Source organism: Strongylocentrotus purpuratus, unplaced genomic scaffold (genome assembly GCF_000002235.5).
Source record: "Strongylocentrotus purpuratus isolate Spur 01 unplaced genomic scaffold, Spur_5.0 spur5_scaffold_1, whole genome shotgun sequence".
Classification (NCBI taxonomy): domain Eukaryota; kingdom Metazoa; phylum Echinodermata; class Echinoidea; order Camarodonta; family Strongylocentrotidae; genus Strongylocentrotus; species Strongylocentrotus purpuratus.
In genome coordinates, this window is record NW_022145594.1 from 24,288,671 (window position 1) to 24,432,849 (window position 144,179).

General features: G+C 36.3%; 11 protein-coding genes and 2 long non-coding RNA genes across 13 annotated transcripts; 6 read left to right on the forward strand and 7 right to left on the reverse strand.

Annotated features, from left to right (window-relative positions):
* Positions 1-1,404: 1,404 nt before the first annotated feature.
* On the forward strand, positions 1,405-7,254 carry LOC115918211. The gene is made up of 4 exons (XM_030977871.1): positions 1,405-1,463; positions 2,801-2,857; positions 4,497-4,631; positions 5,725-7,254. The coding sequence occupies exons 2-4, from the start codon at positions 2,803-2,805 to the stop codon at positions 6,045-6,047; spliced, it is 513 nt and encodes a 170-aa protein (XP_030833731.1). The 5' UTR covers positions 1,405-1,463; positions 2,801-2,802; the 3' UTR covers positions 6,048-7,254.
* A 4,866-nt stretch (positions 7,255-12,120) lies between these two features.
* LOC105444763 lies at positions 12,121-15,981 on the reverse strand. Its single transcript, XM_030978631.1, has 5 exons — positions 15,807-15,981; positions 15,255-15,350; positions 14,727-14,780; positions 13,845-13,923; positions 12,121-13,036 (listed from the first exon to the last, which is right to left on the reverse strand). Exons 1-5 carry the CDS (start codon positions 15,979-15,981, stop codon positions 12,226-12,228), a joined length of 1,215 nt encoding a protein of 404 aa, XP_030834491.1. The 3' UTR covers positions 12,121-12,225.
* Positions 15,982-20,354: 4,373 nt separating this feature from the next.
* Positions 20,355-23,247, reverse strand: LOC105436687 (C-type lectin lectoxin-Phi1-like). The gene is made up of 4 exons (XM_011662508.1): positions 23,094-23,247; positions 22,323-22,469; positions 20,871-21,056; positions 20,355-20,398 (listed from the first exon to the last, which is right to left on the reverse strand). Exons 1-4 carry the CDS (start codon positions 23,245-23,247, stop codon positions 20,355-20,357), a joined length of 531 nt encoding a protein of 176 aa, XP_011660810.1.
* An 11,620-nt stretch (positions 23,248-34,867) lies between these two features.
* Positions 34,868-37,559, reverse strand: LOC105436684. Its single transcript, XR_970324.2, has 3 exons — positions 36,641-37,559; positions 35,913-35,969; positions 34,868-34,940 (listed from the first exon to the last, which is right to left on the reverse strand). It is a non-coding gene; the product is annotated as an uncharacterized LOC105436684 (long non-coding RNA).
* A 100-nt stretch (positions 37,560-37,659) lies between these two features.
* On the reverse strand, positions 37,660-44,234 carry LOC105436683 (P-selectin-like). The gene is made up of 9 exons (XM_030978632.1): positions 44,156-44,234; positions 43,668-43,850; positions 42,817-42,984; positions 41,908-42,024; positions 39,984-40,265; positions 39,218-39,358; positions 38,324-38,590; positions 37,774-37,950; positions 37,660-37,706 (listed from the first exon to the last, which is right to left on the reverse strand). The coding sequence occupies exons 1-9, from the start codon at positions 44,232-44,234 to the stop codon at positions 37,660-37,662; spliced, it is 1,461 nt and encodes a 486-aa protein (XP_030834492.1).
* A 7,081-nt stretch (positions 44,235-51,315) lies between these two features.
* On the reverse strand, positions 51,316-56,938 carry LOC115918449. The gene is made up of 7 exons (XM_030978981.1): positions 56,832-56,938; positions 56,119-56,271; positions 54,961-55,110; positions 54,480-54,746; positions 53,496-53,709; positions 52,765-52,938; positions 51,316-51,810 (listed from the first exon to the last, which is right to left on the reverse strand). Exons 1-7 carry the CDS (start codon positions 56,845-56,847, stop codon positions 51,663-51,665), a joined length of 1,122 nt encoding a protein of 373 aa, XP_030834841.1. The 5' UTR covers positions 56,848-56,938; the 3' UTR covers positions 51,316-51,662.
* Positions 56,939-58,057: 1,119 nt separating this feature from the next.
* LOC115921293 lies at positions 58,058-68,066 on the reverse strand. The gene is made up of 4 exons (XM_030978633.1): positions 67,616-68,066; positions 62,252-62,668; positions 61,622-62,044; positions 58,058-58,308 (listed from the first exon to the last, which is right to left on the reverse strand). The coding sequence occupies exons 1-4, from the start codon at positions 67,671-67,673 to the stop codon at positions 58,058-58,060; spliced, it is 1,149 nt and encodes a 382-aa protein (XP_030834493.1). The 5' UTR covers positions 67,674-68,066.
* A 6,801-nt stretch (positions 68,067-74,867) lies between these two features.
* On the reverse strand, positions 74,868-76,337 carry LOC105437455 (ileal sodium/bile acid cotransporter-like). The gene has a single exon (XM_011664054.1). The coding sequence runs from the start codon at positions 76,335-76,337 to the stop codon at positions 74,868-74,870; it is 1,470 nt and encodes a 489-aa protein (XP_011662356.1).
* Positions 76,338-81,930: 5,593 nt separating this feature from the next.
* LOC115921295 (T-lymphocyte activation antigen CD86-like) lies at positions 81,931-83,946 on the forward strand. Its single transcript, XM_030978634.1, has 3 exons — positions 81,931-82,066; positions 82,657-83,025; positions 83,543-83,946. Exons 1-3 carry the CDS (start codon positions 82,039-82,041, stop codon positions 83,944-83,946), a joined length of 801 nt encoding a protein of 266 aa, XP_030834494.1. The 5' UTR covers positions 81,931-82,038.
* Positions 83,947-85,153: 1,207 nt separating this feature from the next.
* On the forward strand, positions 85,154-91,270 carry LOC100887981. Its single transcript, XM_030977872.1, has 5 exons — positions 85,154-85,266; positions 87,664-87,717; positions 88,588-88,860; positions 90,120-90,383; positions 90,952-91,270. Exons 1-4 carry the CDS (start codon positions 85,224-85,226, stop codon positions 90,380-90,382), a joined length of 633 nt encoding a protein of 210 aa, XP_030833732.1. The 5' UTR covers positions 85,154-85,223; the 3' UTR covers position 90,383; positions 90,952-91,270.
* Positions 91,271-94,022: 2,752 nt separating this feature from the next.
* On the forward strand, positions 94,023-98,164 carry LOC115921296 (hemicentin-2-like). Its single transcript, XM_030978635.1, has 3 exons — positions 94,023-94,038; positions 96,852-97,208; positions 97,884-98,164. Exons 1-3 carry the CDS (start codon positions 94,023-94,025, stop codon positions 98,162-98,164), a joined length of 654 nt encoding a protein of 217 aa, XP_030834495.1.
* Positions 98,165-103,272: 5,108 nt separating this feature from the next.
* On the forward strand, positions 103,273-117,494 carry LOC105438486. The gene is made up of 5 exons (XM_030978636.1): positions 103,273-103,829; positions 107,641-107,997; positions 114,479-114,829; positions 116,730-116,849; positions 117,415-117,494. The coding sequence occupies exons 1-5, from the start codon at positions 103,814-103,816 to the stop codon at positions 117,492-117,494; spliced, it is 924 nt and encodes a 307-aa protein (XP_030834496.1). The 5' UTR covers positions 103,273-103,813.
* Positions 117,495-118,120: 626 nt separating this feature from the next.
* LOC115920995 lies at positions 118,121-121,194 on the forward strand. The gene is made up of 3 exons (XR_004062658.1): positions 118,121-118,185; positions 118,842-118,899; positions 120,490-121,194. It is a non-coding gene; the product is annotated as an uncharacterized LOC115920995 (long non-coding RNA).
* Positions 121,195-144,179: the final 22,985 nt, after the last annotated feature.

Here is a 144,179-nt window from a genome sequence, read left to right on the forward strand (position 1 = left end):
ATGTAATACATTACTTTGCACCATACGTCTGACTATACTCCGAATCTTAAAGATTTCTTCTGTTTGATAGGTTAAGATTTGCATAAGAATGATAATTATTCTGTTGATAAACATGAAGCAAAGGCGAGCATCAGATTGAAATATCTTGCAAAGCATACCTTTTCCATATGCACAATGTAAAATTAACTTAAGCATAGCACTCGTCAGGCTGATGAATATGATACAGATAGCGTAAAGTTCGAAGGCCTCAACTGCATACTGATGTGATATTTGCATTAAAGACAATGATGGCCAATACAAAGAAACTAGGGCGCCTTTCAAGAAATTTATGGGCGGACAAAGAAGTGAACTCCCAATCAGTGACTTCTATCGTTTGAGAATGTTTACAGCTCATACAGCCCATGGGATGCACGCAACCAAATTGGAAAAGGACGCGAAGGAGCATCATTGAAAATATGTGTAACATGTTTTTGTCAAATATCATTAGCAATTGAAGCACAACAAACATGTTATGACCCAAACTGACATTTAGGCCCGACAAAAATGGCGCTAGATCGAAAATACACTTGATATAAACCTCCGATGAGAACAAACATGTATTTGTACAATCCCCTACCATATGTAACAATGATTTCAACATTTCATTGAGTATACAGTAAATGATTCAGATAACAGAAGGAGGCGAAAACCCGAAATGCATAGCTTGAGTTGGGAACGCCCAAAATAAGTTTATACAGTTACTGAGAGAAAATGTTAGGTATTATTATGAAAATTAGATATTGTTTAACAGAAAGTTGATAGGAAACAAAAAATGGTAAATGGAAGAAAAAGTAGGAAGAGAATTAGGTATAGGAACGCATGTTCACTTATAAAGACAACGTTAACTCAATTTCACATTCCCAGCCCTCCTGGGCTGTCTTGGGCTGTGCATGTGTCTACGATTACATCATTAAAATGACAAAGTACTATACAGTCTCAAAATATACAGCACGTACATAATATTTTAATTATCATGAACAAAAGGCAAAATAAACAAACAAACAGCAGCTTCATCCGACAACTTTGTCCTGGGGAATATATACCTAGCAACAGCAGAGGCGTGTACGTAAGTCTGGTAACAAGCCCTTTTTTGAATAGATATTTCTTCAAACATTAAGGAGGTCTGATGGAAATCAATTTCTGTCAGAAATATTATTAGCACAGATAAATTACATACATTCTAAAAATAGCGATGACAACTGTCAGCATTCCCGAGGTACGTGATTTACGTAACGTGCAAGACCATTGGTTGAAATTTCATGCTTTCGTTAAGGGCGTTTTCATCGCGCAGCGTTAAGTATTTAAATCGGTAGTATACTGATCACCGCGTCACTTGTGTCAGCAGCATCGTATTAAAACAACTTCATCTGTTCCCGCACTTCTTCTCTTTCTTACAACTGTCATTTGATATCAACAATTTGTCGGTAAGAAATGTACTTTCTTAGTATTACAATAGCCGGGATGAGAGTAAACGCCTGAATAACTACGTGAAATTTGAGAAATGATGTATTTCAAAAAGTCTTTGTCCTCAATCCAAAAAAAAGGCAATGACTTTGTTTTCGAAAAAAGAAACAGAGATATAAAATGTAGAAATAAAGTCGGAGGAAGAGGGAAATAGATAATAGATTAAATGCCATGATAGTTGAATATATATATATGTATATTATTATATGTATATACATATATACATGTTTATATAAATATATAATTATATTATATATACATAATATACATGTATGCGAGCAAAAGATGACGCAGGGTATTTATGTTAAAGCTTTCGTCACTCATCGGACTTCTTTAGAAATTATTTTAATACTTGGCACTTTTATTTTATGATTAGGCCTTATCACTTTTTGTTAAAGATACTATGTCCCTTTTGCACCCAACATCAGATTCTGTAGAACTTTGCATGAAATATGAATATGTCATGTATGTCCTATCTGTGAAATTTAAACGTTAGCAGTGTCCTAATATTCAAATTATGCAAGGAAATCTGTTTACTTGCTAAATTTCACTGTCAGACACTATTGAGTGAGTGACTGGCTTTTTTTCTTCTTTGGTAATAACATACATAAAATGAGCTGTAAATGAATCTTTGCGCTGCATAAAACGTACGACCATTCGGTACAAGGGTCTGAAAATCAGACTATTACTTACAGGCTCTATAGCTCTTAAGTCTATTCGACAACTAATAGTCGTTATTTTTCCACTTAAAGACATTTTCAAGCCCCCCTTTTTTATAGGAAAGTTCTAAATTAGTATTTACTTTCAAATGCTGATGGAATTTAACCTTTTCATTTTTTGGCCTGCAAACGGGACATAGTACTCTTAACACTACATAAACAAAGAAGAAGGGTACAAGTTATTTATAACTATGTATATATTACTATATAAGGTTTTTCTCACGCAGTTTCATTTGTTATAATGTCGTAGTACAACATTTGTTGTGGCTAACAATTACCTTGTAGTTTCAAAAATCGTAATTTCAAAGTTGTAATAAATAACAATAACAAATGCTCGATCTACACTCTCCAAGTTTGATAATCGACATCTCCGTTATTAAACAATATGAAAAGCTGACTTTGCTTTTGTTAAAAACCCTACTGTAACCTTAATAATAGTAATTTGTTACCTTTTAGCGAGAAACCTATTGCTTAAGTGGAATGTGAAAAGCTTCTCTTCATTGCAAATTTGCAATATCATACATATATTAAAAATACGTGATATTTATGATCTAAATCCTATCCTTTTTGTCTTTCAGCTATGAAGTCCTTCATCATCGGAGTATGTCTTCTCGCCTGCCTTTCTTTTGAAATTGGTAAGTTATCGTAAATATGATATATAATATATATGATATATATATATATAGGCCTAGGCCTACTGTGGTTTTAATGAATGTATGATATATATATATAATAATTGTTGTGGTTATTTTTCTCTTTATCTCTTCCTTTCTCTCTACCCCTTTCTATTACCCTCATCCGCCCTCTTGTTACCATTTCCCTATAGCTTCTTTGGTTATATTAAGTTTCTCTTTCTTTCTCTTTTTCCCCTTCCATTGGTCTCCATTTCCCCTCTCCCTTCTCTTGTTTTCGATATCCTTTCAATTTTCCCTTTTCCACTCGATATTTGTCTCCCCTCTTCGTATTCTCTCTTTCTTTAATCTTTACTAAACACTATTGGGTATCTAATGCGTTGTTGCGTTAGTATCGCTTTTGCGCTAAGTGCACTGCATTGAGTTACTATGTTGGATGATTATCATTACAACAAGAGAAAGGAAATCGTGATGAAGCCGTGCGGGTGAAAATTCGAAGTTTTAGACGTTTCACGGAATCATTTATTTATATCCAGCTTATAAAAACATTTTTCAATCAGTGATAAAGATCACTTTTCATCCTTTTAACAATGGTAGTAGAAAAAAGAAAAAGGATATCCTTCACATCAAATAATAAAATTGATCGATAAATTCGACATATTCCTTTGTACTCAATGTACATCAGAAAAGTAATTTAAAAAGTACCATCCACTTAACATAATTGTGTGCAGCTCGAATGAATTACATCGACCTTCACTTGCTGTAAAAAAGTTATTACTTAGCACTAAGTTAAAACTATTCTGGCAATCAATGATATAGGCCTTATCGTCATCAAGGCCGCTATATATAGGGACTCATTTCTAAAGATTTTACGATTGAGAAATTAATTATAGATCTACACCTCTAAAACGCTTTAATAATATCAGCTTAAGAATTGCTGTGATGTTCATACATGTAGTTCTCAGGTAAGAATTACTGCAATAAAAGAAGTAACATAATAAAGCTGATATTATAAGATGGTGTATAAGATGGTGTATTATAAGAGATGTAGGCCTATATAGTCTAGATGTATAATAAATTCCCAGCCGTAAAATATTAAGAAATGAGTCCCTATATAGTCCCTTATGTGTGGAGGGGGGAGTGTGTGTGCGTGCGTAATGATGTATTCTCTTTTGTGATTCTACTGACAGGATGTTTATTAGATTTATTAAAAGGAAATATATAGATCAATAATTTGATTCCAATTTTCTTTTCTTTTTTATTGTTTGTGCATAACCAACATTGTAATATTCAATTTAAGAATTAAGGATTGCTTAGACATGCACGGTAAACAGGGAAAGAAAACCACCGCGTTAAAAAAATGTAAATAAATAATAATAATAATAATAATGGCACCTGCGCGCAAACAAAAACCCTATTTAGTGAGCTCTGTGTCATGAGATACATAAATGTGAAGCGCATGACACTTATGTCATTATTTGAAGGAGAAAAAAAAAAAGATTATTAAAAAAAAAAAATCCGCCGCGGTTTACCCCTTCATATAATCTGAAGACAAATTATGCATCTATACAAAATGTATACCGAATACTTGTTGCTTAATTATTCACTGTTTATTCCTGTAATATCTTTTTCTTCCAATTAGGCCAGGCCCTCGAGTGCTACTCTTGTGGCTCTTTTGAATACCAAAGTGTCGACCTTGGTACTTGTGGAGCCGATACTCTTGCAAAAACAACTTGTGAAACCAATACAACCAAATGTGCAAAGGTAGAGCTTGCAGGTAAATCGACGTAAAAGAATTTTCAAAGAAAAACACTGGGGGTGTTCCTCAAAGATTCTAAGTCAAACTTAACTCTAAGTTGGACTTAAATATTATGGTGAGCCATTTGTAGCATTATAATGAAATATGTTCAAAAGCAAAATTCAAATATTTTAGGCTTTTCATAAATTCCACATCAAGAAAATGAAATCTCCTCGATAATAGAAATTATGAATGATTTGAATCAACATTTTACTCCTTTTAAAATAACTTTCACAAAATATTTTCAAGGATGCTAACGGCTTTCCATATTTGTTAAGTCCAACTAAGAGATAAGTTCAACTAGGATCTTTGTGAAACACCCCCTGGTCTCCTAACTCTTTCTCACCTCCCACTATAAATCGTGAAAATATGATTTATTCTTAAAAGAAAAAGTGTTTATCTTCTCAGAACTTTGTTGATCAATGTAAAGAGTCATCGAGGGATCTGATGATGTGGATACTGTACTTTGCCCCTTAGGGCAGGCGCGTACACAGGGGGGGGGGGGGGGGGGGGGGTTAAACCCCCCCTTTGGTAATTTTTTGTGTGTAAACCCCCCTAAATTTCCCTAAACCCCCCCCCCCCTTTTGGATTTTTTTATTTTTTTTTTAATTAAAGATAATAATAATAATAATAATACACAAAAAAAAAAAAGTGTCCTCTTACCCCCCCCCAATTTTAATGTTATTATTATAATCATTATTAGTAGTATTATTATTATTACTTTTACTACTAATATCATTACTATTTTTTAGTATTTTTAGTAGTAGTATCATCAACGTTGCTGCGAAATATAATTGTCATAGTTTTTATATTTTTGTTATTATTATCGTTTAAGGTATTATCATCAAAGATATTGATATTAATGCTATTACTACTACTACTACTACTACTACTACTATACTATACTATTTATACTACTCCTACGACTACTAAAAATACTGCTATTACTCTTTTTATTGTTACTATAAATATTTTTTATTGATATCATTATCATTATCATTATTGTTATTAATACCGATATCATGATCATCAACATTATATTACAATCTTCTTCCTAATCCCCTAAATTTAGGCAATTTGGATGGGGCCCTGAGTTCTGAGACCTTTACGTTCACCCTTCGAGGTTGTACGGACGTTGCGGCCACTACCAGCATGGATGGATGTTCCAAAGAGTCCGCCAAAGCCGATGAAATCTTGGAGGATGTTGGTGTGGTAGGTTTCTCCCAAGCTCAGTACGATCTCTTCAAGTTGGCCACTGGAACCAACCCCACGTATTCCAGCGTGGCTGCCTGCACCTGTACCGATGAACTCTGTAACAGTGCAGGAGGCCTTCAGGCGAGCTTTGTGGTTATATCTGTGTCTCTTGTAATGGCGGTCTTCGCTAAAGTCATGTAAACTCCCACCCAATCATCAGATTTCTGGCTGAATGAGCTTAAATAAAGTACGATCACCGCTGTATTCATGCAGACGAGTGGACATCCACCCTTTGGTCCCTAATATCTCTCCCAAGTCTGTAATTTAATGATTTTTTTTCCCCTTTCCAAAGCTAGCATGGTCCTCAAACTATCTTGCTTTAATCAATTAAGCAAACAAAACTTTGGTTTGACTTATTCCTGTCAAACCCAATTTATTCAAAAGCACTAAAGCGCTTTCTGATATGATTTTTGCAAAGTTTCCCCATTTAATCACCAAACACTCCAATTTTATACCAATTTTATTGTTATATGCTTTTTTGGGGCCTGTTTTTATGCTTGCTTTGCCCAATTTGTTTTGTTATTCTTCTCATTATTCTCTACAGTCAACAAAATATTAAATGTTAAAGTTTATTTCTTTATCTAATCCATTATTTTAAACATGATATATCAGGTTTTGGACAACATTAATGTATTATCTTTTATATCTATATGGTTTATATCAATAAAACTCGAAATCTTGCCGTAATGCTCCCCAGAACCAAGGAGGATATTCGCCAGAACAGTGTAGAACGCGCACTATATATAGTGTAGGAAATAGAAATTGTATCCAATCATATGGGTAACAATGATTACATGTAAAGAGGTGAGAAAATGTAGTAATAAGCGTTATAGAAATGCGATTATCATTATTATTTTCATTATCTGATTTTGTACTGTTTCGATATGTTCTTAATGTGTTAAAGTGTTAAATAATTTGTAAGTGTTAAATCAGTACGATTGTTCTCCATGAAAAATTCAAGTTTTCAATGGCATGCACGGACTTAATTCCATAGAGTGACCTTTACACAAAGCAGAAATATTTAAATTTATATGTGCGGCTATATGAAGGACAGAATCTTATGTGGACTTAAGATATATGTTTGGACGTCGCGCAATAAATTGCTTAAATGAGTAAATTGTGAATTGCAGTGACAGTAAACAAATGTTCAAGTCATGTAAAGTAGAAATTCCAGTAAGCTTGTTGCTAAGTGGTAGTGTACTATGTCTTACTTATATGTTCTTTTGTATTTTCTGACTATCAACTTTTGACTGGCTGAATCGTATAATAATTAATTTTGTATGAATTTTTTCCCGAATTTTATTGAATAAAAAGGAAAACCCTACACATTAAAGTGATAATAGTCAAATCTGTTGTTATTCCTTCTCCAAATCCACCTCGGGCAAATAGTGAATTTCAAAATGAAAACATAACTGTTTTTACTGTACCAATACAAAAATCCACCTCAGGCAAATCCTTCACCTTTTGAAATGTGCGAAAATTTACCAAGACGTATTAGGTAATCCGAACATGATATCAATGTGATATACACTGTCGCTCATATAGTTGGAATATTTTTTTACCCCAATTTATGGAATTATTTTGACAATGATTTATTACTAATAGATCTAGATAATAGTATACATTCTCAGATTTTATTGAATAATAATTTGCCAGTGTTTAAGAAGACGGTTCCATGTAACTTAGCATTTGCTATTTCTCTTGTGCATACACAAAATGCTATCGAGTTTATATTAGCTAAAATTAATGTGTGTTTAAAACGGGCAGGGCATGGCAAAAAAATTGTCACGACGACCGGGTAAACATTATTTAATTGATCAGTCCATGTCACTAAGGTTACAGCAAACTTACATTGGTAGGGCATACAAAAACGTGAATCACCTTCACATTATATGCATACAAATTACAAGAACAGACTCGTGCATGTTTCATTGCAAACCCAATCACATACACACACAAAATAACATTGAAATATCCAGCACTTGCATGAGCAGGCCTAAAATATGAGGAGTTTCAGATGAGACACGCGAAGAGTATAATGAGAATTATGAAATAGTAATAGTGAATATATAATAATAATAATAAAGAGCATTATAATAATTATGATAATAATAGGAACAGTCCCTTCTGATTAATTTGGATTAACCCTGAAGTTCAGGCATTATGAAGAGTTAATCAAGAGGAGACAAAGAAGACGAAAGATTCGATTGCGTCAACTCTGTTTGTTTCTACGGCAGGCAGCCAGTGCAAACATTACTTTAAACAAAGCAAATTTTGTTATTCCTGGCTCATTTTTCCTGATTGAGGTGTCATATGAAAGGGCAGAAAATGAACTGTCTCGAAATGTGTTTTTTCTGTTCTGAAATTCAGATACCATCCGCCAAATTTGTTTTGGTTTCCTCTCTTTAAATTGTTTTTCATCACTCATACGTAATATGAAAATGCATCATATGAGTTGCATCAAACGAAAGAGGAGGATCTAAGCTTTACAAATATGTGTCATTTATCAATTTTGATTATGATTAAGTTATGATAAAACATCGTTCTCGGTTTCGTTTTTCATGGGACGCACTGTATATATATTTGGTCAGGTGGTGCCAGGGCTGTAAAGTAAATTCATTTAAGAAAACTAAACAAAATGTTTCAGAATTCCTAAATTAAAAGGCTTTTTTTTTAGTCTTCTTTTTTTTTTTAGCTCTGTACTCTTCAATTGCATTACTTTTTTCTCATGTATTAATCATAAATAATGATAATCATCAGATGATTATCACACCTTATGGAAAATAGATTTGGTCCGTTTCTTAGTCTATTGCAACAGCGTTGGGAACGTCGATACCTGTTGGTATGGATTAAGGGTGGAAAATAAAATTGTTACTGAACAAAATGAATAAATGGAATGGTAATATACGAATTATGGCTAACAGGAACGAGTAATAATAGTGAGATGGACCTACTATTCCTATTTTTAATATATCCTATGTTTCCTCATTATACAATATCTAAGAAGACTAGACTAATTTCAAACAATATCTCCCCAAAAGAAATTCCATTCATTCCTGGATGAGCACTTCAAATTGGCAACTAGGCCTGGTTGCTGCAGAAAAAGTTATGTAATTAGATATACGTCATCATTAAGGTATACCACTTTTAATACAAAATTTGGCTAATTCTAGAAACATTAAAAAGTGTACATTGATGGTTGTAAAAGAGCAAAATATCTATACAATTCTAATAAAATATTCTGAAACTAATAATACATGCTTTTAAGGAGTATTTATTTTTAAAGGGGTCCGACATTCAAAATATGTATCGATATTAGAAAACATAAATACGACATTCACATCGAATTGGCAATATTTATAAAATACGTCTCAATGGTATTGAGAAACTTCATAACACACTTTAGGTAAGATTTAGATACGGATTAGGTAAAAGCGGAAACATGCACATTGCACATTAGGAACGCGGATTGAATCGCCTGCCTCAGGTATCCCTCTGTTTACGATTATCTCTCCTTCATTAAGGACTTTTAGATTTGCGTGGACTGATACGTGTGACGTACATTCAAGGCAGTGCATTAAAAGGACGTCGATCATAGCAATCCCCATTGTCTTCGTGCGAATCTAAATGTCCCTATTATCACTTAGATATCACGTAAGTATGTTCACTTATGCATTGTGACATTTTAGATTTTAATTTCTTCATTTTGTTCATACTTTATGTTTTTTTTTTACATTCTATATTTATAATACCAATGTTAAACATTCCTTTGGATCCGTGGTAATTTTCTTGTTGTAAACAGATTTGAAAATGCTGCCGGTTTTTGACCAATCAGATGGCTAGATTTCTAAATAATACATTTATATAACACTATTTACCTTTGGGTTGAATAAAATAGTTGAATAATCTAGACAAAATGTCGATAAGTGTTTGCAAATAGATGCAAATTTACACAGAGCTGTAGGGGTTGGGGCAACAAAGGAATACAAAAGCAGGAGTTCATTAAAAAAAAAACGTCTGTTTATTCCCAAGTCAGTAATACAATACAGTGGCTCACCCACACTTGAACTTCAAGCAAACATTTTTTCACGATCAAAATCCTTAAAATACGAAATTTAGGGGGAAACTGACCATGATCATCTTCTTTTTTGGGGGGAGTATGAATCAATTTGCTTTGGGCCATCTATGTGGGAATGATGCACAAATATTTGACACACATAACCGTCTACGACTTTAATGGATAAATTGAATAAGAATATAGGTCCAACTTATTTTTTTTTAAAAGTTACTGGGCTATAATCTGAGGGCCTCATTTTAGCTCTTTTAGTCTTATTTCAGGGTAATTCAATGGAGTTTTCCTAAATAATATTATTACATTAAAGATATTCTTATGTTGGGGGAAGGCGTTTATCCCCCGTCATTATGAAAGAAACGATAACATATGACGCGGTCGTACTTCTTGGTTTCTTCCTTTATTTGGGACGCTTTCGTGATCCTTGTCAGGACTCCGAGACTACGAAACACACTTAATTAGTTAGATGAAAAAATAGTTGAACTCATTAAAAAAGTGGACACTCTTAATTGCATAAAGTTTTTCATAATGAACGTAAATTTGAACAAATTATTGAAAATTTATTGCATTTTCTTATTTAAAAAAAAATATTTGTGGGAACTGCCCCCTATTCTAGCCCCCGCTGCGTACAGTCATGGTTCAGTGACAAAGCAATGACCTCGTAACTGTGAGGCCCCAGGATCAAAACCGTGTCGATGTGCTACATTAGTGCCCTTTTGTGAGGCGTACTGTCCTCATTACTGTCATTTATGATTTAAGGGCGTAGGTCCCCTAGTTGATAAGCTAAGTAGCAAACACATGCTTTAGCCAGCACGCACAACACACATTGGCAAATCATTATTCAATACAATCTGAGAATGTATACTATTATCTAGATCTAACAGGTATAAATTATTTTAAAAATAATTCCATAAATTGGGGTAAAACAAAAATATTCCAACTATATGAGCGACAGTGTATGATCAAGTTTAGAACTTTCATGCTTATATGGGCACATTCATTTAAACAGTTAGAATGTCTGATTAAGAAAATTGCAAAAATAGACCAAGTAACAATTCAAATTTAAATGAACGTGTGCATGTGTAAAACAAATTGCTTAACGATAAAAACAAAGAGACAATGAAGGATTTAGTTCTGGATGTCAACTATATTCTCGGGACAATTTAGTTTTGACAAGCACAGTCGAGATGCCTGTCCTTTCCACCCAGGGTCGTGGACGAGCCATAGGATACTTGCAATGCTCATCATATATTTGAATGGCCAGATGCCTCATTTTGTGTAACTATGCAGAGACTCGCTTATTGTTAACTGGGTATCCTCAATTGTGCATAAATGGTATGATTATAAATGCGTATCATCCTAAAATGATTAATTTATGTTTATTTTGATGTATGCAAGATAATTTTATATTAAAAATTTATTTGAAAATCCCCTTTTTCAATGATGAGTGTATAAATCTATACATGTATCAATGTATTGACAATAACAGTAGACAAACGTATTTACACTTTATTTACACTGAATTCTTTATTCCAAAATCAAAGGGAAAGTGGTACAAATACATCATAACCATACAGACATATATCACAATATAGCATACATGACCAATAACAATGCAATGGATTGACCAAAGCAGGGCATAACATTTAAACATTGAAAATACAGATTGTAAAGATTATATATTTCTGTGTTATCTGTATATGTTGATCTATACCGGTCGTACTCAATGGAAGAGCAATACTCGTTATTGAAAGGGCCACCCTGTATAAAGAAGACTTGAATAAATAGGTATAGTATTTTTTTCAGGCGCACTGTACTTATGTTTAAGCCTGATGCATGCAAAGAATATATTCCAATATCCCGTATATATCGTTTAATGAATGTATTGGAAATGTTGGTGACGAATATAAATGATATAGTATTTTTTTTCAGGCACACTGTACTTATGTTTAAGCCTGATGCATGCAAAGAATATATTCCAATATCCCGCATATATCGTTTAATGAATGTATTGGAAATGTTGGTGACGAATATAAATGATAATGTGTGTAATCGTCACGTTTACTGACTAGGTTTAATGACAATATCATGGTATTATATATATATATATATATATATATATATATATATATATTTGTGTACTTAACAAAATTCTCAGTTAATTTCATTGAACTAAAAGCTTTTTATTAGTATCTGTAAAATAACTTATATACATGTATATTGTCATGGCAATCGAGGGTTGCGAAGTTACTTCATGTTATATAACTCATTATCAGCCAGATAATCTGGAACGTCATGATATTCGGCGTTCTGGTAGACCGTTCCGCCTTCACGGCCCACGTGACCTGTGACGTCAGAGGCGGAGTACAAAGCATTGTCGATCATGCTGTCATTGTCCTCCTCAAATATCACCTCCTGGCCATTTTCCTCGACCTCTTGGTACGTTGCATCATCAGGAGAAAGGGCATACAACTCGTTATCAACCATACCATCGTTAGGGGCGCTGTTCATTTCAGTCTGCAAATTAGGGGAGTCTTTGAGGTCAATGCCAGTTTTTTCATACATTTGGTGTCTATCACTTCCGTCGGTTTCTCCGTACAGTTCATTCTCCACCATTTGGCTTTGAGATTTATCGACCCGCCCATATGTCGGAATGGACTTGGATAAAGCCCCTTCAAGTTGTACATTCGGGATCGGCAAATCATCAGTGACGACATACCTCGCAGCAACCCCAAGCAACTGCACGTTCGGCGTGCCATCTCGAGACCCTTGTCCTGACGCCGACTCATTTGCTCCATAGAGAGCGTTTTCCACTATATCTGCGCCAACAAATTGAGTCTCATCTTCAGATGGCGCGTTTCTTGTTTCTGGTTCTGATTGGACAATCACATTCACGTGACCATTCCCCGTGGTGTCTCCTGCAAAGGCCCTATTGTCTGTTCCTGCTGTTGTCACAGGCTTTCTATTGTCGACTATGGAATAATTGTTTGCCTCTGGCTTTAAATCCTGTTCATTTCCTAAGATCATCTCTTGGCCATTTTTCGAACTAGGTCTTTTTCTAACGAAGGGATAAAAGAGAAACATAGACATCTATTGTTCAGCAATGAGAAAGCCATCATTGTTCCTCTCATTACAATGGCTATCGAGATAAAAGGTTAGTGCATATTTGGCAATTATTTATTAAACTTTATCCAGATTAACGAAACAAAGATTAAATCATGAGTAAAAGTGATAGAATAAGACTGGAAATATTGCTATATCGAATGAGATTAACGTGAAAGTAAATCTATAAACAAAATTGAAATTAGTGGATAAAAATGACATGAAGTATATTTTTCGTCGAAGGTGAATCAAGGGGCTTCGCGCCATCTACGAGAGAAATATGCTCAGGGGTTTGACAAATAAGCTAGGCCTAATTTCTCATATGAAATAATGCTACATCGAATCAGAATAAAGAACATAAGTCCTTTACGACCTGTCAATTTTTTTTATAGCTTTCTTCAACTAATTATCGGAATTTTGATTTTGATCCACGAAAGGTATTATCTTTCATTATGCTTGTCTCAGATGAAGACATGTCGAAAGATATTTTGATATTGGTATTTGAATAAGACGAGTTTTCTCCGTGGCTAAGATAATAAGTTCTTTAGTGTAAACGGAATGAACCCACCCCCCCCCAAAAAAAAGGTAATACCTGGTTACCATATTGCAATTCAACTAATCCAACAAAAAAGGGTAATTTTCTCAATGTCATGTATTAGTGTACATTAAAAAAGTGTGACGCGATTCAGAATAAGAAGAAAAGTGGCAAATCATTAGAAATAGAACAGATATTACGGTGTTTCGAGTTTTGGCTTTTTACCTACCTTTTTCTGGCAAGAGCAACAGCTAAGATGAGCAATATAATGACAATCAGAGTCGCTGAAATACCTCCAGCAATGGCAGCTTGATAATAGGAGAAAGTGAGAGAAATGGATACAAAAGAAATAAAATCACTATTCATACGTGGCCTAATATTTAGCTTCTGAAGACCAACTATACACAATGAATACGTCATTTTTACCCTAATATAGTAAAGAATATAACATCAAGCTTATATTTATACATAAAAAACGGGCGAAGCAAAATAACAAATGACCCATTAAACTTTCAAATTAAATATTCCTTATATTATTATTTGATTTTAAAACTTACTACGATAATGGTGTAAAAAGATCGAAAATTGGGTTCTTGTAAGTGCTCGTACCCATTACGAATACACTGCTTATGGTGCAGAAGTACAGCTATTCGGTATGTCAAAGTAGGCTACAAACAGACGAAAATAGCAATGTTATTTGCAACAACAAAAACAACAATATGACTAATACCACTTCTACTACTAAAGTTATGGTTTTAAATAGCGCTTTGTTCATCTTAATATCTCTAAGTCCTTTAAATAAATATGATTTCTTCCTACCAGTTCCCAGCTGCTACTCTTTTTTAAATTTCGAAATGTGGCAATTTTGGTTTAATTTGTGCTAGATTTTCACACAGAAATTCCGGAAATACTTGAGAAAAAAAAATGGAGAAAATGTTATGTGAATATTTAATATAATAAACTAATGGTGTGGAGTAGACCATGCATTCTGTGTAGTCTCAGAGCTTAGACACTCTGTTACACACACCGACTGACAATGGTTTGTACAAACTGTGCTGATGTAATTAACCAACTCTGACCACATTCTTGATAATGTTTTAATCACACTTACCAACATTTGGCTTGGGCTGCGGCTCACCTTCAGAAGGCTGTGTAGATATTTCACCTATCCGACGATATTAAGTAAACAGAATTTGAATATGTTAATATATTAAGTGCTTTGGGGGGATTGTACAACAAATGTATGAGCCCTTACACTTCCCCAGGACCGCCAGGACCTGTACTTGCGACATGATTGCAAAGGCTGGAGTGAAATTAGTTCAAAACCCTTCTGTATATACAAAAGATATCATGTTCGGATATTGTCATACATCATGTAAATTGTCAAATGAAATGTTCACTCATTTAAAATAGGTGATGGATAATGCTAGTGAAATCGACCTAGGTTGGCTTTACGAAAGTCTTTTCGATCGTGTTTTTTTAAATTTCTTTTTATCAGTCCTTATCTGTCATCCCTAGTTGAGACCTCATTTCTCCTATACACATCTTCTTCTTTTTTTTTAGATATAAATGACTTTTCTCAATGTTCATAGTGGAACAAAATTCATACTCAGGGACACAATCCCGATTTCATATTTACCTGCCGAAGGAGAAGGAGAAGTAGACGACAAAGCATCAGGTTTAGAAGACGTACTCAAGGGGCCAGTTTGGGGCTCTGTAGGTGGTGTTGTCATAGCTGCAATAAGTTAAAGGTGACGCACATACCTAAGTTCAGAAGCACCATTTTGTTATAAGATTTTTAAAAGACTCGGGGATACTTAAACAGGGTAAAAAGGACATTTATGTAATGTAACCGGCTTTGTGGAATGCCTCGATACGAATTATTTAATTAGGCTTGTATTCTTGTATCTCAATAGTCAGAATGCAAAGTGCATATATGAGTTTATGACGTATGTCTAGGCCAGTCTTTAAGTGTTAAGTGTCTAACCAATCTAGCAACAATCTAGCAGCAACAACAATTTCTGAAAGAGCCTTAGGTGACTTATTCTGAGTTAAGAAACCTATTATCAATAAACAGATGCTAATTTTCTACCACAAATGTTCTCTCAGCCAATCAAATGCCATGATTTCAATAGCTTATCAAAGTTATTGTAACTTGTTTTGGGCACTTAAAGGATAAGATTATACGTACCAAAACAGGTAAAATTCGGATTGCTCCACGTCCCATCGGCCTGGCAGTTACTAACAGGGGAAGCATCGGGAAGGTATGCCGGTGAGCAGGTATAGACAGCTACTCCTCGATACTCCTGTGATGTAACGGTCACGTCGGTAGCATTGTCCACTTCAAAAGTGTTATTTGGACACATGACGGCTTAAGATGAAAGGGATGAAAAAGGTTTTTAAAAAATACACATAGTTGGTAACATTGTCCACTTCAAAGGTTCTTTGGACATGTGGCGGCTTAAAGTAAAAGGAATGAACAAAGGATTAAAACATACAAATATATTGCGCGATTGTAAATAAAAGCCATTTCAGGCATCAACAAATAAATGTTGACAGCAAGTCACAACATCAGTCCCTACTAGCAGAGAGTCTCAAATAGTGCAATCACCTTGATTCGCTTCAGCTTTGTTAAAGGTGATCACTAATCAGTAGTTATAGCAGTGAGTACCGGGACGGCCATAGGTTTTGTACACAAATTTTTTCGTACTTATACTATTTCTAATTGACTCGTGTACATTAACTTTTCCTTGTTTCCTCTTTGCAAAATATAGGATGATTGGACTGTGAATTCGGTGAAATCTAGTGTGAATAGCACGTGATCAGTTATAAAAGTATAGGATGATTATTTATGTCACTTCAACTAAAAAATGGCAGGATCAAGATTTCTACCATGCTTTTACATTAATTTTGTTGACGAAACCAAAGGCGCTTCAAAGACGAATTCATAGTTCAATCATCCTATATTTTGCAAAGAGGAAACAAGGAAAAGCAGAGAAAAACTACTAGATAGATATTCAACGATAGAACAAGGTTTCAATCAAGTCTCTGGATTTTGCCTTCGTCATATACCATTGGTTGATTTTTCGCACATGACCAATTTTCATCATCTCCAAGTGAGAGCGATCTTTACAACATCGTTATTTGAGATTTAAATTCGACATCCGTGGACGAACAACTTACACGGTTTATACAGGAAAGCAATTAAATGCAAGAAGAATACGATCTAGTTAGTGAACTTTTTCATCTTCAAAATGATGACTTTATGGTGATAACACAAACTATGGACAATGAACTTGTGGTTCAAATAAGGACGTATGACAATATTTGGGAATCTCAAAGGTACAAATTAATTTGTACCATTTAACAAAGTCAACTCGATAGGTTAAATGCACGGTTAAACTAACTGATCAGGCTGAAGGAAAGAATGGAAAAGAAGAAGAAGTAAGTCACATTTGCTTTATAGCAACAGGAATAAAGACATAATTATCTACTCACATGTAATACCGTAAAATCTCTGTTACATAATTATTCTCGAAGTTTTCTTTTTTCTTCTCGGAGGAGGAGGAAGGTGTATACAGGGGAGATGCAATAGACTGGATGTTCTAAAAAAAATAATGATTGATCATGAAGCTGAGATGAATAATAGTTAATAATAGAATGTTAGACCATAAATAGAGAGTGGGTGCTCTAGAAAAGTTGGTGATGAAGCATAAAGCTGAATGATCCGTCAAATGCGTTGTGTATAATACGATACGGCGTTGTGGCGTTACATTGCGGTGTTACGGAATGTTACGGCGCTAAACTGCGGATTTACGGCGTTACATTACGGATTTACGACGTTATCTACGGCGTTACGTATCAAATAACAAAATATATCAAATGAAAAACTATAATTATACAGATTCAATTTCCTTTGAATCAAATCCGAGTTAAACATCAACGAGTCAACACGAACACTTTCGATATGTCCAAGCGTTACGCTTGTTCACTATGCGATAAGACCTATAGTCGCAAGTTCGACATGAAGAGGCACGCACAGAATGTACATCCTGATATGAAAGACCATGGGTACGAGACTGAAAATTCCAACGCTGGTGAAGAAACTAGTGAAGATGATTACTCCGAACCACCCTCTAAAAAGCAAAGAGTTGTAGAATCTAGCGATGAATCTGAAACAAGTGATTCAGAAAGTGAAGGAGAGGATGAATCGTCAAAGTCAGAGACACCTGACATGAAAGAACCTGAGGACAACCCTGCTTATCAAGAATGGTTAGAACAGGTCATGGCAAACACCGAGGACCTCAGGGACGAAAAATATCAAAAATATATCTCCGATGGTATGGATGAAGAAGAAGCTAAAGAAAAGGCTCACGTGAAAGTTCTATGGGCTGTCAAACGCAGCTTTTTCGATCTTTACTCCAACTTCTTGCAGCAGAATGTGTACCTTGGAAGCGCTGACATCAATGATGAAATTATGTCTGATCTCACGGAAAAAGTAGAAAATGGCATGAATCTTTGGAAAGCCGTGAAAAGAGTCTTAGCAAGACACGGTGCACAATTCGAGGGGTTATTCCAGTATCAGGATGAGAATGACGATGATAGTGAAGAAGAGACGGAGACGGAGGGTGCAGATGGAAGCGACAACTAAGGCTTGACATCACCCTGAAAAAGAACACTTCGTAGACAACCCTAATAATAGATGACAAATTTACTCTATTTCAACATGTTGTACATCAATCAACCTTTCTGAGAAAAAAAAACACTTTCTGTTGTGTTTTATGTTTTAAAGATATTTATTTATAAACACTAATTGTTTGTTGTACAATTGTGTTAACAGTTTTTACATATTCACGATAAAGTAATACAATAATCTGACTTGGGTTCTATTTCTCTAGTTAAAAATGTTTTGTATATTTTATCTCTGTTCCCTAGTAACATGACTAAATAGCAATTCTTATCTTTGTATTCAAATCTGGTTTTGCATAAAGTTGTCCACATTGAAACGGAAAAAAATATAGTAAAATAAAGTAAAATATAATTATGTACTACATAGTGTTTTATTTCATGGATGTGTGTATTCTACGTCACAATAGTCGTACAACATACAAAGTATGTCCAGAATGAATAGAGTCGAGATGTTGAAAGTATGAAATAGAGTCGAGATGGTGAAAGTATGAAATAGAGTCGAGATGTTGAAAGTATGGAAATAGAGTCGAGATGGTGAAAGTATGGAAATAGAGTCGAGATTAATGAAAGTATGGAATAAAGTCGAGATCGGAACGTGTGAAATAGAGTCGAAATGGTGAAAGTGTGAAATAGAGTCGAGATGTTGAAAGTATGGAAATAGAGTCGAGATTGAAATAGAGTCGAGATGGTGAAAGTATGAAATAGAGTTACGGAGTTAATAATAGAGTGTTAAACCTCAACAAGAGAGTGGGTGCTCTAGAAAACTTGGTGATTTAGCATAGAGATGAATGATCCGTCAAATGCGTTGTGGATATAACGATACGGCGTTACGGCGTTATATACGGCGTTACGGCATGTTACGACGCTAAACTACGGATTTACGGCGTGTATGTTTGCTGTACAATTGTGTTAACTTTTTGTTTACCGATGAAAAAATACAATAATGTGACTTGGGTTCTATTTCTCTAGTTAAAAATGTTTGGTATATTTTATCTCTGTTCTCTGGTAACATGACTAAATTGCAATTGTTATCTGTGTATTCAAATCTGTTTTGATGATGTTTTGAGAGAGTCCAAACATAGCCCTGAACTATAAGTATCAAAGTGTTGTGTGAAAGTCCAAAGAACTCGACGGAACGAACAGGGCGGAATAAAACGAGCTTCATTTGTCGAAAGGCTGTTGAGAGGTTCATAAACTCAATACACGATCAATAAGAAACGACGGTTCTATTGTTGAAAAGAGGTAATTCAAATACAAAAGAAACTAGACCTATACAAAGTCAATACCTTTTATACACATAGACTGCAATACACTTCCCCGTGTTGCCGAATACACGTTCCTTTATTTAGTTGATCGAACAATAGATATTGATCCAACCTACAACGGCGTTGTAAACGTTCCTTAGAAAGTAAAACACAAATTATCCCGGTAGAAAGAAAGTAAAAAAGTCAAAATTACACAGACACTCGTGTTAAAAGTCAGTTCCACAAATAAAATACCTATCCACTATTCAAAAAGTCAATAATTCCTAAAGATCTTTAAGTAAAATTCAAAATGTCAAAATTCACGTAGAAACACGTGTTGTAATTCACTTTTTGCTTGAAAAAAAACTAAGTCCAACAGAGAAAGTCACTAAGTAAAATTCATAAAGTCACAATCCCATTGACACGGGTGTTATAAGTCAGTTTTTATCGAAAAAATTTACAAGTCCAAAATGACAAATCCCTAATTAAATTCAAAAAGTCAGGACCTCGTCAAAACCCCATAGACACGCGTGTTATAAGTCCGTTTTTTCTCGAAAATAGACCATGTCAAAGTTAATGTACACGAGTCAATTAGAAATAGTATAAGTACGAAAAAATTCGTGTACAAAACCTATGGCCGTCCCGGTACTCACTGCTATAACTACTCTAATCTATTCAAATAACTTAGCGCAACTGTTTTTCTAACACACATATAACATAAGAAATATGTGCAGCAACCATATCATTGTGTTGTGATATACATATATCTGCGAAAGGCGAAAGTTGTTACGTTTTTGAGCTAGTTATCACAGATACATATAAAATTTAATTGACCAGAACTGATTCTCACCTGTCATAATAAAAAAAAAAACAGAATCTTAAGAAGCATGTATCGCCCGGTAAATAAAGTTTCAGTCATAGCTTTAGGTATATATATATATATTTTGACAACACGCCTACTCATTTTACATCTATCACAAATATATGAAGATTTTTAGAAATTAATCACAAAGACTTTCAAGAAATAAGGGCACTTGTTTTAGGTTGTATATACATCTACTATGGAAATCATGGTCGAATTACGTAATAATGTAACTGTTATGTTTGCACATTTTAATCATAGGTCCTACAGTAGGGTAGGCCTAAAGATAGAGTTTTTTTTATTTTTTTTATCTAACCTGCTGAATAAAATTTGTTTAGAACCATATGCAATTTCGATTCTATTCTGAACTTGTGTTTACAAGTGTTATCCTTGGAACGGGTTTTCACCCGTCCTTCCTTCATTTTTGTCGATAATAAGAACGACTCGTCACAAAGCCTACCTTCACATACGGGTCTTTCTGTATCCCATCTGCCGTTCAGCATGCACGTAGCGGATGTACTACCTTTGACCTCGTATCCCAGGTCACACTGGTACTCTATGGTCGCTCCATCTAGAAAGGTGGAGGTGTCAGAAGGAGTCCTGGATCCGTGAAGAGGCTCCCCAGGATCCCCACAAGACGGCAATCCTATAGGAGAGTAAGTGGATACCGTAACGTAAATGTGGGTCCCTATTAAAGCTTTTTTTTTGGATTTGATGTGGTAGACTAAATCAAACACAAACATAAACAAACATGAAAGACTGCTGCGTCTTTAATACAAACTTTATAATAAATCTCAACTGTTTGCCCCCCAAAAAACGCGAAGCGTATTACTCTTACGTCATCATAAATAAACACCACTTGATATATTTTCTGATTTACCTCAGTAAATTGAAATCCACTTTTAACCCAACCACTATCTCTCTTTCTGATCATTTAAAGTTGTATAATTCCATTCTCATGTTTCTGAAGGCCGTGCTTGTATTCATTATTCATATATTATTCAATTTATAATAATAGTAATAATGACGTGGAGGTGCACTTTGAACCACAAGGTATGGGGTTCGAATACCTGCCATAGCACAAAATTCTTTTGCGAAGACATTAACATACATTTGCTACACTCGACCAAGGAGTGGTGAGTTAGTACCTCTTTGGATTTATGATCGCTATTGTTGCCTGAGCTAAGCAAAGGTGATAATATCGAAAGTCCTTTGGATGGCATGATGTCAATGACTTTGTAATTATTTTGTTATTACTTTTTAAAGAAACCCATTAAACCCGTGTAGCTTGTCAACTTAAATATGACAGAGATAGATAGATAAATATAAAAAAACATAAATGAATGTGTAAGTGAACAGATTTATAAAGGAATAATAACTTTAAAGGTTTGAAATTCTTATCACAAAAATTATATATGCTAAGGATTTATAATCGCCAAACAAAATTATCGAAGTTGCGTTTACTAACTATTCCAAAGGTTACCCTATCGTAATAGGTCATGACATTCAAATAAATCAAATTAATCCGAGATCGTTTTTCAAAGAACTCATAATTCTTTATGGGAATTTGGTGTACAATTCTGATGATATGAAATGGTTTATTATCACTAAAACTGAGGGGGATTGAAAGCATTAAGTTGCGGTTTATATCGGAATAGAAAAAAATCCGATTTCATCTTCGAAATTATGATCTACATTTAATTTCTGACTCAATAATGCTTCGAGAATTTAATTGGAGGAAGGAAAAGAACATGAAATCTTTACTGTTGTAAATGACACGGGCCATTTTGGTAAAGCAAATGCTCTTATCTTCATTGTCGTGATTGTACCGCCACTAAACAGTCCAAATTGTTAATATTTAGACACAGTTTCGTATGGTTTCTGTATTAAATAATACAAGTAATTTTGTTACCAAACTGGCAGACATAGCGCCTAGCACTGCCACAGTTCTCGTCATTCCATTTTAAATCGGTAGAGTTGGAAAGTTCAACGCAATCTTCTTTTTGCTCGAAGTCGTTCGGTTCATCAATTGCCCACTGGGTAGTTGAAATTCTTGTGTCTGTAGAAAAATATAAAATACCATAGTAAAACCCAAGGTTGATGACATGCTCACTGAAATGATCTGCAATTCATTCCCTATGTACTTTTTACCTGCCCCCTCCCTCTCTCAATCATAACACTGAAACAAAAATATTTTGTCATTGTTTTGGAAGAAGTTGGATGACATTTTTTTAAAGAATTTAATCGAACGATTACTTATTTATTAGACACAGTTATGGGCAAATTATCCCGATTTGCTATGGTTCAGGTGATCACAAAAAAGAGGGGCTTCCCAGATGGTTTGCTAGTAACTTATTTACTACTTTCCATCCCACAAGTCTAGTGAATTCAACATCCTATTTTTACAGATGGTTAGGTAGCAGTAAAGTCTTTTTTTTCACTCGGTTGGTCCAAAATAACCTACGGTGGTATGTCCGAAACTATTTCTACATCTACAAAATTCTATTTATCAGAAAATTTTGTGTGAGAACTTAAAATGAGCACTCACACACAGACATAAGACACACACACAAACACAAACGCAAAGTTTCGTACAGAGTTTTTCAATCAGAGCAATTAAATGCAATATTTTTTTTGTGTGTGTATGATATGGTGCTTGATTCAATTCAGAACTTCTACTCACTGTCTATCCAGAACCATGATCGTGGCTCTTCCGGACCATTCACATGTCCGCCTATCCACCACTGCTTGTTGGTATCTCCGTAAACTGTCTTCACCTCGTCGGATATAAAATCTTGGGCGCTCCTATCAAGGATTTCAGCCAGGTGTCCACCCATTTCTGCACAATAAGTCCTCCCATCACCCCATGAAAAGCTGTCATCAAAGAATTGGTAACAGTCTCCACGGTACAGCACCCGGTGGATGTGTGTATCCAAATACTTCCCGGAGCATGCTGAACTATCTATGTATAGAAACGATGAGTGAACACAAATTTTATAGGGTTATTGGGAAGACAGAAAGATAATATATATATATATATATATCCTGATGCTTTTTTCATCTGAACATGTGTGACAAAGTTTTCGAAAAGTCATCTCAGGGTAATTGAAATACCATTTTGTAAAAGCTATACAATGCACGTTCAGATTATGTGATACGTCATCGAAATGTTCGCACATATCTCAAAAGTGATACTCGGGGTTATATTAATGGCCTTCTATCTCATTCACATGCATATAAATAGGAAAGTGACGAATGAGATGAAACTCTTCTTATCAGAATAATTGACAATATTCTCGGTAGGCCATTTTAGAATATAGTAAAAAAAAAAAAAGAGTTATTAAAGGTAAAGACCAGTATTGGAAACGCCCCAATTTCAAAAAATGAAATGGAAGCTCTCATTACCAATCATGTGAAAGAATGTTTTGACTAATAGATGACGATAAAAAATTTGCCGGAAAACCGCCTACTAATTCATATATTTGGTAAATTTGTTTCTCTCATGGTCTGTGAGAGATATAGGGTAGTCCCATATACATCTTTCTGTGTATAGTGCTGGTAACTTTACAAAGAATGGGCCAAATTTCTTATCATTTTGATGATTCCAGAACCTTGCAGATGCTAGATGCTAGATGATCAACCTTTTCTGATCGATTCCACAACGTTTCTTTCCCAATGCAATCGCATGACCATAACTGGTCTTTACCTTTAACATATATTATATTTTAGTATCGTATTAAGAACTCAAAAAGTCAATGCAAAATGAATTCTCAACAAGTCAGATACGAATAGTTAGGACTTTACTTCTTTCTATTTGAGTGCCTGGCGAAAGAGGCCCATGTGTCTTGTGTCGGTACTGCCCGAATCAACGACATCATTTATAAGGAATACGAAATTAAAACATTTCTTTCTATGTTGGGTATGACTCACTAAATTGACATATGAATCCGTTAAAGCTTTCACAGTCTTTATCATTCCAATCATTCTGTTGTATTTTTTGTCTGATTTCTATACAGCCCTCATCGCTATTGGTATTGCTTGGCTCACCCTCGTTCCAAAACAGTCGAGTTATGTTTCTCCCGTCTGTACAATAAAAAAAAATCAAAAAAATCTGAAACAACAAATTGATAAAACAAACAAACACAAAAATATCAGACAAAAGCCGCACTGCAATCGAAAATTAACGATTTTTTTCTTCTTCTAGTTTTAAATCATCATGTGTGTTAAACCAATGAAAAAAAGTAAATGATATAAAATCTCTTGATATCTGTATTGAGTAGGTCCGACACCTGAATAAGGGTTTGAGAGATTAGTTCAACATTCTCCCCCTCATAATGCCAATACAGATTGTCTAAACCAAAAAAGTATATATTATGTAAATGCAATTTGTTCCCAAATTCCTTAATATAGAACCGTGTGTGAATCATCTTTCGGTTGATGAACATAAGATTTGGACTAATATCATCATCTTTAACACTTTTGAAAAATCAACATACAGCATTTATTTAATAGCCCTCTGGAATTAATTTTGGAATGGGCGAACATTACAATAAAATGATAAAATGATATGGATATGGTTTCTATGGGGTATTTAGAATAATAGCAATAAAGTTGGACTTTTAAAGCGCAATATTGACTTGGAAGTTTCTTTATGCCTTTAAAATCTACACGTAAAACAAAATGCATTTTGGGGGGCTTTCATTGTCTACATGCAATACGCGTTTGAGATTTCCCTTGAATTGATCTCTCGAAATTTCTTTTACAATTAAGCTTTTAAGGGTCCATGACATCGAAATACAAGTGTATTCGTGTTGATGTGCAGTTCTGCATACACCTCATATTTTGATATGTAAATTTCTGAATTTGTTTCATAGATTTTTAAATATTTTTTGAAATATTTGTTTTTCAAACTTGCTAAGCTCCACCCCAAAAATCTCCAGATCTCATTCCCCTTGTCACAGTGACATCATCTGTCAGTCATTGAGAAAGTGGCATGTAACTTTGCCAAAGTTGACCACCTGTTACAATACCACAAACAATAGCAACGTATAAGTTGCTATGTTATAAATGTCAGACTAAACTAATATTCTAGAATAGACAATGGTATGTAATTTCCCCCAGCTTAGCACACGTTCATAATAGAATTGCATGCTTCCACACATATGTACAATACGTCATCATTGCCTTTGTCTTCCTGGTGATGCTACAGCATGTCTGACATAGCAACCTGTATGCTTCTATTGTATTACGGGGAATATTAAGGGGAATGAGATCTGGAGGTTTTTGGGGTGGAGCTTAGCAAGTTTGAAAAACAAATATTTCAAAAAATATTAAAAAATCTATGAAACAAATTCAGAAGTTTACATATCAAAATATGAAATATATGCAGGACTGCACACCAACAGGAATACACTTGTATTTCGATGTCATGGGCCCTTAAATGATTATTCGAATTACCAAAATATTCTTGTGATAAAAGGTAAGGAATATATAATTACCACTACTCCACTTCCAATGTCGGCCTGCCTTTCCACCGACCCAGAGTCCTTCATTGATCACTAAATTGTCTCTGAGAAAATATTGGGTTTTATCATCTTTTACAAGAGCTAGAAAGCCTCCCTTTCCCTTGCAGTTCTTCCTGGCCTCGTCCCTCATCATTTCCTCGGCAGATACATTAAAGCATGACTTTCGTTCCGGAAAAGATATTTGACCATCCAGGCACTGGACTTTAAAAGTAAAATCGGATACCAAACTAACAAACAAACAAACAAAGCAGAAAATAAAAATATCATATTTCTGTTCCACCATCGTACAGTACATGAAAATTGCGCCTGATCTTTAACTCATGCCATAGGACCATTTAAAATCATCTTTCAAAGTACGGGTCAGTTGATATTTCGTCCCATATCTGGGAAAGCGAAAGAAGAGAAAAGCGGTGAAATGTTTTTTTTCTTCTCCATTCTATAAACCAAGAGATTCCGAAAGTATAGATATGTTACTCTGGTTAAAAGTATCGATATATTTTATAAGGCTTACTCCCATGAAAAAGAATTGCCAATGACACATTTCCTTGATCAGAGCAGGATACATTGACATTGACATTCCCTCTTAAATGTTGAATACTTTGCAAGTAGGGCGATGGCAAAGAAAATTACAATATTCTATTTCCAATCCTAACAGTGCCCCATTTTTTGTGTTATATCCTACATTAAAATTGGCAATATGCTTTGCCAGAGGACTGTATTGCCTATGCTGGACTCAAACAGTGGGTCATACGATACTACCCGATGACTTTTCCAATATCATGACTATACCACTACAAACAGTTTGTTCTATTCAAAGTAATTTGTAGTAAAATTTTCTTCAATTTTTTATTAATTTGTTATATCACAAAAATAGTTTATACTGTCTAGTAAAACTTTTAAGAAAAGGAAGAAAGCGCAAATCCTAAAAAAGCATACGCTTGTTTTTGATAGACCTGATAAGATAATACACTATAAATATATTGTATTACAACGAGAGTGAATGAAATACGAAGAAAGGCGAAGGAAAGGAAAGAAATGGAAAAGGGTTGAAGAGTAAAGAGGCTAGACAATTACTGCCACAAATGATTAAACTACTAGGGTATAACTGAGCTGTTATGTATATCGAAATGTGAGATATTGTAGTAAATATAAACGCTTACTTTTACAAAACGGTTCCATATAGGTCCATGTTCCATTTGACAGACAAGTGCTGGTTGTCTCTGTGTTGTTTAAGTTATAGCCCGTATCGCAGGTATATTGGATCGCATCACCAGGTGTGTAGTAGTTCCCCAGAGTCCTATTCACTACCAGACCATTCGCTGGGATAGGAGGACTGGAACACGTCATTACTGCATTTCGAAGATAAAATTACGGTTTATATTTTTCATACAAAGTACTTGAAACAGGGGGAACATAGTCAATTTTCACTTTAGAGGGGTTGAACGATTTAGAACTTTTTTAAGATGAATGTTAAAATGATTAGCACTGGCGTATTTCTAGGAAGATGGACAAGTTTAGGCTACAGTTTATTTAGTCCATTTTCTTGTTGGTCACAAATTATAGAGCTCTTTATTCATAACAAATCTGCCATTACGTAACAAATTTATATGAATCAAAATATCAAATGTACCCTGTCATAAAATGACATAAACAAATTTCATATAGGCGGAAATAATTTTGTTTTTCATTCAGTCATAACAATCATAGAAAAATGTTTATATATGTTTGGATAGTTTTCAGGACAGAACTGTGAGGTCGACATTTGGCGCTTTATACTAGACGAAATTCTAAGCCCGGACTGAAAATAGTGCGGAAGGGCGGATCAAGCATTTAGAAAAATATGGAGGACAAATTTGATAAAATTTGTGACAAGCAAAACAAAATGATCATATTTCTTGTTTTTTTCCTCCAAAATTCACTGATAGCAAGAACAAGAGAGAAAGAAAGCAAAGGCATCACTTCGAAGAGGGGAGGGCGGCAGAGTTTTGGAGTTGTGCTCTTTATGCATGTCGAATGGTTAACGCAATGAAGGGGGAGGCAGGCTGCAGGTCTAATGTGTCTCTTTGAATTCTCCACGGGTTTTACGAATACCAGTTATTGTTACGAAACTTTACCTGAGCAATTAGGCTTGTCACCCAGCCACTCTCCATTTATTCCGCAAACCCAAACGACGGCGTCAGCATCACCTTCCATAGTGAATCCGTCACTGCATGTCCATGTTAGGTACGTATTGGCAGGAAAAGAGTCTTCGGTTTCCAGTTGTTGGTCTTGGGTACAGTTGGAACAGGGAGGGTCCGGGGAAACGCAGGCCGCTTTTGCATCATCTATTTGAAAAGTACAACAATGAGTGACTACAAAAACGATCTTTGTGATTTTTAGAGGAAGGCGAACATCATGACGACCAAAGTAGCATGCATATACAATTTTTTTTTTGTCTTTCTCCGCTCCATAAGTAATTGTATGTTTGTCACAAGTAGTTATTAAAAAAATTGTTTAAGGGTTGTACTAAAGGAATTTAATACAAAAATTATGTATGATCTATTTCTTAAGACATAACAGGTACTGCAAATGGTGTGATGGATTCCACAGTTTATCACTATTTTGTTTCATTCATTCTTATTAGAGGGGAAAGTACCCTCCTATTTAGTTAAGTGTGTGATAATTGCAACGTAGATGAATGATAATAACTTAAACATACATTGGAAATATACATATTAAAACAAATGTTTAAGATAAGACATGCAACAAATTAATCTGCACGTGGTTCGTCTTTAATAGTTACTCTGGCCATTTTTCTACTTTTTACATCTATTCAGTTACTCTAACATTTAGAATGAGTTCAGAAAATAAATAAATAGTTTAGATCTATCTTACAAAATGAAAGCCGTATATAATTTCTTAACGAATCTAAAATTATTATTATTAGTAGTAGTATTACTACGGCACCGATTACTTTTATTATTAGTAGTAGTAGCAAAAGTAGTATGTAATAGTATTAATAGTAATGTATACCTACCAAAACTCCGTCCGATGGTTATGAGCACAACGATAAGCCACTTGTAATTGTCCATATTGTTATCATCCGGAACAATTCGTGAAAAAGCAACTAGCATAAGCCTACACAAAAGTTGCCAGGCAAATCAGATCTCTTCAAAGTAGCACACAATCGTTTTATAGCGGAATAAAACTGACAAATGATGATACGGCATAATCCGTTTATGCCTTAACAAATGAGGACATTGCTCATTGCGATCTTTCAAACCTAGTCCTTCTGAAAGCTTCACATCGATTCAAACATCATCTATTTCAAGAGCATCGTAATATCATACAGGGCAGACCTGTTAGCAACCAAAACCTAAATCCATTTCTTTCGGAAAAATGTGTCCAAATTTTTACTAATGGGCAAGACGGAACCGAGAGGATTTATTCAAGAGTCCAATGTTTAATCGCCCTGTTCTTGTTTTACATATTGACTTTACACGCAAGATTATGATATTGTTTACAAGGGACTGTATTGATTAAGGTCAGTCTGAGTATGTTTACTTAGTCATTAGAGCGTCTTTGAGTGTTCAAGTATTTCAAAGATGCGGTAACTTAATATCATATGAGCTGCCGAAATTGTCTGTTTCAAGCTCCACCACACCTTACCTACAAATTAAGCCCATGTCATAATTACCTAACTACCGTAAAAGTACACTACCAGTACAACCATCACCACCAATTCCACCACTACCACAAAACCACCACAGTCACATCCATCATCACCTGAATCAACATGTTTATATAATTTTGAAGACTTGATGAACAATAAATTATTCATTTAAATTACATGAAGCCATTTTCTGTTTAAAATCATTTAAAATGCACATGCTCCTCCATTGCAGTTAGTCACATCACCACAACCACCAACACTACCAGTACCACCACAACTGCCACGATCATGGTTATGTAAGACTTGATCTCTGACAGATTTGTCCAGTCAGAACCTTTGGACTGTCCAGGTTAATAAGCATTACGAAAAGGGGATTTCCAAAGCCTGTCCAAGCTTTTTCTTCTTCAAATATCCCTTTCTGAAAATCACATGCAACAAAATGCAACTTTGCCGTTGGATAGTTGAAGAGTGACGGTTAAATTGCATTTAAAAAGAATTCATGTTTTTAGTTATATTTTTATCCTTTTGTCTGTTACGTTTCTCAATCAATTGAATTATTTTTATCAAGTTTTTTCCTCACACTTCTGTTTTTATGTTCAAACCTTTCTTAACCAGCAAGATCGCAAAGTCTATCGAAAAATGAACCTGAGACAATTTAATATCACTCTACATTCCTATTGAAATGTGCGGACATTGAAATTATGCATCTCGTAATCCGAAAATGAATTCTCTAGGATTTCCATCTACAATTAAAGGTGTTGAAATTGCCCTCAAGTTGGATTATTCTAGATTCCCTGTGTTCATGTTATGCATACCCACTTGAATACAAACATTCCCACAGCTAATAAGCGTCCATATCCTAAATATATGGGAGCGCTGTGGAATATTGACGGAGGCTCTTGGTCCTGATTATCGTAAAATAGGTCGTAGGTTGACTGATTGTTTGATTGATTTTTATTCGCCAAGCTTACAACTTACAACAAATATACAAGAATAAAAGATCAAAATTAAGTCAGGGTAAACAGGATAACCCACGAAAGTTCGAGTGCATATATCCAGTTCATTATTGTAGGTGGCTTAATTCGCCATAATTGCAAAAAGAGGTTATTTGTTTTTGTCCTCAGAGCTTTGAATATGGGACAAGTGGGTTTAGAGCCATCAAACTGATTAAGTATTGCTATAATCATCTTAATTTATATCATCGCATGTATCTTTAGACATTTTCTCCCAATTCGAAAGAGGAAGAACGGGACACGCAGTTAATGAGGCAACAAGTTGTAGGGATGTGAGTAATTTATTCTTCTCCGTCTTTTCGTGTATCTTGGACTAAACACCACTTCTTTATCGGTGTAGGTAAACACGAGTTCTTTTCTGGTTCAACTTTTTATGATAATCGTACAGAAAGTTGATATTTGTATACATATAGGTCATAAACACAAACGATATATAAATATAATTACATCTCATAAGATCTCTTCCTTCTTCACTTGAGGAAGACGACTTCCAAAAATTCGTGTACTTGATAAATAAAAAGTGGGGAATTGAAACCAAGACACTTGAAATAGTTTTTTGTTTCTTTAGACACACAACCATACCCACGGTCCTACATGTACACACATAGGCACGCACATTCACACATAAAAACACACACACACGCACACACGGACATACACCCCATACATACTAGGCTATATATATATATATATATATATGAATATTCAAACTTAGTTTGCAGATTTCTTGTTATTTGAAATCAACTAGGGTATCATGTGGAATAGATATTTGAAGACAAACAGAAAAGGCTCTTCGATTGTTTACCAAACGGTGTTTTGGTCACTAGTAGATTTAATCAGTAAACACATTAATCACCAACATCTGAAACCTCGTGTCACTTAAGCAAACACAACCTTTGACCACTAACAGTAGTTGAAAATGAGCTGATTGTTGTTCTCACAGAGAGAAACGCTCGAATATTTTAAAATTGGTTCCAGGAAATGTATTGCAGCTTTGCAAAAATATGGCACACGTCAATATACAATTTATGATTCACATGATTTATAATCTTTCGCGGTACAAAATAAAAGAGAAAACAAGCATGACACTTTATTCTCCAATAAAACTTTACCGTATAGAAAATTTAAAACCGAGGTTGAGTTCTAGTTGACAAAATATGAATCGTATACTTTCTCATTTTCATTCCTTTGTGAAATGGAATTACAGAAGTAATGACCAATAGTCGAATGGGTCTTGAAATGGTTCTGTATTTCAAATATGACTAAAATTAGTCAATAACTTACAGCGAGGTTTTAGTCAGTAGTTGAATACTTTAGATACTTCAAAAACCTTCCTATTCCTTACACAAAGAAACATTCAGAACAAATTCTAGACAGTGTCTTTCACAATGAAATTGCATGACCATTACTTAATATTATGAACAGTTGTGAAAACGCAGTCATCTTATGAAATTTCATTTGTGATACACATTTGTTAAAGTGATCTTGGCGCATGAATTGTAAATTGTTAACATATTCATTCTTTCGTTTATATCATAATATTATAGAGTGTATTTCCCTGTCACTATGTATAATTTATAAAGTCAGAGGAAGTGATATCGTGGTTCAGGGGATACGTCAACGGACAGTAGGTAACATGGCTCGCAGTCCGATTCGCACCGGGCAATAATGTCGTTTGGAAAAGACATTATTCTACGTTTGTCACTCTCCACCCAAGTAAAGTAATTGGGTGCGCGGTAGGTGGAAATTCCTTTAAGGCCCGCCTGTACTAGTTTGGCCAGGGGACGTTAGATCTCCTTGCAAGGTGACTGACAGGCGGTTATTCCATTAAATCAGCTCTCAATTAACATAAGAAAAAGGAGATAATGAGGGACCAACAGGCACCGATTAGGCATTGTTTGCTATATAGAGGGCGCAAGTAGCTATACGTAGTGAAGTGGGGCTTTAATACTTTAGGGCCTCATCACGGCGGCTCAGCTATAGCCTGGGTAATAACATGCTACTTAGTATCAAACGCAGTAGAGTACATCTTTATACTAGCTGCGCCAGATATATACTAGAAATATAAATATTGCTTTTTATTGTTATTTTATCATGAACTTATAATAATGTGTCTTGATTATCTGAAATGCAAATGAACTAATAAATGTCAATTAGCGAGTATGATTCTGTTTGATGAACCTAATGCGAAACTACCCTTCAGTATCAGCAATTTAAAAAATGTCTAACTGGAGGGTTCCAGGGTAAAGTATTGTCGTCCTTCAACATCCTCAACATTTCTATCGACTTGTTCTTTATCGTTTTCTTCTTTTATCTTGGCACACGGTTCCACACAAGTAGTTTGTAGATATGTTCCTGCAGGAGTGACACCGTTTGTCATATTTGAAATGTCTAGGTCTGTTGCATCTTTGTCTTCGGAAGTGTTGAGGCTAAAATAATACGGATTAGGAGACATTGGACAGTCTGCTGTTGGTTCAGATGAGGCTTCCTCTTGTGTGCCGTCATTCCGTAGGTTCGCCATTGGCATACCTGACTGTCCAATACTATTACAACTGACTTGACCTTTAGCGTCTCCTCTGACATGGGCTTGCAGATCGCGAACGTCGTTGTCGTCGACGTGTCTCGTTCTGTTGTCTCTGTAATGCTTCATAGCCATCTCTCTCGCCTGGAGATTTCCATTGGCTTGATGCAAATGCATCTGTTCTTCTGTCATAGTTGAAGGTTCGTAAAGGTTGTTAAACATCAAGGTGGTATCATCTACCTTATCGTATGTCGATGTTCGTCGTTCGTCACTTTGATCAAGCGAATGCGACTTTGAAGCGGTCTTATGAACAACGTCACTTCCGGAGGGCTGATAGAGGTCATTGAATATCATGTTAGGGTCATCAACTTTACTGTATGATGAGTCACCTTTGTTATTGTCCCTTAGAGCTGTGTTAGTGGAAGGTGTGGCGCCCTGGCTTGTCAATGGGTCAACAGCATTATTAGGGTTGATGTTCATGTTTTCAAGTTCTTCATAATCGTTCTCACCAAGACTACCCTGCTTGCGAAGGACTCCCATGTCTATGGATGGCCGCGGGGTATCCAAGGATTCATACAGATTGCTGTTCGTGTCTATTGAAGTCCGATGGTGAGCTTCAAAAGCAGATCGAAACTGATCAAAATCCGCACCCTCCCTACCACCCACGTCTCCTTCTGAAACATTCTGCCCTCTCCTCTGGTCAGAATTCCCCCAGCGTGAAAGAGGCGTGTAAGGTAACTGTTGAGTACTCCGAACTTCCCCAGTCCTTAGCGAAGCATAACCTTCGTCGTCGACAGCTACAAGTGCTGTGGTACTGCTGCCTGTATTTGAGCGCCCTCTAGGGCTACTTGATCCTGTAGCTGCTCTTGGACGTCCTGTTATGCCTTCGCCCAGAGCCATATAACGTGATTCGTCCGTTTCAACGGATTGCATGCTACCTAGGTCGAGTCCGATGTAGGAATCGTTGTTGTTCCCGACTGTGCCCCTGGTGTTCTTTGTAAAGCATATCCTATAATCGTTGCCAATGCAGTCGTAGGTTGGTGTGTCAATCGTCGATGTATCACGGGACTTCCTCAATTGTCTTCTTCTGTTGACAGAATGAACAATGCAAATATATAATAACATATGGATGATTCCGTATCTCTCTATCGACGACGAAGAACTAATACAAAATTAACATAACAAATGCCTTAACTACCTTAAACATAGCATAAAAAGGGCAAACTCTTCGATATCGTATGAAAAGAGCAAAATGAATATCCGTCCTTTTGAGAAATAGTAGCCAATATACAATTGCTTTCCCTTTTGCACTCATGAGCAAGAATGAACTAAAAGCCGATATCAGAGAATGCAAGCCTAAGTGACAATGCTATCGTTCAAGCCACTTACACCTATCCACAATTATTAGAGCACTAATACAAATGGAAATTAATGAATTTAGTCTCAAATGCGCAATGCTTGGACCTGGGATATTATATTATGTGAGATGATGTGGTGATGTAATATAATGTGATGGTTTGTGGTAATATAATGTGGTGTTACTGGTCTTAGCTGCTGCGTGTATACCCCATCTAAGATTAGGAACGTACACAGTTTCCAACTGTGTCATATCCATAAGCTGGCTCAGGGTTTATAATCTATGTACAGCTAAAACTGTGACTATTTTATAATACGGAACAGTATATTACTGTGTGGTAGATGATTCTGGTTATGAAATTATATAAAGGCATATTTCCTTACCTCCACACTATTATACAGATGGTAACTACAATGGCAATAATGACGATTGCAAAAATAGATCCAGTTGGTATCATGAAATCTGTAAATTGCAAAAGAAGAAAATGTCAATTTCATTAAATTAGTCCTTGCTTAGGCCGATCGATTATAATACCAGACAGTTTAAAAAGAAGCAAACACGTGTTTCTAAGTTTGCAATCAGCAATCCAATTGCTTAAGGTAAATATTATGTTAACGATTCAGCATAGGGCGCTAGCTCATCAAATGAGTTTCGACCCCGGAGCCTCTTGTCTACGAGACCACTGCCCAACCACGTAACTGATCTGAGCGTGTTTTGGGGGATTAATTAGTTTCTTTGACCATTTAATGAAATCCAACCAGTGACATCAAACCTATTAAAACAAAAACCGAAATAGCCTAGACATGGTTGTAGTACCTGAACTATCTACTTTGTGAAAGTTTGGTCCTTTTCATATTTTAGGATACCAATCCCTTCAGGTATTGAAAGTGGATATGATATTGAGAGTCGATATATATTTAAATACACCATTCAACACCTCCTTGCGTCGTTAGGTTTTCACTCATAATATATTCAATCAATAGTGCTCTGTCAGTTTATGACAGGTACAGTGGCCCAACAAAATTTTATATCAAGTGTCTCTCCAAGTTCCTCGGTCTTGAGCCATATATTAGAGTTTTTTAATGGAAATAGTAATACGACGTTTAGGTTTAGATTTGTTAACGAAAATAGAACCATCCCTGCACATGTATTTATATTTCTTTGAGCAGGAGAGCATCTAATAGAACAATACTGTACTTTTATTTTAGTCGACAAGCAAATCTGTTACTATAAGGTATATCAATGTTTCTCTTTTGCTTTCTGACAATCTGTAGCTCTTCCGTAATTATATCTAAATGATTTTTTTTTTAAACCAAATATCAGATGTACTTGTATTTGTACAAAATAAGGACTATGTTTTTATACATGTAGTTGGCCTCCAAAATTACTGAATTTAAATGCTTGGTGGAAGGTTTATGAAAACCTGTAGCTTACCCATCGTGTTAAGTCGTAAAGGAAGTTGTTCTGTAGTATTCGGCCAATTAATGTTTCCTGTTAATGAAATTGAAATGAAAAATGCAACCATTAAATTTCGAACATTTCATAACATTTCCAAATCTGTTTTGTCTCCACGACATAAAATTATTGAAGATAACTGAGCCTTCGTTAAGTCACAGAAATAGATTTAACGATTTAAGTAGGCCTATGCAAATATAAGCAATTCTTTCTCCAGCTTTTTCAAGAAAATTCTTTCTTCCTCACAGCAAACTGGCATATGCAAAATCGAATCATGACTATTATCACAATAGGTTACCCTTTTTTTTTGGGGGGGGGGGGAGAAATTTCACAAATTCGTACATATTATTAGATTTTATAAAATTTCAAATAAGAGGCCCACTTTGCTGTTCTCGGATGAAATGAATTGGTATTAGCTGTTCTCATGCTATACCTAATTCTTAAGACGTACTAATTCTCAACTGACAATTGTCCAATTTTAGGAGATTAGGCGAGTGGGAGAGTGTGAGAGATTCAGAGAGGGGGAGAGGGGGGGGGGGGGGGAGGGGGGGGGGGGGGGGGGGAGGAGATTGGCGGAAACTTGGTCGGGTAGGAGTGAGGGGGGATTGGATAATCATTAACATAAGCATTAAAAGAACAACTTAAAAAAGACATATTATTGGTCATTATCTTCTATGCTCCTGTGAAATTCTGCAGTTCTGAATTACCTTCAATAAAGCCAATCGTTGTGTTCGTTGGAGAGGGCGCTGTGGTTGACGGAATGTAAGGCTCCACTGGTCTCACCGCAGAAGTAGTTGAAGAAGAAGAAGATGATGATGGTGAAGGAGAGTAAGACGTGGATGAGGAGGAGGAGGAGGAGGAGAAGGAGGAGGAGGAAGAGAAGGAGGAAGAGAATGAGGAGGCGGATGAGGAGACGGAAGAAGACATTGATGTTTGTAGAGTTGTTGTGAGAGAAGCTGAAGTAATGTTGGTCTGGTGAGCCATCGACGTCTCAGGCGTAGGTGTAGTCGTAGTAGTAGTAGGAGTATGAGTAGTAGTAGTAGTGGTGAGGATTGTGGTAGGTCTTGTAGTAGTCGGAGCCGATATGACTTCTGGAGGAAAAATATAAATTAAATAATCTTAATTACCGACATATTCCAGAAAAGCCCAACGCAACCGTTAATATATTTACAAAAGTAGTTTTCACAAAACTGCCACTTTCATTGACAAATAAAGTACTGTGTCTCGTTTGACATCTCACTGTGTAATGTGTCCTTTTTTCTTGCCTTTTTTCTTATTTTGTCACTTTTCCACCCCCTATAACCTTGGGCACTTGTCCTCCAATAAACTAAAGAAAAATTAGAGAACATAAAAAACACTCCCAAAACATGAACAGGTTTAATAGAGAAAAGGGAAGGAAGCGTCAAAAGCTGTCGGAACCCTCCCGCATCCTCTTCCGATTTGGTGTTCTTTGTTGCATTAAACAGACACCATCAAACAGATACCCCCTCTCACGATGCCCCTGCCCCTCATTATTAGGACCCATTGCACCCTACTGCCCGTTCCAACCCATCCACCCTCTCTCTGCTAATTTAAATCACCATGTCACATTGTAAATTGTTTATGAATGGAAGCTTGTCGTCTCAAAAACAATTCAGAATTGAATTTTTGACTCGATATGTTTGTTGTATTAATTTCCCCCTGTTGCATGTATTGTAAGTATTTTTCATATCTGGGAAACAAATTTCTAAGGATATTTATAGAAAATTATGTATTCGCATGACATGGTGGATTCTGTCTTGATAAATTCAATAAAAAAGAAAAGAAATGAATGAAGTGATTAGCTGTTCGGGTAACCTACCGGTGCACTGAAAATCTGGTTGACTCCAAGTTGCGTCTGCTTGGCAGTGTGAGAGTGTGTTACCAGAAGACAATGACCCTTCGTTACAGGTATAGACTGCAGTCCCTCGGAAGGTATGTGAAATCACCATGATCACCGCGTTGTGGACCTCAGGGGGTTCATCTCCACAAGATATCACTACAGCGAGAGAGAAAATAACATCGGTAACAATTTATCTGAAATTAAAATGGCGTATTCGGAAGTCAAATGTGCATATTGCATAAAAGACAAGTCTAATTGCTAGCTCTTTTTGTAAATAAACAGCTATATGTGCCAGAAATTATTGGAAGAAAAAAAAAGCCAGTAAGCATTTTATTTGAAATTGATGTTTTATCATGCAACAAAATGATGATATAGAGAATATCTATGTAATAGAAATGCGGCCTGTCTGGCCCTCGGCAATTGACTTTGTCGTCTCTAAATGATTCATCAAGAAGTTTATAATGTAAAGTCGTAAAGACATCGACGATGTCTTTCCAGGGTCCATCGTACACTCAGTAACTGCCCTTACCTGTACATAAGGGTTTGCCACCATCCCAGCTCCCATTGGGTTGGCAAGTGATCTCTGTGGCTCCATCTAGTTCGTAGCCAGGATCGCAGGAGAACTGAATGGCAGCGCCATCTAGGAAGGTGGATCTGTCTCCTGGACTCCTGGTTCCGTGTGTTGGAGCTCCAGGGTCCCCACATGCTGCGATTCCTGTAAGGTAGAAAGATTGCAGTAGGTAATAAATGAACGAAATATCAAAATGAATATTATGAACAGGGTTTTTTACAACGGCTTTTGGTGTTCATTGTACTTTATGGAGTACGTTTTTTTCTTTTGATTTACAATCCCTTTAAAGCCCCACTGCAGTACATATAGCTACTTGCGCCCTCTGTATAGCAAACAATGCCTAATTGGTGCATGTTGGTCCCCCGTGATCCCCTTTTTCTTATGCTAATTGAGAGCTGATTTGATGAGATAACCACCTGTCAGTGACCTTGCAGGGAGGTCTAACCCCCTGGCCTAACTAGTACAGACGGGCTTTTCGTCCAACTATAAAAGAGACTAGAACTGGAAGGCACCATGGATCCGTGGTAGATCCCCATCACCAAGTCCATCGGAGAGGACTTAAATCCGCTGGTTCACTGCTTACTTACTTATAAGCATATACACGCTCTCTGAGCAGTAAGATAGTTGGACCTTTAAATCACCCAGATTTTCATTAACCCACTAAAGCCTGAAATGAACTCAAACTTTGCGGGGACACATACGATTCTGTCTACTTAGTCGGGGTATTATACAACCGTGATCATTGAGAAAGATTGTAGAACCACATCACTGGCCTAGAACCGCGTTTATAAGACTAAGAACACTTACAAATTCATCTGTATCATGTATTTCAAATTACAAGCAATTACTCACCGATTTGGCACATGGCTTGTCGTCTGGAATTACAACCTTTGTCATTCCAGTTATGGTTCATATCGCTGTTAACCTCCACGCATCTCTTTGTAGTTTTGCTTGGCTGGCCACTGTTCCATGACATGTAAGTAGCCCTTGTATCTGAACAAAGAAGAAGAAGAAAGCAATAGTAAACGTTTGGAGAAAATAAAATCGAAACATCAATCTAAGGTGATTTCGATAGCCTTTTCCATCACTTTAAAAAAATTTAAACATTAAACTGACATAAAACGTTTTCTTTTTTTGGAAAAAGGCTTTCTAAATTACCCTTGACCTTTAATTTTTCCGAAACCTTGTGATTGTGTCAATGGATACTTAGTAAAGCCAATCGATATTCACTATCAAAATGATCAGCAAGACCTAAAAACTAAATATCAAACTCTGTATGAAATAAAGAAGGCAGGGGGGGGGGGGCTATATGGTTGCTAAGGTTGACTTGGAACCACCGACACCAACATTACCAAGGCAACAGCGGGAGCGCTTGCAGAAATGCTTCCATTGGTAAGTAGGAACTAGGTGGAAAAAAACTTCATAGCTTTTTATGTTGCACTCATGAGGTCGGCCTGTCCACCATTCTACATACATTCCCGTTTATCTTGCGTGATTTCAGTTCCCAGTCCATTCTTACATTTCACTCTGATAGTGGAAAGACGAAACAGCTTCAGTTTGTTTGCATTTTAAGCTACTTTTAGATTTCGTTGTACTTAATATCTTTCTAATGACTTACTATCCATCCAAAACCAAGCTCTGTCTGTTGCAGAGCCATCATCGTAACCTCCAATCGACCAGTTAGCTTCGATTTCGAAGGTTTTCTCAATGTTTATCGCTTGCTGGGTCAAAAACTTTTGCAGGCTTCCATCAATGACTTCCACTAAAGAGCCACCTTCTGTCGTACAGGTATCTCTGGCAGTGGACCATGTCACTTTGGTGGGGCTGAACCGGTAGCACTTGTGGCGGTGATCTAGCAAAACTAATGCATCATTCGAAGTCCTTCCGCTGCAACTTCCATCTGAAAATAAAACCGAATAGGATTTGAGTGATAAATTCCCCCATGTATTGAAATCGGTAGTACAGTAATAATACTACTGTAATTTCCAAATTCGAATCAGTTTTACTTGAGGTCCGTGTATCAGTGGTAACAATAACTTATAGTTTGAGAAGTTCTGTCAAGAGAAAGCTAAGAGCATTCAATAATAATTTCTTATCGAATGTGTAGAATTAATGGATGATATCAGCAGTTGTTGCGCGCGCCTACAACTCTGGACATTATTGGATAGGGTGATCCTCAAATCATCTTTGCGGTTGATTTATTGCTAGATCAAGTTGGAACAATTCATTTGAACTAAAGAAATCAATCATGAACAATGGCGATTCTGGATACCAAATGCCAAATATCTTTACCCAGCTTTACCCATTTTTCGGAGACACTATTAGTCTCAAACGTCTGTCGCTGAATGATTGAGGAAAGATATTTTTTTTGTACAGGTAATATATTTTTTCCTAAATTTAGACGAAAGAAAATTGTACCGTATTGACAGATGAAACGACGAGCTCTGCTACACAGGCCCTTCATCCAGAGATAGTTTGCAGACGAACTTAAGTAAATGCAAGTGGATCCGGAGCCAGGACTAGGTTGGTCCCCGGCCCAGAACAAGCGCTGTATGTTCGAGTCATCTATGAATCAATTCAAAATATGCCTCTCAGTTAAAGTGTCATATAAGAAAGATAACAATCGGGAAAGATCTTCAATGGCATCGTTTATTTTTTCAGGATTTCCTTCAGACCGCGTTATTGAATTCAAATTGGAACGAAATTATTACACAAATTGCACCCTGTTAAGGTTATGTATCTGCAAGAAGGGTCGTTGATATCCCTGCATATATGGAAAACAACGCGTGGAAAGAGGACGAAAAGCTAATAAAGGAAGAAAATATAAATGATAAGATCTTATGAACATCAGAGTTTCAGCCACCATTGTTTTTAGCGGTATGGTCGGGAAAATACTTTCCAGCAGTATCCCAAATGACAGAAAAAACAAGAATAATAACATAAATAACCGAACGACTCTAATCGATATTATTTTGCTATGATAAGTTAATACAGATTTTCCCTGTTTTGTGAGACGAAATTAATGCAAGTCATGTTATCTTCATATTCTCTTTAGAACACCTAGATATGACAATGATCTGAAGTTACGATTATATCGCTTTATACTTATGTTTTCATTCATGTAACATAGAAGTTAGATTCTATATCATAAAACATAGTATTTAACATAATGTATTTGCAATGGTTTATTCAGGCATAACTTCTAGTTATCTTTAAATCCTCATAACGGTTAATACTCAACAAATACCCTTCTGCCATTTCTTATGTTTCCTTTTAAACAGTCGTGAAGATTTCAAAAAAAGTTAACAGTTTTGAAATCTAATATCTGACATTATTTCTTCAATATGTATTCACTACACTATTTCATTTACTTTTATTGTAGTTTGAGTTGTAATAGCTTTTCCTCGCCCTACAGTTTTACTTCAGTTAGTTGTCCTTTTCTGCATTTGTTGTGGAATAATAAACTTATGAACTTATTTATGACCACTTTCAAGAAAGGGCAATCAGAAAATACGCACCGCTAGACCACTTCCAATTCCGACCTTCCTTGACCCCTATCCAGAAATAGGAATCAAAAGAGTAACCCAGTGTCTTTGGTAGATTGATGAGATCCCGTACATCTTCTTGCATGGTCTCTGTCTTGATCATCGCCAGTTCACCTAAATTTGTTTTGGGATTGAATTGAAAATGGTATTTATACAAAAAAACATGATCGCCTGAACGGTGAATTACGTGGAATGTACATCGTGCAAAGAAGTTAAGTGTTTAATACAAAACAATTTGATAATTATTCATGTCAAAGCCTTAGCGTAGCAGGTATAAAAGGAGAGAAACAGAGAGGGAGAGAGAATGTACAAAGACAAATACAGGGGGGGGGGGGGGGGTAAAAAGCGCAAAAGAAAGAGAAAGAAAGAGGGAAAGAGATATAATGAGATATGGAAAATACTAAGGATTAGAAAGTCAGAGAGTAATAGAGGGATGGATTGAGGGAAAGCGAGAGAAGGAACAATTGTACATAAATGAAGCTCCTAAACATGTTAGTTTAAAAAAAAAATAAGTTCAACAGAGAGCATTCAAATGCACATATTATTATCATTAATTTCGATATATTAAAGAACTAGAGAAAGAGAGAGAGAGAGAGAGGGAGAGGGGGGAGAGAGGGGGTAGAGAGATATAGATAGGTGGGGAAGAGGGAGAGGAGAGAGGGGCACAGAGAAGGGCGGGGCAGAGAGAGAGAGAGAGAGAGAGATAGAGATAGATAGAGAGAGAGAGAGAGAGAGAGAGAGAGAATAGGGGATTGCGAGAAAGTTAAAAATATATAACTAAAGAGGAAAATGCCGGGGAAAAAACGATAGATGAGGATCGAGAAAAATCGTGAATGAGAGTGATGATAAAGGGTGAATGAGAAAGGGGAGGATAAACCGTATGACCTAAAATAGAGATGGTTTTACCTGGGACAGTGCTACCTAGATCCCGACAAGTGGCCTTAGCCCCATCCCATGTCATGGTATCTTGGACGAGCAACTGACTCGTCTTGATGCAACTGTGCTGCGATGTCATGACGTCATACAGCCTGACGCCATAGACATAGAGTTCAGGATAACACAATGTCTCGGAAACTATCAAAATAAAGTACATACAAAAAAGCGGTCATTGGAAATGTTATAGGCAAAGTGTCATGAATTTAAATGCATTGTTGGATTTAGAAATGTTATCGAATGACTAGAATTGATATAAATGACATCTATTTAAAATATGAAGAGATCCTTATAAAAAAAATGTTTTTCAAAGGGGAAATTCACTCTGATAGTGTTTTAGAAGAAGCAAAAACTGAGGAAAAATAATCAAAAAATAGGTCAGTGAATGTTTGAGCAAAACCTATGAAAACTTAGAAAGTTATGAATTTATGAAGGTGCGATCAATCACAGACAAATTGGCAACCCTGTGACGTACCTTCAATTTATTTGAACTACTTATATTCAATTAATATCAATTTAGAGTGCACACTCTCCACCCCACTGGGAAATATTCGAGCCAATGATTTCAGCCAATCACCTTTTTTACGCGCGGGCATGCTATTATAATCCCAATACCGGGTACTCATTTAAAACATGGGTGGAGAGGAGCGATGTAGACAAAATGCCTTGCTCATGGACACAATACTCTCCTTCAAGGACGTAATACTTTGGTCCAGGTGCCGCGCCTGGGTTCGCCCCTACGACCCACGCTTTTGCAGTCAAGTGATTAAACCATCGACTACGACAACAGAACAATAATAAAACATCTAAGATAGTATTCATACTTCTACACGTTGGGGCTTCATTCACCCAAGACCCGTCAAGCCCACATGTGTTTTCATCACTCCCAATAAGCTGGTACCCGTCCAGGCAACTATAATCTATGGTGTCACCGTAGCTGTACTGGTCTGCCTCCACCGGGTTCACTCCCCCATACGCAGGTATGGGAGGGGACGGACATGTTAAAGCTGTAAAGAATAGATGATGAACAGAAATATTGTAATGTAATTTTTAGACAAATCCAGACTTCGCCTTTTTATGCTTATGTTTATTGTTATCTCTTTTCTCGCTGTCTCCTTCTCTCTCCCTTTTTCTATCGACATTGCCCCTCATTTTTGTTTTCTCTTTTTCTGTACATGCTGTATCAGGCTCCAATTTTCTCTCTTTCTCTCTCTCTCTCTCTCTCCGTCTCTCTCTCTATCTCTCCCTCTCTTTCTTCCTCTCTTTCTCTCTCTTCCGCTCTCCTTCTCTATCGCTCTCTCTCTCTTCTTACCTTCGCAATTCGGTTGCTCTCCGATCCACTGGCCATCCCCACCACAGACCCAGATTGTGACGTCAGAGGGTCCTTCCATGACGTAGTTTTCTTCACACCTCCACTGCAGGTACGTTCCAACCGGGTAGGTATGTGTAGACACAAGTACAATTGTGCAGTGTGAACATGTCTCTTCGGGAATGCTACAGTCTGCCTGTACAAAACCTGTGGAAGAATATGTTCATTATTTCGTTTGGAAATTTGTCTTATCATTTTTTCTTATGTTGATGTTTAATTGTACACACTACAAATGGCCCCACCAGTTGTAATACCAAATGTGCTGCTAACGTCATATTCATTCGTACTCCAAGTTACTGGTCCTAAACAACACAGCCTGCGCATGAGGTCCGCCGCAAAGAGCTGGAGCAGAGTAAATTCAGTGTTGGGGCTCATGTGATCACCACACCCTTTGTTAGCACAAAATAGTTTGGAACCAGTAACCTTGACAACTTGATAACTCGGTCCTCTAAAGGTATAAAGTCTGGTTGGTTCATACTACGAGGGAGGGGGGGGGGGGGGGGGTAAGGGGTGGGGGCTGTTCTATAAGCTACTTGTCCGGAGAGGTGGTGAGAAGTTGTTTCCCGGGTAATTGTTCAATGTTGTGTAAATCAAAATATATAATACAAACATACAATTATAATAATAATAACATAATAAAGACGGTGCTTATAAAGCGCTTACCACCGAAGTCTCTAAGCGCTATAACAAACAAAATACAATGATAAACAATAATTGCGAAAACCTATGAAACCTATTATGAAGCATGATCCTCGAAAAAAGGCAATAGACTAAATAAATCATTGAAAGAATGAACGAATGTATATATAAATTTTGATAAATAAATAATAAACTTTTTTTTTTATTTGTGATACTTCACAAATGATTTTAGAAATGATTATTCAGTAGAGGAATGCTAAATTTGACCTATTGCCAAAGTCAACAACATTTCATTGTTTCAGTATGATTCCGATTGATAACTTGTGTTATTAATCAGTGATTGATAATATTCACCCAAACCCCTCAAAAAAGGGAAAAAAAGAAAAGAAAAAAAGGTGTGCGTGTTTGCTTATGACTCATATTTTGAACGGGATCTCTATTTCAATGAAAGTTCACCAAAAACAGAAGGTGGTTATGATAAACGACATCCTGATACACTCTTTATCCTTCTCTCTCGTTAAAAATGTTTCAATATATCCTTCTACATTAAACAAATCTATCTTTCCATCTCGATATTTTACTCTCTCTGTATAGGTCTATTCACATTACCTCTATATTTTTGACTGTTTGATTGTCCAATAGTGCATGATTTTCTGTAACTCGATCTCAATCTTGCGATTAATTCACCCCTCTCACTTTCTCTTTCTCTTTCTCGTAATTATATATGCTTGCTAGAAGCTAGTAGCTAGAAGGATAAATAGGAAGATATTTATATATTATTTCCTGCAGTTTATTTGAACTAGTAGAAATTTGTATTACCAATTTGAGTTTGAAGTATATATTTACAGTACTCTTGTTTGGCCACTCATAATCATTGTTATTCATATAAATTACTTTTCCGCCAGTACTATTTAATTGTGATTTTTTGCATTTTTTTCTTCTTGATCCTGTTATTTCTTGTTTGTCTTGAATATTTCATTTCATGTACCATTGTCATTTTTATGTTTATTTCATGTATTTACATTGCTTCACACGGCCCCAATGGAAATCATTTATTTTGCCCAATTGATCGTGAGCCCGGCAGCCACTGAGCAGCGTCAGATCGACGTTGCTCTATCCCTTATTGTTGAACGCCAAACAAGGTAGCAACAACTCCCATCTTTTAACGTCTTTTGGTACGACGCGGCCGGGGTTCGAACCCACGACCTCCTTCATTATTTTGGTGTATAGGTTTAAAGCAAGGTATTTGGTATGATTCTTTTATAATTCCGTGCTATCATATATAGCTAATGCTATTGCACATTGCGTGTTTTAGCATGCCCTTGAATGATATGAGTCATATCAATGGATTGATATTACAACATAAAACAATCAATATTGATTTCCTTAATATTTACTAAACGTCAGCACATCCGTACTATTTACCAGACCTTGACATTATTTGTATTGTTTAATTGTTATAACCTTGTTTGCTCTCTCTGTCTCTGTCTCTCACTCTTTCTTTCTCTCCTCCTCCCCTCTATTTGCCACTCTCTCTCCATTTCAGATATATAGAAGGATTGTATTCGCATTTAATGGTATAAGTGATTGTTGTATGCAAAAAGGCATTAATGATAACCTGTAAAAGAAATGTATGGTATCATTCGAATGAGATATGATCCTCCACTCTTCCAGACATATATGCACGATCTGTTTAATATATCACTTTTCTGTCTGTACCCCTATCCGGCCATCCAGAAAGTCTTCAATTCCCTCTCTCTGACCATTATCTCTGTTCATTTCTCCCATCTCCTATCTAAATATATGAACCCCTATTCTTCCCTCCCATATCTCTCTCTCTCTCTCTCTCTTTCACATTTTCGTATATCCCCGTCCCTCCCTGTTTCTCTTTCTCTGTCTGTCTCTTTGTCTCTCCCTGGGTATCTGTCTGTCTCTGGTTTGGTCTCTGTCTCTCCCTCTGTAATATTTTTTTTTCATATCCCCTACCTTTGTCTGTTTCTCTTTCTCTGCCTGTAAATGTGTCTCTCTGTGGGTGTCTGACTGTCTTTTGCTCTCTCTCTCTCTCTCTCTCTCTCTCTCTGGCTCTGCCTCTCTTTCTCTCTCTCTCTCTGTATCACACACATGTACATACACGCTCACCCGCACCCACACACAGACTCACAATTTTTCCTTTCACACTCCGGATCCCTCCCACTTTGGCTTGCCTGTTTCTGTGTCTCTCTGGCTCTGTCTCTCTCTCTCTCTGCATCTGTCTGTCCGTCTCTCTCTCTCTCTCTCTCTATCACACATATGTACCAACACACTCACCCGCACCCACACACATACTCACAATGTCTCCCTCATCCTCCAGAGCCCATTCTCACCCTATATCTCTATACACGCTTAGCCACTATCAAACACTTAAAATCAACCTCTTCTCTACCCCAATGTCCTTGTCTCCATCTTTCCATTGATCATTGCAATTTTTTCGGGTATTTCTTTACCCAACAATGGGAAAAGGAAATACTGTTTTCTACATTCCATCTAGAGATCTGCGTTATGCGCTAATCCTTTTTATTCTAGTCGGGTAGAAAAAACAGAACCGGCATTAAACGCTATTATACATGTCGGCAATGTTAGAGTTAGAGATGAATTCATCATTACTTTTATTTACCTTCAAGACGTATACATTGAAAAGCTAAAGCAATAATTTTCTCCACAACAAAAAATATCGCCCGTAATGTCACTTCCAAAAACCTTGGCAATTGAATCAGGGGAGATAATTTATTGGTGATGTTTCTGACAACAGGGAGAACAAAAATAAATACGCATATAACAAATGCAGTGTGTGGAAAACAACAAATCTCCAAAAATTACATAGAATACATTTACATCCTTTTTTATTCTTACATCGTAGAAACTTTGAACAGATATACTTCGGCATTTTAATTCAAACAGTTGAGAAATGTAACACCCCCCCCCTTCAAAGGGTTTTTTGCCCTTCTGTAGGGAAATCAGCGAATCGACTTTTATGAAAAATGTTAAAGAAATTGAAAGTATGACGTTATCTCACCTGCCATACCCAGAACAACTAAATGAAATGCCAGTAGTATATCCATCGGAAACTTCATGGTGATGGTGTTAATCTGACACTTATAGATCACACAAAAAACTCGAGCCTCCAAGCATCGATGCTTCTAGGCCTATACCAGTGCCTGGTCGAATGGGTTATCGATGACACGGCCGAAGCTGTGGAATTCCGTTGAAGATGAGGTATTCTTTTCGAAGTCAACAACTTGAAATAGTTAAGTTCCTCAAATCAAATGATCGTGAAGTTTTTAAAATATCGACTCTCAGTGCAATGCTAAGAGTACTGATTCATTCTAAATATAGATATGACAATAAAGTCAAGTTGTCCGACATATCAGCGATGATGTCCTTTCCTTAATAATGTGTAATGTTTCGAAATATGTTTGCAGCCTCTTCCAGTTGTTGTCTGTATTGGTCCAACGGCATGTATCTACTGTTGTGATGAAATATTTTGCAGCATTGCTGAGCTCCTGAGCATGTCGAATTATCTGAAATATAAATATGTTTACTGATGTGGTCAAGAGAGTATATATAAACAAGAGGGCGGAAATTAGTGAAAGATGGCGTCAGGCCTACCAAAAACCATGGTAACCGACAAATATAAAAGGAAAGACATGTTAATAATTTTTGAATCACGCACGCGATGGTGGTGAAATGAAGGTTTTGCGAAGGTCGATTTTATTGTAAAAAGTCCGTTTTCGATACAACGCCGCCATGCATCATTGACTATGCATGAAAATGGTTATCATGATTATCAAATACGTATTTGTTCTGTTCCGGTTCCGTGGACCTTGCGCTTGTAAAAAATGATAGCATTTGTCCAAAAATCTCCAAATCAATTAATAATATTTACATATTGTTGGAATTATCCTCAGCAATGTAATGAAACAGGAAACAAATAGAAAGGCAAACACATGTTTGTTTTGATTCATTTATTATTTCACCCATTGACCGCAGATCCCCAAATTAATAATGCTTTCCTGATATTTATTGTACTTGTTTTATCTACTAATCAACATACAAATTAAGGGTATGATCCCAATAAGTTGTATTGCGTCCAGCCTACATCTAGTTATATACATCATATTTCAAAATCCAAAAGAGGGGGGGGGGGGGGTATGAGAATACGAATAGAAAACCTTGAAACCGATTTAACACCGAGATTCCAGAGTTTAACTTTCCCTTCTTTCCCTTTCTCTCTCTCTCTCTCTCTTCTCTCATTGTCTCTCTCTATCTGTCTCTCCTTCTGTTCGTGCGTGCGCGCGCGCGTGTGTGTCTCTCTCTCTTTCTCCGATGGTTTTTTACTGTCACCCTCTCTTTCTACTTAAATCAGACAAACACACACGCGCGCTTAAACCCACACACATACGCACACACATATACTTATGCTTCCTCATTGCTTCCCTCTCTGCTCGTCAATTACACGTCTATTAAAAATACACACGTGATTTCACATGCTAAGTCATAGGAATTCATAATGAAGGCCATGACTTCGAAAAGTTACAAATCGATTTATTTGATTATCACGTATTGGTAAAATATATTGAATGAGTTATCAAATTTATTAAAACCGTGTTCCGTTCCCAACATTTAAAAAGTGATACATCGATTTAATGCTCACAAAAATATTTCACAATCATATAATACTTTACAAGTGCTCATAAAAGAAAATAGTATTGTTTGAAACTGCCCCCCAATAACAAATAGTAAATCAATTGAACAACAATAATAATGAAAATAATACGTTGAAATTCGACAATATAGTCGATATCAACTCCAATTTGTACAATAAAATGGTATTTTCATTACTTTATAATCATGATATTAGAGTATTGTTTCTTCTATCGAAATTTCATTGTAAACATCAGAGTAAAATATATATTTACACTTGCTATAGCGTATGCATGAGGTAATAGGTATTCTTAAATAACAATACTGTAGAAATAGTTTTCATGCACACACCCTTCCCAGTCGTTGTGTGTCTGTACTGTAACTGTATGTTAGACTACATATTCTACTGTGTAATATACATTGTATATAAATATATATATATATATATATATATATATATATATATATATATATATATATATAGTTCCTTTTTTGAAACAGCCAAAGAATGACAGAGGTAGGCTACTCTCAAGGCTTAATGGCATTATTTTTAGAGTGAAAATAGAGACTGTGCCTGCAGACAAGCCTAATTCTGTCACCCATCAGTCCAAAATATACATGGTACATGTATAAATAAACGATTTAAATGCAATGAACAATCACAACTGACCCCGGTTAGATATAAAGTATTCTGTAAAGATCATATCAACGCTCTTATGAAGAGGAAAATAACATCATTACATATGTTCATGCTAGTAAATAATTTATCATTGATTGAAGGCAAACCCTGCATTAACTCCCGAGGTATGAGCAAACTCTTATAGCACCATTTCGTTAAAATATCAAACACTTTCAGTCAAAAGTGCACTCTATATAAATAGCTAGGGTGTCGGTACTTTTTCTCTACAACTAATTATATATCAATAATACATCATCATATTTATCAATTCATTCTCTCACTTTAATACTGTTGCGCAGGTCGATGTTTGCACTCTCGCAAACAATGCCTCCTGTTCATCCAAACGTGAAAACATGCCACAAAAAAAAAAATACCAAACGATTCGGGATTGTATGATAACCTTTCGTTTCCTTTACAGCATGACAAAAATACGAAATGTAGTTTTAAAAAACCACGGCATTTTTTTCTGTTCCGTTCTCTGGAAACCCCCCACCTGAATATGAAGACACCTGTCCCTATCCGCATTCTCTGCTTTGCAGCCAAGGGCGAAATGGAACTGTAATTTCCCTTTGAAGTTGGAATGATTTCTTTAAAACCTCTTTTCATGTAATGGTTGTGACAACAAAGTTAATTATTGTCTGAACTTTAGTGATCAATCTTTATGACCTTTTAAATTGACCAGTACAGTTTTGAGGACATATGAAAAATAATACCCATCCAGAGAATGGTCAGAGATGACTCACGTGATGTAACATATTTCCAACATGAAAAAAAATATGGATGTATATGACGTCGAACGAGTCATAGGCCTATACAGGGGGGTATTTCACAAAGATCCAAAGTTGAACTTTTCTCTAAGTTGAACTTAACAATTATGGAACGCCGTTGGCATCTATAAAAATATTCTGTTAAACTATTTTTAAGAGGCATAACATGTTGATTCAAATCATAATTGTTTTCTATTATCAAGGAGATGTTATGTTCTTGATGTGGAATGTATAAAAAGTCTAAAATAATTGAATTAACACTTTTGAGTATATTCTATTTTAAGCCTACAAATGGCTCTCCATGATTTTAACGTCCAACTTAGAGTTCATTTCGCCTTAGGGTCTTGATGAAACACCTCCTGGATATACCCCGTTTGACGTCACGCTCCCCGCCCAAACATACGTGTGTTTTATTTATCACAGCGATCAGGAATAAAATATTATCACAATCACTACATGAAAAGAGGTAGGCTTCTATAAACTTAAATGTATTCCAACTTTTTGGGCAAAGTGTATTTTCCGATCAACCGGCCTTCAGACCACAAACGGATCGGCCTGCAAGCCAATGTAATGAGCGGCTCATGAGGTAATACTTCCTTCAGACTCCCCGTGCCTATTTGATGTTTGCTGCTAATAATATTTGATTTAAAAAGTATGTCAAAGTTATTGGAATTTACTCCACAGGTTACGGAAATCCAAAGAAAGGGTCAGCGGTGAGGTGAAAGCAATCCATCGGTGAACCTTCCGGTGTAAAATCACTCTCCTGACCCTCGAATCCGGCTGGTCCAGCCTTCATACACACAACCGATGTATCCGGTACGCTTCCGACGCATCTGTTTAGTTTTATTTTCAAAAGGAAGCATCGAAAAGTTTTGTATTGATAAAACAAGTATCGATTGGTAATTTGATAACCTATTACCAACCAGCATAGAGCCACTACAATATGGCCCACGGGATAGATTGTATGAAAGTGAACACATTTTGGAAACAAAAAAACCCATTTGTGTTTTGGTTCATCAAGTTTTTCAGATTTCTTGAATGGATTCCCTACTAAAAGCAACGAAGTCGGAAAGGCCAAGGGATCTTGTCAATTTATTCTTTACTTGTTATTTTAAATGTCGCTTGAAGCTTTGACTAATAAACAGGAAAATAAACATCAACATCTTTTAAAAGAAAACAAACACAAACATCCGAAATATCTGATTTATGATGTTCCAAGCTAGTAACTTTAAAACTTTAAAACCATATTTTCTGTCTTTGTATTTTTATTTTTTAAAAACATGATTTCTTTGTATTAGGAAATTGTGGCGAGGAAATAACAATTCAAGTGTTGCAAATTTTAAGCACAAGGGAGTAGCAGTGGTCGAATGAGAGAAAGGCTGAATGAAAAATGCCGGTATCATGGAGGAGCTCTCATACTTTTATGTATTATTTATGATAAGAATAAAAATAATTATAGAAATAATAATAATAGTAATAATAATAATATTTTGACAATAATGATAATAATTATAATAATAATGACATACAATACATTTATAAACGCTGTACTGATATTATTCCGGAAGTAGCCAAGCGGAGTCATCGATGAATCACCATAATAATTCCTGTTTTAATGTCGCTGCTTCTATATTCATTACCTGAGATAAAATTATGCAAATAAAAATCACCTGTTTTATGAACATAAAAATATCAGCTTATATCGTGATTGATTGAAGAACGTTTGTATAAAGAACAACCCCTCAAAAAAAAAAAAATAAAGAAAAAGAAGAATAACTTGAAATCACCTGCAATAGTCGTCTCGTCCATCTCCGTCCTCGTCCTTCATGTACCAAGTATTGGAATAGCCCGGGTCAAACCATTCCTCAGAGGCGTTGGGTGAGGTATACGCTAGTAAGTCATCTTCCATCGAACCAGCGAGAAGACAAGACATGAACGGCTTGCCATCAGCCCTTACTATCCTGATTGATAGAAAATGCAAATCAATATTTATAAATGATGCTGATGATGACGACGACGATGACGATGGTTCAAATACTACTTATTATCCTCCTCCTACTCATTTTACTCCTCTTCTACCTTCTCCTCCCCATCCTACTAATCATACTACTACTACTACTACTTCTTCTTCTTCTTCTTCTTTTTCTTCCTCCTCTTCTTCTTTTCTTCTTCTTCTTCTTCTTCTTCTTCTTCTTCTTGTACTTATTACGTTGATAATAGAATAATTATAATAGTAATAATTTGAATAGAATAATGATATGCCAATACCGACACTGATTCAATGAGAAAAATCAAGATGATAATGATGTTGATGTTCATCGTGATGAAAAAACAACAACATCAACTATGACAATGTTTATAGTAGTTAGATTTAGTTCCTGAATATAAAGATGGCAGATTATATTTCTATCCAGATATATAAGTGCAAAAATATTGTTGCATTCAAGTACTATTAGGTCATAAACAAACACAAACAAAACGCTATTTCTATGTTTGGTAAAATTCTATCGTTGCCTACCTGCAAAAGTCATTTGGCGCCCCCTGTCCCTGAACGTCGGCCCAACCCCTGAAGAATGACGTCATACCCCGATCATTGATGACGTAGGAGCGCGCCAAAACGGTTCCGTTTGCGGGGCAAATAGTAGAGGGCGCGGTCCCATTCCCTGATAGTGTGGTTACGTTGGACCTGGTGGTGTTGTGGTCCAGGTTCGCGGATGTGGTAACGTTCGAATCTGTCAGGGGAAGATGGAAAAGAAAGAGAGAGAGAGAGAGAGATGGAAAGAGGGATCGGCAGAGAGAAAGAGAGAGAGAGAGAGAGAGGGGAGAAAGAAAGAGTGAGCGGGAGAGATAGAGAAATGAAAGAAAACAGAGTGAACTAATATAATACCACATCCGACTTATAAGGGTGATATTCAAAATGTGAAATCCCAAATTTGCCACAGTTCTTTTTTAGTAAGTTTAAGATGAAAGTTAATGGAACCAATTCATTAACGTTTCCTGTAGGACGACACAAGCTGGTGGAAAAAATAAAACGTTCCTTTCAGCCGTTTATCCAACAAAATACAAAATAAACATAATCAGCCAATATGAATTCATCCACATCAAGAGTAATAATGCAGTGTCTAGGGGTATGGGATTGGATCCTTGCCTCACGCTGGCGGTAGGGCAGAATATACCTTCGAATCCTAATGTGTCTTATTATGAATATTTTACATGAGTCGTTAAATGACGGGCATATAATGGTTCCACCCTATGCTTGGTACGCTACTAGGGATATTGGATTATGAGGCATTTTCTTCTGTGACGTAGTACTGCGTCAGCTACTGACACACATGTAAGTAAGTGTAAGTGAACAATGCGAGCATTGCGTTTGCGTTAAATTACTAAATTCCTGTTCAGCTCAATAAGCGTAGGTAATGACGCAATAGAAAACATACCCTGTGTCCAACATGGTTTTATTAACAATCTGACCATTGGAAAATTCGACGAAAATAAATCCTACCTGTCGCTCCTGATTCCATGGTGTAATTCATCATCATTGTGACGTTACGTGACGTATCATTTATGGAGCTTGGTGTAGGCTGCACCGTGTCATTGTAAATCTTTGTGACGTTTTGTGTTGGAGGCAGCGTGACGTTGTACGTCATTGTGGAGTTGTACGTCATTGTGACGTTGGGAGTCATCGTTACGTTTGCAGTCGTTGACTGATTCGACGTCGAATTTCCTTCAGACGGCGTTGACGGTGTCGTTTGAGAAACGTTTTGTGTTCCTGATCAACAAAAAAGAGAAACTTTGAATTTGTGGATAGTTATCAGCTAGTATTTTCCTCTCATACTATGTATTGCAACTAAAAAGGTCAGCTAAACATTTGTAAATATCAACTTATTATTGATTTTAAAGATTTTCCTTTGTTTAACATGTTCTTAGAGCGGTTGGGTTTATTAATATAATACGGAACATAATCTGTTAAGCTTTCCACATACCATTTAACTTGATGAACATTGTTTTCTCCATATTCTTAAACAAGCAGATGTATTCGCCAACCCATGATGAATTCAATGACGTAATAGTCAGCATGGAGGTGAATGTACCGACATCGGTGCTGTATACCTCTCCGATGCTGTTCTCCTTCCCTGCGTTGAGAGAGAGGAAGAGAAAGGGGGAGGGGGATATGATAAAGTAGGTAGTAGAGAGAGAGAGAGAGATGGGAGAGAGAGAGAGAGATGGGAGTGTGAGAGAGAGAGAGAGAGAGAGAAAGGGGGAGGGGGATATGATAAAGTAGGTAGTAGAGAGAGAGAGAGAGAGATGGGAGAGAGAGAGAGAGAGAGAAAGGGGGAGGGGGATATGATAAAGTAGGTAGTAGAGAGAGAGATTGGAGAGAGAGAGATGGGAGTGTGAAAGAGAGAGATAGAGAGAGAGGAAGGGAGAGAGAGAGAGAGAGAGATAGAAAGAGAGAGGAGAGAGAGAGAGAGAGAGGGGGGGGGGGTGGCATGAGAAAGGTAAGAAGAAGCAAAATTAAGAAAAGAAGAACAACAACTATAGACATAATGGGAAAAAGGGGCATTTTGAAACTATCATAGCCATTTATATACAAAGTTAAGCCAACTCAGTTTATGGTGGGGAAAATTTGCCGAATATTGCTTTGGTGGACAATCACAAAACAAGAGAATAAACGCCATGCTGTGACCAACACAAAAATGTGGGCCAAACTCTTTGTCTAGACAGATAGATTGCTCATAGGCAGATCCACATCAACCACATACATTTTAAGACCAAAATTACATAGTCCCTATCTTTCGGCTAAAAACTAATTGTAATTTTGCCCCATCGCTACGTCTGTAGTTGAAAAAAAAAAAAATCCTTTCATTAAAAAAGAAGGCTTTCACGTCGTACGTGTCTCATATAATTCATGAATATTCTTCGGAATGTATGATAGAATTGTATAATCCTGAATTAGTGATCATTGTTTATATTTATTTGAAGCAATATATTTCATGTTTTACTTTGTGCCATTTGCCTTGTAAAGGGACAATATGCAGCAAAGTAACTGAATTCCCATAGCCATAAAATTCCATTTTATCTTCCTAACAAGGTTCAATTAATTAAGCATTAAGTCGAAATTTGAACATAACATAGCCTACCCTCAGTTGCGATTTCTATTCCGTTGGGGTCGAACCACTGCGGCCGACTGCAGTTCGTACAGCTGGCCGAGCAGAACGCGTTGACCTTGGACCCTTCATCTTCGATCACCTGACCCCGTCCGCCAATGAGAGGCCAAAGCGAGATCTGCCCTTCTATAATCACGTGACAAACAAACGAGTGAAACAAGTCAATGCATGGACGATTTTTTTTTCTGGAAGGAAATTTTCATGGACCTCACATCAAACTTATTGACATTAGTAAAATTCAAGCATTTGATTCTCCCTCTATTTTATATCAATAGTACTTTTCTTTTCTTCATTGTGATCGACTTAAAATCAAAACGTGATAATAAATTGTGTTGCTCTTAAAATGCATGATGCCAGGCTTTTGCATCTTTTTATGCAAATGGTAATGACCAGGCACGTAGCCAGAGTTTGATGTTTTTTTTTTTTTGGGGGGGGGGGGAACATACATGTAATCGATCGGGGTAAAAAAAAAAAGGGGTCTAAAAAATTCCACCGATCTTGGAAATTTTGGGGGGCACGGGGCATTGTGTATACATTATCTTCGGGTGAGCCTGAATCCCATGACCGGGGTGACACTATATCTCTAATGCGCTTAGAGACATCGTCGATGTATTTAGCGCTATTTTATGCTATTAATTAGCTTATTATTAATGTTATATCATTTGGTATAAAGTTGAATAACCTACCGTTACTGTAACACATCGCACTCTCGTCGTAAATGGACGGGTAGTCATTGCAACTCAACAGACGAATCTCACTGTAAAACCCCGCAATTGGGTCGGCGTTACATGAATCCACGACCCGCTGGCATAGCTCACGACAAGGCAGCAATGGTTCTGATAATAAAGAAATGGCAGCAAAGAAATTAAATAATTTGATAAATGTGAAATGATCTCAGTGTTGAATATAAGGGTTTCCGAAGTATCCTATCATGGATGAAAAAATTAACTTGGAATAGATTTATTTGAGTTATAGAATGGAGAGAGTCCGACGAAAAGGCAAGAGGTAGAATAGAGAGAGAGAGAGAGGGGTGGCAAATGGAAACGTTGTATCATCCGCTCAATCTTCCTTGTGTGCATGGAACAAATAAGCATCTTTGCATGAAAAATTGCAGTTTTCAAAAAAGTGCGTTTTTCCCCAGCATTGGGGTGCCCGGGAGTCACTTGGGTAACGTTTCAAAAAATATAATTTAACAAAATAATATGCACTTTCTCTGTACTTTTTTCGGATATTAATTGCACTTTCGCCGCCTCCGCGAGTCCTCACTCGTTCTATTGTGGCCAGGCGGCATTGGGGCGAGTGGCTAATGAATATGATAATCATTAGCTTTCTTCTGGTATATAAACTTATTTTAATTAGTTGGAAATTGTTGTCGGAAATCACCGCTTCACATAATGAAACTAACTGCCCGATGAAACCAATGGCCCCTGACCCCTGCACTCAACACTGTGAGGGAGTTAGTGTGTGGTCAACTTCTTTCAAGAGACAAACCAAAGCGAACGTTTCCATAAATGGAGAAGGGGTGTGGGAGACGGACACGGAGAATGGTGAAAAAGAACCCCTCTTTAAAGGATCGATCTTCATTTTCCATTCGCAGTTGGTCATAATTCGCTGACACCAGACTCTGTGGAAAAAAACATTATGTGTTTACATGTCTCGCACACACTACATCCGTGGTCCCACCAAGAAATACCACCTGAGCCTCTCCGAGAATCTTCGGGTAAGGGAATCGTAAGATAACGGCTTTTCTATATGTTTATTGAGGCGATTGGTAGAATATGCAGATCATTACATGCGGTCTGTCTGTCATAAAATTGAAGTCCAACCCAGGTGCATGACAGCACCTGTTATCGGGTAAACATCCGTATGATGTCAAATTTCCAATAAAAGTCCACTGTTATGCGTCTTTAATTTACATCTGATTCTTACCTACTTCAGGCCCCAGTCTGGTACAAGGCGGTGCGTACACCGTGCATAAGAATTGCTTCATATATCCAGCGCACTCTGTATCCCGGTTCCTCAGTATCTTCTCCACTGGTGCGATGATGCTGGCCGCAGCCGCCTGAGATGCGAAACCTGACCCGCTGGAATACTGCACGTGGCGGTAATTCACATTGCTGCACAGACTGCGAAGTGTAGAGTACGTAATCTCTTCACAATGGGCTGTAAGAAAAAGAAGGAGAAAGAAAATGGCATATGAAAAAATTATATAAGCAGAGAGTAATAATGGGAAAGTTGGAAAAGATAAAAGGGAAGAAGAAATATATACGAATACGTGTTGCAGTACATCCATGTAATCTTATACTTTGTTATGATTTATTTTTTTGTTGTGCCTTTCATAATAATGATAATGATATTGGGGGACTTTCACGGGGGGACTTTCACGGTTTCGGTGATTTAGTTTGCCCGGCCCATTTCTGGCAACTTGTAAATGTTAATGGAATGAATCACAACAATGATTTTTGTTTGTTTTGTATGATTTTTTCTTCTATGTAATTCTTTTGTATACACTTTGTTTGCCGGATAATAATAATAATAACATGATAATAATTAATAATACTAATAACAATGATAACAATACAAACAATGATAAGGATGATATAAAATAACAACAATGAAAATACTAGTGACATTAAGTATACTGCTACTAATACTAATGATTAAAGTCACATATTTTAAGCGCTTAATTCTACCACTCCGGAATTAGCCAAGCTACTCTGATAAAGCACTCCGGCATTCAGGGAATTTCTTCCTACCAGGTACCCATTTACATCACCTGGGTAGAAAGTGGCAAATGTAGATTATACTGTGTTTTCAACTGAAAAAAATTGTGCCGCGGTGGGACTTGAACCACGAATCATATAATCCAGAGTCAGGGGACATATCCACTAGACCACACAAGCTCTACATTATTCAAGAAAAGCTTCAAAGGAATTTAATTTCAAAACGCCATTTCTATACAATCAACGCATAATCTACGTAAGCATGAAATACCTTTAATCTAATTTAATTCTTAGTGAAAATACGCAGATTATTTAACATTTATGCAAGCAGAAAATCGCAAACTCATGATTCATGAAGTCTCTATTCTTTGTATTTTTAAAAGACTAATTCACAACCGATTAAAGATCGAAAGGAACTGTAAAACAAAAAAGCTATGCATTTTTGTTAAAACAGCTGTTATTCAAGAAAACGAAACATGTTTTATTTGAACTATGTTAAGATGCTACGATGTTATTTCAATTGATTGTGTATGATTGTTTGAATTGTTCAAAAGCATATATTTATCAATAAATTCATTGTACAAAAAAAAAAAAAATCATTCTTAGTCAGTAGATTGACATGGGGCCGTTAGAAAGACTTCAAACTATGAGAAAAAGTCAAGGTGAAAAATGTTGTTCTAGTTTTCGGAATTCCGCTATTACAGACAAGTCACCTCAAGTGATTTCCGCATCTTCCTCCTTAGCCTCGTCTTCAGGCTCAATAAACATGTAATATTAAAAATTGAGACTGGTCCTATTTGTTTGGATATTATAATCAATACAATTTGAATCGAATTGAATTATTAAACGAGGTGGGGGGAGGGTAGACTACAGAGAGAGAGAGAGAGAGAGCGTGGGTGAGGGTACGGGGTAACAAATTATACTATATATATATATATATATATATATATACATGTATTTACATTTTTTTGTGGGGGGGGGGGGCATATTATAAAAAGGGGCATATGTTAGTTGACGAAGCGCCCTTACTCTCACATAAAAGGGGTATTTGTCTTCTTATTCTTGTTATTAGATAGCTCTTAAAATGATAATTTGACCCCCCAAGAAAAACTACATTTGTATTAATTCTTCAAAAGAGAACCGGTTTAAACTTGTTTAGGCACAATCTGATGGTTCGATTTTAAAATAAATAAGGCACCATTTCAGTTCTTATAGATGATCGATAACTTGCATGAATCAAACAGAAAAATCGCAAAGAAGTGGGTCGCTTGAATTTGCTTTTAAATTGAATGGTTGTTACTAGGAATCTGAAAAAGGGAGAGCAGAGAAGAGTTTTGAAAATATAGATACACCGTCTAAAGCAGCATATGGCTGACCTCAGGTCCCTGCCCGATAACCAATGGAATTGACGGGTCAATCACGTATCAATTAAATGGACTGAACTATTCGTAGATAACCACCATGATCATGACCTTGACTACCTGTTAGCCCTGACATGTTTAATTAAGGGGTGAGTTCACTTTTCAGAATAGTAATTATTACAATGTCTGGGAACCTCGCGGCACAATGACTATTATGTCAAGGCAGCAAAAATAAATATAGTTAACAACTACAATATTTATACCCTTATCGATTTTTGTAATTTCTGAGGTATGTGAAAGTTGATTTGTTTCAATTAATGTTGTTGGAGAATGTGACTCATTGAAGCATACATCTAAATGTATTCAACAAAGACCCTAATTCGACCAGTTCAGCTTTCATTCCTGAGTTACGAAAAACACAAAAATCTAATTTAGAAGGGTTATGAATGATTGTTAACCGTAGTAGTTAATTCAAATCAATCAAACAAGCTCCTCCTCAATGGCATAGTGTGAGTCCATCCATTAAGGGGGATGAAGGGGGGGGGGCAAAGGAACGACTGCGGGGCACCTGTTTTATTCTAAACGTGAGGGGCGAGTTTACAAGACTGATTAAAGGAAAGGGTTCGGGATGTGGTCCATACGTCTTATTTTCTCCTCATTAACCCCTTCTCCCTTTCCCGTTCTCTCTTTTCATTTTTGGTTATATTTGATTTCATCGTTTAAATGGGGGAGGGGCGTGCCCCTGTGCCCCTTTTTTGTAAAATCTACGCCACTGTATCTCCGTAGCTGTACAATATCCTCTATTTCCCATGTAGTCCATAAAATAATGTTTGATCGTTCTCCATAAAGACCCTCTATGATTGACTTTATATCCAGGTTCCATACGTGCTACGATCATGCGTGGGTTGATCGCACTTTGATTAAATGTCAGTGACCGGCTTATTCGTTTTCAAGGTCGTATCATTACCTTGAACTTTAAACGGCTCCACAGTACTGCGATAAGATGTCATAAATCAGAGAAAAGTCGAATAAAAACTAATCGCATAGCTCCCGGTTGTGGTATCGATGCAGCTACCCTAGTATTTAAATAGGACCCAGTTATTTATTACATCATAAAACGAATGGAAATAATAATTTGTATTTCCTTTCTTATGATATGAATCGGCCAAAGTCAAGGATGAATTATATCCATAGGCGTATCGTTAAAACAAACAACTTGTCATATCACATTTTCTTCACGCAAGTGATAAACAACTAAAGCTCTTACGTTGAATGTAGGATTCAGTTTCGAGCCCGATTTGAAATTACAGTTTGTCTCTGTTTGTCTTTAGATTTTACAGCAGAAATAAAACAGGGAGATGAAATATGTTTAAAAAAAAGACATGTTCTTACGGTGAATATAAGGTTCCATGCGGGCATCTTCAAAAGCACCAACATCCGTCTGGTTGAAGGCTCGGGTCAGAACCGTGTAAGCCGCATCTGAGGTCAAATCAAGATGGAGCTGATCCTCACCAGCAATCACGCCCTCACCGCCGTCATCTCCCCGGTCGTTATAGTAGATGACGTCAAAGCCTGTGACCTCCGGACTGAGGTTGGGTTTCGGGTCCTTGACCAGCACCCAGCCATCGTTCGACGCGGATCGCTCCACGGTGAAGATGACGGAAGGGACGTATGGTTCCTCCGGCCTGGGTGTGGATTCGGTGCTGGTTGTGTTCATGACGGGTGTGGTGGTATTGGTGGTGGTGTTGGTGGTGGTGTTGGTGGTGGTGAAGGTAGTTGAAGTGGTGGTCTCTTGTTCTCTGTAGGTGCTGAGATCTGCATAAGAACAAGCATAAAAACAATCTAAACAACTGGTATTCATGGGGCATTGGCAAAATTGAGGCGGTGGTGGTTGTACTTTTTTTTAAGAGGGGAAGTTTAAAATTCTTTAGAAATGCACCAATAGAAAATATAAACATCAATTTGACAAGAAAGCCAGAGCACAATAAGGGTTTTAAGAGGTGAAATACTCAATAAACTCACCAGTCAGGCATTTCTTTTCCTCTCTCCTGGAAGGGTAGTTTCTGCATCCGAAGACTTCCTCTGACTTGAAGCCCATGCGCTTCATCTGACCCTTGCACTTCTGGTTGATGATCTTCCTGCATGTGTCTTTGCAGGGGGGCATTCTCTCCCCTGTTTGATAGTCGCATGCTGGTAGGTAGGCCCCACAGATGAGGGCAAGGAGGTCCCGGGAACACCCTGTTTCCACCAGAGGCATCAGGCGTTCAACCTCCTCTACGATCTCGACCTGAGCTGCCGTCCAGCCGAATATGTTGCTCATAGAGATGTTGCGGAAGCCTAGTCTTCTGCAGGCATCCACCTCGTTCTGCTGGCAGAGCTCCCGGTCCTCCGGCGGATAGGGTCCCCCTCCAAGGGTTCCTATGAACATTTGAAGTAACACTGGGAACGAAAAGAACAGGGTTTTGGTTAAATCAACCATACCTCCATTTGGGAAGAACGCTTCGTCAGTTAACCAGTCCAAGAAACTTATGAAGTCCCATTTATTTTGCTAGAAAACAATGGATTGTATTGGCCTTAGTATTTAATCATGTTATTTTGAAGTGTTTGTTTACATGAAGAACAATGTGTTCACCATTTAGTAACTAGAAGGAGAGGGCGTCATATTAAACGTTGGACTGGCTCGGGTTGAGAAATAGAGGCAGGAGAAAACCAACATTTGGTAACAGAGAGGCAAAAGCTTCACATTGGGCGACATCATAATGGTTCTACGAAACCCAGTAAGAGTATAGTGTCAGGCATAGTGTTAGGACTAATTCTTGGTGAACAGCTAGGTAAAGGCTTATTAGGATAAGTGTCACGTTTAGTGTTACCTACAATCAGTTTTAGTGCTAGGTTTCGGATGTGGGTTACCTTTAGCTTTCAGTGTTATTGGTGAATAAAAAAGAAGCTGATCTGTGAAATACAATCAACTTCGGTGTTTAAGACGTAACAGCCTATCTCCTGAGCGTGGTCAAAAGAGCCTATTATGAGCTCATGTAATGAAACGCACATATTCTGCTTTCACATAGGCTTCCCCCCCCCAAAAAAAAAAAGAAAAAGAAAAAAGAATCGAACAAAACTATTTATTCAAGCTTCAACTATTCCCTTAAAATCTTTTTGAGCACTGATGTATCCATGTGGAAAGAAATCACTCAAAGCACCAATTCAAAAGTCGATATCATATCCCTTTAAGAGTATTCAGTTGAATGGAGATGAACAACCCCCCCCCCCAAAAAAAAAGAGTAAAACAAAATAAAACAAAATAAAACAAAATAAAACCAATACTACAAGTGGAAGAAGAGGAAACCATGTGACCGTTGAAAAAATAAGTCGAAAAATATAAATCGTTTATAAATCCGCTAAAAGGACATGAAAGAAGAAGCCCCTTTGTGAGTTTTCAACAAAATAGATTGACCTAGCCGATAAAAAAACAGGACACTGAATGGGACTACGGATTAACCTGCACCGAGCTTAGCGAATCTTATACAAACAGAGGCAATGGTCTTTAGGAAAAGGGTAATATCACAATGTATTTTTATAAACAGTACATTTCGTTATTTTAAAGATAAAGGCGAGTTCTAGTAATACGATTGCATTGTGAAAGAAAAGGTGTGGAATGGATCAGAAAAAGTTGATCATATAGCATGTAAGTATTGGTGTGTACTGCAAGATTCTGGAGTCATCAAAATCACCATAAATTTGACCCAGTCTTGGTAAAGTAACAATCACTGTACACAGAAAGATGTATATGGGACAACACAAATGGTGTCGGGGCTAGTACCACCTTGATTTCCTTATCTTTCTATGCTCATTACTCAGCCATTATACATTTTCTTCCAAATTTTTTTGGCACATGACATTTAATTGTAATCTTGAACATTCAGTATAAGTTTCGTAAGATTCTGTGAGAATTCATTTTTTAATTTTTTACCAGAACTCAAGTTTATCTTTAAAATAACTTGCATATGTAGTAAGTTGTTTTTGCGCACAATTATTCCTCCCCAAAACAACATCAACAGTAATATAATGATCTGCGCACAAAATGATTCTAACAACTTTTCGATTTGTTTTAAAAGAAAAGGAGATAAATTAAGCTATCATGAACTACCGACAAGGTAATTTAAATTATTGCCAGACAAAGTCGACAACGTAATAAAACTTTCCGTGTTCAATTCTTATGATGTTAAATATGCAAAAATTATCTTGGCTAATGTCCCAAAGTTGTGTATTTACATTTATTTGCTCATGTAAGTCACGTATATCATGCCTAAATGTTTTTAAAACGTTATTATTATCTAGTTTTATGATTTTTTTATACGCTTGATATTGACTAGTCCGATCAAGCTGTCCATGTTAGATTTTTATGATATGAAATCCGTGTCAATTATCTCGCCTCCTGATCTAAAGCTGTTTACCCTATCATTTGCTCATTATACATATAGCATGCCAGATTAATTTCCTTTAATCGTATATTTGTTATGATTGTATTACATTATATCGTTTAAAATTCTTCATTAGTATCAATTATATAGCATATACAAATACCTCTGTGTTGCGCCCCGTAAAGTCATAATGTATTTCACCTATTGTTCATATAACTGATATCCTTTTTGTTCTTGGTCCCCTTCTTCCTCTTATTATCCTCCTTTTTCTTCTTTTTCCTCCTTCTTCTTCTTTTTTTTTCATGTTCATTATAATTATTATTGCTATTATTATCATTATTATTGTTCAACATTCATTTCCGGAGACCCTGAATTACATAATAAAATGAAGTGAAAGGGAAAAATGAAAAAAGTTCGATAAAAAATGTGATTGGATCAAATTTCAAGAAGTTAAAGGTGATAAACAGTTTTGGAAAATTTTGAAAAATGGATGGATAGTAATTCTTTAAAATGTTGATATATTTGGATGCCTCTGTGGATATTATAATCACTAGAAAATTGAGCCCCGAAAACAATTCTGCTTTCGAGAAAATGTTTATAGACCGAACGTAATATTTCAATCATGCAAATGCTTAGCTTGTAACGGCATTCAGACTTTGCATTTTATATGTCTGGTTTAGTAATTTGTACAAGTGCGTGTCAAATCTTAGTTATTGCATGGTACTAATCAGGAAATGATTGTTGTTTCATAATAACAACCTACTACAACTAGTTCATACAGGAGAGGTGACCTGATATTTTGCTCCAGCCTTTATTTTGTCAAAGATATAGGGTCGAGTTCTGGGTTAGAATTTGTTTTTATGTCAGGTTTTGGGGATATGGATCTGAATTGGAAAGATATTACAAGAAATAAAATGCAGAATCAAACATTAATGCGGCCTGTATTCATGTATTACGTCTCTTCAAACAGATGAAGATTTATTATTTATTCAAGTTTTTTTCAAAATAGATGGTACGCACATTCAAAAAAAAAAAAAAAAAATAAACAAAAAAAATCTGCTTTCCAAGTACGCCCCCTATGAGAGCGCCAATGGCTGTATTATATTATATTAATTGGTTACTGAAAATTTCATATGCTATATATATATATATATATATTATAATACAAAAATATTCATAGTTTGTGAAGTGTTTTGGCTACCTTTAATAAAATAGTACACTATTCAAAATTCTTTCATAAAGAAAATGATCATTGGACACTAAATTGCACCTTTAAAGAATTATGAAACCCAATGTTTCATTATATACATTCAAACTACATTGAATGTATCACTGTTGAGTTGGACAGTGACAAATTATATTTCTTTCCTTCAATACCATGTTTGAGGGGTAATGTTTGGTTTTAATGTGTCTGTAAACCCACTCCTGACGGTAAATGTTGTCACCTGTAAATATTATGTAATGTCCAGCCAGATTAATTTGACTTTGAATTTGAATTTGAATTTATTAACAACAACACATCATAACAATGACAGTACATATTAACAATCATACAATACAAAGAATAATACTGATACCTGTATACATACCATAAGAGTAATGTTGATTGAACAGTAATGTTTTTTAAACGATATTTAGACATACCTCTGCATACTATTTAATGTACATTAATATATACGTAAATATGTGTATTACTATATTTAGGTGAAGTTGTTATTGGGAACTAGTTAGCACAAGTGCTAGCCGAACCTAGGATGTAGTAATACAAATAATATCATACAGATGTGCATGACAGAATTTAGTCCACGGATGATAAGGGAAAGTTTAACACAATTCTTAGGAGCGTTTGTCGACCCCATCCCACAGGTTATTTGTCTAATAGTGTTGGGATTATTCTTATTATTATCCATAATCTTCTTCGCACTGAGAAAGGCGCTTGGGTTTAATCAGTGGGATGAAATCGATCTATTTTAAAGGGGAAGTCCACCATGATAAGGGATAGAGCAACGTCGATCTGGCGCTGCTCAGTGGCTGCCGGGCTCACGATCAATTGGGCAAAAAGAATTTCCGTTTCGGTTTAATAAAATTTGGAGTGGACTATTAGGCTATTATTATTATTATCATTATTATTATTATTATTATTATTATTATTATTATTATTATGATAGCGAGCTTGTATTAATAAAAGCAGAGAAACAAGAATACAAAAAGTGAAATTTTGAGCAATATCCAATTAAAAATAGGAAAGTAATGTTTTCTTTAATGTTTTCATCAGTGGAACAAAAGTGCCTACATTGCGACATATCTCCTCTCCAAATTCTGCATTTTTTTGTTTTAATAACTTTCATTTTTTTAGTTATTTTTGGCGGAATAAATTTGTTTCATATAGGGGTTGTATAAAATCATATTTGAAATAAACATATTTAGTGTGCACGTATTTTTATAGGAAAAATATAATATATATCGAATGAATTTCTTACATATTTTTTAGTACAAATTAAATGGCAGGGGAGCTCGCAAGATACGTCACATGATTGCAACTTTAACAAAATCATAACTTTCTTATTTTTAATCAGATTTTGCTTAATGTTTTACTGAACGATTTCTCTTATTTTCTGATTTCGCTAAAACCATGTTGATTAATATCACGGCGCATTCCCGTTGGAAAGGTAGAAAATTGTAAATGAAACTGGGGGACTATTTCGGGACAGAATTCTGGCGTAAAAAAGTCATTACCGGTATTCAAAGTTAAATTCAACATCCTTTTGTATTATCATGATGCAAAGGCGACAGTTTCAAACCCATCTTGTTGATAGCTAGCTAAATGTATTTTAATTATTATCAATTATTATTCATTTACAGAATCATCTTCAAGCAACAAGGCTTACCGAAATTACAGAAATAATCGGATTTTGAAATTGGAAATCAGAAAAATACGAACCATCTAGAACATGCTTACACTCACCAAATGTCCAGACGAATATCGAAAGAAGTCGACCACTTTCCTGGTTATGCTTTGCCATCCTGACACCGCCTTATGTCTCGTAGAACTTCAATATTCAAAATATCTTCAATTTGACGTCAACACCTACCAGAAGTCAACGACATGGCTCTTACTTTTGATAAATATTGGTGAAAATAGTTGTGTGATTATTCGGAATGATGAACCAATTAAGGCTTGTAGGGCTATTCAATATATATCAGAATATAGTGAATATGAGGCGGCTTTAAATTACAACTTCCTCCTCCGCAAGTTGTTCCTGACTCTCGACCTCTCTAAATCCTTCACTGTCAGTCTGGTGAAGTATAGTAACCTTGTCGAGGCGTCAACGTAAAACTACTATGGGTCAATCGACCCCACTGATTTGGCTAAATCTGCTCTCGATTATCACTATGCTTCGGAAAACTTAGGATCGGAAGAGAGCTCAATTTCAGAGTCGGGGTATTACTAGAGCCGTGATAGAAAAACAAAGATGAGTTCCGAGGTCAGGTACGATGGGGACAAGGACCTAAAACCGGTTTAAATCCTCGAATTCCGGACGGAAGGTTGTAGGCTCATCGTATCATCGACTTTAAGCATTTCAGTGGCTTCTTTCTATTGGCACTATACTAGTATTTTGCAGTATTGCATATATGGTATGTATACTATTCAATATGTGATTGTATACAAATGATGCATGCGAGGTTCTTTTTTAAAACTATGCGCAAGAGGTGACCTCCAATAGTACTATTTGCTGAGGGGCGCAGCCCAGAAGCAAATGGTACTATTAGAGTTACCGAGGCCCATAGTTTTAACCAGTACTTCGAAAAGAAGGCATGGTATATTTGTTTGATGTCCTGCATAAAAAAAAGTATTTAAAAAACCGAAAACAAAACAAAAATGACATTTTGTATTGAAATATTTAGGAAATTTCAATTTGTATAAAAAAAAAGAATTAACAAAAAAAAAAAAAAATTATTCAATTGAGATATGTAGAAGAAAAAAAAATCAACTCCCAAACAATACTCCCAAACAATACTTTTTCAAAGCAACTATAGAATAGTTCACGTGACGAGCTTTCAACCAATCAAAAACCAATAAATTGTTGATGCAGGATACTATACTTCATAGTTTTGGGTAACACGTTTACTGTTGCAACTAATGAAAGGTATGTCTTTGTACAAATGATAAGTAAAAAATAGTTCAAGTTTAGTTCTGTACTTAAGCTTATTTTTATTTGACACAGCCAGAGTCTGATAGAGGCCTACCTCAAAAATACATGAAATGTCGAATTAAAGCCTATCTGCACTAGTTTGGCCAGGGGGATTAGACCCCCCCCCCCGGATGGTCACTGGCAGCTGGTTATCTCATCAAATCGGCTCTCAATTAACATAAGAAAAGGGGAACCACGGGGGATCAACGGGTACCGCTTAGATATTGTTTGCTTTATAGAGGGCGCAAGTAGCTACACGTAGTGTCGTTCCGCTTTAAAGTCTGCGCATGCAGACTAGCCTGTATAGGAATTCGATTTCTCACCACCACATTGAAATTATTTGGCAATGATAAAAGAATAACAACAAACCGTTCAAATACATTGTTCAATTCAGATGGAAGAATCATGAGACAAAAGTGAGAAAACAAAATCAATCCAATATCCATTTTCTACTATATAAATGAATTTTAATATGTAACGTAATTTATATAACTTTTCATAATACAAACAAATGAGTGAGGTCCCGTGAATGTACTGTTGTTTTCTACAGAAATCAAACGGCAAATATATATTTGAGGTTAATAGGCCGCAGATAACAAGTAATATAACCTGTTTAATACATTGAAACTATAAACAGAGATTTGTATGTGTTGACACGCATTAAAAGCCCTAAGCTTTGACTACATGTACTTTTTACGACTCAGTTTGTAGGTTATGTTTTGATTCTAAATACGCCATTCTTCATCTTCCCAGTTGATCAATGTCAACTACCTTTCCGTTCACAAGATTATTAGTACGAGGTTATGCAAGGTCATGCACTTTTTTCCGAAATGTTAATTCAATGGTGTCATCCTGGTTCATTCCTAGATGCATTCACCGTAGGCCATGCATGGACGTGAATATTAGGGGTTGGGGTGGATACCCCCACATACTTTACACTCTAAGAAAAAAGGGTGCAAAAAAGGATGCAAAATAAGAGTTTGCACCCTTTACATAAAAATGAACCCTATTGAAGGAAAAGGGGTTCAAAAATGGGCGCAATATAAGATTTTGCACCCTTCCCACAAAAATGAACCCTATCGACCAAAAAAGGGTGCAAAATAAAAGTTTGCATATTGCATGCATATTCATGATTACTTTCCACGTGTTCACATAAAAATACATTTATCATGATTTGTTAAGCAAATTATGACAATGCACATTAATAATATTTTGTGATTTGTATTTACCTTTGGCAATCATTAACCAATAGATTATTTTGTCTGATCATGTTACAATTACATTCACGTTTTAGCTATAGATAAATTGATTATATGATTACTAACCAAGAAACATCATGCATGTTTAATATGTATTTGTGTACGAGCAAATTTTACCAGTATTCCTCGACGATGGGTGCAAGATTTCACCTTTTAAAGGGTGCAGGATTGAACCCCTAAAGGTGCTGTTATTGCATCGGTTTGCACCCTTAATGGAGCCGGATTGAACCATTAAGGGTATTAACATGTCTCCTAAAAGATGCAATCTGGCACCCTTTTAAAGATAATATGTCCCTTTTGCAGCCAACCTCAAATTCTGTAGAACTTTGCAGGAATTATGAATATGTCATATATGTCATATATGTCCTATCTGTGAAATTTAAACGTTAGCAGTGTCCTCATATTCAAATTATGCAAGGAAACCCGTTTACTTACTAGACTTCACTGTCAGACACTATTGAGTGACTGACTGGCCTTTTTCTTCTTTGGTAATAACATACATAAAATGAGCTGTAAAGGGTACACATTTGTCTACATCAATAACCCACTTCTTGTGATGGCCAAGAATTAAACTGATTGAATCTTTGCGCAGCATAAAACGTATAACTATTCGGTACAATATTGTCTGACAATCAAGACTATTACTTTTGGGCTCTATAGCCCTACTTTTTTTAGGGAAGTTCTAAATTAGTACTATCTTTCAAATGCAATTGGAATTTAACTTTTTCATTTTTTTGGCCTGCAATCGGGACATAGTACCATTAAAGGGTGCAGGATTGAACCCATAAAGGTGCTGCTAGTGTTGCATCGGTTTGCACCCCTGAAGGTGCAGGAATGAACCATAAAGGGTACTATTTCCCCTAAAAGGTTCAATCTGGCACCCTTTTAAAGGGTGCAGGATTGCACCTTTAAAAAGGGTGCATGATTTAACCCCTAAAGGTGCTGCTATTGTTTCATTGGTTTGCACCCCTAAAGGTGCATACTTGCACCATTTTTTCTTAGTGTGTAGAGGGAAGGGTGGCCTGTACAAATGTACTTCTCATTCTTCAAGGGAACAATTATTTTACAAATCAATCAGTTTCTGACAATTTGGACAAAATCAATTTAGGGATTCTTATAGTAATACAAATTTGTCTTTAATGTACTATTACATTGCAAAAAGAGAAACAAGTTTTATAGCGTCTTACAATGAGTCCTATTTTATTTAGTTTCTTCAAATCTCACACCAATTTACGTTAGCGGAGTGTTTTATAGTCTCACCCTGGTTTGTGCAATAAATCTCAGCGTCTGATTGCGATACCACCCCCCCCCTTATTCCTCGGCACGGGTACACCCCTACGGATCCTGCCATTCAATAGGTTCTATTGTATATGGTGTATAGCATGTGTAGGAGAGTGAAATACAAGGAATAAGCAAGGCCGGTGGGGTTATGGAGGGTAGGAGGGGAGGATTTTGCAAAACAAAATGAACAGGCACATGAATATCATAATTTGATGAGCATTTACATTATGCAATGCAAACAATTACAATATAATACAATATTGGTGTTTGTATATCGCAACTACAGTAATGTATCACAGCACTTTACAAACATTTTATCGAAATTTACACTGGTGATTATTACAAGTTTAGGCACTTTAATATACTCTCGTTGTCAAATGTTATCCTTATGTACTATCAATAAACATGTATATCTTTGTGACTGCCTTTCAAGAAGAAAAAGTGTTGCTTAACAGCCCCTTCCCTTTTGTGGCCCTTTCCCCTCCTCAAATTCACTCATATTTTCCCTCTCCTCTAGACATTTTCTTGTGAGTTCCTAGCTCGGGCAAAAATCCAGAAAAACTATTTGGGCTAGTGTTCTTAACAGCGGATTAATTTTAAGTCAGGTTTAATCCCTGACTGAGTCGTCGAGTAGTACCAAGTCAAAGGTCAAGCTCCTTATTGATATTGTATACATTGCGATGATTAGGCCTTTCACCAAATGAACTCCATATTCATTTATCATTTCAATAATTGCTAGAATAACTGCATTTACACTACACTTTTTATCACATGACGAATTATCAAAAGCTAAAAGTGCAACTTTGGAGTGTTTTCTATATAATTAAACGCCTGCCGAAATTTCACCCATTTTTGCAATGTCAATGCAAACTTCGCAAAAAAATACAGTGCCTAAGTTCCCGAAAATAAGTCGCTGCATGTGGACGCACAGTGAGTTGCCATTGCAAATAGCTAGCGGTATATGCTGTTAGCTCGAGGTAGCTAGCTGCTATGTTTCGCGGAATTCACACGAAAGTAAAGTTGTAAAATTCAACATTTAAAGTTTAATAGAAATAAAAGCATACCTTATATGAATGAGTAGTTACATGAACCATCTTTTATCCCAAACACAAAAACATTGCCAATTCAGGGCAATATTTTTGTAAAGAGAGAAAGAGAGATTTGAATGGAAAAGGCGGAATATTATAGCACGAAGCATTACTCTGTCGTGCACACTAGCAGGCTGTGTTAATCGCCGTTCGTTTAGGGGCCGACACATATCCTAAACGGAGCGTGCCCGACTTCTGTGCGAGCTCAAAAGGGCACTTTCGCCAGGAATAGGGCCGGTGTCTGCTCGATGACTGTGACTCTGCCGCGTTTTTAAGGGGTCGGCCGACGTTCGCAGGGCACTGAAACCTGCTTCCAATTCAGCGATTTTCCAATGCCGAATTTTGAGGTCGCAGAACCCGTACACAGATCACCTCTAGATCGCTCGGGCATCGGCAAACATTCGATCGACATTCGGGCTGCAATCCGACGATTTTATACCATTTTTTGCTTTACAAATTCGGACGGAAGTCGGCAGAGCTGCGCGGCCGTGGCATGCAGGGCACTTATATGTCGCTAATGTGTACTACTCATTAAAAAATAAAAAAATAAAAAAATCGGTACGAGCTAATTTTTTAATGGGTTTTTCAAGTAATGTACATGGTAGTCCCGAACACAATTTTTCCGAAATTTATTCTTGTTTTTAGAAGAGATTTTCTCCCCTTTTGGACAATTTATTTAGTTCCTAAATAACAAAAAATCACAGGATTTGCGTTGACACTTAGCCTTCCATTAAATAAGTGGAGTTGTTGTTATTATTATTTGTATATGTTTATTAGTAGGTATAGCACACCAAAAATAAGTACAACAAACACATGTTATTTGATGATTGCAAATGATCAAGCTTTATGAAAGCTTCAAAAAACGAAAAAACAGAATTGAAATCGGTCAATGCGTTGTAATTTTATACCATTTTTTTGATATCGCAAAATTACCGAAAAACCTGCCAGAAATGGTAAAATTGGCAAAAATGGCAAAATTCGACAAAGTTGTCAACTTAATTCATCACTTTGTTGGACACAAAAAATAAATTAAATTATCAGACACTAAATATCATCATTGTAGTAAAGAATACAAAAAAGAAAATTCATATATCTATTACCGTTTTGAAAACAGAAGCAAACAAAATAAGTCATTTTTGCCATTTTTGCGAATCTGCAGATATGAAAAAGTTGTGAAAATAACTAAGTCCGTCTAATTAATATGCGCATATGTAATCAAATCAAAACCGAACATGATGCATCAATGAAACCTATGTATATCAGACAGGTATGGAAATATATTTTTTTTGAAAAAAAAAAAAAAAGAATATTCATCAAATATGCAAATTAGGTCATTTCATCTAATTATATATATAGGAAAGTCAAACTGTTCATTTTGTTGGCATTTTTTAAAATATATTTATAGATCATATTTACAACTAGGCGTTGTGGCGTGCGCCTGTAATCCAGCTAAAAAGTGGAAGTTACAAACTGATTCAGCCGAGGACGCAGGTTCGAAACTGAGTCACGTCTTTCGGATGGTGACGTTTAAAGGTCGGTCCCAGACGTAAATAATCATATCTGATTGATACACGTCTGTAAAAACCCAATACACACACACACACACACACACACACACACCAAATATTAACATTAAATTCCCAATATTTTTGCAATGCCAATAAAATATGGCGATGGAAATTACTTGGATCACCGTCACAGCTATTTTCTCATATGTTTCACAAATTATTCAGAAAAACCGAACAAATGATAAGAATTTGCTGACTTTCAGCTACATTACAGTATAGTTTTGAGGATTTGAGGATTTATGACGATTTTTCGAGAAACCATTCAATTCAACAGGCCATAACATTTTACAAGGACTGAATTTCAAAAAAAAAACACAATTTATTTACCTTAGTACAGTTGTGGCTACCTTGAGTGTAAATAACAAATTGATTTAATGAGTGGAACATATGAGGATATTGCATTTTTGTAGAAAAGTTTTATACAATGAGATGCATTTTCACCACGCAGAATAACAGTCAATGGGCGATCAGATGGCCATGCCACACATGGCTGAAAAGACAATATTCTAATAATTCTGTAGTTAAAGGTATGCTTGAAAGATATGTGAAATAAAAATTAAAAAATATTGTTCAGTTTTTTTGTTAATAAATTTACGAAAATTGCTATTTCTACCAACTGACTGCTTTTGTGTATGTGTATGTGCACAGTGTGATCACCCTATTGTTGGTTGCGAACATTTTGAAAGGCAGTCGGCACCAATCGTTTGCTGTTGTTTTTCTTATACTGGTTCGGTACATCAATTCACAGTAAGCTTGGTTTAATTTAACCTGCTTTCTTCAAGAATAAGGACCAGAAAGCCCACAATGCGGTGCCGCATTAGTGTAACTTCAGATTCTACCATTGATATCACCGACATCGTGAGGAAAAGTTTTATTTCCTGCAGAGTCATTGTTGTTGTCTTCGGTCATGACTTCTTCTTGATCCAGCATGTTGATACTTGTGAGCTCAATTCCTTTTCCATTATGATCTTCAACCGAATCATCTTCAGCCTCGTGACGTTGGATGATATCTTGAGTGTCTTCGGCATCTTTCCGGCTAAAGAATCGATTGAAGACCATCCTGCTGATGATTATCAAGATGCCAATGAAAAGCATTGAAAAAAAGGCCAGACTTGGAACGGCTGTAGCGAGGTCTGCTTCAGGGGAGGGGTACACCACCCTCAAGACGAGTGAAGTGAACAACCCATTCTGGACGCCTGTCTCCATAGATACAGCAATCACCTTCGCGTTGGGAAGTTGCGAAAGTTTTGCAATGAGTCCACCAAGGATCCCTCCACAAAAAGGCAGCAGGAAAGCAGCAAGGTAGACGGTTGGGGGAGACAAAAAGATATACCATGAATAATACATCGTCATAGCAGCAGAAGCTAGCATTATGATTACCAGGACGGGCTTTAGGATCTTCAGTACCTTCTCTTTGACCTGTGGAAACTTGTACTTCAGGAGGATCCCAAGCAGGACAGGGGTCATAAGGATCGCTATCTGCATCGCGATTTGAGCATACGGCGTTTCGATGTTTGCTTCTGTCAGGAACCGTGTGTAGATGAATATGTTCAGAGGCATCATAGCTAGGGCCAGGGTTGTTGAACACGCTGTCATTGTAATGCTTAGGACGTAATCTGCATCGAGGAGAACAGTCAGATCATTGCTTGTCTTCCCACTTGGGCTACACCCTAATAGAAGCAACCCCAGCGCGTAACTGCCATCAAGTCCAACCAACTTAACGATACCAAGGGAAAGAGCGGGCATTACGACGAATTGACAGAAGAATCCGATAAAGATGGGTAGTGGATGCTTGAAGCAACCCGCTATGGCTTCAACGTCCATAGTTGCTCCCATCATGAACAACGCACTGATAATAGGGGCATAGAAAACATACTGAAGAATCACCTGGGAAATGGCATTACCGACCTTGATCTTCACCACAAGTGATGCTACCTGTTCACTGCTATCCGATCCCAACGCTGCCACCAGAACTCGAAGTTCCGAAATACCGATGTGTCTTCCCTTCACGGTCACTGCGAAGGTCATGGGAAAGATTGTTTCGGGGTTTATTTCAAATCGCGCGAATGTCTTGTTCACGACCTCAAACGTATATAAGTTTTCACTTTCAAAGTAGACCGAGATTACATCGTTTCCATCATACGAAACAACGGACACATTGACGGTCTCCTCCTGGCGTTCAAACATAATCACTTGAGTGACATCTCCAAATGTGATATTGATTGGCTGCTCACAAGACCCTTCGTGAAGCATGCACAAGAGCACTAAACTGATCATCCAGATGTATGTCGTACCCATATTGATGTTTGATGCAGATTTCTTTGCAGGGAAACTGTAGGAAAAAGTTAAACAATTGCCTGTTGCTTGAAAACAAATTAAATCAAATTTCTAAAGGAATTAATTTCTATATCGTGACATTGGTGATTCTACGATGCTTCATGCACAGGTCTCACATTAATATTATTATCATTAGTGTATCTATTATTCATTATCATTATTTAGTATTTGGTGTCGTCTGTATCTGGGAGGGGAAAAGCATTTATTTATTCACTTATCTTATACGAATAAGTGCAAAGGCAGTCTCCTCTACACGTGGCCTTCTCACCCTATCCGAGGGACGGAGTGCTTTCCACTTTTACCCAGCATGCGTCTACAAATCAAACGAGAGCACGCTAACACACAATGCAGGCTTTAATCATTCGCCTGGGCTGGATTCAAACCCACGACAGGCATATATATCTGTTGACCTCGGGTGTTAATCTGTTATGCTAATGCAACGACACCACAAATAAAAACAGTAGCAATAATAATAATAACACTTGTAATTGCAATAATAACAACAAACATGCAATATGATGTCTTGGTAACTTTACCTTCGTAGGTTCTACCGGTAAAGATCGCAAGCATGCAAACGCAGGAAACTGTAACGGCAGCTCTAACACAATATCACAATACCAATCGTCTAATATTTTTGAACTGTTTCGTGACGATATAGTATCTTCATCAGTATCAATACTCATCGAACTTAGGGCCCTGCAACCGTGCTATTACCCCGGTTTTAACATTGGATATACACTTCACCCCTATAGGCCCAAATGTGCTTATGCGCAAATATTGACTAGCAACAACCTGTAAAATAATGTACCCAATAATATTATAAAGTAAATACTTATACGGAATGTATTATTATCAGGTGTGAGTGCACGACAATAAAAAATAAAAAAAACGCTTGCTAGAAAATAAGAGGCTTCAGAGACCTGGTTCTTGAGAAAGATTATCAATACATCATGGACAGAAAAAATAACAAACGAAGAAGTGTTAAAGGGGGTGTAGCATCTTTTGGACAACTGCACATAAACGAATGGACTCGATTAACGGTCAGCGAGCGCTAGCGTTCGAGAAGCAGATCGAAGTTCTCCTCACGCTTCGGTTTCGCGTATGTTACACGCATGTGCGTATATAGGCCTAGAGCGGCCGCGTCGTCCGTTTGGCCCCGAGTCAGGCTACGGGAAAGACACGTAGTCTCGTCATGCTATAGCCCCTTTAAGAAAAGCATGAGTAAAACCATCACTCATCAGCACAATAAGAAAGAGGCAAACAAATATGTTGCCCACATATTCAGAAAAGATGATGTAGAAGAAGAAACAAATATATTAACATAGAATATTGAGCAATGGAGCAGGGGAAGGCAACACCTTATTTGCAAAGCGTGAACAAAATTAATGGGCACCAACAATTAGATGAGCAGTACTAGCTATTTAGGACAGCGGACAGTACACAGAAACGTTTTGCCTTGACCGCCGTTGTCCGTTATAGGCCTAGCACTTGATGATGAGGATGATCATTTATTACCCCATTACTCTACTTGAAAGTGTTTTAATAATCTTCACGGTCTTCTATTTGCGTATTTGTGAATTGTACTCACACATTCCCACTTATTATTGTACCACTTAGTGCTTCAGCAGTTGATGTCTCTTGATAATTGTTTCAACTCTTTAATGTTTCAGATTGAATTTCGGATAAGGGTTAGCATGCGCCATCTTGTGCTTGAAACCATGAATAGATATACCATTGAATTGCATACAAATATTGAAAATAACAAGCCATATACTTCTTATTATGAATATTAAAGCAAACTTTCATCATGAAAATTTGTTATAATCATGTTATGACTTTTCTTATCTTGGTAAGAAAGTATAGAGGAAACAGGAATGCATGAAATCATTGGAAAAGACAAAATGAAATGTTCAAGAGAAGTAAAACTGCTATTAAAGAGAAATAGAGAGAGAGAGAGAGAGAGAGAGCGGGCGTGAGAGAGGGGAGGAGAAGTACGAGAGAAAGAGAGAGAGAAAGAGAGAGGAAACGAGAGAAAATGAGAGAAAAACTTAAGTGAAGGTAAACGGACGTGATTTAGATACCGATAGATAGAACATGAACATATTAAGATTGATAAATGCAGTTTGATATAAATAATATCAGGAGTTAATACACATCATCAAAGGGATGTTATGTATTCACTCAGTTACGGTAACGCCTAGTCTAAGCATGTATGTAATCATTGGAAAAGACAAAATGAAATGTTCAGGAGAAGTAAAACTGCTATTAAAGAGAAATAGAGAGAGAGAAAGAGAGAGAGAGAGAGAGGGTGTGAGAGAGAGGGGAGGAGAAGTACGAGAGAAAGAGAGAGACAGAGAGAGGAAACGAGAGAAAATGAGAGGAAACTTAAGTGAAGGTAAATGGACGTGATTTAGATACCAATAGATAGAACACGAACATATTAAGATTGATAAATGCAGTTGGATACAAATAATATCAGAAGTTAATACACATCATCAAAGGGATGTTATGTATTCACTCAGTTGCGGTAACGCCTAGAAAAGAATGTCATAAAATCATAATTTCTAGTAAAATTGATATAAATTAAAAAAGAATCGAATACAGATGATGTTTTCAGTAGGGGGAGTTGGATATACCGTTATATTATTGTACATTTATTTTAATCAAACCTCCCCCGTCTCCTAGCGAAAGTAAATAAAAGTATTAAACGTTATTATGAGTATCTGGGTAAACGTAAATGTACTTAATTCATGACATTTTACGATACGCTGTAAAGGTTGATAATGACGTAGTATAGTTATTACGACCTGGGACAGTGGAATTGAACTTTATTCCCGACTCTTGATTATCGAGGATAATGACCCTATTGAAAAGCAATCAAAGGCATTTGTTTGCAGATTGCGAGGTCAGAAGTTGAACCGTCTCGGTTCGTGAATTCACAGCAAAAGCCTGCCACGAAACTCAGTCCCAGCCTCCGTTTCCCCCGCAATTTCCAGATTTGGGACTCTTGAAGCTAGTCAGCACACTGTAATGGTTATAATGATAATTACAATAACGATAGTAATAATGATGATGACGATTATAACAATAATAATAACAATTATAATGATTGTAATATACATTAATAATAATGATAATAATAATAAAATATCCTAATAAAGATGAAAATGATACTAGTGATGATAATAATGATAATAAAAATAATGACATTTACAATAATAATCATCATAATAACAACAACAGCAACAATATAAAGTGTACTTACATACTACCAAAACTACTATTACTAATAAAAGTTTTGGCTAAAAAAGCTCAATTTGATGATTCTATGTCTGAACTATTTTTGGGCAGTTATCTGCTGAAATTGAGCTTATTTTGTTTGAATTTAAACATTGTAACATCGCTGTGATTTGGCAGCATCTTCAAAAATAGGCATGAAATTATGTGACAATCAACAATCCGCAATCCTTATTCTAGGTCTCGTTTCACAAAGCCTTTTTGTAATTACAAATGACAAAAATCAGTGACAAATCTGCTGCTAACCAATCAGAAGCAAGGATTTAACTAGCTCATAACAAAAACTATCATTTATCATCATGACAAGTTTTGTGAAACGCCCCCTGAATTCTCCTTTCTCATTGCCAACTTTTAGAATATCTATCTAGTTCACGAAATTCAAAATAATAAACATGATATCTGAGTGATCTTCCCGTAAACGAAAGCAACCTTTCTCACGAGCAATAATGGCCCAAACTTTCTCAAGTTTTCTGCAAAATTAAGGGAGACAAGAGAGAAAGAGAAGTCGGACAGACAAGAAGAGGAGGTCACGAGAGAGAGAGAGAGATAAATTTAGAAGCAATTTTGTTCTCAACAACTTTTAAAATGATTCTTAATGATGGCGCTCTTCAATTTGAGCTAACGTGAAATTATGAGTCAGAAATGAATTGATAGTCGAAGTGATATGCAAATATTGACTTTGAAACTTCGAGATTATTAACTTGTAGTTAATAAAATCATACAAAATCTAAACAGGTGCTGTGTTCTTGTAATTTTCTTGTCGGACTGTGAAATGCAAGGTACGGGGTTCTAACTTCTGCCGTAGCACATTACATCTGTAATTTGTAATTACACAACAAATGTAATTTTCTTTATCATACTGTGCCCTCTCCTGCATTTCTCTTTCCTCATCTTCTTCTCAACCTCACATGAAGCTCTTCGTTTTGTATTATTTTCTATATCCCCGATCTCTCACTAGTCATGTATGGTACTCTCTCGTTCCGTTCTCGTCTCGGTTGGCATCCCTCTTTTTGGATATATTTGTAGTTCCTTTATGTAGTTACGAATGTGTTAATTTAATTACTCATTATTCCTAACGATCATTTGAGGGGTCCGCACTTGTACAAGCATTGCTTTTTAGTGGACCACTCTGTTTCCAATATGTTTTCTTTAATTGTTGTAAATGATTATAATTGATTTGTAACGTTTTGTTGGAAGCAGAAACAAATTGTTTTGAATTAATTTGAATCTACGTTTGCCGCACTCACAGTCAGTGCACTTAATGGTTAGTTGACAGGATGTGCTTCGTTTAATGCACTGAGCGCCACGGTTGCCGGATTAATGATATCAAAAATCCTTTGGAAGTGCTCGTATTATAATGGGATATATGTGCTGTACAAGTCCTGTATGTTATCTCCCCCTCCCCCCCCCCCCAAAAAAAAAAAAAAACGGTCAAGAAGTATATTCATATAATTATTCCAAGAGTACAGACACACACATTTGTTAAAGGCACGTAACAATGCACTGAATGAAATAATGACCCAGCTTGAAAAAAGTCCACACTAGTGGATACAGATTGATTACTAATTCTCCATGGCTAGTAAAAGCTTTAAGATAAAGTAGAGTAGTAGTTATGCGATGATAATTTCAAAGGGATTGTCTGGAAGCAACTGGGAAAGGTTGATTTTGTATGAGGTACATAAGTATCAAATACTGCAATTTTGTTGATAGATCATATGAAGAAAAATCGACTCAATCTTGCTGAAGATAACATGCACTGCACCCCGAAAAACGCATATGGGACTACATACAAATGTTTTGTCCAACCAATCCGATATTCCTCTTCATGATTGAAATAATTATGATGGGATATCAGTCGCCATCTTTTCTAGGACACTTTTCTATTATGAATTGCTTCAAAACTGACATCCACAAATTGAGAGCCCTCACGTCACATTTTGTCATATTCATCAAATATCAACCTTTTCTAGACATGCGGGCCATAAACGATACACTTGTACATGTTTTGGTTGATTACCTTTAGAATACACATGTATATGAAGTCTTACTGTTATCATGATCGTGGGTTATTTGTACATGTTAAGCCGTTGCGGCAGATGTTTATTTGCGATGAAAGTCCATATTGAACAATGATTTGAATGCGGCGTATTTTTTTGTATGAATTGTTGTTTCGTTTTGAACATTTTAGGGGGAAAAAACCTTTGCAGGTTAAGCAGTGCCATTTGTTTGATGGTCATGGGTCATGAGTTGTGGAGGGTGAGGTCGAACCGGGAAGTATCGTCACCGATTGATCCTGCACTATCTTAAGGATTAAAAACAACTTCAGCTTGGGAATATTGAACTGTGGCAAGGCAAAGAAGCAACTATGATTTTTGATATGACGTTTTCTAGAGGTAAGTTATGAATTCTGAAGCAATCAAAAGGCCCTGTGGGTGTTATTTGCGTGTAATGCTTGTACGGGGGTGAAGTGCACGCGGAAGGCTCAATATAATAAAGTAGTAGGACTATACTCTGCGTTACAAAGACGACACAGGTTGACTAATTTCCAATCGTCTTTTGAGAAAAGACTATCAGTTTATCACGTGCACGTATATTCAGCTGGATATCCTTGCTATGACATTGAAGCTGATTTGAAAATCCTCAACCCCCCCCCCCCGTTCCTTCACTCCAGCCCCCAAACGCCACCCCATTTGGACTTTACCCTATCAAATATAGTAATAAAAGGGAACATGAATATGACGCATGCTTGCTTTGCAAAACCTTACACAAATATTAGGTAAAAGAAAACCACATATGATACACAATTTACATAATATTCTGTAAAACCTGACTCAACAAACCTGCATGATATATGTTCCTTTTTACCCGGTATCGGGTAAAACCTTATCCGACTTTTCTTGCACATAAGTTCGTCGCTGGAAATGTCCTTTTCTTTTGTGGAATGTAACTTGGCAACTGCATGGGCATTTCTTTTTGCATGCAGCTTTTCCAGCCATCGTGCTGGTCACTCTTCTGTCCTTGACCATCTCTGGAACAAGCCTAGAGGTGTCCATTACCAGAGGGGGGACAGCTAGAATACCATGTCCATTTGGGGAGGGCACACCGGAAGCCACGCCACAAAACATCTTCTGGTACTACAGCGCTGAATCTGGTTCCCAAGAGATCTTGACTCTATTCGAGGGTAACGTAACAATAGACGTTGCCTACGCCGACAGTGCTGCGTTAGAAGAAGACAATTCCACCTTGAGCTTGAAAAAACTGACGGTCAAGGATGAAGGAACTTATCGTTGTGACGTGGGCACAGAAAGACAAACGCCAGTGTACCAAACCAATAACACACTGAAAGTATACGGTAAGTTAAAGTTTCACTTTCCGAAAGAATGCAGACGGAGATACTTCCAATATTTGGATCAGTTTTAACAACGAAGGAACATGGCAAAAATAAATAACATCGAATCGTAAGCTGCAGCATGCATTATACATGTAATACATTACCTGTTTGTCAAAGGTGTAATTTTAAAGTGCCCCAGAATAGGTTATCCGTTCAAACGCAAAAGATAAATAACAAGCCTAATTTCGTGATTACATCAGAAAAACACGTCTCCAGAAATGCTAAACAAAGCACTTATAATTGGCAACGGTTTGTATTGTGCTCTCCAGCAAATTGTAAGGACTAGTATCAATTTTCATAGAAGAGCATGATGTAATGAGAGCCAAAGTAACAGGCAATGAGACTAACATTAAAGTGTTCTTAATTCTCGTTTAAATTATCATAGACAACACTTAACTGGTAATTGGAACATTTCTTAAACCATTCTCTTCTCACCTTTCCTTTTTTCTCAATCAATCCCTTTTCATGTTTGAATCAGGCTTAGCCCCGAATACTTCTCCAGCAATACTACAGTGTTCTCAAAGACCACTGAACAGTTCAACCTGTATGCTCACTGGACATGGACCAACCAACCTCACCTGTGAATTACCCAACGTCTACCCGAAAACCAATTTCTCCTTGGGGTGGTATCACGAAGGGCGTGGTCCACTTGGAAGCCCCCTTTCGATTACGGAGGCCAGGGAAGACGGAACCTTTGACCTGAGAACCAACATTGAAGTGTCTGAGACTGGGACCTGGACATGCAAGGCATCGTATCTTTCTGTCGAGGGCAAGGAAGAGACCACGTCTTCCATATCGTTTTCCCTACAAGACAAACTAGGTAATAATTCCCACTTTGTTAGAAATTCTCAAGGATTCGCGTCTGGCACTCACCGGATTTAGAATCAGCACCCTAGTATTGACAAGAACCCATCAAAAACACCGTATGTCTAAAAAACAAGGTTCCTTGCTCTCTAGCCTGGACTATATAATACGGGTTCATATTAATATTATTCTCTTTGTGCAATTACTAGGTCATCTACTGTCTTCTGAAAATAAAATGTAGTGCAATGTTGCTGTTGTTGGAGGCGAAGCAGGATTTTGATGCAGCGATGTAAACGAGCATGATCAATCGAACATAACTATACATTTGGCCATACACTTAAAAAATTGGTAAAACTAAACCTGGTAAATATTGGTCGAATATTTGTTTAAAGGGATCGTTTAACAATGCTAAATCTGAGTTACACGGCTCTACGTGTTATCAGTGTCTATGGTATGGCGTAATATTGAAGCCCTATGAAAATTGCGCTTCAAAATGATCAAGAAGTGCCTCAAAAAAGTAAAAATCGTTGAGTGACCGGTTTTACCACACTCATTTTCCCCAGTAGACTGTAGTGTTTGAAAACCGTTTGGCAAACGGTTTTCAAAATTTGTAATTCCAATCATAAATATCTTGATAATCAGACAAACGATCGGCTTGTAAAAGTCACGGGGTTCCTGACTGACCAATTATCATTGCAGCATGAGCTTAATCCAGAATTGTGTTTCAGAATCTGAGACAAAGTTACCGGATCCCTTTAAAAAATGAAACATGCATATATTTTTGGGTAGAGTTTTTTTCAAATTTTACCAGAAAAACGGGTAGGATTCTACCTAACAAACGTGTTCTATGTTTACCTGAGCGAGGCAACGAGCCCTTTCATTTGACCATGTTTACCCAACTGTTTTGCGTACATTAAATCCTCTCGACCCAGCAGTAAATGGGTACCTGGAAATGATAGGGTACTCAAAATTGCACGACCCATTTTAAGAGCAGTATATTGTGGCTACTCCGAGATTTGTTATCGGAAAACTATATTATAATTTATGTAAGGAAAACGATGTGAATTTGTCATGACAAACTCAAATTGCGCGGAACAAATACTTGACATTGCAGATTCTCTATAACTTTACGCAAAAGCAGCTTGCTTTGCGCAAACATTAACCAATGACCTGTCCTACTTTTCATTTGCTATGGCATTTAACATCGTTTTTACAAAATAAAACCTAGATATTTTATTTAATTGTACTCATCCAATTTGCTTTGTTTTGCTATTACTCTAACAGATTTCTTGACTAACCTGGCGCTGATTATCGTCCCGATTGTCGTGGTGATAGCAGTAGTAGTTGGGGTTGTCATGTTTCTACTACTGCGGAGAAGACGGAATCACAGCGCTCAAGGTACGTCAACATTACGGATACCATATATGTGATGAATCTGTGCTGGTTCCAACATTGCATACAATCAAATGAAGTTTTCTAGCATCTAATGTAGTCATCACAATGTTATATTTTTCTAAACCCTAAGAAACAGCTCGTAATATGCAGTGGCAGAATACTTGTATGGTCATTTTGCTCTGATTTTATGCAAATGTATGAAAAATAGCAGTGATGTCCTATGTTAATGTCCAAAATAATGCTTTAGCTGTATTCCCTGTGCCTGAAAACCTGGGTATAGACACCATAATGAACTTTCAACACCTCTCCAATCCCAAGATATAGCCAAAATATGGCATATAGTACCTTACAGGGCATCTTGTAAACTCTAACTCATGTTGCCATGGTAATAATGGGAATGCACTATATAACATATTCTTGGCTGATATGATGTATTAGTCATATAGTTTTTCAATAATTTGGAAAGGGGACTTTAACTTGTCTTGAATGAGAATATTGTCTAATATGTTAATGAAATTACTCCAAAATCCTTCATTTTAGGCTATTCTGGGGTCGTTACTATGGCAACCGTTATAAATGGTATTATAATTTGCATTTCATTACTTTTCTTCATGGTGAGGTATTCTAAACTTTTATTCTGTGGGCCTTAAAACCTGGGTATAGACACCAAAATGAACTTTCAACAGCTCTCCAATGCCAAAATATAGCCAAAATATGGCATATAGTACCATACAGGGCAACTTGTTAACTCTAATTCATGTTGCCATGGTAACAATGGGAAGGTACTAAATAGCATATTCTTGGCTTATATGATGTATTAGTCATAAAGTTGTTTCATTAAATTAGAAAGGGTACTTTAACTTGTCTTGAAAGGGCATATTGTCTAATATGCTACTGAAAATATGCCAAAATCCTTGATTTTAGGCCATTCTGGGGTCGTTATTATAGCAACCGTTATAAATGGTAATGTAATTTGCATTTCATTACTTTTCTTTATGGTGAGGTATTCTAAACTTTTATTCTGTGGGCCTGAAAACCTGGGTATAGACACCAAAATGAACTTTCAACAGCTCCCCAATGCCAAAATATAGCCAAAATATGGCATATAGTACCATACAGGGCATCTTGTTAACTCTAATTCATGTTGCCATGGTAACAAGGGAAGGTACTAAATAGCATATTCTTGGCTAATATGATGTATTAGTCATATAGTTGTTTCATTAAATTGGATGGGGGACTTTAACTTGTCTTGAAAGGGCATATTGTCTAATATGTTACTGAAAATACGCCAAAATCCTTGATTTTAGGCCATTATGGGGTCGTTACTATGGCAACCGTTATAAATGGTAATGTAATTTGCATTTCATTACTTTCCTTTATGGTGAGGTATTCTAAAATGTACATTTTTACGCATTCAAAAGTGTTTTTATAATTTTTAAATGACTTTAACTGTTTCTTTGAATAATACCGGTTTTAGTCTAGTGTTGCCATGGAAACCGCTGATTATATGACTAAGCTGTACATTCGGAAATGCTATCATAACTTTTTACACGTATATATGCCCACCAAACAAAAAAAAAGTACAAAGGTTTTGCCACCTCTGGTGGTACCAATATCTGGTCTGGCCCATGGACTAATACAAGTAAAAGCGTATTTATCACTATGAATATAACGGACAAAGAAAGAGGACAAAATATACAGTTCCTCAGGTACATAAAGGAACATCCCTTTACTGCTCTTATGTAAAAATGAGTAAAACAGGTGAATATGCATGTGACACCTGTTCTACACATTTTTACATAATAGCAGTGAAGGGATGTTCCTTTGTCTACCTGATGAACTGTATATTTTGTCATCTTTCTTTGTCCGTCATATTCATAGTGTATGTTTTAATAGCTACTGTCTGAGAGAATCAGGCAGATTTATGAAGAAAGAAAAAAAGTCGAGAGATAAGGGTCGGTGGGTTTAATTTAGATTTTGGAGTTTTAGTATAGACATCATGCTCTCGAGAATATCTTCCATTATTTATCTCTTGTACATTATCGTAAGGAATATTGTACATCAAAGGGCAAGAATTCATCTCATTTGTGAGATTACCTACACCTATTCTTTCGGGTGAATTTCTTATACCTTCTCTACACAATGTCGTGTATTGCATTGGAAAAGAATGTATCAAATGTAAATTTAACCTGAATGAACATGAATATGTAACCTTGGAAAGATAATATAGAAATCCATAGATTCATAAATCAATCATCAATTATTCATAATTCAATCATCAATTACCACTTATCAATACGGTTTACAGTTAGTTACCTGCCGGAAATATTAACAGACTGATCTCCGTTTGTTGTATTTTGTCTAATTTTGTGATTTGATTTTTCTGATTCGTTAACACAGCAAATAAACAATACGGCCAACTGGGTAACGTAGAATCAGGAGACAAAAATCAAGGTAAAAATAAATTGTAGTTGTATGTTATCTATCATCTTGCAAATTGATTGGTTGATTTAGTTCAGTCATTAATTTGATACAATGCATAAATCAAATTCACATTGAATTCGTCTTTGTTTATGGAGGAAAAGTTGATTCTTTCGGACTAAATAATTTAAAATAATGTGTAATATAATAATGAAGAACTGAAGGAGATGGAATTATTAGTAACGGAGATGAATTGGATTGAATTGAAATTGTATTTATGGCAAACAATCCATATGGCAGCCCATGGACTATATTACATGGCTTTTCTTTAATTAACAGTTTCTTTTACTTAGTAACATCACAAACAACTTAATAGTCATACAATAATAGATGAGCAAAGAGTGAGTGAGAGAGAGAGAGAGATGGAGAAATAGAGAGAGAGTTTGCATAGATATGAGTTATCCCCGTAGACCGGCAGCCTACAAGATATTATAAAACAGAAAAGTTTATGAAAGGTCCGATATGCTGACAAAACTAATAAATACATATGAGAAGATAAAAGAAAATGTGGGGCGTCGGACTAGTGAAGTATTAAAGTGAACTATCTAAACGAAATTGGAAGGACCACAAAAATGGCAGTGTTGGTCTCAAAGGCTGTAGCAATACGCGTTGCTATTTATTGTCAGCCTACAAGACATTGTACAAAATAAAAAGGGTTATGAAAGGTCCGATATACTGACAAAACGAAAAAAAAATACATATGAGAAGATAAAAGAAAACGTGGGATGTCAGACTAGTGAACCATGTTCAGAGTGTTTGGAAGGACCACAAAACTAGTAGTGTCGATATTGTAGGCTGTAGCCATACGAGTTGCTATTCCTTGTTTGTTAACCTACTCACCAGGTGGCATCGAGGATGAAACATTGGCCAACCTTGCAGGGGCTCTGGTCGACGAAAGCGACCTTTCCACGCTTGGTCGAAATCTTGGCATCCGGCAGTTCAAGCTGAATCAGGTCTCCAAGGAAAACGAGCGGGCCACCAATATCTTTGGTACCAACTCCATCCTGTTCGTGTGGAAGGAGAAGACTCCTGCAGCGAAACAGATCCCCATGATGGTGAAGGCTTTGGAGGAGTCCGGTTTCGAGAACTTGATCACTGAACACTTCCCTAATGAAGGTACATAAAATCATGAGCGAATTTAGTACATATTGGAAAGCTGCTGTTAATTATTGCCTAGTTTGTTAATAATAATATTCATAGTATTCTGCTTTTGCTTCATACAAATGTCTCCAGGCGCTTTTAATACAAATTCATTATTTACCCCGGTCATTCGATTAAATACTAAATCTCCACTCCCTCTCCACTGCAATCTCCACTCCCAGAACCTCAATTTTTGTAAAGCCTTTATTTATTAATATTTCATACTTAGATTGACCAATGTAAGCATGACATGTATTATGGTTGAACACAGCTCCCACATGTTTAGGTTTTTGTAGTAAGGAGGAACAAGATTAATCCAAGTAATCATTATTAAGAGACCTGATTTCACCATTTACTGGCATCGGTCTCTCAAGAGACGTACAAATCATGGTCACAAATCTACAAAATTTACATTTTTTCGATAGTTCATTATTGAAGGAAAAAATATTATCTAAAGATCATATTGGTGAGAGCAACTAGAGGCATGAATGACCTGCCATAGTTAAGTCCAACTTAAAGTCGATCTTAGTCTTTGTAAAACATCCCCAATAAATCAATGAATGTTTTGATTCAAATAATAGGCATTCCAAGAATCCAACTATACTACTACAGTGACTCCAAGCCGTCCATTCCTTACCCATTCGATGTAAAGCAATGTTTCGTTTGGTCTGTTGTTGGTCTGGGTCCCGTTTCATTAAACTTGTTATCAATAACAATTTATAATCTACTGAAAAAAGCTGTTGTTATAAGATACTGCAAATTGTTCCAGGTGACTAGCTAAGAGCAAATTCGCCATAGAAATGTATCATTTGTTCTTGATAACAAGTTTTATTAAATGGACTTCTGTTTAGGGTCTTGAGGACGTGACCTTACATACTTGTATACATTATACAGGTATGTTTCATATTACTGGGAAGAGACCTGGTCCATGGACCATGAGAGTGTTTCACAAAGACTAAGATCGACTTTAAGTTGGACTTAACTATGGCAGGCTGTCCATGCCACTGGTTGATCTCACTTTTGGTCTCTCACTTATAATCTCTAGCTAATATTTTCCCCTGAAAAAATGAACTATCAAGAAATGTAAATTATGCAGATTTGTGACCACGATTTAAACGTCCCCTGAAAAAACGATGCCAGGAATGGTTAGAGGAACTAGTGGCATGAACGGCGTGCCATAGCTAAGTCCAACTTAAAGTCAATCGTCATCAACTATTCTTCCCTTCATCTTTCAGCTGGAGTCCCGGATGAGAAGATCGCAGCGCTTGCTGAGAATCTGAAGGATGAAGATGCCATCGAGCAGCTTGGCATCAACTTCGGCTTCAGGCAGTTCAAGGTCAATCAATACCTCAAGAGCAACAGAGACCATGGCGATCATTCAGGAACCCTGGCCATGCTCCAGGCTTGGAGGAAGAAGACCCCTCGGACGAGGCAGACACCGAACCTGGTGGAAGCCCTCAAGAATGCCGGCATTGATGGGTCGTTCAACAACAATTAAGGTAGTACCTGAACCCTGTTTCAGAAACGTCATACAATTTGTTATCAATAACAAGAACAAGATGTGATTATTGTTATCAGCTACCAACATTTTCTTTCTCGATGTAATGGCTATGAGTAGATTTGTCATAAATCTGTCATAACACGTTTAATGAAACCGGGCCCAAGGGCGGATTCAGAATGTTGAAGAAAAGGGGACACACAATATGCATGTTTAATGAAAGCCCCCTCCAAACAAAAATATATAGAAGATGAAGAAGAAAAGGAGGCGATGAAGAAGATGAAGAAAATGAGGCCATTCCTACAGAAAGAGGCACACCCTTGATATTGTGTTACATAAACTGTGTCATTTCATATTTACATGTGTACATATCATAGTCAGTTTCATTCTGGGGGAAACCACTATGGAATACCAAAGTCAAGGTCCATTAAGGATGCTCAATCAAAGTAAATCTTTTCCAACAAAACTTAAAGATATTTAAATGATCAGATGCATTATGATTAGATTTAAATACCTAGGCTCATTTATAGGAAAAATGCTGCAATTGCATATAATCTTATTCTTTCCAGATAACTGAAGTTCTGAACTCAAGGTGACATCACCTGTTGGAACCCTGATATCTCTGCCTCAACATGAAGAAAAGTACATTTTGAGGCTTATGGACATTATTTAGGTGAAATACTGCCATCATCGTCATATCCCGAACTTTTACTCCACATTCATGTTATGTCTAGGAAAGGAAGTCGATTCTTGTGGAGACGATGCAGACTGTGAATTTACAACACGACGGCGATTAAGAGCGAATAATGATGAATGAAGGCAGATAAACGTTTATTTTTATTCAGTTATTATTTTTAGAAAGCCCCTTGTTACTGTTTCTGCTTTTCGAAGCTGTAGGACAAATGAGCATTGAGACATTGAACAAGACTAAAACATTGGAGAGTGCAAAATGCGGAATGAGAATGCATTCTCCTATAGAGTTTTATTTTTGAAAACCAAGGACAATAATCTTCGCAGTCTATGCACTGCTTTTACATCACCTAGATATTTTTTTTGGCAATGATGGCCTGTACTTGGTATAACATGAAAAGGCATTATTCAGTGTGCTAGATATGATAATAACACATTAACATTACAATTTCATTTGATCCTCAAACCTGTAGATGTGAGAAGGCCTGATTAAATAGGATTTTTGATAACATTATCTAACCAAATCTGTGTAAATCTGAAAGTACAACAGATTATTCATGCTGCACGTTTATATTCGAAAATCGAAATCCCATAGAGTCGAATTCCCCTACAATCATAATTGCAAAAAAGTGTACATTTATATATTCGCGCTGTATGTTCTGTTACCCAGCCATCAAGGAATTTTGCAATTTATGACACAAATTTGCGTTTTTATACTGTTTCCAAATAGGCCTATATCTTTGCAGTAAAGTTAGTTAGACACTAACATGAATTTCGTTCCTTAGTTGAAGGTAGATTTGATGCATCAACCATGGTATATTTTGTGTTGCTTCCGGGAAAACGTAGACGTCAGATATAGCCAACTTTGTTATATTACTCGGAAACATTTCGCAATTGCGAGTTCTAACCACCGTGTGACAATTTCGTAATGAATTGATGTAAATATTATTTACGCATACATGTATTCAGTTGGGCAGTAAATTCTTTTCTCATAAAAATAAATTTTTGTCATTGAACTACATTATATTACAGGATGGAAGTGAGAGATATGTTGTAGTAAAATTAATTAGACACTTAAACTGAATTTTGTTCCTTAGTTGTAGTTAGATTTGATTGCATCAACCATGTTTTGCTTCCGGAAAACCTAGACTTCAGATTTAGCCAAGCATTGTAATATTGCTCGAGAATATTTCGTAAATACGAGTTCTAACCAACGTGTGACAATTTCGTAATGAATTAATGTAAATATAATTTACGCATACATGTATTCAGTTGGGCAGTAAATTCTTTTCTCATAAAAATATATTTTTGTCATTGGACTACATTATATTACAGGATGGAAGTGAGAGAAGGTGAAGGGTGAACAGAACATATAGAGAGTACTGAAGAGAATTAAGAAAGAGATAGAGAGAGAGAGACAGAGAGACAGAAATAAGGAAAAGGGGAGGGAGAGACAAAAGAGAGACACGAAGAGAGAGTGAAGGAGAGGGGGAGAGACAGAGAAAGAGAGAAATTGAAAGAAGTTGAAAGAGACAGAGAGAGAGGGGGAAGATATAGAGGGAGAGGCAAGAGATAGAGGGAGAGAGAGAGAGAGAACGGGAGAGGGGGATTGAGAGAGAGAGAGAGAGAGAGAACGGGGGGGGGGGTGGGAAGGGGAGAGATAGAAATCCGAGACACATGTTCATAATAAAGCATTATAATAGATATACAGTTAAGAACTATATTATTAAAGATAAACTTTAGTACTGGTAATGCGATTGCATTGTGAAAGAAAAGGTGTGGGAAGGATCAGAAACAGTTGATCATGTAGCATGTAAGTATTGGTGTGCACTGCAAGGTTCTGGATTCATCAAAATCATAATAAATTTGACCGAGTCTTGGTAAAGTAACAAGCACTCACATAGAAAGCTATATGTGGGACAACACACATGGTGTCGGGGCTAGTACTACCTTGATTTCCTTGTCTTCCTATGCTCATTACTCAGCCAGTATACATTTTCTTCCAAAATTGTTTGGCACGTGTCATTTATTTGTAATCTTGAACATTCAGTGTAAGTTTCGTTTGATTCTGTGAGAATTTTTTTTTTTTTTTTTTTAACCAGTACTGGAGTTTATCTTTAATACCCTTGTAATTAATTTTTTTTTTTTTTTTTTTTTTTTTTTTTTTTTTTTTTTTTAGCTGAAGAATGAAAGGTGGACTGCTTGAATACTAAAATATGTCACGTCATAAATAAAATAAAAATCAGGGGCAAATCAATTTTTCAAATTACAAAACTTGGTTAGGGTATGAATAGTTCAGCTTTCAACTGTATATTTTATGTTATTGTACAATTAGTCAATGAAGAGTTTGTTACATTTACGAACAGTGTTAGGGGACTCAATTCTTGTTGGATATTCTTTTCTCAATAAGGGCATTGTGAATACAAAGGGGTCTCGATTTGTGATCCCATACAAATATGATCGATGGAAATCTATTCTTCTTCTTCTTCAATGCACCATCTCCGTCATGTCTGTGGTATGTTGTGACAATGGACTCGGGAGTCTATACAGGTGGGTTTTCCCAAGGGGGTGCCATACGTCACATTGCCTGGTTACTTTTTAAAGCATACGTACAAATTCCCTTTTTTAATACATGTTTATACGAACAGAAATAATTGCTGATCAATATTAACCAACGACAATTATTGAATTGTACACCAATTGCATTTGAATATAGAAATCCGTTAAAGGGGAAATCAACTCTGATATTAACTTTGATTTAATGGAAGCATTTGAGGCATAGATTTGAGGAAGCAGACATAACATGAATATGAATCATGCCTTGTAAAGGGTGTATTGTTCATGTTCATGCTGCGTACCTGCTTTGATAATAACTTGAGATTTGTATTTGCACACACCACTCTGAGGGTCCATGATTTATTGTCACCACCGAAGAAAGAACAAAAAGGCCATGTCAGATTTACAAGGTAAGCAGAATGAATCGCTCGGATAGGGGCCCATAATAACACGTATTGTTCAGTAAATTATGTTGGCGCCTAACATCGGGTTAAAAGCCTCTCCCTGTTGTTATTAAAAGTTCATGTACAGGTTGTTTAAATGTATTTCTGGTACTTCATGTAATGCATAGTTGTTTTGTTCCCTCAAACTCTTGCACATTGAGCTTGCGTGATACTGTACACAAAAAATGTCAAAGTCTAACAAAATAATCACCATAGCAGAATAATTATTGTGAATGAGGGTAGACAGCAGGGATTAGCATAGTGAACATGACATCATAAAATAAGTATTGTGTACAGAGGTCATGTGAATTCCCGTGTAAGCAGTGTAAAACTAGGTCACGATCGTTATGTCTGTATCTGCATGAACCTGAACACCACAAGGACAAAAGTGGAAACACATTCGTGTCTCTACCTGTTAAATCCACTCGGGGTTTCCCTGTGGTCTTGAAAGAGACTGTTTTGCAATAGGCTATCGACTCTTTATTTCCCGCAAAATGATAACCTAGGGCATCGTTTTGCCAAACCATCATATGAACAAATTGGCCAACAATCCGCTGAAACGCGCGTTTATAAAGTTGACACGCTATTCAATAAAGGAAAGGTGGCAAACTTGTACTTAAGACGGTTTGTGAAAAGATACCTTGGAGTTTAAAGGTAATATGTCCCATTTGTAGACAATATCAAATTCTGTGGAACTTTGCTTGAATAATGAATATATCACGCACGTCCTATCTGTCAAATGTAAACGTTGGCAGTGTCCTAGTATTCACTATTGAGTAAATGTTTGACTTTTTTTTCTTTGGTAATAACGTACATAACATGAGATGTAAAGGGTACATAAGCAATTGTCTACATCAATAACCCACTTCTTGTAATGGCCAAAATTAAACTGATTGAATCTTTGCACAGCACAAAACGTATGACCATTCGGTACAAGGGTCTTGAAATCAGACTATTTACTAAAATGGTTGCATTCCCTTAAGTGAATTCGACAATGGTTGTATTTTCCAACTAAAAGACATTTTCAAGCCCTTTCGTTTTGAGGTAAGTTCTAAATTAATCTTTAAGAGAGTAATAAGGGAATAATCTATTGAGCTTTTCTTTGCCACGCACATATCTCTCAGGTGTTGTTCACATATGGCGCATGGCCGATTTTCAAGGTAAGAAAAATAAAACACTAAGAAAGGTTGCTAGTTTAATCATGTAGCATATACGTGTGCACTGCATGCAAGGTTCTTGCGTCGTCAAACTGATAAGAAATTTGGACCTGTCCTAGTAAATCAACAGACACTGTACACTGAAAATGGATATGGGACTACACAAAGATGTGGCATAAAATCGGGCCACATTTTTAAGCTGTTACTTGTCATATTTAGAAAATAAAGGCATTTAAAGAGCCATGCTTTTCAGGGAACAGTTGTCCAGGGGGAGGGTAGTTCTCCCGGGAGTAGTCGTCCTAGAGGGTGGTTGCCCTAGGGGGTAGTTATCCTAGGGGTAGTTGACTAGGGGTGGTTATCCGTAGGGTGGATGTCCAGTGGGTAGGTGTCCTAGAACCATACTTTATATTCCAGGATGAAATTCCCATCGTCAGGAATCGACGGGGAAAGGCGCTCAATCATATGGCGTAAAACCGTTTTGTTATCACCTTTGTGAATGATGCATACATTTGTGTGGAGGTGTTGTGGTACGGTGGTTCAGTCAATTGACCCTCAATCTAAGGAATGACGGTTTGAAACACAGCCTGGCAGTAATGTTCTTTGGCAGGACATTAAATCCAGATTTGCCTCTTTTTACCAAATGGATACCTGGTAGGATGCGAAAGTAATTTTAGTTTGCTTAGCATTGTGGGCGTCTAAAAAATGGTGACTGGCTGGAGGGCTCCCTAGGGAGTGCAGAATGCTATTTTGTTGGTAAGTCAGAAACCGATGACAGGGAAATAAAATATATGTAAAATGCTAAGAGGCACCGTCGGCATATATGAAGCGTTATAAAAAACCTATAATATTATTACTATTATCATTATTAATATTATTATCATTATGCATATGTAGTAGGTGTGAAATAGGCGCAAATATGTGAGGGGGGGGGGGGGAGTGAGAGCAAAAAAAAGAAAAAGATAGAGGACAACAACAAAATAAACGCTCTCACGAATCTTTTCACTGACCGACAGCCGCACCCTCACATTCCACTTATCGCACGCTTTGTCCCAGCAGGGTAATCGTGTCTGTACAGTTATATCGATCTTAAAATTAATGCTTAGTTCGGTTCTAGGACACCTACTCCCTCAACATCTACCCCCGGATAACCATCCCAGTCAACTACCCCGTAGGACAACTACCCCCAGACAGCTACCCCCGGACAACTATCCCCTAGGACAACCACCCCCTGATAGCCACACCCCGGATAACTGCCCCCAGACAACTACCCCTGACAGCTACCCCCTACGACAACCATCCTATAGGACAAATACCCCCTGAAAACTATCCTAGGGGGTAGTTGTCTGGGGGTAGTTGTCCTAGGGGTAGTTGTGCCAGGGGTAGTTGTCTGGGATAGTTGTCCGGGGTATTTTTCCTATGGGGAAGTTGTCGTAGGAGGTTATTGTCCGAGGGTAGTTGTTCAGGGGTAGTTGTCCTGCTGGGTAGTCGTCCTAGAGGGTGGTTGCCCTAGGGGGTAGTTGTCCTAGGGGGAAGTTGACTGGGGGTGGTTATCCGGGGGTCGGATGTACAGGGGGTAGGTGTCCGGATACGGCTTAGTTCATTCTTTCTGTCTTATCAACTCAGCTATCGTCGTTATAACCTTACTGACATGGGCCGCAGTCAGAGTCTCCGGAACAACTCCAGAACTTTCCGAGACAACCGGTGACACTATCAACATACCATGTCTCTTCGGAGAAGGGACGTTACGTAACATCTTCTGGTACTACATCGATGGCACTGGGCCTCAGAAGATTTTGTTTCTTGCCAAAGGGGACTTAACTAGAGAATCGGAATATGCAAATCGAGCACGCTTGCAAAACGACAATTCGACTCTCATCCTGAAAGACATATCCGTGGCTGATGAGGGGACCTATCGCTGTGACGTGAACCGGCAAGGGCAGACGCCAGTGCCCAATATCAACACCAAGCTCAATGTCTTCAGTAAGTTTCTTTTCTGATCCCCATGACGGCCCTGTAAAAGTATTGATTATTCATTTGTTTAAAGAACAGTCAAACTTTAACGTAAAACCTAGACGTTAAGGTAACAGTACAGTTTTGTTTAATAACAATAATATCAATAATTTTGTTTACCCATGGAGCCTCATTAGCACAATAGCTGTTCTTGCCAAAGGCCCTACAATGATCATATCCCAATTAATTACCAGATTTCCGTGACATCTGTGCTGAGAGTGGTAGATCTTGATTAATGAGTCACCCACATACAGGCCTTAGTGTCGGCTTGGGATTCGAACCGGCAAGCTTTGGATTGAGAGTCATTCAAGTGAATGAACAACGTTACCACGACACCTCCAACTCGTTTACCTAATGTTTATTTTCTGTTGTGGTTGATGATTTCTTTTTGTTCATTTGATGTTATAATAATTATTACTAATGATATCTGATAACGGGTATTATTATCATTATTACTATGGTTCTATAATTATTAGTGGTATTATCATGATCATGGGTTCTGTTGTTGTTATTGTTATTTTTAGCATTATTGTTATAATATTTTTTATCATCATTATTTATTATTGATACTACTTGTATCACTGATAATTCTGTTACTATCATTATCATATTTTAATTAAGGTCTTCGCCCTCATACGCTTCCAGTAATCAAACCTTGCACCGGGGTTGACGAGTCTTCATCCTGCAGCATTCATGCCAACCAATCCTTCACCCTTACCTGCACACTCCCCAACGTTTATCCTGTTAAAGATATCAAACTCATTTGGTATCAGGATGGAAAACGTGTCTCTACTACTCATGATGTTATGCGGAACGATGACGGGACCACTGATATCAGTCGACGGATTCAAGTGCATGAAGCAGGAAACTTTACCTGTAACGCCACATATCTTACGGCTAATGGAAGAGAAAACACAGTCGTATAAGTTGAAGCATGAATCATACCACCTGCATGTATGTATTTATACAATTTTGAGAATTGATAACCAACACTTTGGTAGCTTACACCCCTCTATTAATATTATCAGTATTATTATTATTATTATTACCATTGTTATAATTATTGTTATTATTAGATATATTATTAATATCGCTATAATTATCATTATTATTACCACATGCAGATGTTGAACAGACTCCTACGAAGATAACACGACCTAAGATTATTCTAATTAATAAAGTCCTCCTTATATAATTAGATATTAGTTTTAATTTAATTTGTCCTTTCTTAGATGAACCAAACATACCGGTAAAGAATTTGACAAGTTCTCAAATCACCTGGTTAACAATGAGCATTGTGCTCTTTGTAGGCATCTCTCTGGTGATTATCTGGTACATCTATCGTTCGAAAACAAGAGGTAACTTTTTATTCAAAATACGACGAACATAATTTTCTACTCTAAAACATAATCATAAATTTAGAAAATATATAAGAAGGCCGAAGTATTGAAATTTGAAATTAATGTAGTTGAGTCAAATGGTAACATGCTTTTCGTCGATAAATTCTAACCCGATATCGGGTAAATTTTACACTTAATTATGATGAATTTAACCAAAAAGATATACGTGTCCAAGTTTCTTACACGTTGGCCTCGTTCAGACATATGTTATGCGCAGTTGCCATTTATTTACATTAAAAAAGAAGACACAGAGGTTTTCCCCATTTCCTGCGGCGGTTTACCCCTTTATATCTGAACGAATGTTCATTGGGTAAATGTTTACATTACTTAAACAAAATATTCTATGATATTTTCCGTCTGCTATTTTGGAAAATAGAGACGGCAAAAAACTATTTGTGGAATTAGACAAAAGGTGTGCCTACATGTGTAATTCTTTACGTTTTTAATCAAAAAAACTAACCTGATTTTGTAGATGAAATACCCAAATGAACATTATTGCTAAGGTTTACATTTGTGTTCAAGGTCAACGCTCCTCTAGAAAAGATAACAAGAAAAGGACCCAACTCAAGTCAGGTATGTGTAATATATTACTCTACATAGAGTTTTTTTCCCGGAATTTATTTCTTCAGAAAGGGAGTTTGGACTTGGCTGTCAATGGTTTTTCAGACGGATGGTGTTCTGATGTTTAGGGTTATGGTTAGGTCAAAGGTTATGGTTAGGTCAAGGATATTGTTTGAAATTGAACTCACATAAATTGCCTATGCATCGTACATGAATGGCGTATAATTTTGTTTATAATATCCACCGTTATGACATTATGGTAAAATCAGATCGTCGTCTAGGGTGTTATATATGTATATATATATATATATATATATATAGTTATATTTACATTCGGTAGTTATAAGTACAGTCTTAGCAACAACATCTTATTTAATTGCTTTTTCGGTAAAACAAAAGACTAAAACCCATTAGATCATGTTCGGTCCTCAGTCATATGACCTGATCGCTCTTGTTGCATTACCCATAAGCATCATAAAATTATAAATTGTCATCTTTTTCTTGTATTTGCAGTATACACTACTAATGAGAGAAAGCATCAAATGAAGGTTTTAAATCAAAGGAACTAGATGATTATTCTGTCATACATATAATAAGATAAGATATTCTAATTATCTAATATGCTCAGAATTGCTCTTGTTTTCATCCAATATATTTTAAGTAACATCAACAGGAGATTCAGAACTACTTAGGACATCAGCAGAAAACGGCTCCAAAGATGGAAATGGTGAGACAATTTAAGGGCTTAAGAAAAATAATAGCCCCAAAAGTTGAAAAAACGTTCTTGGTACCTATTTTTTTGTCTATACCTCAAACTGTTCCTACGAACTTCCAAAGACGAGCAAGACATTTATGGCACATACGTTTATTCAAAACACTGCAGAGAAAAAAGACATTTCTGGCTTAAGAAAATCGAACTGCCTAACAACTAGAAAATGCAAATCATGACATTAGGACAAATTCAATTAAACGATTATTTTTGTTACTCAAAATAATAATTTTCGTACTTAACGAAAATGTATTGAATAAAGTGTTGATATTGAAAAACCAATAATAGCAAGAAGTCATGTTTCATATCAGAGAACTATAAGTTATATACCGATAATTTATTGATTTTCATAAAGTGGAAATTACTTTTTCAAATGCATTAGTCCATATATGTGCCACTGAGCAACATTGCTTCAATCATATTTATACATCTCATTGTTCGTAATATTCATTAGTTTTCTGGTTGACTTCTTCTGGAGACGCACTGTTGAATATTAAACTCAAGGTAAATTTAAGGTAGTCGATCAAGACAAATTCTAGGATTTCGACAATTTTATGCCCACCAAAGTAACGTTTTTTCAACAGTCTTCTTTTATAATTTCTTTTTACGTTTTCATTTTGAGTAAATTTGAATACCCAGACTCATTAATTGGGAAAAATGCTGCAGTTGCACATTATCGGTGACGGTTTCATCTGAGATTTTTTTCTCTTTTCCTATCTTGGAATCCTTACATATCTGCCTAGGCATGAGGAAAAGCATATGTGATACAGCCGGAAGCTTATGAAGTTCATTTAGGTGAATTCTACCATTATCGTCATAACTCGAACTTTTACTCCGAAAGCACTTGACGTTTAGAGGAGAAGAATGATCCGATTCTTGTGGAGACGATGCAGACTTTGAATCCCCAGACAACGGCGATTAAGAATTAAATAAAATGCAGATAAACGTTTAGCTTCAATTCAGCTACATGTATTATGTTAAAAAAAAACCTTGTACTATTTCTGTTTTTGGAAGCTTAAGGACGAATGAGCATTGAGACATTGAAATAGACTAAAAGATTGCAGAATTGGAATGCTTTCTTGGAGAATGTCTTTAAAACAAATCTAAGACAACCACCTTTGCAGTCGATGCACTGCTTTAACATCACTTAGATACAAAAATTGTGAAAATGAAGGCCTGTACTTGATATAAATAATAATAATCTGGATTTATATAGCGCTTCATACGGAATACCGTCTCTAAGCCCTTTACAGATATTATTATCCCCGTCATCGGATTTATTAACACACAAAGTGCATCATCTCCACTCACTGGAGTGTATACTTACCATATGGTCCCCTTGAGGGCATAGGTAATTACTAATACAAATGCTTTTGTCATCCTACTTGGTCCCCATTTCTCTCTTGGCTGGTAAATGTAGATTAATGGCTTACCATTAGTGCCGTGTCGGGGATCAAACCACGACCCTTGAATTTAATTTAAAGTGCTTAAACCACTCGACTACGACAGTTCGAATTCTCCTGCAATTGTGATTATGGGGGATTTCGATTTGGGAGAATAAACGTTTAGCATGACTAATCTGTTGTCATATTATATCTACATGTAACATGGAATGCGTTTCAATTTGGTTACACACAGTGTGCCATATTTGATGATGACGTGGATCCTAATCAAATGATTGGTTGAAAGCGTACACGTGACCAGGTATTATTTGCCTAACGCGTAATTCGGATAATGACCGTTCATTATTAAAATCATGTAATAAAAATCATTTTATTAAACGAATAAAACATAATATTATAAAACAAACAATACACATCATTTTGTCCGGGCATTAGTAAAATTACCCACACGAGGTACATCTGGAACAGTCTAACACGCCCAAGGCGATAGACTGTTTCAAAGGTACCACGTGTGTAATTCTTACTAATGCCCTCACTGATGTGTATTTATGTATACTAATTCATGAACTGTTAATGTGAGAAGGCCTGACCAAATATGAGTTAGAATAAACCTATCGTGACAAAATGTGTGTACATTGCAAAGTACAACAGATTATTCCTGCTGAACTGTTTACATTCCCAAGTCGAAGGGTCGAAATCCCCCACAATCACAATTGAAACAAATGTTTCGCTACCCAGCCATAGATCTGGATCTTTGCGATTTCGGACCCCATTTCATACCTAGATTTGATTGCATCAACTAGTATGATTTTTTTTACTCCGGGAATACCTAGACTTCAGATTTAGCATAGTTCTTAATATCGATCGGGAACGTTTCGTAAATATGAGTTCAAACCAAGTTGTGATAAATCCATAATAGGGACTTTTAGATTCTGCACGACGAGAACGTGGCCTGCCCTTTTGAGGCAATGTGACGTCCTTTTAAGGGCACTGGCAGTGACGTCACATCTCGTCGTGCATAATCTAAAAGTCCCTAATGTATTGTAAATATTGCGTAAGTAATACATGTATTCAGTTTGGAAGTAAATTCCTATAAAAAATACGCTTTTGTCACCGAACCACATTCCATAACAGGATGGAAGTGAGAGCATGTACAGAGAGAAAAGAGAAGATATAGGGGACTAAAGAACGAGAGAGAGAGAGAGCGAGAGAGAATGACAAAGAAAGAGAGAGAAAGAGAGAGAAAGAGAAAGGAAGAGAGAGAGAGAGAGAGACGGAGAGAAAGATAGAGAGAGAGAGAGAGAGAGAGAGAGAGAGAATGAGAGACAGGGAGATAGAAAGAAAACATATTCATCCGAGAGATATTCTCATGATAAAGCATGATCACAGTTGTACATGTAAATCTTTTGTTATTGTACAATAAGTAGATAAACAGTTCGTTCCGCTTATGAACAGAGTGAGGTGACTAATTTCGTGTTATATTGTGTCCATAAGTATTAAATACAAGTTTGTCATGATTTACGATCCCATTAGAATGTAATGAATGAAAATATATTTCTCTTACCTGTGTCATATGTTTGTGTTATGTTGTAACCATGGACACAGGAGTCTATGCTGTTGGGTTTTCCCCGAGGTGCAGAAAATTGAAGTTGCGCCATTATGTTGTAATACAACCACTGGGAGAAGCGTTCCCGAGTTTTTTCATTGTGTTGTTCTTGATGATTAAGAATGCATACTGGGTCAGATCCCTCAACATCTTACTCATTATGTCACTGTTTGCGTAACGGTGTCAAAGTCTAGATTACCATATAAAACAAACTAAATATGAAGATGGTGGTAGTACTATGAATTGGCATAGGGAAATAACATCATGATTCATTTCTATATATAGGCCTATGTGTTGTGAAGCGAGCTATTATGTGAATGTTCCGTATAAGGAGACCAACTGACAGCTAAAATTAATGAAAGGAAACTGCTATAATCGCGTGTACCTGATCGTCCACAGTGACAATAGCGGGATCACCTTCATGTCTCTACATGTTAGATCCATTCGGCTTTGCCAGTGCAATGATAGGCTCTTTCGCAAGAGTACATTGGCTATTAATCTCTCAAAAATAACAACACTGGCATTGTTTAGTGAAACCGTCAAAGGTACAAGTTCTCCAACAACTCGTTGAATCGCTTGTACATATAAAAGTTAACACGATTCTTAATTGAAGTTTTGCGATGCCCTGGACTTTAAATAGAGTAATACAGGGAATTATTATTTGCCCTGCAAATATCTAAAGGGTATTGTATACATAACTCACGCGATCAACTGTGTCTATTGAACAATCGACAAACTAATAGAACGGTACATATTCACGTGAAATTGATCTTTGAATCAACTACTGTGCTAGCGTCCATGATTTATTGAGACTGCAGAAGAAGGAACAAAAGGCCATGGCACATATTCAAGGTAAGAAGAAAGCACTCGGAAAGGGGGCTGTTGTTCAGTAACTTTACGTAGGCCTACGGGCCAACCATCGGGTTGATTTATACAATCCAGGGCCCCGTCTTACAAAGAGTTGATATCAATCGTAGCTTATTTGCGATTGATATCAATCGTAACTATGTACATAAGAGATAGGAGACTGTAAACTTGCGATTGATTGGAGGACTTACGATTAATTTGGATCGATCGTAACTCTTTGTAAGACGGGGCCCAGGACTTTGAAACAGGCTAAGTACTGAATTAGTTTACATGCACAAACTCTTGTGACTCGAAGTGCGTAATAGAATACATGCACTGTTAGACGATAGTTCACACCGACATAAAAAAGTGAGATTTAAAATCGATTTCTCCATCACGATCCAAAATTAGGGTTTTTTGCGTGTGTGAACATAATCATTTCACTAACCTTTGCGATTCGCATCGCGATCCTATTCGCAGTATGTCTTGCGTCGGGATTCTCTCGCCGAGCGAGAATTCTCCCTTTGTGTGAATGGACGCCCCCTAAAAAGAAACAATTTTTGCATCGCGATCAAATTCGCACTAATTGTTATGTGTGAACGGGCCTCATGTCTTACTCGATCCAGGAATCTCCAAAATAGTAGAAGGATTTACCAAGAAGAGGAAAAAGAGGCACATATTTTTTTTTGGTCCCGGAAATTGGCAAATTTTGCCGACCGATATTTTGTTCAGTGGGCGTACGCGCCTGGCCCACAGACCCGGGTAAAATTAGGGTTAGGTATAGTGCATGGAAATTATTTGTTTAGATTATGGAATTTGTATTGCTTTTTAAGAAAATGTAACTTGTGATGGTATGAGATAAAAAGAAAGAGGACTAACAGAGAACTATCAATGATTTGTTTGTATATCAATAGGTTTCATTATTATTTGTATATTGCTGTTAAGGAGGATTATCAAAATTAAATTATTTGTTCTATATATATATATATATATATATATATACATACATTTATAAAGAGTGGAAAATTAATTGAATAATTCTGTGAAACGTCTGAAGCTGCGACTTTTCACCCAAAGGGCTTCATTCGGTCATCAGTAATTCCCAGGTTTGGACGAAAATTCGAGGTCTCAGACGTTATATATTTATTTTCAACTCCGTTGATTTTCGAAGTATTGAGACGCAATATGTACACATACATAAATGTATGTACATAATGATGAATGGACCTAATGTTAAAAATCAAGTGGGTTTGGGATATAATTTTGAGTAGCTATTAAATTAATTGTTCTTCCTAACTAATTTTCTTGTTGAGGGTTTGGAGAGGCTGTCTTTTACTATTTCTGGTTTAGCCGAATATCTATTAAACCGTCTTTGTGGTCTAGTGGCTGATGACGTAATACCTACAAAAAAATCGGGTTCAGTTCCTGGTGGAAACATTAACCTATGCAGCTATTTCCACAAAGAAAATAGCATTTCCCTTTCGGAGGTTTCTCAGTGGCCTTGTAATCGTTTTTTTTTCGGAAGAGAATATTGACAAAACTTTTCTTGCACAATATGAATAAGTTGGCTATTAATATACCTGCATAAATATGTTGTTTGTTGAGAACGTGAGACCTATCGCTAAAGGTTAGTATAAAGCCATGCCCTCAAACAATGACTCATTCGAAGTAGGTCCAATGTTCACATAACGTACATCGTTATGCATATATACCCTACCAATTAAATGATAACTTTGTTTACTTGTATTTCATCAAAAATATTATGGGTAGTTAAACCGCTCATGTGGAAGAAATAGAATTATGAATAGTTTATATTCCGGGGTGAATTTTCGATCATTAGGAATTGACATTGAAGAGGCGTTCAATCATGTGATGCTAACTGTTTTGTTATCACCTTTGTTGATGATGATGCATACATTTATGTGGAGGTGTTGTGGTACAGTACGTGGTCCTCAAAGGTAGTACAACGTTTTGCTATGGGGTCATGAATTTGGTTCAAATGAACAAAACTTATGCGATCCTGCAACATTCAATGACCGTTGTCACGGCTAAAATCGAGTCTTAAGTGATTAAGTTATGAATATTAAACTGTTTATGTTGTATAGCTCCCTCTCAAAATTGATATTACTTTAGCTTCAAAACTATATGTTTCTTGATTAAAATCGACCGATTTTTTATTCCCGTTTGGAAATTATATAACAGCACTGCATATTCCTAGATTTGTCATGGTCGCATTTACCGTTGTATGGCCGTGGGCACTATTTGAAATTTAAATTTCTCAAAATCATTAGCATTTTAGTGAAAGTTGTTTATTCCAACACTAGATTTCACAATGGTTCTGCAAATTTAAAATTTCATAATCCAATCCTGTTGAAATATTACCAAAACTTTGTATTAGCTTTAATCTAAGGATCGAGGGTTTGAATCCCATCCCGGTACTAACATCCTTTGGCAGGACATTAACTCCAGGTGTTAATTAGTACAAGGTATAGGATGCCAAGGGTATTACACTTTGCTTAGCATTGCGGGCGTCTATGAAATAGCGACTGGCTTGAGTGCTCCATACAACGTTATTAGGGACTTTTAGATTGAGTGGACGAGAATGGCGTGAACGTCCACTGATCATGCGTGTCCATGGCAAGCCGTTTTAACATTCATTCCTATTTTTTTATATCAAGAAATTATTTTCCGTTGTAAAGCAGTGGTAATTCTTGAAATCAAGAAATGATTTTCTGTTGTAAAGTAATGGTAATTCTTGAAATCAAGAAATGATTTTCTGTTGTAAAGCAATGGTAATTCTAGATATCAAGAATCGGGAATAAATGTTAAAACGGCTTGTCATGGACACGCATGTTCTCGTCCACTCAATCTAAAAGTCCTTAATATGGACTTTTAGATTTGCGTGGACGTGTGACGCCCTTTTAAGGCACCGGCAGTCACGTGTGACGTTCTTTTAAGGCACTTGTAGTGCCTAAGGATGTCACATGTTGCAGTCCACGTTCTCGTCTTGCAAACCTAAACGTCCCTATTAACGCTGTGTGGAGCACCAAGGAGTTACTAAACTCCTTGGGAGCACCGAAGCCTGAAACCGCCTACAGGGAAATAATACATTTGTAAAACCCTTAGAGACACCGTCGATATATGAAGCGCTATAAAAACCTAGACTGATATTTTAGTTACTGTTATACATTTGTGGTGGATGTGAAGTATGCAGAAAGAAGAGAGAGTTAGACAAATTGGGGGAGAATAAAAGTGAGAGCAAAAGAAAGAAAGAGAGAGGACAATAATATAATAATCGCTCTCGCGAACCATTTCACCGACCGACATCTTCACCCTTACATTTTACTCATCGCACGCTGTGTCCCAGCAGGGTATAGCAATTGCAGACGCGTACGCAAGGGGGGGGGGGGGGGGGGGGGGCTGGGGGTTGAAACCCCCCTTTGGTATTTTGTATGTGTGTATTTTGGAGAACCCCCCTCTTTGGTTTTGTTTGTTTGTTTGTTTTTAAATAAAAAAATATGCCAATGGCTGACCTAAAAAAGTTGACCTTACCACCCCCAACAGAGCAAAATGTCAATTTTTGAAATTTCGAGACAAAAACAAAAGTGTCCTCTTTCCCCCCTCCCCCCGCTTATTCAACGGCTGGCTGAGTCGTTGCGATTTTGGGGGGATCAAAAAAAAAGTGTCCGCTTACCCCCCCCCCCCCCCCCACCCCCCCTTGAAAAAACCTGCGTACGCTACTGAACAATTGTATTCATTTAGCTATTTCGATATAAAATTACATGTTGAGTTCATTATTTTTGTCTTATCAACCCAGCCTCTGTCGTAATAACCTTACTGATCTGGGCCGCAGTCAGCGTCTCTGGAACTACTACAGAACTTTCCACGACGGCCGGTGACACTGTCAACATAGCATGTCTCTTCGGAGAAGGCACGGTAATTAATATCTACTGGTACTACAACAACGGTACTGGGCGTCAGAAGCTTTTGTTCCTTGCCAAGGGGAACATAACATTAGGAGCAGAATATGCAAATCGAGCAAGTTTGCAAGACGACAATTCGACGCTCATCTTGGAAAATATAACCGTCGTCGATGTGGGAACCTATTGCTGTGTCGTGGACCGGAAAGGACAAATTCCAGTGCAAAACATCAACACCAAGCTCAATGTGTTCAGTAAGTTTCAATTCTGATCTCCTTGACGACCATATGCAATGATTGATTATGTCATTGTTTAAAGAATAGTCACATTTTCACGTAAAAGCTAGACGTTAAGGCCACACAAGAACAGTTTTGTTTAATAATAATAACATAAATTGTTCTGTTTACCCACGAAGCCTAACTAGCACCAATAATGTTCTTACTGTAGATCCTACAACTAGTGTATCCAAAGCAACTGTCAGGTTCACATAGACTTCAGGGCTAAGATAATTAAATGTTTATTAATACAGATACCTTAGTGTCGACCTGGGATTCTAACCAGCAAGTTTAGGATTGAGAGTCATTCAAGTGAATCAACCACTTTACCATGACACCTTCAACTTGTTTGCTTAATATTTATTTGCTGTTTTTGATGTTTTCGGTTTGTTCGTTTGTTTTAATAATGCTCCGTTAACACCCCACAAAAGAAAAAGGTTCAGGTAGAGCCTCGAGATCCTCAATCATTTGCCCCATTGTACTCGGCTTCGAAATTGCCATGTATTGAGTTTCTTTGGCGGGGTTCCAAAATAGATCCTTGCTTAATACATGCCTAGAAGGGGTTTTGCCCTCATCTGTTCATCTTGACTAAGCTGTATTCATATGGTACTTGGCAATTATCTTGTAATTAATGCAAGACCTGCATGAAAAGCAGTAGTAACACTGGTGTGGCTACCCTGGGTAAATAATCTAAAATTATGATAAAAACAAATTTAATATAAAAAATAATAATAACAATAATATTAATAATAATAACAACAATAATGATTATAGTGATAATACGAGTAATAATATCAAAGACTATTTTAATTATTATTACTATCATTATCATTGTTATCATTTTATTATCATTATTATTATTTGATGATACTGGTATTCAAGTTTCAAGTTTATTTGTTTCACATTTCACAAAACAGAATTCACATAAATGACCAAATTGTAAAATAACTATGACCGTATTATATAATCGAGTCTTTGTAAAGACGTCGAAATTGATTGTTTCAAATGTTAGGTTATACAGGATAAAATGTTAGGTTATACAGGGTAAAATGTTAGGTTATATAGGGTAAAATTTGAGGAACCTTTGAAACAGCTTAGCTTGTAGATTAAAGGTTCCCCTAAATAACAAATAACATTTGATTGGAGTAGTTGCAATGGTGAAGGATGTTCCAATGATAATAGGTGTGCAAGAAAGCCTTAAAGGATAGTTAAGTTCTTCTTTCAGACCGCAAATGCCTTCAGAGTGCATGGTTATTGCTCTTTTTCTTATTTATGACATTACTAGTGCTCTTTTAGGACCAAAAATTGCTATGAAAAAGTTTTGCCCTCCAAATTTGCAAAATATTTAGCCAATACGCTCATATTAATTCAGCTCCACTTTTATGAAATCACGGTGACCTTTAATTAATTAATTAATTAATTAATAATAACAATACACTGGCCGGCTGGATGTGCCAATTATAACCAACACGAAATATCCATCAAAAGCCAACATCGGCATTGGCTAGAATAAACGTATAAGGCCCTTTTTTGTTTTTCAAGAGCTGGTCCAAATTACCTTAAATTTGTGGTGGTACACAAATATTAGAAATCGTTATATTTATGGATATTTCAGCCGTCTCCGAACCGATTTTGTCATTCAAAGTGTATGTTCTTTCAAATTAGACACTCAGTTTTCCATTATCTCACAACAAAAACAAATTGTGTAGCGCCCTCTGCAACAAAACCCAACTAGTAGACATGAACAATCATGTAATATACAATAATAAGAAGGCCGTAACCTAGACACAATAGGGACTTTTAGATTCGCACGAAGACAATGGGGATTGCTACGATCGACGTCCTTTTAATGCACTGCCTTGAATGGACGTCACACGTATCAGTCCACGGAAATCTAAAAGTCCCTAATATAATACAACATGCATTCAAACCCATGCACGCCTGCTACCAGAGATCCCCAAGGCACGCAAACACACTCTCCTGATCCATGCCCGACGCACAGTGGGCCAGAATCGCCTCAAAGTGTGCCAAAATTCAAAATTGGCGAATGTGTATTTTTATATTTTTTTCATTCGCTTGGGGAAGAAAACATTCTAAAGAATATTTTTCCACCCATATTTTAATATTTAGCGAGTTTTAAAAGTGTCATATACCCCTGCGAACATGGGAAAATCTATATGTTGCTCCAAAAATGATAAAAGTGGCAACTTTACAATAGGTGTTGAGAATTTATGAAGGGAAAAGCAATCAACTTGATACTGCGTGCACTTCTTGCCTATTGGTAACCCAATTAGAAAATACAATGACCAAATTTATGGAAGCTTCATTTTGGGAAAAATGAGCATTAAATTTCACCAAAAAAAAAAAAAAAAATTGCAATTTTTTATAAAAGTAGCATGTTTATTAGGATTCCGGCCGATTCCCGCAGTGATGTTAATCTCAAAATGTCCGCCCAAACCTAAGCTTTCCATGTATGGTATTTCTTTTTGCTAGAATTTGCTACACTGCATGTGCAGGCGCTTTTCCTCCCCACGTCCATCGATTATTATTAGGCATAATCTGTACACATTTGTACTGTTTCGTTTACGCACAGCCGATTCAACGCTCGTCCGCGTAACCGTGGCAACGCACAGTGGGCCAGGGAGGAACCAAAGTGCGCCAAAACTCATTTTTGGTGATTTATTTTTCTTCAATTCTCTTCTTGACCAGTTGAACTGTAATACATTGAGGAATACCTCAGTAAAATATTTAATTCGGGTAAGCACAACTAGGGAATAAATTTACTCCTTCAAACAGCAAAATCCTACATATTCACAGTTTTAGTTCCAAAGTGACTTATTAGGTGGGCTGTATCTAATACAGACCACCTTATAATTTTGTTAAAATTGCCTTTATTATTATTATTTATTATTTATTATCAGGTGGGCTGTATATCGTACAGACCACCTTATAATTTCGTAAGAATTGCCTTTATTTATTTATTTATTTATTATTCTTTATTTTTCTTATTTCGAACCACTTTTTTGTAAGCACGATTACTTGAAAATGGCTCAATCAAATGCCTTCAAATTTGGCACACATATGTATAGGCATATGTACAAAGCACAATAACGTTTTTAACATTGACCTTTACTGATGACGTCATCTAGGCGCCATTTTGTAAAATTTTACGAAAATCAACACATGATCATATCTTCATAACCAAAAGGTATTTCTCATTCATATTTATCACGATTAAGGTCAATATCCGTCCGGTCAATTGCAGGTCAAATTACGCGCGCGTGCGCGTACGTCCGCGCGTCAATACGCGCGCAAAATTTAAAAATGCTCAAAATCGTCTCAAAATCATTTTGCATACGTTTTAGGCCATTCTAAGCATTTTATAAAAAATCGCGCACACGCGCATGCGCGTGCGTTTTTTGCGCGTAAAACTATTACACAACATAGAATTGCCATTTTTTTTCTTTCATAATATTCCACATATTTTTACAAACAAATTGATACCATGTTTGTCTCTTTATGACTATTAATAACGGAATGATCGACCGTTTAACAAAAATTTCCGTGCGCGCGAGCTCTTGTAATACATAGCATATATGGGCAAAAACATGCCTATACAAAATCCATTGTAGCTCTTTAGGCTGCAAGGTGACCTCAATTTTTTTCATATTTTGATAGAGTATGATTCGGAGATATTGTGTCATGTCACATTTGACCTTCAATTAACTCATGACGTCATCATAATGGCCTCCGAACTCAAAATTCCAATTTGCATGTTATGACGTCAGCATATTTATGGAAAATTGATTGTATCTCTGTAAATAGTGATTGATTTTCTTCCAAATTTTGAAATGTTCTAGCTGAGACAATTCCTTACAAATGTAATTACTATTATTCTTCATTTTGACAAAGGCATCATGGCGTATTTTTGCGATTAAAGGAGGCATGTAAATTTTTCACATTTTGCGTGTATTCTGTATGGGACATGATTTTTTCTCAAAACTCGATTCTACATTCCCGTCTTTTGCGAGCAATATCTACGTCGTTTTAGCTTTATTTACGCTGAACTTCGAGTATGTTGTAGCTGAGACAAAAAGCTATCTCAAATGTACCCTTTATTTTGTCTCAATTTTTTGTTGGATCAGCCCACCTATACTTGTTCCAAACAAGTATTACAAATCTAGTTTATTTTTCTTATTTCGACCCACTTTTTTGTGTGCAAGATAATTTGAAAATGGCTTAATCAAATACCTTGAAATTTGGCACTTATATGTATAGGCATTAGAACAAAACACAGACATTTTTTCAACCATGACCTTGACTGATGACTTCATCTAGGCGCCATTTTGTGAAATTTTCTGAAAATAAACTCTTGATCATATCTTTATAACCAAAAACCATTTCTCATTCATATTTATCATGATCAAGGTCAATATCTGTCCGGTCAATTTCGGGTAAAAAAACGCGCGCATTCGCGTACGTCCGCGCGTCAGTGCGCGCGCAAAATTTTAAAATGCTCAAAATCATCTCAAATTTTTTTCCATAAGTTTTAGGTCATTTTAAGCATTTTATAAAAAATCGCGCACACGCGCATGCGCGCGCGTTTTCACGCGTAACACCATTAAAAAACATAGAATCGCCATTTTTTTTCTTTCATGATATTTTTCATATTTTTTCAAGGAATTTGATACCATGTTTATCTCTTTATGACCACTAATAACAAGATGAGCGTCAATTCAAGAAAAATGTCCGTGCGCGCGAGCTCTTTTAATACATAGCATATATGGGCAAAAACATGCCTATACAAAATCCATTATAGCTCTTTGGAATGAACTGTGACCATCATTTTTTTCTTCATATTTAGATAGAGTATGAGTCGAAGATATGATTCCATGTCTCATTTGGCCATTAAGTGTATCGTGACATCATCATAATGGCCTTGGAACTCAAAATACGAATTTGCATATTATGAAGTCAGCATATTTATGGGAAATTGATTGTATCTCTGTAAATATTGATCGATTTTCTTCCAAATTTTGATATGATGTAGCTAAGACAATTTTCTTCAAGCTAAGTTTCCACTATTTTTCCATTTGATTACGTCATCATAGTGAAAATTACGATTAAAGGGCACATATCAGAAATTTCTTAAGTTGCGTGTTATGCCTAAGGAAGGTGAATTTCTTTCACATCATTAATCTATATGACATTGTTTTTTAGCAGTATCTCGCTTATTTTTGCTCTATTTCGTGTCAAATTTTTGTTGACCAGCCCACCTATACTTGTTCTAAACAAGTATTATATGTCTAGTTTTATAAATCTTTCAATTTAACATGAAGTTCTTAAGTTATTGATATAAAATTGCTCTCACATATTCCTGATAGTTTATTTCGTTGCATGAATTGGTTAAAATGTAAAGAAACACAATCTTCATGATATATTAAAGGTTAATTCACTGAAAACTGGACTAATTATCCTTGTTTTTTATAAATCCAGAGGAAACGTTTAGATTTCCGCAGAGTTCCGCTTATATTTTGATACTACCATTTTATCTGATGTCTAAGCTTTAAGTTGATACCAAATTTGGCTGCCCGATCTTGCCCGTTGTCATGTTAGAGCCGATTCCCCTTGCCACATTGTCCCGAAAAATATTTTTGTTTTTAGTCCGCGGTTGAATCATGAAGGATTCGCGGTCATAAATCACGGCGCTTGGGGGCGCGTGACACTTGTTCTGACACCGCGGACCAAAATAAACACATTTTTCGGGGCAATGTTGCAAAGAAAACGGCTCTAACATAATAACGGGCACAATCGGGCAGCCAAATCTGGTATCAACTTAAAGCTTAGATATCAGAGAAAATGTTGGTAATACCATTTAAGCGGAAATCCCTGGACATCCAAACATTTCCTATGGATTTATAGAAAATAAATCCCGATAAATTAGTTTTGGCACACTTTGGTTCCTCCCTGGCCCACTGTGCGATGCCTCCCCTGCAGTGTCTTTTCGCGTAAATTAGTTAACAGTGGCCGTCGCCAGGCCGGACAATCTACACTGCTTGTCTGACCTAGCAACAACAATTTACACAGGTTTATCTGTTTATTTTAATATGAAAAACTCATTATATTGGATATTTATGTATACTTTCTATTTAACAACTTTAAACCATGTAAAACGTATTATATTATTGAATGTTGAGTTGTATATCTGATTTCTTATCAAGATTACTATTCTGTTGAAAATGAAAAATAAAAACTGAACTGCACTGAACTATGCAAATGACCTCGACAAGAAAAACAAGGCCCTTGCACATGTAGGCGACCACGTTCGCATGCCTGAAGGTCCTCCGGCCCTGTCCACCGGTTACATGCGCGCATACATCAGAACATGTTTATCGGGGAAGGCCCACTGTATCTGTATCACTAATAATACTATCATTATCATTATCATTTTTAAATTAAGGTCTTCGCCCTGATACGCTCCCGGTGATCCCTTCTTGCACCGGAGCTGACGAGTCTTCATCCTGCAGCATTCATGCCAACCAATCCTTCACCCTTAACTGCACACTCCCAAACGTTTATCCTGTTGAAGATACCGAACTCATTTGGTATCATGATAGAAAACATTTCCCATCTATTCCTGAAGTAACGCAGAATGATGACGGGACCACTGATATCATTCGACATATTAAGATATATGAAACAGGAAACTTTACCTGTAACGCCACATATCTTTCGGCTAATGGAAGAGAGAACACAGCCGTATCAGTTGAAGCACGGATCATCATCATACCGGCCATCATACCACCCACGGGTATGTATTTATAAAATCTTGACAATTTGTACTAAAACTTTGTTTTGCTTTCTGCGTCCTTCTGCACTGTTGCTCGTTTGCCGCGCATTGAATTTGGCAATACTCCAAAACAACAGCTCCCAACTGATGTCAGGACTATTTTTTACAACACAAATGGCTTTGCAAAATTACTCATTTCCCGCCCGGATTAGCCCCATGGCAACAACCTCAGACTGGTTAAGATTCATGTAGCACTGAAAACAACCATTACGCCTTCGGTACATCTATCTCACGATAAATACTATGTGGCACAGGGAGATTATTTGTGTGCCTATTCACCATTTTCACTGATAGGAAAATTCAATAAGAGTTGTATTGTATCTGCACATTAGAAGGATTCATTTTTTAATGATATATATTTCAAGTGGATGTGAATGTTTACTTACTTACTTACTGCCAATTATGCCTCCTGGCACGTAGGGCAGCAACAAAAGTCTTCCACTCCTCCCGATCCTGGGCCAGTCTTTAGATGGTATTCCATGTGTGGTTCAGGTATTTAATCTCCCCTTCCACAGTTCTTCGCCAAGTGTTTTTAGGACGTCCCCTCTTTCTTTTGCCTTCTGGTGTCCAATGGAGGGCTGTTCGTGTGATGTCATCTATGTTCTTTCCCATTACATGTCCGATACATCTCCACATTCTTCTCGTGATGATGTTCTCCATGCTGTCTTGATGGCATTGGGCATACAGTCCTTCATTTGAAATGGTATTTGGCCAGAAAATGAGGCATATTCTACTCAGACTCTTTGTGTGGAAGACCGATAGCTTATTGAGGTCGTTTTTCGTCATTCTCCAACATTCAGAGCCGTACAGGAGAGTGGAAAGGACACAGCTCTGGTACAATTTTGGCTTGGTCTTGTGCTATACTGCTGTGATCTTTTTATATTATTGAACATTCTGAGTGCATTTCTGGTTTTATTAAGACGGTTCTTAAAGTCTTTGCCTGCGCCTCCATCGTGCCTGCCAGTGCTGCCCAGGTAAGTAACCTCCTCAGTTATAGGTAGGTCTTTCCCGTTTGCTTGAATTGGTAAAGGGTCCGAGATGTTCAGGGTCATCACCTCTGTTTCAAGCCAATTTGCTGCGCAAAATCACTGAGTCTGGATGTTTTTCTTGCATATGCTGGTGGGTGTGTGAAAGTAGAGCGAGATCATCTGCAAAGTCGAGGTCCTCAAGTGTAGAAAAGAGGGTCCATCTTTAACTCTTTTTGGTCTTCAGTTGCCTGTCTCATCACCAAGCTTATCACCCAGTGCTGACATGACACATCCTTGCTTAACTCCAGTTTTCACTTGGAACTTATGGATACTGTTTCCAACTCTGCATGTGAAATTGTTGTAAAAGCTCTTAATTACAAGAACGAGCTGCTCTAGTATCCCATATTTGCGTAGTATTTTCCAAAGGCTGTCTCGATGGATGCTATTGAATGCTTTTTCAAGGTCAACATAATTAATATAACGTTTCCTCTGCCATTCTGTGCATTGCTTTATGATACTAATGTTTGACTTCATGTTATTAATATTATATTTTAGGACATTCTCTTTTATATAGCAATTTATGTGTAGATATCTGTGAGCATGAAGTTGCAATTAATTTTTAATAGCTGTATTGCTGAGCATCAAGAGAGATTTACCGATCTATTTTGCACTTCAACTTTGTCATTATCATTATTATTATTACTATTATGGTTATGACAATTGTTATTAACATCATTATTATTATTATTTATTATAACTATCATTATTAATAACACAGGAAGATGTTTGACAGACTCCTCGGAAGATGACGCTCCCTAAGGTTATCCTAATAAATGAAGTCCTCCTTAAATAACCATATATTAATTTTCTTTCAACTTGTCGTCTTTTCTTAGATGAACCAAACACACCGGATAAGAATTTGACGGATGGTCCAATCGTCGGAATAGCATTAAGCGTTGCCACAGTGCTGATTGTAGGCATTCTCCTGTGCATCTATTGTTTGAAAACACGAAGTAAGCTTGTATTAGAAATATGACGAACTTATTTTCCTAGTTTAAAACATAATCATAATTTTATACAATATTTTAAAAGGACTAGGTTTTTTTTATTCAAAATAAATGTAGTTGGGTTGAAAGTGAAGTTGCTTTTCGTCGGTGAAATCCAACCCGATATTGGGTTAATTGTTAACCCTAATTGTGTTTGATTTTACACAAAAAAAATACAAGTGTTACAATTTTTACCCATTAGGCCTCTTTCAGACCTATGTCGCACGCAGTTGCCATTCATTTAAATAAAATAAAAACACGCAGCTATTGTGTCCACCTTTTCTGTGCAGTTTACCCATTTATATCTCAACGATCCTTTTAATGGGTAAATTTGTATATCGTGATAGGTGTATATTTTATTAACATAAATATTTTAGGATATTTTCCGTCTGCTTTTTTTTATATTTAGGGACGGGAAATAGTTATTTGTGGAATTATAAAAAAAGGTTTGTCTTTATGTGTTTTTCTTTACATTTACGTAGATGCAATACAAATATGAACAATAATGCTAAGATTTACATTTGTTTTCAAGGTCACTGCTGCTCCAAAAGAGATGGACAAAACAGCAAGGTGGTCCAAGCCGATCCAGGTATGTATACTACGTTACTTTAAATATGGCCCGAAGTCTGCTCGGTAATTCATTTCGTCAGAATAGGGATTTTGGACTTGGCTATATTTGTTTTTAGGTGGATTGGCTTTATGATATTAAGGGTTAGGGTTTGGTCAAAGATACGGTTTGAAATTGATGTCGCATGAGCTGCTACTGGATCTTAAATGTTTGTCGAAAAATCGGCATGATGGAATAGTTTAGACCTAAGTTCATAATTATGGAATCATGGTGAAATCAGATCGTCGTTTGGAATGTTATCTATTTCATATATATACCTATATGTATATATAAAAGTGTGAGAATTCTCAACTCTGACATATATATATATATATATATAGTTATTTAGTTTTTAATGCTATTTTGGTGCATAAATAGGCTAAAACGCAACAGATCATGCCACCTTTTGAAATTATATTACCTGATCGCTCTTCTTGATTTTACATAATCATCATACAATTGTGAAATGTCATCTTTTCATTGTATTTTCAGTACTCACTTTTAGAACAGGGCATCAGTTTAGGGTTTTGATTAAAAGGAACTAGATGATTATTCTGTCATGCATATACTAAGATAAGATATTCTATTATGGTCAAAAATGCTTTTGTATTCATCCAATGATTCTTTAAGTAACGTCAACAGAAGGATTTAAACTACTTGAAACACCAGCAAAGAATGGTTCCGAAGATGAAAATGGTAAGACCATTTAAAGTTTTCTAAAGTAATGATTAAGAAAGGAAAAAAAAAAATACTTTGTTTGTATGTTTCCCCTTTTCATTGTACTGTTCTTACGGATGTCCAACGACGAGCAACACTTTGTTAGCACATATGTTTATTCAAACCACAACAAAGAAGAGCGCCATTCCTTGCTTAAGAAAATCAAGCCGCCTATCAACTAGAAAATGCACATCACGATAATTCGACAAATGGAATTATATGAAAGTTATTTTTTTACTCAGAAAGTTTATTTTCCAGAGTCCACTCCAAAAATAATTGGCTTTTTATTATTAAAAGATACATATGAAAGGGCAGAAAATGAACTTTCTGAAATTTGTTTTCGCTATGAAATTCAGTTACCGCCCGCCAAATGACTCTTTGGTTTCCTCTCTTCAAATTATTTTTAATTAGTCATGCGTGAAATATGTATTACATGGGTGGCTTCGAATGAAAGAGGAGGCTCTAAGCTTTACAAATATGTGTCATTTATTAATAATAATTGTGATAAAGGTATGATAAAACATCGATAATTCATGGTTTCGTTTTTTTTCTGGGACGCACTGTATATTCTAGCTTTTATGAAACAGGGCCCGGATTTCTGTCAATATAACACTATAACGTTTGGCTTTCCACAGTTGATAACTCAAATCTGCCACAACCGCCTACCGAAGCACAGGAAGGAATCGTGAACAGGTACAGTATGTTCATATACTGCAAAATATCTTAGGTCTTCTTCAATTCAAAGAATTTTTACTGATAAATTCCAAGATAATATTTATTGCCCAAAATGTTATCACATGATAACTCTATGCATTTCAAATGAATAATCTGCTTTGTCTTTGCTTTGTGTATCATAAGCATTGCTAAGTAATAAAACGTTATTTGTAAAATAACCATTGACTGATATGTTCAACTTAGCCTGAAATTAAGAAAAAGGATATTTCTGTTGACTGGTTTGCTAAACATATGATGATGATGATGGTGATGATGACGATACTAATACTACAACTACTACTGTTACTTCTTCTTCTACTACTACTGATACTACTACTGGTACTTATAAAAATAATGATATTAATATTAATGTAAGCTTGTAAGGAGCCACATCAAATTGAAATAAAATCTTAATGGCGAACTATGTACTCAATGATATAATGCTATGAAATCACTATAGACGGAACTACATAATATGAGTAGGATAGAGCACATTAAATAGAAACAAAAATCAATTTCAGTATCTAAACAGTTGCCGCAATATTGCCTCTAAATAGCTATCAAAGCATAAGTACAAAGTATTAAGTACAGAGGGGTTTTGAATATACTTATACCGAGTTTATGTTTGTGGGAGTATTCTCTTTTTTATTAAGTGCTTCTTTAAAGATACGGTAAGCTTTTAATCAAAAAGAGATGAAAAACAGAAACCGATCAATTTGAGCTGAATAGAAGAGAAAATAGGTATTTTGTGTATAACCTTATGCCTACACCTGTATTAGTGTCTTATTTGAAGTTTTGATCGTATAGACCTATATATCTTATTTAGGCCTCTTTTAATTTAAAAAAAAATAATGATTGAAACAATTTATCATTATTTATTTGACCAATCGAAAAACATATCTTAATACATACACACAACTTTAGGGAAGTGGAGAGGAGAGAGAGAGAGAAGGATACATGAAATCTGCTGGCCACGTTTTATTAAAAAAAAAAAAAAAGCAATTAAAACTTGCTATATCATTACTCGAAAGCATGTCACCCCCCAATGATTATAGTAGTTAAAAGTCATGCGCTATATAAATAATCTCATGAACTAACTCATATAAACTAATAAAGCCCACAAGTGTTTTGCTTATGCAGTTGTCTTTCTCCTAATAAATAAATAAACCCTCTAAACATACAGGTACACGACGCCCCCTTGTCTATGCCAGAGTGACCTAGGTTGAGTTTATCAACCGAGAAGCGTACGGCGTAACATAACTCGCTGGGCTGGTAAGAAGGCATCATAGAAAGGACAGGGCCAGCGTGAGTTGGAACTGTGTGCGGATCGTGGTTTAATTTGAAATAATTTTTTGTTTTTATTTTTTGTAGACTATGACTAATATTATATTAAAATGAGATTGGAAAAAGAAAGAAAGAAATAATAATTTTACCAAGACATTAAAAGAAAGAGATGCGATGAAATTGGCAACAATAGTCAAATTTGACTAATAGCCATTATAATACCAAACGAACAACAACAACAACAATGATGCTGATCTTAATTGCCTTTCATTTTCAATTTTACAGGTCTGACGAAAGGAAAATTAGCGATGGAGAAATCATAGCATTAGCCAAAAAAATGCCCCATGGCAATTACACCGAATTTGGCGTAGCTTTGGGATTTGACATCAACTACTCTAAGAACATCTTAACCAAATATCAATCAAATTATATTGATGCGTTTGAAGAAATATTGAAAAATTGGAGTACAAAGACAGGTGGTTTTACACAAAAACTTGATGACGCTCTATTGAAAGCCGACCTCGGAGGACTAAGATATGAGTGCAAGTCAGATGTAGACTAACAGCCTCAACTTGTACAACATATCGTATGATTTACATGATACAACATAGCATTAATGATGATGTTACAATGTTCGTGACAATTGCAGACCGATCTGGGTACTACTTATGCCCTTATTACCTTCACCATGGACAATAATCCACTATCCTTTATTTTATGACGTCATTACTCATTTCTCCACTATTAAAAGAGGAAAATTAAATCCTTCCTCTTATTGTTTTATTGTTAAGCTTGTTTCTCGTTCAGGTCATAATCCTTAACGTTGGTACGATATCCTAACATTTTCATAGTTTAAGCAAATTCAACCACAAATACAATTTTTTTAAAACAATGTTGATCGGTGAAGTGTGCATGGATTAATGTAACAAATGCTTCATTTGAAAGCGTATTGCCTCTACTGTATGAAAACAAGAAAACATAAAATGTCACATACTCTTTGTAAACACTAAATTTTTGTTATCAGGCTTCGACTTTATGTTCTAGGAAGCACTGTAATTTTATTTTTTTTACGATTTTGGAAGTAAATTCGAAAAGTTTTGAGCGTCGTGATAGAAACCACGATCTGATAGAAAGTTCCACAACGTACCTGGAAGCTCTTAAAAAAAAAGTATGTAAACAAGTATAAATATGCAAATGTATAATTCTAGTAGTTGAAGATTTTCTTTAACTTTTCTGTAAGAAAGGTTACATTATTTTATATCTTTGTGTTAAGTTTTGATGCATATTGTATATATCCGATTTTTTTCTTCTTATGATGTGGTGATGCATACACCCCTTGTGGTGTTACCTTTCTTAAAGTGTGTTTTTTATGAATTATATTTAATCATGGTAAATCACGTAAGTTTCGATTGGAAAGGACTGAGAACATATTTTTGAAGTGTGTTTGCCTGTATCCCGATGATATTAGTAGCTTTATAATGTAATTAACATATGTGTCGTGGCCGGTCGTGTGTAAATTAGCCTTTGAGGAAGTAATACTTCAGCAAGCTCTGCTTCTAATTAGTTCCTCATTCATTTCATTTGTTTGTAATATACGTATTCATTTTATTATGTTTTGTATGAGAAATACAATTATTTGAATCTATTTGAATCTTGAAGACAATAAAACACATTTCGCTTGTATCTTTCTAAAATGCAAGTCTGCTTACCTATATTCTATTTTCAGGAAACTTTTGTACACATTTATTTTTCTTATACAAATATTTTTGATTCCATTTTCATGTATAACGAGGCTTCTGTGTGTGCTCCTAATGCTCTTTAATGAGAATAAAACGTTTGAAAAACTAACTTGGAAAATTCCTTTTCGTTCTTTCTACTCATTACCATAATGTGACATGTACGCGAGAGAATGTGTATGTGTGTGTGTGTCTCTCTCTCTGTGTATGTGAGTTGGATAGAGAGAGAGAGAGAGATGAGAGGATATCCAGGGAAAGATTTTACTCCGTATAGCTTTTGATTTGATAGGAGTGGTTGATATGGGACTCGAACCTTGAACCACGTGGTTCGCAGTCCAGCGACGTATCCAACAGACTTAAAAAAAAACTTCCTATGGCTAAGATAATTCTTATAGATGATTTATAAAGTCTTTGCAATCGTTTAAGGCTAGATTGATATAATGAAAAACAATTATCGTATATAAAGCACCGAGTAATAATCGATTGCATAGATTATATATAAGTTATTATCGGCAAAATCTATATTTTTTAATAATGAAAATTAGTAATGCCTTAAATGCCTACGATATCCATACAAAATTCACTTAATCCAATGTTATCATTGAATTACTACAGTAAAACCTGTATATAAATACCGCTCAATAGGGACGGAGAACATCTGCCTTTATTACCAAATAGGCTTTATATACAGGTTTCTTTTATACATGTTTCAATGAAAACACATTACAATATAAACAAAGAATGAGATCTTGAAAGACAGATGGTTTTTCTGTACAGGTAAATGCAAATATAATGTAAAAAGTATACAAATATAGACTTTGGACGTTGTACGTTGAATCATAAACCACGTATCTTTGCATTTTGCTTGCAATAATAATGATAATTGAATGATATATAACAGCGTCAATTAAAAAAAAATGCACTTAAGAAGAATTAACCGTTATAAAGGGGAAGGAGCGCTTTTGGGCTCAAGCTTGACCCATGATTCTTTGAGCCTCCAAGTTTTTCCCAATTGTTATCATTAATAATGGTCCGTTTTCACTCAAACTTTTAGGTTGTCTTTAAAGCATTAAAGACACTACCTTTAATAGCACCATTTTCTACTATCTGAACAATGTCACGAATTCCCTTTAATAGAAGAACATACATAACAGAAAGACGTCAGTGAAAGTTTTAGCGAAATCTGGATAAAAATTAGGTTGTTATTAATTGTTAAAGGTACTATGTCCCTTTTGCAGCCAACCTCAAATTCGGAAGAACTTTGCAGGAATTATGAATATGTCATGTATGTCCTATCTGTGAAATTTAAACGTCAGCAGTGTCCTCATATTCAAATTATGCAAGGAAACCCGTTTACTTGCTAGACTTCACTGTCAGACACTATTGAGTGACTGACTGGCTTTTTTCTTCTTTGGTAATAACATAAACGAAAAGAGTTGTAAAGGGTACATGAGCATTTTTCTACATCAATAACCCAACTCTTGTGATGGCCAAGATTAAACTGATCGAATCTTTGCGCAGCATAAAACGTATGACCATTCGGTACAATTGTCTGAAAATCAAGACTATTACTTTTAGGCTCTATAGCCCTAAAGTCGATTTGACAGCTTATAGTCATTTTTTTCCCACTTGAAGACATTTTCAAGCCCCATCTTTTTTAGGGAAGTTCTAAATAAGTATTACCTTTCAAATGCAGTTGGAATTTAACTTTTTCATTTTTTTGGCCTGCAAATGGGACATAGTACCTTTAAAGGTGCGATAACTCAAACACAAATTAGCAATTCTGTGACGTATATTGCGAGCTCCCCTCCCATTCACCCTGTACTAATACAACTTCAAAAGTTTACATTTTCCCTTTAGAAAATTCTCAATCATACATTCGCCTTAAATTACAATATTGAAATATGTCTTTATACAACCCCTGTACTATTTTTGGGATATTCCTTCATCAATTCCTAAGAAAATGAAAGTTTATGAACATTCTGTACAGAGCAAATATACGTCACAGTGTTGCCAATTTGCGTTTCACTGACGACAACTTAAACAATTCATAGCTTTCCTATTTTTAATCGGATGTTGCTGAAACCTTCACTAACTTCTTTCTCTCATTTTCTTATTTCATTGAAACTAAGTTAATATAAGGGTGGACTTCCCTTCAAAATATATTTGTCAACTTAGCCTTTGAACGAGACACTCTAACGCGGCGTGTACGACTATTTGTTCGAATAGTTATTTAAAAAAATACAAGCAAATGTATTCTAGGAATTTAGATAACTTGGTCAATTTGGTCTTGAATCAATAGTCGGTACTTAGTTCACGCTTACATTAAACCAGGGTTAGCCCTGTGGCATGATAAAAGTTAAGATAAATCATTCGGTTTTTGTATAGTATGTCATCACATTTTTAAAACATCTGTAAGTGCTTCCACGGGGTTTTGGTTGTTATTACCACGACTTTAGCTACATTACTATGACCTTTTCTTTCAAAACGGATGGGAGACAAGAACAATCATTAATTAAAAAGTAAGAATAGACGGATAAAGGAGAGGGCGTACTTTAGGTTTTTTTTTAATAATCGTTATGGAATTATCCCCCATATTTCTGAAAATTATATATATTTGTTAATGAACTGGTGATAAAGTAGTTGTGACTATATTTCATTATGGGCCTAATCAGTGCTCAATAAAGTAAATTGTCAGTCTCCAAAAATGGAAAATATTCGCTCGTCAGCTACACGTTCCCTCTGTAGCTTTATCTTAGGAATCGGTAATGAAACTGAAGAACGTAGGTAAATACGTGGCGATTTCATCATTTGTTTACAAGAGCTGTAGAAAGGCAATAGGCAAAAGGGGGACGGGGAATGCTTCTCCGAGGAAAAGGGGTTGTCCCCCTGAAGTTCGAAAAGTTGTAAAAAAGAATTCCTCTAAGCGACCATCAGATAGACGTTACAAAAATAAAATCATGGAGAGAGAATAGGATGATTGTCAAGGGCAGACTTTGATTTGACTCCATGATCGAAAGTGCTCTACAAATGTAAATTTCCATATATATAACTATAAAACGAAAACATTTCTGGCTAGGTCACTGCTTAACATTGAAAATTACATAATTTAACAGGAGCGTCGCCCAATCTCGGTTTATTGGGAATAAGGGGGGGGGGGAGTTATGTCCAAGTTATTTTATTAGCTTGTAGAGGTCAGGTCCCTCAAAAACAATAACATATAGACAACAACAACAAGAACAGCCTGGTTATATAATATATTAATACAAGAAATGTTCGTAAAAGGCGCTAAAGTACTCAAACAAATGACTCTAAACTATAACCATATGATTATAAACATGGTTTAACTGAGTAATAAAAAAGGGTGGGGAGAAGAGACCATGTACAAAAGGGGACGATAAGAGTGATAATAACGTGGGATAAAGAAATGGAGAGAGGGGGTGGGAAAGAGAGAGAGAGAGAGAGAGAGAGAGAGGGGGAGGGGAAAGAAAGAAAATGGATATACTTTCACTGTAAACTGAAAGCTAGCTACAGGCGAGCAAAGGAAAGAAAAAGTAAAAGGTAAGTCGGCAGTTGCTATACAGTAGTACATTGAGGAATGCACTAATTATGTTAAGGGATTCCCGACGATTAAGAATGTATACTGGTTCAGACCCTAAAAGTCTTCCTTAATAGTTCACTGTATTTGAGTAACTGAGTCAAAGTCTATAGCATCATTTGTAGATGCTGGTAGACGATATGAATTGGCAAAGCAAATATGACATTATGATTCATTTCTATATACGTATTGCGTAGCAACCTTATCGTGTGAATTATCAGTGTAGGGAGTATAAGTCTAAAGGTCACGATCGTTATGCATGTATCTTTATGAACATGAACACCAACAATAACAATGACGTAATTACCTTCGCGCTGGTAGCTACGTTTTTTAGAAACTTGATAAACTAAGAGAACAGATCATAATCTCTTGAGATTTAAATTGAAAAAAAAAAACATTTCTGTGATGATTAACGATTTATTTAGATCGCGGAAGCAAGAACCAAAAGGCCATGGAACATCTCCAAGGTAAGAAGATTAAATCATTAGGAAAGGGATGGTTTAATAACTGTTGATCGGGAACTTACGTTGGCGCCAAACGCCTCGTAAGAAGCGACGGTTTTGAAACATGTGAGCTGAATTAGTTTACAGGCACAAACCCATGTCGCACTTGCAGTGGGTATGAGAGTGCATGAATTGTTAAAAATGACTGATGAAAGAGAAGACAAAATATTGTTGTCTGTTTCGAACTGAAAAGAGAGTGTGGGGGAGGGGGAGGACCCATATGAGAAGCGAAATTTGTCATAATTTACTTTAATAAACAAGAAAGTGTGACCACCAAAAAAGAGTGAGAGAGAAGGAAAGAATGAGGAAGGGGCGATATGAGGATGATTTGCAGTGAGAAGAGAAAAGAAAGGTAGTCCTACTTAGATTACAGTTGGAAAAAAAGATAGATATAGAGAACAAAAATGGAGAGGATAGTAAGAGAGATAGTAAAGAATGGAAAGATATATAACTACAAACTATGACTTTAATAAAAACCATTTCAGGTTAAACAAGCTACACCATATTATGTGAATACCACAACAGATACTCAAAGCAATATACCAAAAGCATTCTCAACATTAACTCACTTGATATTGTTTTTAAATAATTTTTTGAAGTGGAGTCTAAATGAATGTAGGTTTAAGGGAATTCTCAAATTTGGTTCCATTGCACATACAGGTATTAATTGCTAACACTGTTCTTACACGCGGTAAATGATAGAGGTTTGACTGTCTTTTAGCATAAGTCTGATATTGTTCTTTTTTTTTTAGAAAACATAGTACTACAATGTTGTGTTAAATCTTGTGTGTCTAGTTGGAAAAATAGATTGACCTAGGTGAAGCAAATATAAATTTGTCATGATATTATTTTCATAACATATTCATCCTCCTAATCATTCAGCAACATACACACTATGGATAAACATCTTTATTTGCAGAACAGCAGCAGCCATAACAAAATGAATGGATACATACATTCCACTACATATGCAATTACAGTTCAACGATAAATCAGCAATATCGTAGCTATACATGTAAATGGAAGGGCTCATGCATATAAACCCCTCCTTGTCCTTACCCATATTGAAAAGTATAAACATTACAGAATATTAAGAGTAAAAGAGAGTAAAAAAAAAGATAGAAAACAGAAGAGGGCCAGGTTATATAGAATGAACATAACATGACACCCTTCCCTCACTTCATGGCCCTGTTCTCTAACAGTTTAGCTACATTGTAAGACAAGTTCCCATCACCAACTCTAAGAATTCCAAATTACTTAGTTGGAGCAGATGGTCAAGTTTGGAGCAGACACACAAATTATATACAACTTACAATATTTATATTAACATATTTCATTATAAAAGAGGAGATTGGTGAAAAGTTGGAAAGTGTTTTACAATCTATCAATGCGTTTGTGAAGTTAACCAACCCACTTAGACCATATGCAATTGATAAAGCAAAGAAAAGGATGTAAAAATATTTACGTTTCAATGGTAAAAGGAGGGTATCAAATAATGTAAAAAGGAAAGAAAGATGGGAAGAGAAAATTCGGCAACGAATCTCATTAAAGGAATGACGTTGTTTTAATTCTATACCATCCCAAACAATACAAGACGTTACACTCAGATGGTTCCAATATTGCTTGATTAATTGCATTACTCCAACAAACTCTTATTTGTGTAAAATATAGGTTAAATCAAACAACGCATGTACATTCTGTTTATTGCATGAAGAAACTGTTGAACGGCTATTTTTTAATGTCACATAATGAGGAAAGTATGGGAATATTTATAAGAAATGTTACGACAGGTGTAAACTTGTGTTGAAATTATTAGTTTTAACAGTTCTTTTGGGAATCACACCCAATACATTCAATAAAGCTTTAAATTCACTTGTCATTTGGTTTAAATTGGTAATTTATAATAACAAAAATTGGCTGGAATTTGCCTTATACCACAACAAGTTTTAAACGAGGTAAAAATTTAATTTGGTTTTGCAAAAACTATCTTTTGTGAAAACATAAAATAAGATTTATTTGAAAGATGTTGGACAGGTTTCAAGTTTCAAAGGTCTTTTTGATTAATACTACGGGTGTATGAGAGTGCATGAATTGATAGGCTATTTAAAATCAAATGATGAAAGAGTAGAACAAATATTGTTGTTTGTTTCAAGCTGAAAAGAGAATGTGGGTGGGGGGGGGGGACATATAAATTAAAGTTACAATGTCGTTTTCGTTGTCAGAACCCGATGACGACGACGCCTAATCAATGCTTGCCATTATGTAGTGAGCATTCGTGCAATGCAGTGCATATGCAGTGCAAATAATAGCAGCCCGAGTCCTATCACACACTATAGCGCGCGTAGTAAAATCCTTAACATACAGTGTGAATGTCAGACTTGTCATTGAAATCGATTGTACAGTTTCGCATTATTAGGTGGTCTGTCAACGACAGATCACCTATTGATTTCGCTAGAATTTTCTTTCTTTCTTTATTTATTTATTCTTGATTAGGTGGTCTGTCGATAACAGATCACCTATTGATTTCGTTAGAATTTTCTTTCTTTATTTATTTATTTATTTATTTATTCTTTATTCTTTATTTATTTTTATTTCTTCCGTACACTTTTTTGTACACACGTTCACTCGAAATCGACACGGTCAATTTCCTTCAAATTTCTGTCAGTCATCAAGCCCTATGATTTCAAGTCAAATCAACTTTTTCAAGGTCATTAGGTCATCGTGACGTCATCCAGGCGCCATTTTGTAAAAATCAGGTCATTATCATATCTCAATAACGAGTCATCAAAAATCGACCATATTTGGTATACATCAACTTCAGGTCAAAGGTCAACTAAAAATTTCATCAAATTTTGCGCGCGCATTAAAATTTTAAAATGCTCAAATTCGTTCCAAATTAATTTTGCATACGTTTCAGGCCATTTTAAGCATTTTGCATGCGCGCGCGTTTTCGCGCGTAATTGCATCTTCCAACATAGAATCGCCAAATTTTTTCTGTCATCATATTTGGCACATTTTTTCAAGCATTTTGATACCTTGTTCAACTTTTTCTGCCCTTTAATAACGGAATGAGCGTCCGTTTAAGATAATTACCTTGCGCGCGAGCTTTTGTAATACATAGCATACATGGGCAAAAACATGCCTATACAAAATCCATTGTAGCGCTTTAGGATGCAAGGTGACCCCAAGTTTTTTTTTCATATTTTGATAGAGTATGAATCGGAGATATGATTTCATGTTTCATTTGACCCTCAATTAACTCATGACGTCATCATAATGGCCTCCGAACTCAAAATTTCAATTTTCATATTATGACGTCAGCAGATTTTTGGAAAATTGATTGTATCTCTGCAAATGTTGATCAATTTTCTTTCAAATTTTGATATGTTCTACCTTAGAATATTCTCTACAAATGCAGTCCACACGATATTTCATTTTGACAAAGGCATCATCGCGTAATTTGGGATTAAAGGAGGCATGTCAATTTTTCGCATTTTGCGTGTATTCTCTATGGGACATGACTTTTTCTCAAAACTGGATTTTACATTTTCGTCTTTCGCGAGCAATATCTCCGTCGTTTTATCTTTGTTTACACTGAGCTTTGAGTATGTTGTAGCTCAGACAATAAGCTATCACAGTTGTGCCCTTTATTTTTCGATCAGATGCCGAGATCATGCTCATATTTCACTTGCAACGTGGGATTTGAGAATTCCATTTCTCGTTTACGTTTAATCGCTATGGGAAATGTTTTGGTATATCGGTAACGCACTTTACTTCGGACCTCGAGATCCCTGGTTCGAGTCCGGGAGTCTCCAACAATTTTTTTTCTTCATTTTTTTTTCAACGATCATAAAATTGAAAACAGACCACCTAATTCGTCCCCATGACGAATTAAATTTTTAGTTTATTTTTATTTCTTCCGTACACTTTTTTTGTACACACGTTCACTCGAAATCGACACGGTCAATTTCCTTCAAATTTCTGTCAGTCATCAAGCCCTATGATTTCAAGTTAAATCAACTTTTTCAAGGTCATTAGGTCATCGTGACGTCATCCAGGCGCCATTTTGTAAAAATCAGGTCATTATCATATCTCGATAACGAGTCATCAAAAATAAACCATATTTGGTATACATCAACTTCAGGTCAAAGGTCAACGAAAAATGTCAACAAATTCTGTGCGCGCACCTCGACGCGCACGTACGCGCGCATTAAAATTTTAAAATGGTCAAATTCGTTCCAAATTAATTTTGCATACGTTTCAGGCCATTTTAAGCATTTTCAAAATTTGCGCGCGCGTAATTATGCGCGCGCGTTTCCGCGCGTATCCGCGCGTCCTGGCATTTTGCAACATAGAATCGCCAAATTTTTTCTGTTATCATATTTATTACATCTTTCCAAGCATTTTGATACCTTGTTTACCTGTTTCCGACAGTAATACCGCAATTAGCGGCTGTCAAAGTTGAACGCGCGCGCCGACCTGCGCTATCTGTATCCACAATACATGGGCAAAAACATGCCTATACAAAATTCATTTTAACTCTTCAGAATTGATAGATAACCCCCAATTTCTTTCATATTTAAATAGATTATGAGTTGGAGGTATGATTTCATGTCTCATTTGACCCTCAATTAACTCACGACGTCATCATAATGGCCTCCAAACTCAAAATTTCAATTTGCATATTATGACGTCAGCATATTTCTGGAAAATTGACTGTATCTCTGTAAACAATGATCAATTTTCTTCCAAATTTTGATATGATCTAGCTTCGACAATTCTCTACAAATGCAGTCGAAACAATATTTCATTTTGACAAAGGTATCATGGCGTATTTTTGCGATTAAAGGTGGCATGTCAACTTTTCACATTTTGCATGTATTCTCTATGGGACATGACTTTTTCTCAAAACTGGATTCTACATTCTCGTCTTTCGCGAGCAATATCTCCGTCGTTTTATCTTTATTTACGCTGAGCTTTGAGTATGTTGTAGCTGAGACAATAAGCTATCATAAGTGTGCCCTTTATTTTTCATTCAGATGCCGGGATCATGCTCATATTTCACTTCCAAAGTGGGATTTGAGAATTCCATTTCCCGTTTACCTGTAATCTCTATGGGAAATGTTTTGGTATATCCGTAACGCACTTGACTTCCGACCTCGAGGTCCCTGGTTCGAGTCCGGGCGTCTCCAACAATTTGTTTTCTTCACTTTTTTTCTTTTTGACCTTTCACTGTACCATCTCCTTTCAATATTAAAACACGTACAATCGTAAATAATGTAATAAACAACCATATTTACTTTATTATTACCCTATTATCACTTGATCCAATATTTTTTGCGTGCAATCCTTATGGGAGATGACTTTTTCTCAAATCTGGATTCTACAAAATCTTGTCTTTTGCGAGCAATATCGCCGTTATTTCGGCTTGATTTTTATTGATTTTTGAGTATGTTGTAGCTGTGACTATATACTATCTAAATGTTCTCTCATTTTTGTCAGTCTGATGTCATCATGGTCTGTTGATGATAATCATCAACATCATCATCATCATCATCATCGTCATCACCATTACTATCAAGATCATCATCATCATCATCATGATGATCATCATTGTTTACATGTCTATATAACTTCTCCCTTTCTCAATAAAGTAAATATTATAATCTATCATAAGACTTGAAGACAGACCACCTTAATCGTCCTCGTGACGATTTAAATTCTAGTTGTTTTTAAATTTTGAATTCGGGAGCAAGTGTGAGTGTTGGCAACATGTCAATTTTGCTTCCGTATATTATTTTACATATTATCATGCCAAAGAAACGTGGTTGCATTTGCCGCCCCACGAAAATGCAAGATTTCAGTGGTCATCCAATAGGCTTTTGTTAAAGGGATCCGGTAACTTTGTCTCAGATTCTCAAAACAAACATGCCATGCTGCAATCATAATTATAAACCTTCGGGTCATACGTGAATCCTATTACTTTCACATGCCAATCGCATGTCTGATTATAAAGATATTTATGATTGAAAATCAAAATCAAATTTTGCGTTTAATTTCCCAACGGTTTCCGTAACACTACAGTCTATCGGGTAAAATGAGTATGGTGAAACCGGTCACTCAAAAAGATTACTTTTTTGAGGCACTTCCTGATCATTTTGCAACGCTAAAGGCCCGGGTTGAATTAAGTTATTGCAACCTTTCCAGCTATTTTTTTGGCTATTACTAGATCTGCAAATTCTGTTTTCTGTTGAATCAAGTCGCTAAAGGTTACTAAGCTATGCCCTCAAATCATAAATCGTTCATACTCTATACGTCGCTATGTCTACATTACCACAAGTACCTAATAATTTTTTAGTTGTATTTCATCAAAGAAACTGGATTTATTATTCAATTAATGTGCTCTAGTGTGATGTCTGAACAGGGTATAGATTTTTTTTATTTAATAACATATCTATACAGATATTTCGATCTGAAAATACATGCTTATTTCATTCTTTCTGTCTTATCAAACTCAGCTATCCTCGTAATAACCTTACTGGCATGGGCCGCGGACAGCGTCTCCGGAACCACTCAAGAGCTTTCCACGACGACCGGGGACACTGTTAACATTTCATGTCTCTTCGGAGAAGGCACGTTACTTTACATATTATGGTACTACAACGATGCTTCTGGGGCTCATACTATTTTAAAGCTTGACAAGGGGGAGTTAAATATAGCGGCAGAATATGCAAATCGAGCAAGTTTTCACGACGACTATTCGACACTCATCCTGAAAGAAATAACCGTGGCTGACGAGGGGACCTTTCACTGTGTTGTGCACCGGCTTGGGCAAACGGCAGTGCCACATTTCACGACCAAGCTCAATGTTTTCAGTAAGTTTCTTTTCTGATTTCTGTGACTGCCCTGAAAAAGTAATGATTGTGACATTGTTTAATAATAAGAATATTGATAATTTTGTCTATCCCAAAAGTCTCATCACCACTATAGCTGTTTTTGCTGAAGTTGCTACACTTATTATATCCCAAACTATTTGCCCTGTGCCCATTGAAATTTGGGGTAAGAGGGGTAAATTTTGATTAATGGGTTACCAAAATACCTCTATACTCAGCTGTATTTAAAATGTACTTGGCAAGTATGTGGTAATTATTGCAGGATCTGCAGGAGGAACAGTAGTAACACTGATTTAGCTACTCTGGGTTAATAATACCAAATTATGATACTAATAGATATATAATAATAATGATAATACATATAATAACAATAGTAATAACAACTCTTATTATTATTACTATCATAGAAATGATCATAATAAATATTATCATAATCTTTGCTGCTGGCGTTGTTTAAATTTATATTATTATTTGTATTTGTATTGATATCACTGGTATTATGATTAATAATGCTACTATTATCATTTTAATTTGTGTGCTTAAGGTCTTCGTCCTGATACGCTTCCAAAGATCACACCTTGCTCCCGGGTTGACGAGTCTTCATCCTGCATCGTTCACCGCAACCAATCATTCACCCTTACCTGCACACTCCCCAACGTGTATCCTGTTGAAGATACCGAACTCATTTGGTATCAGGTTGGAAAACGTGTTTTATCTACTGATAACATTACGCAGAACGATGAAGGGACCACTGATATCAGTCGACAGATTCAGGTGTCTAAAACAGGAAACTTTTCCTGTAACGCCACATATATTTCGGCTAATGGAAGAGAGAACACAGCCGTATCAGTTGAAGCATGCATCATACCACCCGCAGGTATGTTATTATAACATTTAAAAAATTGATACTTCAGCTGTTTCAGCGCCCCTCTACACTGATGCCTGCTTGCCACACTTGGAATTTTGCGCAAAACAATACAAACCAATTGATGTCAGTCATTTTTTGTGCAACACAAATGGCTTTGCAGATTCCCGTCTTGATTAGCCCCATGACAACTTCCTAACACCGTTATAGATTTATCTAGCAACGGAAACAATTATAAAAACTTTGGTATATCTATCTCACAATAAAAACAATGTGGAACAGGGAGATTATTGTGTGCCTGTTCACCATTTTCACTGATAGGAAAATTCAATAAGAGTTGTATTGTATCTGCGCATTAGAAGGATTCATTTTTTAATGATATATACTTTAAGTGAATGTTAATGTTTGACTTCATGTTATTGATATTATATCTTAGGACATTCTCTTTTATATAGCAACTTATATGTTGAAATCTGTGAGCATGAAATTACAATTCATTTTTAATAGCTGTATTGCTGAGCATCAAGAGAGATTTTCCGTTCTATTTTGCGCTTTTAAAGTTCAACTGTGTCATTATCATTATTATCATTACTATTATAGTTATTACAATTGTCATTATTATTATTTAGTATAATTATCATTATTATTAACACAGGAAGATGTTAGACAGACTCCTCGAAAGATGACGCTCCCTAAGGTTATCCTAATAAATGAAGTCCTCCTTAAATAATCAGATATTATTTTTCTTTCAACTTGCCGTCTTTTCTTAGATGTACCAAAGACACCGGATAAGAATTTGACGTATGGTCTAATCGTCGGGATAGCATTAAGCGTTGCAACGGTGCTGATTGTAGGCATTCTCCTTTGCATCTGTTATTTTAAAACACGAAGTAAGCTTGTATTAGAAATATGACGAACTTATTTTCCTACTTTAAAACATAATCATAATTTTATACAATATTTTAAAAGGACTAGGTTTTTGGATTCAAAATAAATGTAGTTGGGTTGAAAGGGAAGTTGCTTTTCATCGGTGAAATCCAACCCGATATTGGGTTAATTGTTAACCCTAATTGTGTTTGATTTTACACAAAAAAAATACAAGTGTTACAATTTGTTACCCATTAGGCCTCTTTCAGACCTATGTCGCACGCAGTTGCCATTCATTTAAATAAAATAAAAACACGCAGCTATTGTGTCCACCTTTTCTGTGCAGTTTACCCATTTATATCTCGACGATCCTTTTAATGGGTACATTTGTTTTACTTGATAGGTGTGTATTTTTGTTACATAAATATTTTAGGATATTTTCCGTCTGTTTTTTTTTTAATATTTAGGGACGGGAAATAGTTATTTGTGGAATTATAAAAAAGGTTTGTCTTTATGTGTTTGTCTTCACGTTTACGTAGATGCAATACAAATATGAACAATAATGCTAAGATTTACATTTGTTTTCAAGGTAAATGCTGCTTCAAAAAGGATGAACAGAACAGCGAGGTGGTCCGAAGTCTGCACGGTAATTCATTTTGTCAGAATAGGGATTTTGGACTTTGCTTTCATTTGTTTTCAGATGGATTGGCTTTATGATATTAAGGGTTAGGGTTGGGTCAAATATACGGTTTGAAATTGATATCGCAGGAGTTGCTACTGGATCTTAAATGTTTGTCGTAAATTTGGCATGATGGAATAGTTCAGACCTAATTTATGATAAGTTCATAATTATGGCATCATGGTGAAATCAAATCGTCGTCTATGATGTTATCTATTTTTATACATATATATATATATATATATATACAGTTATTTAGTTTATAATGCTATTTTGGTGCATAAATAGGCTAAAACGCAACAGATCATGACACCTTTTTAATTGTATTACCTGCTCTTCTTGCATTTTACATAATCATCATACAAATGTGAAATGTCATCTTTTCATTGTATTTTCAGTACTCACTTTTAGGATAGAGCATTAAGTTATGGTTTTAAATCAATGAAACCAGATTATTATTTTGCCATGCATATAATAAGATAATATATTCTATCAGGCTCAGAAATGCTCTTGTATTCATCCAATGTATCTTTAATTAGTATCAACTGAAGTATTGACACCACTTAAGACATCAGCAAGAGACGATTTCAAAGATGAAAATGGTAAGACCATTTAAAGTTTTCTAAAGTAATAAACAATAAAGGAAAAAACTTCTTTATTTGCATCTAATTTTTCCCATTACCTTGTATTGTTCTTAAGGATTTCCAAAGACGCGTAACACTTTGTAGGCACATATGTTTATTTAAACCACTACAAAGAAGAGCGCCCTTCAAGGCTTAAATAAATCAAGCCGCCTAAAAATTAGAAAATGCACATCATGATAATTTGATGATTGGAATTATATGAATTTTGTTAAATCAGAAAGTTTATTTTTATACTTTAGTCTACTACAACAATAATTTGCATTTAATAGATGCATAAAAGAAAAGAAACAGGGCAAAACACTTTCGAGTAAAATCTGATAACTAATATTAAAAGGAAGTTATGATTTTTTTTTAAAGTATGAACAAGTATGGAAGAATGGAAATCACTGCACTAATTGTCAAATTTGTTATCAGTTTGTGACGTCATTGCCTCACTATTGATCAATTGCTTTATTTAATTTTTATCCCATTAATATTCTTTTTTATCCCCAAAACTTGATTTCCCCATGCCTTTGCCCAGGTTATATAATTTGTATCATATTGCGTACATGACATTTCACAAAATCTGTTATGAACTTTTAAGAATTGATACTATTTTCTGAATATTGCATATTCATAATAACTGCTTTTTATATGAATAGATTATCACATTCAAATTTTTCATGATTTAACTGACGAAAACCCTCTATATTAGTGCCTCCACATAAAAATATATTATTATCAATATAGCTTGGATGCTGGTATGAGTAAATACGATTTTAAGGGGGAAATGGGAAATTCATGTTATCAATATAAAGAAATAATGAATGGATAGTGAGGCGATTACGTCACATACTCACGAGTGGGTTGCCAATTTTTCTTGCCATTTTCTAACTTTTCTTGTCATTAAAATTCTGAAGTTCCTTATTAGTTAATATCCAATTTGGCTCAAACTGTTTTTAATTGGTTTGTTTAGTTTCTCTGCTTCTATTGAAAGACCGTTCTTTTTTGGGAGTGGACTTGCCCTTTAACGAAAACTTATTGAATACAGTATTGCCATTAAAAAAGCCATAATGCACAAACTCTCATATTTCTTCATTATGCTTCACAATATTCAAATCTGATAGAGGATTCCAGATCCAAGTTCAAATGAATCTTGTTCATGAAGCAAAGTGACAAGAGAAGGTATAGGGTGATGAGATATCTGAACTTGAGCAATTATTCGAAATCGTCCAGGAAACATATGGCGTAAACATTTATAGTAAACTTCCTATTTGTTTTTAAATAACATCAGCAGAATCTTCAGACCCAACTGGACGACCAACAGCAGCTGCTAAACGTTCAAAAAATGAAGAAGGTGAGAAACATATCTTGTTTGGTCAAAAATTATAATCATAGTTTGCAATGCTATCTCGTAGCATAATTAGGCTAAAACCATCATACCATGTTCGGTCTTCAATTATATTACCTGATCGCCCTTCTTGCATTTCATTAAGCATCATATAATTGTAAAATATCATCTTTTCATTGTATTTTAAGTATTCAGTATTAGGACAGGGCAATACATTAGGAATTCTAATAAAAGAAAGAAGGTGAATATTCTGTCATGCATATGATATAATATATTAAACTAATAATAGGCTCGGAAATACCTTAACGAATTAAAATAAATAAATGGTAAATAAAGTAAAAATCATAATGTTCATCTTCGTACTTAACGAAAAGTTATCAGTAAGTAATCAGCTTAGACATTGTCTTACGTATGTAAAACGCGATTTTAATTATAATAATAATAATAATAATAAACAATATTTATAAGGCGCTTAATAAAGTTCTTTACATAGGTTAGTAATGTACTTGAAAACCCTATGCTTGCCAATCAAGGCCTCTAGATAATTGGCTTAAGTACGGTAAGGAGTTGTCTTAAATTTATGATGAAATACGTTGTCAAAAGTTTGAACTGAATACCGAAATTGGCTCAGTATTTTATCTAAGCCGAAGATTAAGTAACAAACTCATATTTCAAACTCAAGTATTGAATTGAATACGGGCCCTGATTCATAAAACTTTGGTTCAATAATGAGTGTCACATTTATATAACAAATTTTCTCAAAGCCAATCAAATTCAACGATATCAATAGGTTATAACAGTTATTGTAACTTATTATATAGTGCGTCAAAGAAAAAACGAAACCGCGAAATATCGATGTTTTATCATAACTTAAAGAAGACGAAAGACTTGGTGCATGGCTGATCGTCAACGAAATGGAGTTAAGTCTTTTGTCAGCTAAGTTGCTACGGCAGGCAGTGAAAACGAATTCGTTTAATCAAATAATGGAAATACAAGCATTACTTTAAACAGACAGAACTTTGTTATCAAGATATTCGAACTTTTTCAACAGAGGACGGTTAAAAAATATATAAAAAGTGAGACAGTCTTTCTTGTTTCATAGAACATTGATAATAAAAAGAGGAAAACACTCGCGATAAAAAAATGATATCAAGATATTCGAACTTTTTCCAGATTGTTGAAATTGTTCAGAAATTCTCTGCTATCCTATTACAAGCTAAATGTATAAAAACAAATCAGCAGAACCCACATAAAAAAAAATCCAAAAAGAGAAATGGAAATACCATCGTTTAAGTTTACTGAATAGAATATAAAACAGCTAATAAGCCACTTTATTCTTGCATATCGTTTATTGATTGACTAATGCCCTTTGGCTAGGCGTAAATATATTTGCCACTCGATACCCAGGAGAGAAATGGGGACCTTGTAGGATGTCAAAAGGCTTGTGATAGTGATTGCCATATGCCCTCACAGTGAACATATGGTAGGAATACTTCCCAGGGGGTGCAGATGGTTCACATTGTGCGTGACACAATACGATGACCGGGGTAATAATATTTGTAAAGAGATTTATAAATACAGATGTTATGATTGTCATTGATTCATAACCCCATCTGTGCAGGAAAAAATATATTTAAAACATACAGGTTTTTTTAAATAGATAAATGTATATTAAATAAAAAAAAATGTAAAAGAAAGAGATCACCATTGACTCAGACGCTGGTCACTTATATTAGGCTTTAATGGTTAATCCCCTCTCGACTCCGCGAAATAGATACATTATTTTGTTGATAATTGAATAAGTAGATGAATACATAAATAAATAATGAAATAATTTGAATAGAATTAAAAACAAAACAATTACGTAGAGGTATTGTAGCGTAAGTGGATAAGTCGTCGGACTGTGAATCACATGGTCCGCAATTGGAGACCTGCCGCGGCACTAATGTCCTTTGGCAAACCATTACTCTACAATTGCCACTCCCCACCTAGGTGTTAAATGGGTACCGGCAGGAAAGAATTCCTTAAATGCTGTGAGCGTCAAAATGGGAAAACTAGCATAGCCGGGGAAAATGTTGGAGCGCCTTGAGGACTTTGCAAGGTCGATACGTGCTCTATATAAGAATCCAATATTATTATTATTAAATCAAATCGGATTCAGATGTACCCTGTTTTCCATATTCCTTCTTTACTGGAAAGTTTTAACCTATCATGTTTCAAAAATTTTGGAGCTAAATGGATCCTATTGCTGTTGAAGAGAATGCATTAGACATGCTCTGTGCACACAATAGATTACATATCCCGTACCTCTGTGCAGCCGGTATCGCTCCACCGCTGTGCATTATACCCCCTTCACATACACGGATTTTCCTTACGAGTCCTTACGGATCGCCAACTCGTAGTCAATCGAAAGCATCCGTAAATAACTCGCAGGTATCCATAAATAACTCGTCACAAGTCGCAACAACTCGCAGACACTCGTAAGGATCCATGAAAGGGGAGGCAAATTATTTGACATGTCAAAAATCTTCTTACGAGTGTCCACGGATTGATTTGTCCGTAAATAACTCGTAAACCGCTCGCAACATCAACAAACATCATTCGGTGTCGTGCTACGATGGCATTACGGAATGTTACGAGCTATTTACGAGCACTTTACGTGTAGTTACGAGTACTTTACGAATATATACGTATGCTTTACGTATTCCTATGTCATGTTTACGATTTGGGGAAAAGTATATAATCTGCAAAATCGTAAGGACTCGTAAATACTCGTAACTAATTCGCTACTATTCGTAACAACACGTAAACAAGTCGTAAAATGCCCGTAATATGCTCGTAGTCCTAAAAGTGGACAAATCGTAAGGATCTGTGAAACATCCTTGAATTTGCGCGAACCGTAAGGACTCGTAAGAAAAATCCGTGTATGTGAAGGGGGTATTAGGGACTTGTCGATTTGCGTGGACGTTGACGTGTGACTTCCTTTTAAGGCACTGGCAGTCACGTGTGACGTCCTTTAAAGCACGGGTGGCCAACCTTTTAAAGCTCGCGGGCCACATCTAACGATTGTCATAACTTGGCGGGCCGTAGGCCAGGCGGGGGGGGGGGGGGGGGGGGGGTTAATCACATATTGAGACATACGGGGTCTGCCGCTCTAATGGGTAACCTTTTTTACAAAAAGAATCCCTAAACTTGGGTCCCATTTTTAACAGAAATATCCTAAACATGGGTCCGTGTTTTCAAAAAATTTATTAAAAAAAAATTCAGGGGTTTAGCCATGCAAACACCCGAAATTTTTATAAAATGGGCTTTACTTTCAACAAAAATCTGCCAAAACAAGGCAACCCTTAAAAATGGGTAGAGGTTACGAGGCTTCAGCGGCACACCCCGTCAAAACCAAATCTGAAATCCCCCCCCCCCCCACACACACACAAACTCATGTACAAACCTGCAATTTTGCAAACAACAAAATCAGGCTTACTTTTTTAGTGTGATTTCTGGCTAACAAAATATGAGGCAAAGTTGTTTACCTTTCTCTTTTATGAAGAAATACTTCAGAGATCAATCGGATTTAAAGTTTCTGTCTTCATCAGAAACTTTCCTTTTCTTCGCACGTCTTGAAATCGATGCCATGTTGGTTGTTATTTCAAACAAAATCAATGACACAGCATAAAGAATATAAGGGGACTATCCACGATTAAGATTAATGAAAAAATTATACGGCGGGAGAAAAGGGTTGTAAGTTTTAAGACAAGTATGGCATTTCAAACATATTTCTTGATTCACGATCGATTGGGCAAAAAGAATTTCCATTTTCGGTTTAACTTAATAAAATTTGGAGTGGATTTTAAACGATTATTATTATTGTTATTATTTGTATATTTACAAAGGTTACTGCATGTGGAAATAACAAACTGAAATTAACACGGCGAGTGATGTTAATGTCGTTAATGTAATGTAATGAGAGGGAATTTGAGGAGTTTTGTATAAGCCACGTAACGAATCAATATGTTGTGAATGATGAAAACAAATTATGGAAATAGAGATAGCTGTGTGTAAATGTTTTACTCTATTTCATCGCTGTTATGCAGGCCGCATTTCATTCATTAAGTATTTTTATAATTACTTTTTCAATGCTCCGCGGGCCGCACAAGAAGAGCTCGCGGGCCGCAGGTTGGCCACCCGCGCTTTAAAGGTACTGGCAGTGCCTTAAAATGATGTCACACGTTGCAGTCAATGCACGTTCTCGTCGTGCAAATCGAAAAGTCCTTAAAAAAAGTGTTTGGACCGTGACAGAGACTATAGGCGACACAGTTCTCAAACTGAATAATCTCACAAAAAAAAGTTTGCAAGGCAAAGATGTAATGGTCTTACATCTTTGAGACGCGGGGTTTAACATTTACCAATCAAAACAATCAAAATGAAGATGGATGTAAAAGAAGACGTGTTTTTCACGTCATTTTCCATAGAACATCTTTTGCTAATAAAACAAGCACTGTTTAGTTACCCAAACGTCTTGATATGCATGTCTTATTTATATCGCAGTAAGCTCAAACCCCACTGAGGAAACAGGCATCGATGACATTCTTATGGCCATCGCTGAGAAGATGCAAGATAACCACATTAATCAGTTGGGAAAGGAGCTCGGGTTCGATAAGGTCGAAATAGAAAGATACGTCGCCAGAAACTCTCGATACACGAACTTAACATGCGCTGGAACATTGGCAATGCTTCGGGACTGGGACAAAAAGCGATTCAAGGCAAGAGAACGTGCAGCCCTCGAGGAGGCGTTGAAGGCTATTGGATTAGTTCATCTTGCTGACAATTTTCTCAGTGAAGAAGGCTCCGGTAAGAATCACTTTATTCACTGAAGACGATAAGATACTGATTATCAAATCTAATAGCAATCGTTGGGTTTTCTTAGATTTAATTCAAATGTTTAGACATTACGAAACATTTTTTTCTCAGTTTGTTAACTACTGCACGAGAATATAACGAGAACTGGTTTGCTTACAAGTAAATAATAAAGTAGACGTTGTAGTAATGATTGGCAATTCGGATATACCAGCACGAGAAGTCTCTCTTCATCTTCAAAATTGGTGAATGTTGTTACCCATTAATTTACCATAGAAATTATTCTTCTTTTCTCAGTTTAGAACTAAGACTTAGATGATATAGTACCATAAAAATAAATAAATATAGCTCTTCTTCAAGCTGTTTTATCAAGATATTGACAAACGAGATATTAACCGGGCTACCGTATCATGGTTTGAAAGAGAATTGATACATTTATTGTAGAAAAACCCATTTCAATTACTAAATAATAACACACTTTGAACGTTGACCATGGGTATCTTTATATACTGGATATTATAATGTATTCAATTTGGTAACACGTTGAGAGATTCCAAATCACGGTTTTTCGAAGAATTTTCAACTAAGGTCCACCCCATATATATTGTTTCCAGAGAGATTACATTTTATTAGAACAAGATGACACTAAGAAAAATATATACTATTGTTTATACATTGTCGCTCATATAGTTGGAATATTTTTGTTTTACCCCAATGTATGCAATTATTTTAAAAATAATTTAAAAATAGTAGATCTAGATAATAGTATACATTCTCAGATTTTATTGAACAATAATTTGACAATGTGTGTTTTGGGTGACTGCTAAAGCATGTGTATGCTACTATGCTTATCAACTAGGGGACCTACGCCCTTGAGTCATAAATGACAGTAATTAGGATTAATGCCCCACAAAAGGGCACTAATATAGCACATCGACACAGTTTTGATCCTGGGGCCTCACAGTTACGAGGCCATTGCTTTGTCACTGAACCATGACTGTACGCAGCCATTATAAAAGGAAGAAAGGAAGAAAGTGATAGGCAAAGAGGAGAGGAGGATCTAGAGCTTGGAGAAAAAGAGAAGAGGAGAGGAGTGTATGGCATGCATAAACAACATAATGGCAATATATAGGTGAAGGGTATATTGTTGAAATATTTGACTGCAAATATATATACACATATATACACACACATATATATATATATATATATGTATATGTATTTACTTCGTTACAAGTACATGCATTAATACAACATAGGCCTATACATACATACATACACGTATGTTTACATAATTATACACATGCATACAACACACACACATATATATATATATGGGGGTTGGCTCCGCCCATGACCCCACCAGGGGCTCTATCGAGGGCCCCTGGATGCTCATCTGATCGTTATGTAATGCCCCTAAAACCCCTTAGCTTCTAGGGTCTCCGTCCCCTGGACCCCACGCCAATAAGCGACCTGTCAGTGTCACATATAACGTATTAACACAATTGTGGTTAAAATTACACGTTTATCCGATAGCTGGATAGACGTAAAGTCGTAGAGTTGTACAGAATTTTGGTACTTCGGACCGCACGCTGTTGTGTTCACGGATATTTCGATGGATGTATAGACGTATAGTCGTTTAGTTGTATAGTTGTATAAATGTTTAGATGTACAGTTTCCTGCGTTCTGATTGGACGGCTGGATAGACATATAGTCGTATAGGTGTATAGTAATACAGATATTGGCATGCTTATTCGGCCATATACGTATGCCTGCGGTACAGGTTTTCTTACGGTTGCCTACGTTTGCTTAATGTGTGCGCAAGTTTTTTTTCTGCTTTATCGGACTGGCGTAGGGTAGCGTAATATTGCGTAGACTTGCGTACAAAATGCGTCCTTTCTGCGTCTCAGGTCTACGCAGAAAGTACGTACGTTAATCTCGCGTACCCCTTTGCGTCCCTCAGCATATAGTTACGTTGCCATCGTAAGGCAGCGTACGCTCGGTGT

Coding starts and splice junctions, on each gene's coding strand:
- LOC115918211 (XM_030977871.1), top strand. CDS start 2,803: ATGAAGTCCTTCATCATCGGAGTATGTCTTCTCGCCTGCCTTTCTTTT. Junction 2,858..4,496: donor CTGCCTTTCTTTTGAAATTG/GTAAGTTATCGT, acceptor TCTTCCAATTAG/GCCAGGCCCTCGAGTGCTAC. Junction 4,632..5,724: donor TGCAAAGGTAGAGCTTGCAG/GTAAATCGACGT, acceptor CCCTAAATTTAG/GCAATTTGGATGGGGCCCTG.
- LOC105444763 (XM_030978631.1), bottom strand. CDS start 15,981: ATGTGTCCAAATAACACTTTTGAAGTGGACAATGCTACCGACGTGACC. Junction 14,781..15,254: donor TTCTCCTTCTCCTTCGGCAG/GTAAATATGAAA, acceptor ATCGTCGGATAG/GTGAAATATCTACACAGCCT. Junction 13,924..14,726: donor GCAGCCCAAGCCAAATGTTG/GTAAGTGTGATT, acceptor CCTATTATCAAG/CTGCCATTGCTGGAGGTATT.
- LOC105436687 (XM_011662508.1), bottom strand. CDS start 23,247: ATGGGTGGACACCTGGCTGAAATCCTTGATAGGAGCGCCCAAGATTTT. Junction 22,470..23,093: donor ATCATGGTTCTGGATAGACA/GTGAGTAGAAGT, acceptor ATTTTTCTACAG/ACACAAGAATTTCAACTACC. Junction 21,057..22,322: donor GCGCTATGTCTGCCAGTTTG/GTAACAAAATTA, acceptor ACTCTCCTATAG/GATTGCCGTCTTGTGGGGAT.
- LOC105436683 (XM_030978632.1), bottom strand. CDS start 44,234: ATGGAAGGACCCTCTGACGTCACAATCTGGGTCTGTGGTGGGGATGGC. Junction 40,266..41,907: donor CTGGATAGGGGTCAAGGAAG/GTCGGAATTGGA, acceptor TTTTATTTTCAG/ATGGAAGTTGCAGCGGAAGG. Junction 39,359..39,983: donor AGCTTGGTTTTGGATGGATA/GTAAGTCATTAG, acceptor TTCTTTGTTCAG/ATACAAGGGCTACTTACATG.
- LOC115918449 (XM_030978981.1), bottom strand. Junction 53,710..54,479: donor CATGGAATCAGGAGCGACAG/GTAGGATTTATT, acceptor TTCCCCTGACAG/ATTCGAACGTTACCACATCC. Junction 52,939..53,495: donor GCGCCAAATGACTTTTGCAG/GTAGGCAACGAT, acceptor TCTATCAATCAG/GATAGTAAGGGCTGATGGCA.
- LOC115921293 (XM_030978633.1), bottom strand. CDS start 67,673: ATGGCAAAGCATAACCAGGAAAGTGGTCGACTTCTTTCGATATTCGTC. Junction 62,669..67,615: donor GATATTCGTCTGGACATTTG/GTGAGTGTAAGC, acceptor TTTCGTTCCCAG/TGTTACTTCAAATGTTCATA. Junction 62,045..62,251: donor GGAAAAGAAATGCCTGACTG/GTGAGTTTATTG, acceptor GTTCTTATGCAG/ATCTCAGCACCTACAGAGAA.
- LOC105437455 (XM_011664054.1), bottom strand. CDS start 76,337: ATGGGTACGACATACATCTGGATGATCAGTTTAGTGCTCTTGTGCATG.
- LOC115921295 (XM_030978634.1), top strand. CDS start 82,039: ATGATTTTTGATATGACGTTTTCTAGAG. Junction 82,067..82,656: donor TGATATGACGTTTTCTAGAG/GTAAGTTATGAA, acceptor TTTTGCATGCAG/CTTTTCCAGCCATCGTGCTG. Junction 83,026..83,542: donor TAACACACTGAAAGTATACG/GTAAGTTAAAGT, acceptor TGTTTGAATCAG/GCTTAGCCCCGAATACTTCT.
- LOC100887981 (XM_030977872.1), top strand. CDS start 85,224: ATGTTTCTACTACTGCGGAGAAGACGGAATCACAGCGCTCAAG. Junction 85,267..87,663: donor ACGGAATCACAGCGCTCAAG/GTACGTCAACAT, acceptor TCGTTAACACAG/CAAATAAACAATACGGCCAA. Junction 88,861..90,119: donor TGAACACTTCCCTAATGAAG/GTACATAAAATC, acceptor TTCATCTTTCAG/CTGGAGTCCCGGATGAGAAG.
- LOC115921296 (XM_030978635.1), top strand. Junction 97,209..97,883: donor CACCAAGCTCAATGTCTTCA/GTAAGTTTCTTT, acceptor ATACGCTTCCAG/TAATCAAACCTTGCACCGGG.
- LOC105438486 (XM_030978636.1), top strand. Junction 114,830..116,729: donor GGCCATCATACCACCCACGG/GTATGTATTTAT, acceptor GTCTTTTCTTAG/ATGAACCAAACACACCGGAT. Junction 116,850..117,414: donor CTATTGTTTGAAAACACGAA/GTAAGCTTGTAT, acceptor TTTGTTTTCAAG/GTCACTGCTGCTCCAAAAGA.